The sequence below is a fragment of the Hyla sarda genome, chromosome 8, assembly GCF_029499605.1.
Source record: "Hyla sarda isolate aHylSar1 chromosome 8, aHylSar1.hap1, whole genome shotgun sequence".
Classification (NCBI taxonomy): Eukaryota; Metazoa; Chordata; class Amphibia; order Anura; family Hylidae; genus Hyla; species Hyla sarda.
The window spans coordinates 93,393,886-93,538,064 of NC_079196.1; the positions used below are offsets into that span (position 1 = coordinate 93,393,886).

Below are 144,179 nucleotides of genomic sequence, written 5' to 3' on the forward strand. Positions count from 1 at the left end.
CAGGGAAGGTATCATCTTCTTCCCCCCAGCCACGTACAACACCACGGGAACCAGATAGGTGCCTGCTGTGGTTGGTCTTCCTCCTCCTCTTCAAAGCCACATTCCTCCTCTGACTCCTCTTCCTCACAATCCTCTTTCAGCGTTGCCGCATGTCCAGCAAGCGATGCTATAAGGCTGTTTCTGGTGGTGATGGTGTCCACAACTCTTCCTCTTCACGCTCATCTACTGCCTGATCCAGCACTCTTCGCAGAGCATGCTCCAGGAAGAAAACAAACGGTATGATGTCGCTGATGGTGACTTCGGTGCGACTGACCAGGTTTGTCACCTCCTCAAAAGGAAGCATGAGCCTACAGGCATTGCGCATGAGCCTCCAGTAACGTGGCAAAAAAATTCCCAGCTCCACAGATGATGTCCTAGCACCCCGGTCATACAAATATTCGTTGACGGCTTTTTCTTCTTGGAGCAGGCGGTCGAACATTAGGAGTGTTGAATTCAAACGTGTCGGGCTGTCGCAAATCAAGCACCTCACTGGCATGTTGTTTCGCCACTGGATATCTGACAAGTGCGCCATGGCCATGTAGGAACGCCTGAAATGGCCATACACCTTCCTGGACTGCTTCAGGACACCCTGTAACCCTGGGTACTTGAGCACAAAGCATTGTACAATCAGATTACACACATGTGCCATGCACGGCACATGTGTCAACTTGCCCAACCTCAATGCCGCCAACAAATTTGTTCCATTGTCACAAACCACCTTGCCGATCTCCAGTTGGTGGGGAGTCAGCTACTGGTCCACCTCTGCGTTCAGGGCCGACAGGAGAGCTGGTGCGGTGTGACTCTCCGCTTTGAGGCAAGTCAACCCCAAGATGGTGTGACACTGCCGTATCAGGGATGTGGAATAGCACCTGGAGAGATGGGGGGGGGGGTGCCGGTGATGTGGAGCAAGACGCAGGAGTGGAAGAGGACTCGGCCGAGGATGTTATGGAAGAGGAGTGAGTAGGAGGAGTAGAGGAGGTGGCAGCAGGCCTGACTGCAAGTCGTGGCGGTGTCACCAACTCCTCTGCAGAGCCACGCATTCCATGCTTGGCAGCCGTCACCAGGTTTACACAATGCGCAGTGTAGGTGATATACCTGCCCTGACCATGCTTTGCAGACCAGGTATCAGTGGTCAGATGGACCCTTGCCCCTACACTGTGTGCCAGACATGCCATAATTTCCTTTTGCACAATGGAGTAAAGGTTGGGGATTGCCTTTTGTGCAAAAAAATTTTGTCCGGGTACCTTCCACTGCGGTGTCCCAATGGCTACAAATTTTTTCAAGGCCTCAGACTCCACCAGCTTGTATGGTAAAAGCTGGCGGGCTAGCAGTTCCGACAAGCCAGCTGTCAGACGCCGGGCTAGGGGGTGACTTTGAGACATTGTCTTCTTGCGCTCAAACATCTCCTTGACAGACACCGGACTGTGGGCAGATGAGCAGGAACTGCTCAAGGTGAGAGACAGAGAGGCGGATGGTTGAGAGGGGGCAAGGAGGGCAGCAGTGGTTGACCTGGCTGAAGATGCTGGACCAGGAGGAGGATTGCGGCTTTGACTTTGTGTGCTGCTTGTACTGACGTGTTTCTCCCATAGGCGTTTGTGATGTGACATCATGTGCCTTCGCAAAGCAGTTGTGCCTAGGTGGGTGTTGGACTTCCCACGACTCAGTTTCTTCTGGCACAGGTTGCAAATGGCCTCTCTGTTGTCAGAGGCAGACACAAAAAAAATGCCACACTGCTGAGCTCTGTGATGACGGCATTCTGGTGGTGCAACAGCATGCGTTGATTGGCGTCCCGTCTGGGTGACCCCGGGTGCCGATGCATGCAGTCTGACTGTGCCACTAGCTCCTTGCGAGGACCTCCCCCTGCTTCCAACTCGTCTCCTCCTCCTCTCGGTCTCCCTATCTGAACTTTCCCCCTCTTCTTCTCTTCTAGCGGGCATCCACGGACACATGTTCATCATCAACACCTTCACCGCTATCTGACACCTCAAGAAAGGAAGCAGCAGCGGGTACAACATCATTATCACACCGTACGTCCATGTGTGTAATGCTGCCTGACTGAGACATATCCCTGTTAACTACATCCTCTGGCAATAATGGTTGCGCATCACTCATGTCTTCAAACTGATGTGTAAATAACTCCTCTGACGGATCATGTAAAGCTGCTGTAGTGTTGGTGGTGGCGGCAGGCGGGCAAGTGGTAGAATGAGAGGTGCCCGAAGCTAAGCTAGATGAGGAGAAGGACGGTGCATCAAGGTTCCGAGCGGAAGCTGTAGTAGATTGGGTGTCTTGTGATAGCCAGTCAATTAAGTCTTCAGAACTTTGGGGGTTCAGGGTACGTGGCCTCTGAACACTGGCCATTCTAGGGCCAAAGGGAATCCCACCACCACGACGGCCCTTGCGGGGTAGCCTTCCTCTGCGTGTCATTTTTTTTGTTAAATTTGCACAACTGTCACACCAAATGAGATTTGCACTAGGGTGACACAATTTGCCCTGCAGGCAAAAAAACTGGCCACTGTGACGTGAACTGACAGTGACGACTGGTTTTATTTAACAGCCAAAAAAGGTTTTTTTTTTTTTATTTGCACAACTGCACACCTGCACACCTAATGTGATTTGCACTAGGGTGACACAATTTGCCCTGCAGGCAAAAAAATGGCAACTGTGACGTGAACTGACAGTGACAACTGATTTTATTTAACAGCCCAAAACGTTTTTTTTTTTTTTTTAATTTGCACAACTGTCACACCTAATGTGATTTGCACTAGTGTGACAATGAGCAAAAAAGCTTGCCAGCGGAGTTCCCCTTTTAAGCAGTGGTCCCCAACCAGGGTGCCTCCAGCTGTTGCAAAACACAAGGACTGATATATTTCAGCCCTTTGAATACTGTAGTAGTTAGTTGCTTTAAATAAAAAAAGCTTGCCAGCGGAGTTCCCCTTTTATGAAGTGGTCCCCAACCAGGGTGCCTCCAGCTGTTGCAAAACACACAGACTGATATATTTCAGCCCTTTGAATACTGTAGTAGTTAGTTGCTTTATAGAAAAAAAGTTTGCCAGCGGAGTTCCCCTTTTATGCAGTGGTCCCCAACCAGGGTGCACCAGCTGTTGCAAAACACACGGACTGATATATTTCAGCACTTTGAATCCTGTAATAGTTAGCTACTTGAAGGAATTTAAGTTTTATACTGGAGTACCCCTTTTAACCAGCGGTTCCCTCCCAACCAGGGTGCCTCCAGCTGTTGCAAGACACACGGACTGATATCTTTCAGCCCTTTGAATGCTGTAGCTTGAAGGAACTTAAGTTTGATTCTGGGGTTCCCTCCCAACCAGGACTGATATCTTTCAGCCCTAAAAAGGGCTTTTTTTGGGTGCTGTCCTTAAAGCAGATGTTACACTAGTGCTTTAGAAGTAAACTGGACCCTGAATACACCACCTAGCAGCAACCTAGCTATTGCTTTCCCTATACAGCAGGAGCAGCTTCTCTGACTCTCCACTTCCTAAGCCTGCAGCATGCTGAATGAGGGTAAAATGGCATCCGTGCAAGAGGTAGGAGGGTCTGGAAGGGAGGGACTGTTGCTGCTTGGCTGTAATGTGTCTGCTGACTCTGACTCACAGGGTCAAAGTTTACTGCAATGTTAAAGTATAGGGGGCGGATCGAACTTCACATATGTTCGCCGGCGATGAGAACGCGAACATTCTAAATTCGCCGGGATTTGTTCGCCGGCAAACAATTCGCGACATCTCTATTTACCTGTCAGACAGTAATGGACATACTTAGGAAGGATCTGGGCTTGTCTTGGGGCTAAATGGTTATGTTGTGAGATTACCATAAAGCTGAGGCTATCTTTTTGTGAATTGGCTATTTCCTGTTGGAGTTTGTTCCCTTAAACTACAAGTCCCATGATTCCTTGTTTGTAAACATGAGGTCCCTTTTCTTCCTCCCACACATCAGCCACCCCACCCACTGAAACACACCTGTGATCCTTTCAATCAAAATGTTTTCTGACCAGGGTGCCTCCAGCTGGTGTAAAACTACAATTCACTCCAAAATGATCTCCACCCCACCCAGTGGTCGCTCCACTCATTGAAGCAAAGACAGGCTCCCTCTGAACACTTCACTAGTGATGTAATGTCTCGGGCCACACTGCAACCTGGGAAAACCTGAGACGATTTTGTATGCTGTTAAAAATTAACAATGGGACAAAAATCACAGAAGAACTGTGAAATCACCATGAAACACAGGTACAGACACTATATTATGAACTACACAAACTTTACAGCCCCTGTAGCATAGTCAAGTAAAAGAAAATCCTGGAATATTCCTTTAATATCTTGTGCCTACATATATTAATTATTTCATATGTTATATTGGGGCAAAGTATATTATTCCATATATTTTATGGGGGCACAGTGGGGGCAGAGTATTTTAATTACCTTGTTAAGCAGGTTCTTTTCTTGTTCCCATTAGCTTAGTATCTAGCCTGATTAGTGCGTCCACCTGAGGGCTAACAATCTTATTAAAGCAATACTTGGGTGGAAGAAGTATTTTTTCAAATCAACTGGTGCCAAAAAAATGAAAAAGATTTGTAAATTACTTCTATTAAAAAAGACAATTCAATAGCAATGTCTGATTTTTATTAGTTAATTTTCAGTACATTTTTATTGATTATTATGTTTGTCAGTTTCAAGTTATTTCAGGGGGTATTGTGGTTTTTTCAGCGTTTAACGAAAGGGGACCAACAATTTTGTCCACATCTGTAGTTGATGATGTCACAAGTGATGGTAAGTGTGCATGATATGGGGAAACATGCCATTGTGCCATTGTCTCTATTATTAGAAAATGATTATCATTATTGTTATTATTATATTATTATAAAAATATATATTGTAAGCATTTGTAACATATATGTATCACTATAACGTATATCATTTAATTATCTGGGGTCAGCTGACATCATCTACTTCCTTCTAGAACATGACTACATTTATTTGGCTCAGAATTTGCTTCTAGTTAGGTGAGACTTTATAATGTTCCCCATTGCTTCTGCCTCCTTAAAGCCAATATATAATCATAATTTACGCTATCATCTCATCTTAAATTGGTTGTAAATTCTAGTAAATTCCCTAATAAGCTCAGCTGAAAAGACCCCATCTCTGACAGATACCTTTTCTTTCCAAAGAATGATCATCAGTAGCATGTTCTTAATTTTAAATTACAGTCATTATTACAGTTGAATTAATACTGAAAGTTGGTTTTGATTTAGTTATACAGCAATGGAACAGTGTGAGTTTCTGCTTGATGGCTCCATTCCGAGTCATTTCTGCATCCTGCACTATAATAGAATTGCTTTATTCAGAAGAGATGAGGTAAACAAGATCTATCTGCACTCATTAGCTCCTACTGCCATTACTAAATATTTTTTTTCTAATAATTTATTAGTGCTGGGGGGAGTAATGTAATAACTGGTAATTGTATATTTTCACTAATAAAATTATATAGTGCTCTTTTATAGTGTTGCTCACGAATATTCGCAATTCGAATATTATTCGCGAATATCGCATATTCGCGAATTCGTGAATTTCGCGAATATAGCGCTATATATTCGTAATTACGAATATTCGTTTTTTTTTTTTTTTTTCACAGTACACATCACAGTGATCATCCCTCTCTGCTTCCAGCTTGTGTGGTGTAAAGAAGGCTGTAATACTACTGTGTGAGACTGGCGTGCGCGAAAATTCGCATATACGAAAATTAGCATATGCAAATTTTCGCATATGTGAATTTTCACATATGCGAATTTTCGCGTGTGCTAATTTTGAATATATTCTAATATTCACATATGTTAATTTTCGCATACGCGAATGTTCGCATATGCGAAAATAAAGCGAGAATATAACGAATATGCGAATATTCGCGAATATATGACGAATATTCGTCCATATATTCGCGAATATTCGCGAATTCGAATATGGCCTATGCCGCTCAACACTACTCTTTTACTTCAACATTTTAGTATTTATAGTATACACTAAAAATAGGGGTGGCACAGCAGACAAGGATTAGCAATCTATTTGTATAGTAATTGTATATTTACTTAATCCATTTATTTTTTATAACTCCATTTCTTTCAATATGTTTCCTAAATTAAAATAGTTTCTGTCAACAAAACAAAAATTACTCAAGTTTTCCCCTTTTTTCCAAAAATTCAGAATTTGCCATTGCATATTGATGGCTGTTTCAGAATTACCATGACCATAATTTAAAGGATTACTCCAGTGTAAAAAAATTTTTTTTAAATCAACTGGTGCCACAAAGTTGAACAGATATGTAAATGACCTCTATTTAAAAATCTTAATCCTTCCAGTATTTATCAGCTGCTGTCTGCTCCACAAGAAGTTGTATTTTTTTCTGGAGTTCCTTTCAGTTTGACCACAGTGCTCTCTGCTGAAACCTCTGTCCAAATCAGGAACTGTCCAGAGCAGGAGAGGTTTGCTATGGGGATTTGCTTCTGCTCTGGACAGTTCCTGACATGGACAGAGGAGTCAGCAGAGAGCACTGAGGTCAGGCAGAAAATAATTTCAGAAAGAGATATGACTTCCTGTGGAGCATATAGTAGTTGATAAGTACTGGAAGGATTACAATTTTTAAATAGAATTAATTTACAAATCTGTTTAACTTTCTGGGACCAGTTGATCTAATTTTTTTTTTTTTCCCACTGGATTACCCCTTTAAGTATGAAAACTATTTTTGAATAAAAAAAGGGTATTTTCATTTTTTATACATTAAAATGCCAATATTTCTTGAACGTAACTCCTTAAGGACCAGTCCAATTTTCATTTTTTGCACTTTTGTTTTTCCTCCTCCCCTTCTAAAAATCATAATTCTTTCAATTTTGCACCTACATACTCATATAGGGGCTTGCTTTTCTGTCACCAAATGTACTTTGTAATGACATCACTTATTTTATACCAAAATCTTTGTCAAAAAAAAAAAAAAAAAACATTGGCGTTTTTTTTTATTTCACTCAACAAACATTTTGTAATTTTTAGGGCTTCGGACTCTACACAGTGCACTTTTGGGAAAAAATGACACAGTTACAAGGATACCCAATTTATTTTATTTTACTACTTTAAAAAATTATAACGACATGCACCAAAATTAGTATGTTTTAAAATTGTCATTTTCTGACCCCTATTACTTTTTTATTTTTCTGCATATGGGGCTATGTGATGGCTATTTTTTTGCACCATGACCTTTAGTTCTTCTTGGTACCATTTTATTTTGATGGGACTTTTTGATCGCTTTTTATAAAAAAAAAAAATTATATGAAGTGACAAAAAATGCGCAAATTTGGACTTTTTTTTTTTTTTTTTTTTTTACGTGTATACCATTGACCATGCAGTTTAACTAAACTTATATTTTAATATTTCGGACATTTACGCATGCGGCGGTACCACATATAATATTTTTTTTATAACATTATTTTATTAAAGGGGTTAAATTCACTTTAATTAGCTTTTTTATCATCAGTGTTATCGTTGCTCTGCTGCTCCAGCCTGCTGAGGCTTCCTGGAGCAGCAAAGGACCGAGGAGGGAGGTAAGGGCCTTCCCGCCGTCCACTCAGCTGATCGGGGCATTGCAATTTCACCGTTGAGTCCCGATCAGCTCCGATTGTACCCCTGCATTTTAGACCTGTGTCTAAAGGGTTAATGCTGGGCATTGGCAGATTGGCAATGCCAAGCATTAGCCATGGGTCCTGGCTGCTGATAGCAACCAGGACCCACCAGGTATGAAGCATGCTCAGCTCCTGAGCACACTTTAAACACCGGTAACGGTATCAGGGCGTACAGGTATGCCCTTGGTCCTTAAGCACCTAAGACCAAAGGTATACCGGTTAAAGAGAATCTGGCAGGCTGTTAATCTGCACTAAACCTAATTCACTGTGTTATAGTATGGGTGAACTGCTTTAAAAAATAGTTGTTACTATTCTTATGGCAGGTTAATCTTTTCTTCCTATTGCACCTCTCTATAAAGGAGTAATATGGAGGAGGCAGAGGAACTTAGCGAGCAGGCTCCCCACCTCCATTGCACAGAGCTGTGTAATAGAAAGAAAAGATTAACCTGCCATAATGCTACAAATTCTGCACATATTAAAGTATATTAGGTTTAGTGTGGGTGAACAGCCTGTCAGGTTCTCTTTAAGATAAGCTAATCGACAGGATAGGGGATGTGTCTGTTCATGTGGGGTACTGTCTCTGCGACAAGCTACAAACTTTCATCTCTGCCAGTGATTGGATGAGTGGGCATGTCCTTCTCTGACCTCTGATCTCAGTCAGTTATAGGCTCAGTGGGCAGGTCCTACTCTGAACTTTTTTCTCAGGCAGTGATTGGCTGAACAGACTGGTTCAGCAATAACTTCTCACCTTTAAAGGTGGAAGTTAATCAACTGGTGCCAGAAAGTTAAACAGATTTGTAAATTACTTCTATTGAAAAATCTTAAAGGGGTACTCTGCCCCTAGACATCTTATCCCCTATCCAAGGAAAGGGGATAAGATGTCTGATCGCAGGGGTCCCGCTGCTGGTGACCCCCACGATCTCTCCTGCAGCTCCCCGAGTCATCAGCTCTCCAGAGCTGTTTGCTCATGGCTGATGACAGGGGCCGGCGGATTATGACATAATGGCTCCGCCCCCTCATGATGTCACGCCCCACCCCCTCAATGCAAGTCTATGGGAGGGGGCATGGTAACATTCATGCCCCCTCCAATAGACTTGCATTAAGGGGGTGGGGCGTGACGTCATGAGGGGCAGAGCCATGACGTCACAAACCGCTGGTCCCTGTATCGTGAGTCATCAGCCACAGAGCAAACCTAGCTCCGGAGAGCTGATGACTCGGGGGGCTGCAGAGATATTTGACTATGCTACAGGGGCTGTAAAGTTAGTGTAGTTCATAATATAGTGTCTGTACCTGTGTGTGACAGTTTTCTCACAATTAGTTTGGGATTTTCACCCCCAATATTTATTTTTAAAAGCATAAAAATGACATTTGTCTCAGATTTTTCCCATGTTGCAATGCGACCGAGCCCTGACTCACTAGTCAGCTGATGCCAGAGAGCATGTCTGCTTCAATGGGTGGAGCGATCACTTGGTGGGAGAGAGATCAATCTGCAACTAATGCAACAGCTGTAGGCACCCTGATTGAAAACCACATGTATTTTGAATGGATGTAGCTCACTTATGTTTCAATGGGTGGGGTGGCTGATGTATGGGAGGGAGGAAAATGGAATTATGGGATGGTATATGGTAATGTGTTATGGTAATCTTACAACATAGCCATTTAGCCCCAAGACAAGCGCAGATCCTTCCTAAGCATGTCCATTACTGCCTGCCAGGTACGTACTAAAATCACCTTATGGTGGATAACCCCTTTAATTTCTGCCTGACCACAGTGCTCTCTGCTGACAACTCTGTCCATTGTAGGAACTGTACACAGTAGAATAGGTTTTCTATGGGGATTTGCACCTACTCTGGACTGTTCCTAAAATGGACAGATGATTCAGCAGAGAGCACTGTGGTCAGGCAAAGAAAAGAACTACCAATGGATCATACAGCAGCTAATATGTACTGGAAGGATTAAGATTTTTTTTTATAGAAGTCATTTACAAATCTGTTCAACTTTCTGGCACCAGTTGATTAAAAAAATATATATATATTTTCCAGTGGAGTACCCCTTTAAAGCAGGCTGAAAAGACGAGCATGGGGGACTGAACGTAAGCTGTAGTGGGTTTCTTTACAGCCCTAACATTATATGAAGATTTGGTGGACAAAGGAATAAAATTAAAGACTTAGTGTATGAGGAAAAACTGACTTCCTGTTATACCTATTGATTTGACAGCCTGTGAGTTTATTTTGACTACTATTTTGATCATTTGATCTCTTCTCTTCCCTGTGTCATTTCTTTCTTTCATAAATTGGCAAATTATTTATATTTTCTGCACCCCATCCCCCCCTTTACTCTATAATCAACTTTATCCCATTTTATTTTTATTTTTTTTTAACTGGCAAACATTTAACTAAATCTAATTGAAATTCATATTTTGCATCCATATATTATCTCTGAGTTGAGTTGAAAAAACTTCAGGGTCACAGGTTCGGATGAGGTATCAAGTGGCCAAACAAAGATGTTAAAAGAACGTACAAAAAAAACAACATACCACTTCACTGTTATTTATTAATCAGCTTTTATTAAGTGTTAACTTGAAAAATTAACACAGCCGTGGATTTATAAATACGTGGTTGTGGTGAGAATGTTTCAATACAAACATTGAAATGACCAGTGGAATTTAGCTTAGAGGAATCATTAACAGACTTACAGGTTTGGACAGATTCAGAAGATACATTGTACAGGCAGCAAGAAGAACATAAAAAAGTGTATCGTCCAACTACATTGACGATTGGGAAAATGTGTCATTTCTATATATTCACTAAAGAGTTTGGTGACTTGGAGAACATTAAAGGGTACCTCTCATCAAATAAACTTTTGATATATTTTAGATTAATGAATGTTGAATAACGTTCCAATAGCATGTTAATGAAAAATATGCTTCTTTCTATTGTATTTTTCCCGATCAGTCCTGTCAGCAAGCATTTCTGACTCATGCTGGAGTCCTAAACACTTTGTTCACAGCCAAACACCCCTCAAGGCACGTAATAAGGGGTCCAGTGAGCCTTAACACCCCACAGGTGTTTGACGACTTTTCGTTAAAGTCAGATGTGTAAATAAAAAAATTAAAAAAAAAACAATTTCACTAAAATGCTGGTTTTGTCCCCAAATTTTACATTTTTACAAGGGGTAATTTGAGAAAATGACCCCCAAAATTTGTAACCCCATTTCTTCTGAGCATGGAAATACCCCATATGTGGAAGTCAAGTGCTCTGCTGGCACACTACAATGCTCAGAAGAGGAGGAGCGCCATTGAACTTATAGAGATAATTTGTTTGGAATAAAAGTCAGGGGCCATGTGCGTTTACGAAGCCCCCTGTGGTCCCAGAACAGTGGATCCCCCCACATGTGACCCCATTTTGGAAACAACACCCCTCACAGAATTTAATAAGGGGTAAAGTGAGTATTTACACCCCACTGGTGTTTGATAGATCTTTGGAACAGTGGGCTGTGGGGCGTAAATGCTCACTGTACCTCTTATTACATTACATGAGGGGTGTAGTTTCCAAAATGGGGTCAAATGGGGGGTCCATTGTTTTGGCACTACGGGGGCTTTGTAAACACACATGGCCTAAACACATGTGGCCAACAATAGGCCTCAAATGTACATAGTGCACTCTCACTCCTGAGCCTTGTTGTGCGTCCGCAGAGCATTTAACGCCCACATATGGGGTATTTCCGTACTCGAAATTGCATTACAAATGTTGGGGGTCTTTTTTTTCCTTTTACCGCTTGTGAAAATAAAAAGTATGGGGCAACACCAGCATGTTAGTTTAAAAATTAAAAAAAATTTACACTAACAGGCTGGTGTAGCCCCTACCTTTTCCTTTTCATAAGGGGTAAAAGGAGAAAAAGCGCCCCAAAATTTGTACTGCAATTTCTGAGTACGGAAATACTCCATATGTGGCACTAAACTGTTTCCTTGAAATATGACAGGGCTCCGAAGTGAGAGAGCGCCATGAGCATTTGAGGACTAAATTGGGGATTGCATAGGGGTGGACATAGGGGTATTCTACGCCAGTGATTCCCAAACAGGGTGCCTCCAGCTGTTGCTAAACTCCCAGAATGCCTGGACAGTCAGTGGCAGTCCGGAAATGTGGGAGTTGTTGGTTTGCAACAGCTGGAGGCTCCATTTTGGAGACACTGCCATACGATACGTTTTTCATTTTTATTGGGGGGGACAGTGTAAGGGGGTGTATATGTAGTGCTTTACCCTTTATTATGTGTTAGTGTCGTGTAGTGTTTTTAGGGTACATTCACACTGGCGGAGGTTTACGGTGAGTTTCCCGCTAGGAGTTTACGCTGCCGTAAAAAATTTGCCGCAGCTGAAACTTGAAGCAGGAAATTCATTGTAAACTCGACCGTGTAAATGTACCCTGTACCTCCAGCTAGCAAACCTCCAGCTGTTTCAATACTACAACTCCCAGCATGTACTGACAGACTGTGCATGTTGGGAGTTGTACTTTTGCAACATCTGGAGGCACACTAGTTGGAAAACCTTCAGTTAGGTTCTGTTAGCTAACTCAGTATTTTCCAACCAGTGTGCCTCCAGCTGTTTCAAAACTACAACTCCCTGCATATACTGATCGCCGAAGGGCATATTGAGAGATGTAGTTATGCAAACATGCAACAGCTGGAGGTACGCAACTACAACTCCCAGCATTCCGAGACAGCTGTTTGGGCATGCTGGGATTTGCAGTTTAGCAACATCTGGAGGGCTATTGTTTAGAGACCACTGCACAGTGATCTCCAAATTGTGGCCCTCCAGATGTTGCAAAACTACAAATCCCAGCATGCCCAGACAGCAAACTGCTATGTGGGCATGCTAGGAGTTGTAGTTTTGCAAGATCTAGAGGGCCACAGTTTAGAGACCACTGCACAGTGATATCTAAACTGTAGCCCTCCAGATGTTGCAAAACTGCAAATCCCAGCATGCCCAGCATGCAAACTGCTGTCTGGGTATGCTGGGAGTTGTAGTTTTGCAACATCTGGAGGGCTACAGTTTAGAGACCACTGTATAGTGGTCTCAGACTGTAGCCCTCCAGATGTTACTAGGCAACTCACCGGCTTCCGTAGGATCCAGGGAGCCGCATGGCCGTCCTCTGCTGCCGCCGATCGTCGCCCGCTGACGCCGCCGTTGTGTAAGTGGACCTTCGGCGCCGGTCCCCATCGGTTCCCTGTTCTTCCCAGCTTTCTGTGGGAGGGCAGAACAAGGAACCGAACGTTAACCCGCCGCCCCCGATCTGCTATTGGTCGATCGCTTCTGATCAGCCAATAGCAGGGATAGGAGGGGTGGCACCCTGCCACCTTACTCCTATCCCTTCAGGAGGATCATGGGTTTCTTGGACTACCTCGATCCCCCTTATTTTCCAGATCACCGGAGACCTGTATGACCTGGAATAACCTGGTAAGGTGTTAAATGGCAAGACACAGCATGACAACTTACCTCCTTGGGCAGTTAACATGTGGCCCTGTACTAGGGTGGCATAGAAGATACATACTGAGCAGGAGAAATATGCTGTATGTCTTCTGCTCAGTGAAAACTTGTTGGGCCAGGAGCAGAACACTATGCATTACCACTTACATCCTTGGTACCCTATGTTAGGGGGGAATGGGAAATATTTACATACTGTATGCCTTCTGATCAGGGAACACTTATTGAGCTGGGGCCACAAAGCTTCCATCCCATCTCAGCCACATTTAGTGGGCCAGGCACTCTGGCCTAGTGAATGGGAACGGTGCAGCAGGTATACAATGTATTGTATGTCTTGCTACTCAGTTAGTACAGTTGCCGTGACTATTTCTGTACAGTTCATGCTCCTTTACTGAGTTGGTTCGAAATAAGTCTCAAAAATGTGAAAAGTGAATTTATGCACTCATCTCTAATATACACACATAACAGCTTATCCTGAAAAGTTTGAAATGTTTTTTTTTACCACCAGCTATGTCTCTGCGTACATTACATCATTACAAATCATACATTACATTTAAGTAACAAAAGTCTATGAACATCTAATTTCCCAGCATAGGCATGGGAACCAAAGACCAAATGTTGCATGGAATTATCCTAAAAAGCACATGGAGGGTAATTTGGCCTTAGTAACATTGATTCTTTACTTTATTATTTATACAACCTAATACACACATGTTTATATCACCTGGGCATAGTCATGTCATTTTTGTTGAATAGCTTATGCCAGTTTAAGCCTAGGTCATAGTAATTAGTGTGTATTGTAAAATCACTGCTTAAGAAACTTGGCCTTGCATGTTTGGTTGAAGTAAAATTAATGAACTTCCCTGTGCCAGAGATTGACCTATTTGACTTTTCTTTGCTGGATTAGCAGAATGCTGTTATTTGATACCTGATGTAGAATCAGATCTGTGTTTCTGAGCAAAAAATCTTTTAGCCTCAGTATGTAGGGTCACTACAATGCTGTCACTGTCTGGTGCTCTAGGGCATTTTATGTGTTATGTTATGTGTTATTCTGCAGGCTAGCTGGGAATAGTAGTCAAGGCAAGCTGGCAAGCTGGCATTGCTAACCTGATGGTCCCCTGTGAGCCCAGCAACACTTTTGTCAAATGGGTAATTCCCCATAGTGTCATGTAAAGAAATAAGAATCCTGGATACTTGTATAACATGGAAGCACCATGGTACTTAACATTCTGTGCATATCAAAGTAAACACAATTGTTTAAACACAAAGTTGTATGTAACAGGGGTATTCCCATATTTTTGAAGATTGAATTAAAATAAAACTATCACCCCAAGATGTATAATATAGCGTTCTCACAAACTGTGTTGGACGCAGTATGTTTTTTGACGGAATTACCCTTGACAGAAAGTTGTACAGTTCTTTTATTTTCAGTGTGGTGTTTCCTCAGGGGCTCCTTGGCTTCTCCCTCCAGAGACAACGCATTATCCTCTGCTGTTTCAGGAGGTGTGGCTGGAGATGTCACCACCTCACTAGCTCCTACAGCTACATCACCAGCTCCCTGCCATATATACATATGCATATATATTTTATTGAACAATACCACCAGCGGTGGAGCAGACAGGCAATGATTACAGCAAGTGCTGCAGACTATTCTGCTCTGTATTGTGATGATCTACTACAACTCTGGGCGGGGGAACTGGCCGGAGTGATGTGGGAGGGAAGTAGACAGGTTGAGAGGGCTGTGATAAAGAGTTAAGGGAAAGCAATGCATTCTGGGAATTCTAGTGCTATGCAACACAGGATACAGTAATGGTAGGATATCTTTATTTAAACTTTTTGCAAAGTTAATGCAATTTTTGTTTTAGATGCCTACATTTTAGGAGTCTTTGGCAATATATTGGATAACGGTGGTATTCAATTAAAGTTTTTATTCCATCTTTTTCACATTATATAATTGACTTATTAGCAACATAAAATGAAATTCCATCTTTTTAGCAGAAAGTTTGTAAAGGCTGTGTTTCTATGCAAACTGGAAGGAGAGAGAGAGAGAGAGAGAGAGAGAGAGAGAGAGAGAAAGAGAGAGAGGGAGAGGGAGAGGGAGGGAGAGAGAGAGAAAATAAATAAAGTGAAAGATCTCAACATGGGTGCAGAGTAGGTAAGGGAATCTTGGGGGTGGTGGAGGGGGGGGGGTTAGGCTGAAAGCTCTAAGGTTACTATTATATGTAAAATAACCTTACAAAAACAAGGTGCTCAGAAGTACTACTAAAGTCAGGAAAACTAAATACAATTTTACTTATTAAGAGCAACTTACTATGGCCTCTGCCTATTTCCATACAGGTACCATTGGACACCATGGGGGAGATTTCTCAAAACTTGCACAGAGGAAAAGTTGACCAGTTGTCCATAGGAACCAATCAGATCGCTTCCTTCATTCTTAAGGCACATAAAAGAAGCACTCTGATTGGTTTTTATGGGCAACTGGTCAACTTTTCTTCTACACTGATTTTGATAACTCTCCCCCCATATGTGTACAGATGAAGTCCCCTAGGCAAATTACTTTTATGCGACAACACTTATATCAGATGAAGAATGATGGAACATACCATGATTGCTAGTCGCAAATCTGACCAACAAAATTCTCCTTAGACTTAGTTTCCGTACAGGTTTTTTTCTGGCATTTTTTGGGAAACTGCCACTGCAGTATTTGAGCCAAAGTCAGAAGTGGATTCAGTATGAAGAAAAGTCCTTCCTTTATATTTCCTATTCCCTTTAAATACACTTCTGGCTTTGGCTCAGAAACTGCAGTGGCAGTATTTAAAAAAACACCAGAAAAAGCCTGTGTGGAAATCTAGCCTTATGTTTCTTTGGTGACATAGGGGTGCAACATAGACTTGTCAGTAGAGATGTCGCAAATTGTTCGCCGGCGAACAGTTCCCGGCGAATTTAGCATGTTCGCGTTCGCATCGCCGGGCGAACATATGTAAAGTTCGATCCACCCCCTATACTTTAACATTGCAGTAAACTTTGACCCTGTGAATCAGAGTCAGCAGACACATTACAGCCAATCAGCATCAGTCTCTCCCTTCCAGACCCTCCTACCTCTTGCACGGATGACATTTTACCATCATTCAGCATGCTGCAGGCTTAGGAAGGGAAGGGTCAGAGAAGCTGCTCCTGCTGTATAGGGAAAGCGATAGCTAGGTTGCTGCTAGGTGGTGTATTCAGGGTCCAGTTTACTCCTAAAGAACTAGTGTAACATTTTCTTTAAGGACAGCACCCAAAAAAGCCCTTTTTAGGGCTGAAAGATATCAGTCCGTGTGTCTTGCAACAGCTGGAGGCACCCTGTTTGGGAGGGAACCGCTGGTTAAAAGGGGTACTCCAGTATAAAACTTAAGTTCCTTCTAGCAACTAACTACTACAGTATTCAAAGGGCTGAAAGATATCAGTCCGTGTATTTTGCAACAGCTGGAGGCACCCTGGTTGGGGACCACTGCTTAAAAGGGGAACTCCGCTGGCAAGCTTTTTTTCTTTAAAGCAACTACTACAGTATTCAAAGGGCTGAAATATATCAGTCCATTTGTTTTGCAACAGCTGGAGGCACCCTGGATGGGGACCACTGCTTAGCTTTTTTGCTCATTGTCACACTAGAGCAAATCACATTTGGTGTGACAGTTGTGCAAATTAAAAAAGAAAATCTTTTTTGGCTGTTAAATAAAACCAGTCGTCACTGTCAGTTCACGTCACAGTTGCCAGTTTTTTTTACCTGCAGGGCAAATTGTGTCAACCTAGTGCAAATCACATTAGGTGTGACAGTTGTGCAAATAAAAAAACAAATACCTTTTTTGGCTGTTAAATAAAACCAGTCTTCACTGTCAGTTCACGTCACAGTTGCCATTTTTTTTTGTCTGCAGGGCAAATTGTGTCACTCTAGTGCACACCTTTTTTGGCTGTTAAATAAAACACAAAAAAAATGACAGGCAGAGGAAGGCTACCCCACAGGGGCCATCGTGGTGCTTGGATTCCCTTTGGCCCTAGAATGGCCAGTGTTCAGAGGCCACGTACCCTGAACCCCCAAAGTTCTGAGGACCTAGTTGACTGGCTATCACAAGACACCCAATCTACTACAGCTTCCGCTCGGAACCTTGATGCACCATCCTTCTCCTCCTCTAGCTTAGCTTCGGGCACCTCTCATGCTACCACTTGCCCACCTGCCGCCACCACCAACATTAGCACCACAGCAGCATTACTTGATCCATCAGAGGAGTTTTTACACATCAGTTTGAAGACATGAGTGATGCTCAACCATTATTGCCAGAGGATGTAGTTAACAGGGATATTTCTCAGTCAGGCAGCATTACACACATGGACGTATGGTGTGATGATGATGTTGTACCCGCTGCTGCTTCCTTTCCTGAGGTGTCAGATAGCGGTGAAGGTGTTGATGATGAAGATATGTCCGTGGATGCCACGAGGGTGCCCGCTAGAAGAGAAGAAGAGGGGGAAAGTTCAGATGGGGAGACAGAGAGGAGGAGGAGACGAGTTGGAAGCAGGGGGAGGTCGTCACAAGGAGCTAGTGGCACAGTCAGACAGCATGCATCGGCACCCGGAGTCAGACAGACGGGACGCCAATCAACGCATGCTGTTGCCACCACCAGAATGCCGTAATCGCAGAGCTCAGCAATGTGGCATTTATTTTGTGTGTCTGCCTCTGACAACAGCGAGGCCATTTGCAACCTGTGCCAGAAGAAACTGAGTCGTGGGAAGTCCAACACCCACCTAGGCACAACTGCTTTGAGAAGGCACATGATGTCACATCACAAATGCCTATGGGATCAACACGTCAGTACAAGCAGCACACAGAGTCAAAGCAGCAATCCTCCTCCTGGTCCAGCATCTTCAGCCAGGTCAACCACTGCTGCCCTCCTTGCCCCCTCTCAACCATCCGCCTCTCTCGCCTTGAGGAGTTCCTGCTCATTCAGTCAGGTGTCTGTCAAGGAGATGTTTGAGCACAAAAAGACAATGTCTCAAAGTCACCCCCTAGCCTGGCGTCTGACAGCTGGCTTGTCGGAACTGCTAGCCCGCCAGCTTTTACCATACAAGCTGGTGGAGTCTGAGGCCTTTAAAAAATTTGTAGCCATTGGGACACCGCAGTGGAAGGTACCCGGCCTAAATTGTTTTGCACAAAAGGCAATCACCAACCTTTACTCCATTGTGTAAAAGGAAATTATGGCATGTCTGGCACACATTGTAGGGGCAAGGGTCCATCTGACCACTGATACCTGGTCTGCAAAGCATGGTCAGGGCAGGTATATCACCTACACTGCGCATTGGGTAAACCTGGTGACGGCTGCCAAGCATGGAGTTGGTGACACCCCCACGACTTGCAGGCAGGCCTGCTGCCACCTCCTCTACTCCTCCTACTCCATCCTCTTCCATAACATCCTCGGCCGAGTCCTCTTCCACTGCTGCGTCTTGCTCCACATCACCGGCACCCCCCCAGCTCCCCTGGTGCTATTCCACATCCCGGATATGGCAGTGTCACGCCATCTTGGGGTTGACTTGCCTCAAAGCGGAGAGTCACACCGCACCAGCGCTCCTGTCGGCCCTGAACGCACAGGTGGACCAGTGGCCGACTCCGCACCAACTGGAGATCAGCAAGGTGGTTTGTGACAACAGAACAAATTTGTTGGCGGCATTGAGGTTGGGCAATTTGACACATGTGCCCTGCATGCAACGCTTTGTGCTCAAGTACCCAGGCTTACAGGATGTCCTGAAGCAGTCCAGAAGGTGTGTGGCCATTTCAGGCGTTCCTACACGGCCATGGCGCACTTGTCAGATATCCAGCGGCGAAACAACATGCCAGTGAGTAGATTTGCGACAGCCCGACATGTTGGAATTCAACACTCCTAATGTTCGACCGCCTGCTCCAACAAGAAAAAGCCGTCAACGGATATTTGTATGACCGGGGTGCTAGGACATCATCTGCGGAGCTGGGAATTTTTTGCCACGTTACTGGAGGCTCATGCGCAATGCCTGTACGCTCATGCGTCCTTTTGAGGACAAACCTGGTCAGTCGCACCAAATGAGCACCATCAGCGACATCATACCGTTTGATTTCTTCCTGGAGCGTGCCCTGCAAAGAGTGCTGGATCAGGCAGTAGATGAGCGTGAAGAGGAAGAGATGTGGACACCATCACCACCAGAAACAGCCTTATCAGCATCACTTGCTGGACCTGCGGCAACGCTGGAAGAGGATTGTGAGGAAGAGGAGTCGGAGGAGGAATGTGGCTTTGAAGAGGAGGAGGAAGACCAACCACAGCAGGCATCCCAGGGTGCTCCTTGTCACCTATCTGGTTCCCGTGGTGTTGTATGTGGAAGAAGATGATACCTTCCCAGACATCACTGAGGACGAGGAACGGGACATGAGTAGCTCGGCATCCGTCCTTGTGCAAATGGGGTCTTTCATGCTGTCGTGCCTGTTGAGGGACCCTCGTATAAAAAGGATGAAAGTATAAACATAAAGTGCCTGACATGTTACCGCATTACAGCAAGGCGGAAAGGATTCAGCAGGTCCAAAATAAATTAAGAAGTATGCTGTACACAGCGTATAAGGGTCATGTCACAGCACAACAGGGATCTAACAGGGGAAGAGGTGAAAGTAATCCTCCTCCCACGAACATGCCGGCAAGGACAGGATGCTGTACAGACATGCTGTTGATGGAGGACATGCAGAGCTTTTTAAGTCCTACGCATCGCCACAGCCCTTCGGGGTCCATCATCAGAGAACGACTTGACCGACATGTAGCAGACTACCTGGCCTTAACCGCAGATATCGACACTCTGAGGAGCGATGAACCCCTTGACTACTGGGTGTGCCGGCTTGACCTGTGGCCTGAGCTATCCCAATTTGCGCTCGAACTTCTGGCCTGTCCCGCTTCAAGTGTCCTGTCAGAAAGGACCTTCAGTGCAGCAGGAGGTATTGTAACTGAGAAGAGGAGTCGCCTTGGTCAAAAAAGTCTGGATTACCTCACCTTTCTTAAGATGAATGAGGGATGGATCCCGAAGGGACTGACACTGGGCTATACATTTGACTGAACAAGGCCTGATCAGATGAGCTGCCTTGGGCTAAACATGGTCCACACGCTGCTGTATTTGAACTCTGAATGCCGGATAACTTGCGTGACTTATCCGCCACCAACTAGGGTTCAAGCTGCAATGTTTTAGGGCACTTTCTGCCTGGCGAAACAAACAGAATTTTTTCTGGCCGCTGCTACAGCAGCGGCTGCGACAATACCAAATTTTCCAGTCAAGTGTACATGCCTAATTTTTCTGGCCTCTGCTGCTGCACTTGTTATGGTGCTGATTTTTTTATGGCCGCTGCTACAGCTGCGACAATACCAAATTTTCCAGCCAGGTGTACATGCCTAATTTTTCTGTCCTCTGCTGCTGCACTTTTTCTGGTGCTGCAATTTTTCTGGCTGCTGCTACAGATGCGGCTGCGACAATACCAAATTTTTCATCCATGTGTACATGCCTAATTTTTCTGGCCTCTGCAGCTCCACTTGTTATGGTGCTGCAATTTTTCTGGTCGCTGCTACAGAAGCGGCTGCAACAATACCAAGCTTTTCAGGCATGTGTACATGCCTAATTTTTCTGGTACTCTCTGCTGACATCTCTGTCCATTTTAGCAACCGTGGATATTTGATGTATGCAAAGGGTAGCATGGTGGCTCAGAGGTTAGCACTGCTGCCTTGCAGAACTGGGGCCTTGGGTTCAAATCCCACTATGTTCTGCCCAAAGGGGGGCTCTAACTATATTCTGCCTAATATGGGGGAATCTTATGTGCTGCCCAAAGGGAGACTCTAACTATGTGCTATCTAAAGGGGGGATCTAACTATGTGGGGGCTAAAACATATTATTCCAAACCATTTAGGAATGTTAGGTGATTTATGCCCTTTATGGATTAAAACCAGACTCTGCATCAACTATGTAATTTTTCATAGGAGTTTTGCCATGGATCCCACTCCGGCACGCCACAGTCCAGGTGATAGTCCCCTTGAAACAACTTTTAAATCACTATTGTGGCCAGAAAGAGTCCCTGTGGGTTTTAAAATTTGCCTGCCCATTGAAGTCAATGGCGGTTCGCGAACTTTTGCGGAAGCTTGCGTTCGCGGTTAGTGAACCGAAAATTTAATGTTCGCGACATCACTACTTGTCAGGTTGTGACGCCAGGGCACCATTAGCCTATACACGGTCCGAGGTGGAGACAGCTTCTCCTGGGCCAGGCACCGGGCTATAATCACACCGATGCTGGGTTATGGATATCTGTCTTTTACTGAGGCAGGTGTAGATGGTACAACACACGCAGTATGGAGCAGAGTAGAAGGGATACAGTGTAACCCTTGGGAGCCTTATTGCCTTGCTGGAACTTATGATGCTTTTTATCCACTTGAAGAATTTAGATTTGAGACTTGAAGATATCCTTTGCTGACTATGGTTCTGACAGCGTCCAATTGCTATCACCGTCAGGGCATGACTCACCAACTCCTGTACGGGGGAACACTTGCAGAATGGCGGGGCTGACTTGAGAAGATATTTTCTTTAGGCTTCCTTCTGGATCCACCTCACACTTCTTTCACCTCTTTTCCATACTGAAGCTCACATGGAGCTCTGCTCACAGCAGTGGCTAGACTTAGACTAGACTCGGGGCAACTCCTCCCCCCTACACTATATATAAAGGTCAATTTGGGGGTTCCCATTGGGAAGCAGGGGTCTGCTGGTTACTACTGCATCTCATTCTTAAAGTTATAGTGCATATACAATACAAAGAATACAGTGAATACAATGAATATGATAAAATGCATGAACATTGTAAACATTATAACAGTGAGCCCAACACAGAAGCAGCAGGCATGCCCGAGGAGATCCCACAGGACTGCCTTTGGTGCTGGGTCGCCACACTTCCACAATAAATTGGAATACAGAATGAAACAATAATATGACTATGTGCAATAATATATCACTCTTAATGGAACAGGCAGTTGGTTTTATCTTTGAAAAAGGCATCACTTTAAGGAGTACTACAGTGTTTTTTTTTGTTTTTTTTTTATTAACCCTCTGTGCCCAGGCTACAAAACAAAAGAAACTTTAACTCACCTACTTCCTAAGTTTCATTACTGCGGCCGGTGACAGGGACCAGAGAACAAGACACCGATATCGGTGCAACGGGGGAATGTAGAAAGGTGAGTTAAAGTTTGTTTTGTTTCCTTTTGCAGGCCGGGCACAGAGGGTTAAAAATAAAATGCACCATAGTACTCCTTTATGGTAGGTGGTAGAAGGTGCAAGAGGGGTAATTGGCAGAAAATATACCCTGATTAGTATTGCAAATTTATGGAAGTTTCCTTAAGCAGCTCACCATTTCCTCAAAAAGCTTACTGCCTAAACACTTCCATTACTGCTTGACTGATGTTGCTCAGGCAGCAATACATGGCCACAAGCTCACTCTCACCAGGTGCATGAAATGGGAGTCTAGGGGCCATCCACTGTGACTCTCTAACTTAGTGACCCCACCTTTATAACTATAGGCAAACACTTAGCATTGCCTTAACCCAGTTACAGAACCCCATTCAAGGATGGAATATTGAAGATGTAGGCACACAACAGGAATTGGATGTAACTTCAATAGGAGGCACAATGCCTAATGTTTACAGATACAATGGGTACAAGCTTGGTGGTTACAGAGTGTGTTAAAGGTACATAGAGTCATAATTACTAGGCTCTTACAGGTAACAGCACAGCAGAGCAATCGAAACTACCAAACATTGGGCTGTGTGTGAGAGGGTAGAGCAGAGGACCTTTGGTGATGCTTACAATTATGAAGATAACCTATTGCATAGCTCCCAACCGAACTGGCGGGACATTCCTGTTTTGGGGTCATTTCCTGCCATCCCGGAATGGCCCTCACATGTCCCACTCAGGGCCAATCCTGACTGCAGAGTTCCCCTGTTCACACACAGTAATAGTGTGCCCTTACTGTGTAATCAGGAGGACTTGTCACCCAGAACTCTACACACAACATCCCAGTAACTGGCCTGCAACACTGTCTTGTCTGTAAGAGAGGTTCTGGCTCCGCCCCCTGACCGTTGACTCCGGCCCCTGACCCATGGGCTCCGCCCCTGACCTGTTCTTTTCAGTTCTGTGTCCATTGGTACTTGGATTTTCCTCTCCTTTTTCCTTCTGCAAAAAGTTCAGTAAGGTAATGGAGGCCAGAACCTCACTACATGGGACTTCTGCAGCTGGACTGATATCCTGGGGAGAGGGGAGGACAGGTCTGTTGGCTAAAACTATTACTCCAGCAGCATAAGGTGAAATAATTTAGACCTACAGGAATTGTGTTTCTATGCATTGGCCAATCAAAGACTACAACTCCCAATGTGGTTTCTCTGTATGTGCAGCACAGAGAGTAGTCTTAGACTGTCTATTTACTTATTGAAATACAAAGGGGGAGATTTATCAAAACCTGTCCAATGAAAAAGATGCCCATAGCAACCACTCAGATTACTTCATTCATTTTTCAGAGGCCTTTTCAAAAATGAAAGAAGCAATCTGATTGGTTGCCATAGGCAACTCAGCAACTTTTCCTTTGGACAGGTTTTGATAAATTTCCTTAAAAGTTCCCCTATGAATCTGCAGCTCCTGTAGGACTAAAAGACTCCGCCTTAGCGTATTTGACGCTGCGGATGAACTGCTGGCAGTCACATAGAGACTGCAGAGTGAGCTCCCTGCTCCCTGTAGCTCTGTGTATCTTCTCGTAGTGGCGGATTTCCCATTGGCATTCACGGGCGGACACACAGAGCTAGCCGCAGCAGGGAGTGACCCTACCCTTATGCAGAATAATAACTTGTACAAGTCCCCATGAGGATTAACATAGTGTAAAAGAAAGTTTAAAAAATATACCCACAGAGAAATTCTAATCACCCCTTCCACTAAAGCTAAAAAAAAATGGTGCCCCGGCTCTCTGTATGAAAGAAGCCATTTCGACCAATGCATGAAGTGGCGGCCGACACGCCCCCTCCATGCAGTTCTATGGCAGAGCCAGAGATTGCCGAAAGCAGCGCTCATGCTCTCCCATAGAGCTGAATGGAGGGGGTGTGTCAGCCACCGCTTTGTGCGATGGTCTACATGCCCCATTTATGCTAAGAACCGGGGTGCCTTGTGGGAGATCGCGGGAGCTCCAGTAGTCAGAACCCCCTGATCTGATACTTATTCCCTAACCTTAGGACAGGGCATAAGTTGTTACATCCTGGAGTTCTCCTTTAATAAGAAAGAATGAATGAGTGAGCACTCACCACTCCTGCAGGCTTCCAGTAGTCTTTTACTTAGTTTCAGTGGGGAGACCAGAAGAAGTGCAAAGCAATGCACAACAACGGTGGTTTGCCTCTGAGTGCCCCCCCAGGTCCACGCCAGCACCCCAGCTGAACGAAACAAAGTAAAAGACTACTGGAAGCCCGCAGGAATGATGAGTGCTCACTCATTCAGTCTTTCTTATTGAAGATTTTTCGTGCTTTAATATATTGAGCAAAGCCTCCTAGCTTGGAGTGGCCGGGCGTACGTAGCCGGTGCCTCTGTGTACGTTAGTAGCCCCTGCCCTGAATTCAGCTACTCCAGTGAGCCTTGTGCTCTTAACCATTACCGTCTAAAAAAATAAAATAACATATCAGCCTGTGTGAAAATGTCCTGTCTGCTAACCCCTTTAGGGCACTTTCTAAAATGTGTTACTCTTTCATTTTTCCATCTACAAACCCATGAGACTTGTTTTAAGAACAACCAATTGTTCTTTGCAATAACACCTTTCATATTACTACAAAATCTATGGCAAAGCCAAATTTAAATAAATTAGTGGGGGGGAGGGGGCAAAATTTAAAAAAAGAGGTAGTATAGCAGGACGTGCCACGCACAGGCCTGTCTCGTGCCACATCCTGACACTCAGATGTCAGCACAGGAGAGGCAGAAAGACAGCCTGTCTGGAAGATCAATCCATGACAAGTAAGTCTTGCCGTCCCGGCAACTGCATCCACGGTGGTTCTCTGCAGCTTCTGTGCTCCACAGCTCCTCCAGATCCGGGACATACTGCTTAGTGCAATGGTCCATAGCAGTAGGTCCCTATCCTGGACCAGACAAGCAGTGGAGCACAGGGGACAACTATCTAGATGGGTCTTCCTACAGGGGAACAATTAGCTAGGAGGGTCTGCCTACAGGGGGCAGCTATCTAGGGGAGTCCGACCAGCAGTGGAGCACATTTGAGTATATGGCTGCTGGAACTCAAGGGGGAACTATCTACAGGAGGATTGCTTACTACAGGGGAACAATTATCTAGAGGGGTCTGCCTACGGGGGGCAGCTATCTAGGGGGTCTACCTACTCTGGGCACCTACGTAATGGGGGAATCCAAAAGAAGGGACCTGTCTACCTACTGGAGCAACCAATATTATCTAATGGGGGGGCCCACCTTCTGCCCACTGTACTATGTGAGACAACAAGGCGGGCAATATTACTGTTTGTGGTGCTGTAGGTCTTGGAAAAGTGCTAAAATGTTTTTTTTCCAGCAGGTTCTGCAGAGATAATTTGTAGCTGGAAAAAATCATCATGACGGTCTGAGCTAGTTGAAAAAGAGAAAGAAAAATGAACGACTTCAATCACTGAATACTTTATCTGTAAGTCTTCAGATGTAACTGCACTGTAATCTCTTATATGGTCTGTAGTGGTAATGATGGTGGTTGTTGTTACCTGTGCATCGGAATTCCCCCTAAACTTAGGTGACAGACTAGCAACATTATTGCTCTTAAAGAGGTATTCCCATTGTGGATGTGTGGTGTGTAGTGAAGTAGATGTGTTAGGTTCACAGTTGAGGGCGTGGTTAGGGTCAAAGTTGAGGGTGTGGTTAGGGGTGTGGCTTGTCCCTCTTTGCCCTCAGCAAAAGTTAGGAGGTATGCCTATTGTATAGATACACACTGACATATATATAAACATACACTGCAGGTCACCCAAATTACTATATCTATGTTTTCCAAACAGTGTGTCTCCAGCTGTTGCAAAACTACAACTCCCAGCTTGCCTGTACAGCCATCGGTTATCCAGGCATGCTGGGAGTTTTAATTTTGCAACAGCTGCAGACACACTGTTTGGAAAACACTGCACTATATAGTTCACACACACTACATTTAACACACATATATATGCAGGCTACACACACCACTGTATACTTCACACATATATACACATATACTGCAGGTTTTGGCATCTGAAACTGTGGGGTCCTGATCAGCTGGGAGAACAGACCAAGGTCACTTACCTGCCTTCCATCTGTGCTCCTTAACTGCAGGAAATGTCAGCAGCCTGCACTAATGGAGTGCCAATAACATCAATCAATTCTGTGATATGGAACAGCATTGTACAGTGTATACAATCTAAAGATTGCATGTAATAGTCCCTTAAAATAGGGATAAAAATTGTTAATTAATGTGAATATGCCCCTTCCCTAATAGAAGTTTGAATCACCCCGTCTATTCCCAAAGTTTTAAATAAAATAATATAAAAAACAAATATTTGTGGTATTGCATATGCATGTGTAAATGTTCAAACTATGAAAATATAATGGTAATTAAACTCTGCGGTCAATAGTGTCAATGTAAAAAAAAAAATAATAATCCAAAATAGCAGATTTTTAGTAACCAGGAAAAAAAAATGAATAAAAAGCGAACAAAAAGTCGTATCAAAACAAAAATGTTTCAAAAGTGACCCTCATACAGACCCGAATAAAGAAAAATAAAAAAGGTAAAGGAGTTAGAAGATGATGATTTTATGCATACTTATTTTAATACAAAAAAAGTTATAACTTCTTAAAAGTAGTAAAATAAAAGAGTCACAATTGTAATCACAATGCCTAAAAGTCCCAACATACCAGTATACCAGGATCCTCAGGGGACAAGTGGGTAACAAACCGTGATCAGATGTAAAAGGTCGCACCATACTCATCAAAAACGATATACAAAAAAGTATATAAGATGCAGAGGGATATATGCAGAAACAGTGGAACATACAGATAGTGATTGGATAGATCATAAACATAGAGTCAGCATATTGCTTTAATACTTAGTAGGTCATAAAGATACAGGCCAGCTCACAATGGAGCCAATCACACACACATACACCGCATTTCACACACTTCACTGTATACTTCACACAAGTGGTATAATTATTGTGTTTGTAGGAGTTGCAATTAGGGGGCCCATCACTGACCACCATGATAATTATGCCACTAACTGCTGCCACAATATCTGGCTTATCGGCTGGCACCTGCCGCTGTAAGGACAAAACCGGTGGCATGGAAATTCTGCTTGTGCACAGCGCAGCAGAATTCCATTAAACTCAATTGGACTCTGTGGAATCTCCACATGGAATTCCAATGTAAAATTCAGTGATAATGGGGGAGATTTATCACTTTCTATGCAGAGGAAAAATTGACCAGTTGCCCATAGCAACCAATTCTTTTATTTTTAAAGGCCTCCCGAACAATTAAATAATCAATCTGATTGCTATGGGCAACTGGTCAATTTTTCCACTGCACAGGATTTGATAAATCTCCCCGATAATCTATAAATTTCATGTGTACTTTGCACATCTGTGTGTTTTTTTCCTGATGTCTCATATATATTTTTTAAATTTCATGTGTACTTTGCACATCTGTGTGTTTTTTCCTGATGTTGGTGTTAATTAATCTCTGTGTAACAGGGTTGTAATTATTATTGTTTTCATATATAGGATGAGGATCTGCTAACAAAGTGAGTAGCCAACAATTTCCAGGCATCAAACTCTGCAGAGGTAAGAGCAGTCTGTGGGTAATCTGTGGCGGCCATGAAGGGGGCCCAGGGCAATTTTTTGCATCCGGTCCCGTGGTTTCCAGCTACACCCCTGCAGTAGGTCTTTACATAGCATCAAGGATTCGGTGCAATAATTTAAGTACATGTAAAGGGTTACTTCGATGCTCCAGCCACATCCCTCGTGATGTCACACCACACCCCTTGTGATGTCATGCCACGCCCCCTCCATTCATGTCTATGGAAGGGGCGTGTCAGCCAATACGCCCCTCCCATAGACATGAATGGAGGGGGCACAATGTGACATCATGCGGGGGTGTGGCCGCAACGTCATGACTAGAGATGAGCGAATCGAAGTTGACGAACCCGAATTCATTACGGATTTCATGAAAAAATCGATTCACAACGAATGCGAATATCGCTGCGATTCTATTGCACGAATCGCTTCATTAAACTCCATTTTACAGCGTTCCAGGCTATTGGAGAGCTAAGATGGCGGATCCACATGTGAGTAAATGGGGCAGGGGTTTATGGGAGGGCGGGAAACAGTGGCGGGAATGAAGGTAGGCGTGCTGACCCTGAATCACATGTGAGATGCAGCCTATCAGTGTTCACTGACCCCTGTGATGTCACAGCCCCTATATATTCGGTGGCCATCTTGCCTCTCTTCATTTTATCTATGCACTCAGATGGAGAGGACGGGACTGCGTGTGTGTGAATAGCTCATACCACAGCGTTACACTGCAACTGCTAGTCACATCAGCATTAGGGAAAGGGAGTGCTTTCCTGTTACACTGTGAAGAAGGCTCATTGATAGCCAAACCTCCTATTCATGTTATTGAGCATTGCAGCAGAGAGGGGCAGATAGCTGTCAGCTGCCTCATACAGATCTCCAAGCTGCCTGAACTTTCTGAAGCATCTTATCTCCTCATTTTTCAGCACAATTGAGTTTATTTTTATTTGCTCCACAAATCTTCTGCTGCTCAGAATTGTGTGACAGAGTGCAATTTAGGGTTTAATCCCTGGATTTTTTTTTTTTTTTTTTGTGGTGCTGCACTGTTGGGTCCTGCTGATGTTCAGAAATACGTGATTGTTCAGTTGACTGTATTGCATTTGTACCATTTTGTACCTGTTCATCTGTCAAGGGGCTGGCTACATACTGTGCAAGTCCAAACATTACTATTCACTGTCTTTTTTTTTTTTTTTATAGTTTTTTTCTGAGTATAGTTACGCCTATATAACTGCCTTCATCAGTGCATATCGCATAGGTACATCCAAGTATTGTACCATTTAGCACCTGTTAAGCTGTCAAGGTGCTCCATACTGTCAAAATCCAAACCATAGTATCCACCGGCTGGTGTTTTTCAAAAATACAGATTTTTTTCTGCTAATAGTTAGGCATATTCCTGCCCTCATCAGTGCATAGCGCATAGGTACATCTAAGTATTGTAACATTTAGCACCTGTTAAGCTGTCAAGGTGTTCCATACCGTCAAAGTCCAAATCATAGTATCCACCGGCTGGTGTTTTTCAAAAATACATTTTTTTCTGCTAATAGTTAGGCATATTACTGCCCTCATCAGTGCATAGCACATAGGTACATCCAAGTATTGTACCATTTAGCACCTTTTAAGCTGTCAAGGTGCTCCATACCGTCAAAGTCCAAACCATAGTATCCACGGGCTGGTGTTTTTCAAAAATACAGAGTTTTTTCTGCTAATAGGCATATTACTGCCCTCATCAGTGCATACCGCATAGGTACATCCAAGTATTGTACCATCTAGTACCTGTTAATCTGTCAAGGGCATACATACTGTTCAAGGACAGCCGTAAGTAATCACCTGCTGCTGTTCTAGACAAATACTGTTTAAAGAGTAGTGTAGCGTATTGTAATACCCTCATAAACGCACTAAGTATGTCAGGCAGAGAAGTGCCAGGACGTGCACAGAGGAGTGGCAGAGGCCTAAATACTTCAGGTAGAGTTGGCAGCAGACTTGGGGCGAGTGGCAGCAGGAGTCGCAGCGAGAGGCCTGAGCTCCCTTTACCAGCCAGCGGTCGTGCCTACACCAGCAACCCATCTGCTGTCGTGGATTGGTTAACATGCTCATCCACATCATCACAAGTGACATCTGACACCCCCAGTCAACAGTCAGTGGGTTCCTCAGACACAACCCTCAGTTGGCACGGCCCGGGAGCAGTCCCTGTCCTCCCATTGCCTTTGTCCCATGCTGTTCCCTCTCCTAAAGAAGTGTCTTATGCTGTGGGTTCAGCTCCACTATTTACTGAGGACGATCTAATAGAGCATGGTCAGCAGCTATTGGACAGCCAAGAAGGGGAGGAGACATGCGCTGCTTGCTCCGCTAGGCGGCCAAGTAGTGATGCGAGAGTGACTTGGGAGGCGGTATTGCAAGTGTTCAGGGTCCTGAAGCAGACACTGTTTGGGAACCTGAGGAGGACATCAGTGACGTGCGCACAACTGTTAATGATGATGATGTCGATCGTAATTGGGAGCTGGGTGCAGAAGGGGCTTCATAATCATCAAGAGAAGAGAGTTGCAGGTTGCCCTTGAGGCAGCAAGGCGGTAGAACGGTTGGCAGTCAGCGTGGTGGCAGTAGTGGAAATTCAGGAGCCAAACGTGGCCGGGGGAGACCACCTGATTTGCGGCAGCCTACCTTTCCGGGAGGTAGTGGAACAGGGGTTCCTGGAGACGGCGCCAGTAGCAGTCCATTAGTGCGGACTGCGGGTGGGAAAATCAGTAACTCAGCGGTGTGGAAGTTTTTTAGAAGGCCTCCGGAGGAGGTTCACGTAGCCACATGCAAGATATGTCGGCAGAAGGTGAAGCGTGGCCAGGGTCCCAATGTCGGCACCATGGCCCTGCGTCAACACATGCTTCGCCACCATAAAGCGGCCTGGGAGAACCGTGGCTCCGATGTAGTGGTCCAGCCTGCTGCATCACCCAGTGGCCAGCCGCTCCCTCCTTCATCCAGCTAAGGCTCCACCACCTCAGCCGAAGGGAGCTGTGTGTCAAACCCTCCTTCTGTCGCTCCTGCTTCTCCCACTTTTAGTCAGCCATTCCGCCAACAATCCATCGGCGAAGCCATGTCCAAGAGACAACAGTATGCTCCCACTCATCCAACGGCGCAGAAGTTGAATGCGCTCCCGTCCAAGTTGCTGGTGTTGCAGTCCCTCCCTTTTCAAATGGTGGACTCTGCACCTTTCAGAGAATTGATGGCTTGTGCCGAGCCGAGGTGGAGAGTCCTAAGCCGTCATTTCTTTGCGAAGAAGGCAGCCCTGCATAAGTTTGTACAAGAGAAGGTGGGCCAGTCCTTGAGCCTGTCGGTGTGTTCAGAAGTGCACGGCAGCGCCGACGTGTGGAGCTGTAACTACGGGCAGGGACAATACTTGTCTTTTATGGCTCACTGGGTAAATGTGGTTCCTGCACAGCCACAACAGCAACTTGGACAGGTCACACCGCTTCCTCCTCCACGCTCTCGCTCCCAGGCAGTTGGTCCTGTTAAAGTGTGCGACGCCGCCTCCTCATCCTCCACCGTGTCCTCGGCCTCCACTGCACGTCCAAATCTCGGTGGCCCTTCATCGTACCATGTGTGTAGGGCACGGCGGTGTCAAGCTGTTCTTCACATGGTTTGCCTTGGCGAACGGAGTCACACAGGGGCTTACTCCACGAAATCTGGAAATGGGAACCATGGTGACCGACAACGGGAAGAACATCGTGTCCGCGCTGCGACAAGGAAGTGTTGAATCTGGTTGTCAAGCACTTCCTCAAGTCTTCACCCCATTTGCAAAACATCCTGAAAATGGCAAGGAAACTGTGCATACACTTCAGCCACTCGTACACCACCAAGCACACCTTCCATGAGCTGCAGCGTCAGAACGGTATCCCACAACATAGTCTTATTTGTGACGTTGCCACACGTTGGAATTCCACCCTCCATAATATGTTGGACAGACTATACGAACAAAGAAAAGCCATCACCGATTTCTTGATGATAGGAGTACTCCCCTGTGTAACTTCAATGTGAACCAGTGGCAGCTCATACGTGACACCTGCCGTTTGCTGAGGCCCTTTGCGGAAGCCACATTATTTGTGAGTCGTCTGGATTACGCCATGAACGACGTAATTCCACTCCTACATTTCCTACAACAAATGATTGAAACCATGGCTGGTCACGGCAATGGAGACGTTGCGCCTACATCTCAAGGCTACATGAGCCCTGTGGGGGCTGAACTGGAGGAGGAGGATGATGAGGGGCAGAGCGGAGCACAGTTTAGGTTGGATGAGATGGCCGGTGTTTCTAGTCTTCGGACAGGAGAGGAGGAGCAGGAGCAGCCAGAGGAGCTGGAGGGTTATGATGAAGTTGAAACAGAGGACCCAGACACACCGTGGCAGTATGCAGTGGAGATGGAGGCAGGTAGTCCCTCTGAGTCACTGGCGCAAATGGCACGATGCATGCTCAGTTGCTTGCGTAGTGACCCCCGAATTGTCAAAATTTGTCAGCGGGATTACTCCTGGATCTCCACCTTATTAGAGCCTCGTTACCGTCCCAAAAGGGGGGCCTTTTTTACACCCACTGAGAGGGAGGACAAACTGACCTACTACAGGGACATTCTACGTAGTCAGTTGGCTGATGCCTATCGGCCACATGGTCCATCCACTCGCAGGTCTGACTCGGGGGGCCCTCTGAGCTCACCTTCCACTGCCATGGCGGCTGGGGAGGGGTGGGAGGAGCAGTACCAGCTCAATCAGCAGCAGCCTGAGTCTACAGTCGCTGATGAGTAGCTTTCTTCACCCGCATAGTGAAACAACTCATCAGCAGCAGGTAGACATGGAGCAGGACCTGAACTAGCAGGTGGTAGCATACCTTGACATGGCCATGCCAACAACCATTGAAGATCCGCTGGACTTCTGGGCAGCCAAACTTGATTCATGGCCACAACTAGCAGAGTTTGCCCTGGAAAAGCTGTCCTGCCCGGCCAGTAGTGTGCCATCAGAGCGGGTGTTTAGTGCGGCCGTGGCCATAGTCACCCCAAAGCGAACTCGTCTGTCCACCAAAAATGTGGAGAGACTGACGTTTGTCAAGATGAATCGGGGATGGATCAGCCAGGATTTCCAGCCACCAATGCCAGATGCCTCGGAGTAGATTGACCATGCTGCTACACCAACATTTTCCAATTATGGTTGGTTATGAAACCCTCTTGGGTTATCAATTAGGGTTATGAAACCCTCTTTGGTACTGCAATTGCCTGCTCCTGGCTCATCCTGTGTCTTTCAGGAACTACTTGCCTCACTGATGCTTCTGGCCTTGGTCCTTAAATTTTTGGATGTTTAGCAGTAGCTAATACATGCTGAATGCAAATTTCAACAATGATCTTTAAATTCTCGGCGCTCTGCTAGGGCCTTCTCCTACCCCGCCGTGGCCGATCTGAGGACCTCACTAAACCATCCAATCGGTAGTAGAGACATGAGGTGTGTACAAAGGGCAGGGACTTAATATACCCGAGCTTATGACCTGCGCTCAGTTGTGATTCTTCTTTCCTGGCAAATAATTGCAATCCCTGATCCCTATCGCAGACGAGGTTCAGCGGGTTACCCGCACCTGTCGGTGAAAGATAGACATACACTGGTCTGTTCAGTGTAGCGCACGTACAGCCCCGGACATGAGGGCATAACACACCTGTTATTGCTCAATCTCGCGAGTGATCGTGCAATGTAAGGGGTTATTAAAACCTCTTGGGTACTGCTGATGCCTACTCCTGACTGCTCCTGTGTCTTTCAGGAACTACTTGACTTCATGATGCTTCTGGGCTTGGGCTTTTATTTTTAGGATTTTTGAAATACATAAATACATGCTTAATTTAAATTTCAACATTTATGGTGCAATGCATGGGGTTATTAAACACTCTTGGGTAGTGTTTTTTTTTTCAAATTTTCTGATAATTATCATAGTAATAAACTTGAATTTTCCACAATAATAAGCATTACACCATTGAACGATTGTTGCGTGTGATTTTTTTAAGTAAAATTTTCAAAAAAAATACACAGAGGGATGAACTCTGCTTCTTTATTTCATAAAAAATTATTTTATAGAAGAATGTATTTTGGTGGTCCTGCATTATAGAGTCTTCTGGACTCTTGGATATGCGCTTGTTCTTAAACAAAGGTACAAATTCCAAAAATGGCCGGTCAGGGCTATGGAGATGTTGTGCCTACATCTTACGGCCACATGAGCCCTGTGGGTGCTTATGAGATTAGGTCCTTTGTACCCACACGGCGGGGTTCGGGACACAAATTTTGATTTAAATTTCAAATAAAAAAATCACACATTTCAATGGTCTCCTCATGCTGCAGCCAACTCCAGGCAGCGTCATTCTGGTAATATATAGAGAGCACTCGCTGTCCTAAATTTTCGTTAAAATTTTTCGTAAAAAATGTTTGTCTTTTTTATTAGGGATTGTGAAGCTTTGGTGCGTACTCATGCATCAGCCAACTCCAGCCTGTGTCATTCAGGCAATATATAGTTTACTGATGGCGCTGTTGGGCCTTGGTCTGGGAATTTCAAATTTTCTCATAGGTAGCATCCGCTATCCATAAGTCTTCTTCATAAATTTCTACAATTGTTGTGTTTTTTTGGAGGGATTGTGAAGCCCTAGTGTGTACTCATGCATGAGCCAACTCCAGGCTGTGTCATTCAGGCAACATATAGGTAGCACCCGCTGTCCTAAATATTCTTAAAATTATTTTAAAAACGGTTGTTTTTTCTTTGGTATTCTGAAGCCCTGGTGTGTACTCAATGCTGCTTCCTGCTACACTCTGTCAGCCCGTTGGTCCTGCGACAGTGTGCTACTTCACGCCTCCTACGCCTCCACATCCTCCACCGTGTCTTAAGCCTCCACTGCCCGGACAAGTCTCAGTGACCCTTCAGCATACCATGTGGGCAGGTCACGGCGGTGTCAATCTGTTCTTCACATGGTTTGCCTTGGCGAGAAGTCTTGGAAACAATTGCCAGGTCAGGGCAATGGAGACGTTTCACCTAAATCTCACGGCCACATGAGCCCTGTGGGGGCTTGTTGGATTTGGTCTTTCCTACCCACACGCTGGGGTCCGGGACATGCAAAGGTTGTTTTAAATTTCAAATCAAAAAATGATGGCGTTGCTGGGCCTGGGTCTGGGAATTTCAAATTTTCTCATGGGTAGCACCCGCTATCCAAAATCTTTTTCAAAAATTTCTAAAATTGTGGTATTTTTTGGGAGGGATTGTAAAGCCCTGGTGTGTACTTGTGCATCAGCCAACTTCATGCTGTGTCATTCAGGCAATATATGGGTTATTGATGCCGCTGTGGGGCCTGGGTCAGGTAATTTAAAATTTTCTCATAGGTAGCACCCGCTATCCAAAATCTTTTTCAAATATTTCTAAAATTGTGGTGTTTTTTGGGAGGGATTGTGAAGCCCTGGTGTGTACTCGTGCATCAGCCAACTCCAGGCTGTGTCATTCAGGCAATATATGGGTTACTGATGCCGCTGTGGGGCCTAGGTCTGGTAATTTCAAATTTTCTCATAGGTAGCACCCGCTATCCAAAATCTTTTTCAAAAATTTCAAAAATTGTCGTGTTTTTTGGGGGGGATTGTAAAGCCCTGGTGTATACTCGTGCATCAGCCAACTCCAGGCTGTGTCATTCAGGCAATATATGAGTTACTGATGCCGCTGTTGGGCCTGGGTCTGGGAATTTCAAATTTTCTCATAGGTAGCACCCGCTATCCAAAATCTTCGGTTTAAATTTCTTAATTCATCTTTTAATCTTAGGGATTGTGAAGGCCTAGTGCCTACTCATGCTGCTGGCAACTCTGGGCTGTGCCATTCATCCACTATATGGTCTCCTCATGCTGCCAACACCTCCATGCTGTGCCATACAGCCACTATATGGTCTCCTCATGCTGACACCATGTCCATGCTGTGTCATTCAGCCACTATATGGTGTCCTCATGCTGCCAACACCTCCACGCTGTGCCATTCAGCCACTATATGGTCTCCTCATGCTGCCAACACCTCCGCGCTGTGTCATTCAGCCACTATATGGTGTCCTCATGCTTCAGCTTCATCCAAGCGGTGTCATTTAGCCACTATATGGTGTTCTCATGCTGCCAACACCTCCACACTGTGTCATTCAGCCACTATATGGTGTCCTCATGCTTCAGCCTCATCCAAGCTGTATCATTCAGCCACTATATGGTGTCCTCATGCTGCCAACACCTCCACGCTGTGTCATTCAGCCACTATATGGTGTCCTCATGCTGCCAACACCTCCATTCTGTGTCATTCAGCCACTATATGGTGTCCTCATGCTTCAGCCTCATCCACGCTGTGTCATTCAGCCACTATATGGTGTCCTCATGCTGCCAATACCTCCACGCTGTGTCATTCAGCCACTATATGGTGTCCTCATGCTTCAGCTTCATCCAAGCTGTGTCATTCAGCCAGTATATGGTGTCCTCATGCTGCCAACACCTCCACACTGTGCCATTCAGCCACTATATGGTGTCCTCATGCTGCCAACACCTCCATTCTGTGTCATTCAGCCACTATATGGTGTCCTCATGCTTCAGCCTCATCCAAGCTGTGCCATTCAGCCACTATATGGTGTCCTCATGCTGCCAATACCTCCACGCTGTGTCATTCAGCCACTATATGGTGTCCTCATGCTTCAGATTCATCCAAGCTGTGTCATTCAGCCAGTATATGGTGTCCTCATGCTGCCAACACCTCCACACTGTGCCATTCAGCCACTATATGGTGTCCTCATGCTGCCAACACCTCCATTCTGTGTCATTCAGCCACTATATGGTGTCCTCATGCTTCAGCCTCATCCAAGCTGTGCCATTCAGCCACTATATGGTCTCCTCATGCTGCCAACACCTCCACGCTGTGCCATTCAGACACTAAATGGTCTCCTCATGCGGCCAACACCTCCACACTGTCATTCAGTCACTATATGGTCTCCTAACACTGATGCCACCACCAGGCTCTGTCATTGTGCTGCTGTGCGGCAGTGATTCTAAAAGCGATGCCGGTAATCTGCATGTTATTCTGAATAACAGTATTATTTCACTAACCCAGCACACTCCATATGCGTTTTAGAACACAGCAAAGTGTTCTATACCCCTATAGAGGCTGTATGTACACTAGAAATAGCCTTTTTTAATATAGATTTGCCGCAAAAAATTATGGAACGAAACAAACTTTTTCGGAAAATTCGACGAATTGGCCGAATCGAATTTTTGAAAAGTTCGCTCATCTCTAATGAAGATAATAAAGAAATAGCTGTGCCCTATGAAGGGAGCTCTCAGGGGCTCAATAAGAGCCTAAAATCACCTTGTCACCAATCTGAAGGACTGCTAATGGAACAGAACCAGGCAGGTTTATTACAATCTTTAGAAACAATAGGTAATATCTACATCAAAGTACAGTATCAAAATAATGAGCATAAACCAGGTTATTCCTTTGTGTAATGTGATGAATTACTGTATTTATGCAATCATTGCTTTTTCTTCCATCAGAAAGTTAAGACATGATTATTTTCTTTTAATATTTTTTTTAAATGTCTTGATTCTATTAGGAAAACACTTCAAGTGCACTCTATAAAACATGAAATCAAGTATATTTCTTCTTTTTTTTCGTAAAATGAATTATGCACTTGAAACACAATAGACAAATGGGCATTTATATAAAAAGCGAGACTTTGGTAAAGAAACAACATTACAGATAAGATTGTCTTGTACTTGAACACAACATTAAGATTTTTTATATTGACTATGATATTTATCTCTTTTTTGCTTCCCTTGTACCTCTCGAGCTCTTTTAATGCACCATAACCTGCCATATCCTTTACTACCTTAGTAAATATTTTATCTGTGGGAAGCAGAATAAAGCTTTATTTTTATTATGTCCTTCATGTATTGTTATGAAAGGGTTAGCACTTGCCAATCTATACAGCTTTTTCCATTGTTGTACAGCAATACACAGATTTTTATTACTGTTCTCATTTTCTTCTCAAGCTTTATTACCTGAAGAAGTTAGAGATGGTCTTTGATCACTATTGGAAAGCAACACGCATTAGTAAACTTCTATACAAAAGGTGATTTCATAGTCTTAGGTGAAAAAAATATATTTTTATTTCTCTTTCAAGCTCAGTAAATCAATAAAAACAAATGCTCTAATATGGCTGGATTCATATACAAATTAACTTTAAAGAGAAACCGACTATATAGTATACTGGGTTATAGTGCGAGTGCAGAGCTGTTAAAGGAGGGGTTACTCACATTTATTGGTAAAGTATTCTCTGTGTTGTGGCCGTTTATAGTTTTATTCCTATTGCTCAGCTTTGCGCATTGGAGACACGGAGCCGGCTCGCCCAGCTCCCACGCCTCATAAATATTCCCCAACTCGACCCGACCCCTTCCTGAATATGCAAACAAACAGGCCGCTGCCTCGCTACACCCGGAAGTCGCATTCTCTCACGTCACAAATGTGAGAGTGAAGATGTTTACATATTAATGGTCTATTCACACGTACAGTATTCTGTGCAGATTTGATGCACAGGATTTTCTGCAGCAGATTACAATGTAAACTGAATGACTGAACATAACTTGAAATCCTGCGCATCAGAATACTGTAAGTGTGAATAGACCCTAAAGGGGTACTCCGGTGGAAATATTTTTTTTTAAATCAACTGGTGCCGGAAAGTTAAACAGATTTGTAAATTACTTCTATTTAAAAATCTTAATCCTTCCAGTACTTATCAGCTGTTTTATACTACAGAGAACGTTGTGTAGTTCTTTCCAATCTGACCACAGTGCTCTCTGCTGACACCTCTGTCTGTGTCAGGAACTGTCCAGAGTAGGATTAAATCCCTATAGCAAGCCTCTCCTTCTCTGGACAATTCCTGACATGGACAGAGGTGTCAGCAGAGAGCTCTGTGGTCAGACAGAAAATAACTATACAACTTCCTCTGTAGTATACAGCAACTGATAAGTACTGGAAGAATTAAGATTTTTAAGTAGAAGTAATTTACAAATCTGTTTAACTTTCTGGCACTAGTTGATTTGAAAACATTTCTTTTCCAACAGAGTACCCCTTTAAGAAAGGGGTCGCGCCTGGCCAATAGGACATTTCCATAGGACATTTCCATTTAGGAATGTACTTACTTTTGTTGCCAACGATTAGACATTAATGGCGGTGTGTCAAGATAGTTTGAGGGGACGCAACATTAACCTCTTAAGGATGCAGGGCGTACCTGTACGCCCTGAGTCTGCTCCCGTTATATAACACAGGGCCACATCCTGGCATGATCAATGTTATCCTATGAGATAACAAAAATCTATGTAAAAAGATCAGCGTGTGCAGTGTTATAGTCCCTTATGGGAGCTATAACACTGGGAAAAAAAGTGAAAAAAAAGTTAATAAAGATCATTTAACCCCTTCCCTAATAAAAGTTTGAATCACCCCCCTTTTCCCATAAAAAAAAAAGCTGTGTAAATAAAACATATTTATATAAAAAAATAAACATATATGGTATCACTGTGTGCAGAAATGTCTGAGTTATAAAAATATATTGTTAACTAAACTGCGCGGTCAATGGCGTACGTGCAAAAAAATTCCAAAATAGCGTCTTTTTTGGTCACTTTTATATCATGAAAAAATCTATAAAAAGCGATCAAAAAGTCAGATCAACATAAAAATGATACTGATAAAAACTTCAGATCACGGCGCAAAAAATGAGCCCTAATACAGCCCCGTACGTAGAAAAATAAAAAAAAGTTATAGGATTCAGAACATTACAATTTTAAACATATACATTTTCGTGCGTGTAGTTATGATTTTTTCCAGAAGTAGGACAAAATCAAACCTATATAAGTAGGGTATTAATTTAATCTAGGGCGATTACGGGCCCAAATAAAATCAGATAGGAGTGAAGAGAGTCCCCCAAAAAAGGTTTTAGGAAGGCTGGAGGGAATGCATGAGAAGAGATAGAGGAGTCTAGGGAGGATATTCATTTTCACAATATTGATTCTCCCCAACCAGGAAAATTCTCTTGGCTCCGATCTGGACAAGTCAGCCTTAATGGTTTGTAGCAAAGGAGGAAAGTTAAGGCAAAAAGTGTCACTAAAGTCACTGGGTATTTGGACACCTAAATATGGGAGCAATCCAGTACACCATTTAAAATCATAGTTATTCTGTAGTTGTTGAACTATTGTGGGAAGTAGGGATATATTAAGTGCTTCGCTTTTGGAGGAATTCAATTTGTAGATAGAGTAATGAGAGGGGAAAGGAGAAGACTGTAGCACTCCAATAAGATGAAAAGTGAATGTGGCTTTATTCCAATTCAAACATCAAGGCTAGCCTTGATGTTTGAATTGGAATAAAGCCACATTCACTTTTCATCTTATTGGAGTGCTACAGTCTTCTCCTTTCTACATTGTGAAGTGTCTCCCGTGACCTGGGACTCCGACCGTGTGCACCCACCTTCGACTTACATTCTACAGAGTGCTGCTCCTTATCCTTTGTAATGAGAGGGGAGGCATGTGAGGGGAGAGGACAAGAAAAGCAGGAGGTCATAGGCAAAAGCCGAGATTTTGTGATGGTAACAGGACATCTGGAGTCCCCTGATATCAGGAGGTGCTCCATACATAAAATGAACAAAAGATGAGACAAGGGACAACCTTGCCTCGTACTATTGCAAATAAGGAAAGGAGAAGATATTTGGCCATTTACCCTGATTTGGGCATGAGGAGCCGAATAGAGTGCCATAATACATGCCAGCATCTGTCATCCCAAGCCTATCTAGGATAAACAGTCAGAAGAAAGCCCCAGTCAACCCGATCAAAGGACTTCTCTGCAACTAGACAAAGCAGGCAGAGAGGTATGCCAGCCTTATGGGCGTGGTGGATGACCGAAAAAGTCTGTAGGGTATTATTTCTGGCCTCTCTAACGCGTATGAACCCCACTTGATCAATATGGACTAGGGTCGGCATGTAGGAGGCCAATCTGTCTGCAAGTAATTTAGCGAATATACGTGAGAAGAGACAGCGCTCGGCACAGCTGAAAGTCCAGGCCACTGAACAGGTCAATACCCGGACACTCACACCAAGCAATATCAGTACGGGGTGCTCTATTTCAAGAATGCAAGTCCTTCAATAGACCTAAACATAGAAATGTAAGAATGGCATATATTATGTGAATACATACATACACAAAAGCGGCATCAAGGGAGAGGGAGGCCTTTCAGGTAGGTTATTTCAAACGCCTCGCGTGCTTCTTCTGACCACTCCCTGCTTCACATTATTGCTGGTGTATATACTGGCGCCAACGTGAACAGGTGTATGTTTTAACTCTTTCTAGTACAAGTGAATTAAAAACAATTGTAAAAAAATTGTAAATACAAAAATGTAAATACAAAAATGCTTAGAGGAATATTAAACTAAAACTAAAATCTAACTTGTCATTCAAGCCTGTGGGTTCCTGTGCTTTTGTTTGCAGGATCCACTTAGCTTCTTTTTGACGGTGGAGCTTTTTTCTATCTCCTCCGGCTTCTAACTGTACACGTTCCAAGCGAAAAAATTTCAAAACAGCAGTATTACCGTACTTCTTCAGACCACAGGTGTGATCTGAAGAAGTACGGAAGTACGACACAGCTGTTACCTCCACGCTGCATCCCCGGCGTCTCCGCCATGTAACCTGCATGACACCACTCCATTGATGTTATACAGTTGCTGAAGCAAATAAAGAAGCTAAAGCATTTCTCTGGAGAGTGCCGTCTACCATTCTTTCTGTGTGGATATTGAATTTTGTTCCGTTCTGGACATAGCACCCTGGGAAGACTTTTGCTTCATACTTTCCACCTGGTACACACCTATCACCGTTAACACAGCAGTGCCGGTAGCTATGCCTTCTCTTTGAGATTTGTAAATTACTTCTATAACAAAAATCTTAATCCTTCCAGTACTTATCAGATGCTGAAAACTACAGAGAAAATTATTTTCTTTTTGGAACACAGAGCTCTCTGCTGACATCACGAGCACAGTGCTCTCTGCTGACATCTCTGTCCATTTTAGGAACTGACCAGAGCAGCATATGTTTGCTATGGGGATTTTCGCCTTCACTGGATAGTTCCTAGAATGGACAGAGATGTCAGCAGAGAGCACTGTGCTCGTGATGTCAGAAGAGAGCTCTGTGTTCCAAAAAGAAAATAATTTCTTCTGTAGTATTCAGCAGCTAATAAGTACTGGAAGGATTAAGATTTTTTAATAGAAGTAATTTACAAATCTTTTTAACTTTCTGGCACGAGTTGATTTAAAAAAAAAAAAAGTTTTTCACCGGAATACCCCTTTAACCCCTTAACCCCTTAAGGACACATGACGTACTGGAACGTCATGTGTCCACTCCCGATCTATAACGCGGGGCCACGGCGTGGCCCCGCGTCATAGCGGTTCGGGCCCGGCCTCTAACAACGGCCGGGACCCGTGGCTAATAGCGCGCAGCATTGATCGCTGTGCCGCGCGCTATTAACCCTTTAGACGCGGCGTTCAAAGTTGAACGCCGCGTCTAAAGTGAAACCGAAAGCATGCCGGCTAGCTCAGTGGGCTGTTCGGGATAGCCGCGGTGAAATCGCGGCATCCCGAACAGCTGACAGGACAGCGGGAGGGCCCCTACCTGCCTCCTCGCTGTCCGATCGCCGAATGACTGCTCAGTGCCTGAGATCCAGGCATGAGCAGTCATGCGGCAGAATCATCGATCACTGGTTTCTTATGAGAAACCAGTGATCAATGTAAAAGATCAGTGTGTGCAGTGTTATAGGTCCCTATGGGACCTATAACACTGCAAAAAAAAAGTGCAAAAAAAAAGTGAATAAACATCATTTAACCCCTTCCCTATTAAAAGTTTGAATCACCCCCCTTTTCCCATAAAAGAAAAAACACAGTGTAAATAAAAATAAAAATAAACATAAATGGTATCGCCGCGTGCGGAAATGTCCGAATTATAAAAATATATCGTTAATTAAACCGCTCGGTCAATGGCGTGCGCGCAAAAAAATTCCAAAGTCCAAAATAGTGCATTTTTGGTCACTTTTTATATGATGAAAAAATGAATAAAAAGCGATCAATAAGTCCTATCAATGCAAAAATGATACCGTTAAAAACTTCAGATCACGGCGCAAAAAATGAGCCCTCATACCGCCCCATACACGGAAAAATAAAAAAGTTATAGGGGTCAGAAGATGACAATTTTAAACGTATAAATTTTTCTGCATGAAGTTATGATTTTTTCCAGAAGTGCGACAAATTCAAACCTGTATAAGTAGGGTATCATTTTAATCATATGGACCTACAGAATAAAGGTAAGGTGTCATTTTTACCGAAAAATGTACTACGTAGAAACGGAAGCCCCCAAAAGTTACAAAATGGCGTTTTTTTTTTTCAATTTTGTCTCACAATGATTTTTTTTCCCGTTTCACCGTAGATTTTTGGGCACAATGACTGACGTCATTACAAAGTAGAATTGGTGGTGCAGAAAATAAGCCATCATATGGATTTTTAGGTGCAAAATTGAAAGAGTTATGATTTTTTAAAGGCAAGGAGCAAAAAACGAAAATGCAAAAACGGAAAAACCCCCGGTCCTTAAGGGGTTAAGGACCCTTGACGAACGTGTACGTCATGACACCCTGGTACTTAAGGACCCATGATGTACGCGTACGTCATGGAGAATTCCGGTCCCCGACTAGAGCCTGGCTGGGATTGGACCGGGACGCCTGCTGAAATCATTCAGCAAGCATCCCATGCAAACGCCCAGGGGGGTCATCAGCACCCCCCCCCCTGTCGGCGATCGCGGCTAATCGCAAGTGAATTCACACTTGTGATTTGCGTGATTCCGGGTCATTCCGGGTCTATGGTGACCCGGAATATAAGGGGGATCGCGGTTGTCCAAGACACCGACAATCCCCCTGAAGGGATAGGAGTGAGGTGGCAGGGGTGCCACCCCTCCTATCCCTGCTATTGGTCGTAAAAACGCGACAACCAATAGCAGATCGGGGGGGGGGTTACTTTCGGTTTCCCCGTTCTGCCCACCCACAATAGGCGGGGAAGGACAGGGAAACCGACAGGGACTGGCGCCGAAGGTCACTTACCGATCTGCGTAGGCTGCGGGCGACGGTGATCGACGGGCAGCGATGTCGTGCGGCTGGTTCCCTGGATCCTACGGAAGCCAATGAGTTGCCTAGTAACAGCTGGAGGGCTACAGTTTGAGACCACTATACAGTTGCAAAACTACAACAGCTGGAGGTTTACAATTTAGAGACCACTGCATAGTGATCTCCAAACTGTAGCCCTCTAGATCTTGCAAAATTACAACTCCTAGCATGCCCACACAGCAGTTTGCTGTCTGTGCATGCTGGGATTTGTAGTTTTGCAACATCTGGAGGGCCACAGTTTGGAGATCACTGTGCAGTGGACTCTAAACTGTAGCCCTCCAGATGTTGCAAAACTGCAAATCCCAGCATGCCCAAACAGCAAACAGCTGTCTTGGCATGCTGGGAGTTGTAGTTGCGCACCTTCAGCTGTTGCATAACTACATCTCCCAGCATGCCCTTCGGCGATCAATACATGCTGGGAGTTGTAGTTTTGCAACAGCTGGAGGCACACTGGTTGGAAAATACTGAGTTAGATAACTGAAGGTTTTCCAACCAGTGTGCCTCCAGCTGTTGCAAAAGTACAACTCCCAGCGTGCACGGTCTGTCAGTACATGCTGGGGGTTGTAGTTTTGAAACAGCTGGAGGTTTGCCCCCCCCATGTGAATGTACAGGGTACATTCACATGGGCAGGTTTGCAGTAAGTTTCCTGCTTGAAGTTTGAGCTGCGTAAAATTTTTCGCTGCAGTGCAAACTAGCGGGGAACTCACCGTAACCCGCCAGTGCGAATGTACCCTAAAAACACTACACTAACACATAATAAAGGGTAAAACACAACATAAAAACCCCCTTACACTGCCCCCCCCCCCCCCAATAAAAATGAAAAACGTATTGTATGGCAGTGTTTCCAAAATGGAGCCTCCAGCTGTTGCAAAACAACAACTTCCAGCATTTCTGGACAGCCACTGACTGTCCAGGCATGCTGGGAGCTTAGCAACAGCTGGAGGCACCCTGTTTGGGAATCACTGGCGTAGAATACCCCTATGCAATCCCTAATGTAGTCCTCAAATGCGCATGGCACTCTCTAACTTCAGAAAAAAAGACCTCCAAAATTTGTAAAGCATTTTCTCCTGAGTACGGAAATACCCCATATGTGGACGTAAAATGCTCTGCGGGCGCACAACAAGGCTCAGGAGTCAGAGCGCACTATGTACATTTGAGGCCTAAATTGGTGATTTGCACAGGGGTGGCTGATTTTACAGCCGTTCTGACATAAACGCAAAAAAAGAAATACCCACATATGACCCCTTTTTGGAAACAACACCCCTCACGGAACGTAACAAGGGGTATAGTGCACCTTAACACCCCACAGGTGTTTGATGAAAATTCTTCAAAGTTGGATGGAAAAATGAAAAATAAATAAACATTTTCCACTAAAATGCTGGTGTTACCCTAAATTTTTCATTTTCACAAGGGAAAATAGGGAAAAAGCCCCCCAAAATTTGTAACCCCATTTCTTTTGAGTAAGAACATACCCCATGTGTGGATGTAAAGTGCTCTGCGGGCGAACTACAATGCTCAGAAGAGAGGGAGCGCCATTGGGCTTTTGAAGAGAAAATTTGTCCGGAATTGAAGGCCACGTGTGTTTACAAAGCCCCCATAGTGCCAGAACAATGGACCCCCCAACATGTGACCCCATTTTGGAAACTAAACCCCTCACGTAATGTAAGAAGGGGTACAGTGAGCATTTACGCCCCACAGGTGTCTGACAGATTTTTGGAACACTGTCAAACGCCAGTGGGGTGTAAATACTCATTGCACCCTTATTAAATTCTTTGAGGAGTATAGTTTCCAAAATAGGGTCACATGTGGGGGGGGGGGGGGGTTCCACTGTACTGACAGCACCGGGGACTTTGTAAATGCACATGGCCCCTGACTTCCATTCCAAACAATTTTTTTCCCAAAAGGTCAATGTCGCTCCTTCTCTTCTGAGCATTGTAGTGCGCCAGCAGAGCACTTGCCGTCCACGCGTGGGGTATTTCCATACTCAGAAGAGATGGGGTTACATATTTTGGGGTTCATATTGTCCTGTTATCCCTTGTAAAAATTTTAAATTTGAGGGAAAACTAGCACTTTAATGAAAAAAAATCATTTACACATCCAACTTTAACGAAAAGTCGTCAAACACCTGTGGGGTGTTAAGGCTCACTGGACCCCTTGTTACGTGCCTTGAGGGGTGTAGTTTCCAAAATAGTATGCCATGTGTTTTTTTTTTTTTTGCTATCCTGGCACCATAAAGGCTTCCTATATGGGACATGCCCCCCAAACACCATTTCAGCAAAATGTACTTTTCAAAAGCCAAACGTGACTCCTTCTCTTCTGAGCATTGTAGTTCGCCAGCAGAGCACTTGACGTCCACACATGGGGTATTTCCATACTTAGAAGAGATGGGGTTACATATTTTGGGGTTCATATTGTCCTGTTATCCCTTGTAAAAATTTTACATTTGAGGGAAAACTAGCACTTTAGTGATAATTTACACATCCAACTTAAACGAAAAGTCATTAAAAACCTGTAGGGTGTTAAGGCTCACTGGACCCCTTGTTACGTGCCTTGAGGGGTGTAGTTTCCAAAATAGTATGCCATGTGTTTTTTTTATTTTTTTTTTGCTGTCCTGGCACCATAAAGGCTTCCTATATGGGACATGCCCCCCAAACACCATTTCAGCAAAATGTACTTTTCAAAAGCCAAATGTGACTCCTTCTCTTCTGAGCATTGTAGTTCGCCAGCAGAGCACTTGACGTCCACACATGGGGTATTTCCATACTCACAAGAGATGGGGTTACAAATTTTGGGGGGCATTTTGTCCTATTATCCCTTGTAAAAAAAAAGTTATCATTTATACATCCAACTTTAACGAAAAGTCGTAAAACACCTGTGGGGTGTTAAGGCTCTCTGGACCCCTTGTTACGTGCCTTGAGGGGTGTAGTTTCCAAAGTAGTATGCCATGTGTTTTTTTTTTTTTTTTTTTTTTTGCTGTTCTGGCACCATAGGGGCTTCCTAAATGTGTCATGCCCCCCAAAAACCATTTCAGAAAAACTCACTCTCCAAAATCCCACTGTCGCTCCTTCCCTTCTGAGCCCTCTACTGCGCCCGCCGTATACTTGACATACACATATGAGGTATTTTCTTCCTCGAGAGAAATTGGGTTACACATTTTAGGAAAATTTCTCTCCTTTTAACCCTTGTAAAAATCCAATAACTGGGTTTACAAGAACATACCAGTGTAAAAAATGAAGATTTTGAATTTTCTCCTTCAATTTGCTGCTATTCCTGTGAAACACCTAAAGGGTTAACAAACCATTTGAATGTAATTTTGAATACTTTGAGGGGTGTTGTTTTTATAAGGGGGTCGATTATGGGGTATTTCTAATATGAAGGCCCTTCAAATCCACTTCAAAACAGAACTGGTCCCTGAAAAATTTCAATTTTAAAAATGATGTGAAAAATTGGAAAATTACTTCTATACATTGAAGCCCTCTGATGTCTTCAAAAAGTAAAAACATGTATACTTTATGATAGAAACGTAAAGTAGACATATTGTATATGTTAATCAATATATAATTTATTTGGAATATTAATTTTCCTTATAAGCAGAGAGCGTCAAAGTAAAAAAAAATGCTAAATTTTAAATTTATTCATCAAATTTTTGAATTTTTCACCAAGAAATGATGCACGTATCGACAAAAATTTACCACTTACATAAAGTGGAATATGTCACAAAAAAACAATCTCGGAATCAGAGTGAAAGGTCAAAGCATCCCAGAGTTACTAATGTTTGAAGTGACAGTGGTCAGATGTGCAAACAATGGCCCGGTCCTACAGTGAAAATTGGCTGGGTCCTTAAAGTCTTTTACTTCAAAAGATACCCAACCTAAAGAATAACTCCTAACTTTCTTCATAAAGCCACATCAATTGCTACTCCCACACTTGTGGTTGCCCTTTGGTGTGGTTGAATAAAGCCAATTAATGCCACTCTGTTGTGAACAGTACCTACAAGAGTCAAAATGTCACCTAGATTTCTAGTTTTCCTGAAGGTAACAATGGTTTATCACTAGCAAATAGTGTTGCTTGCGAATATTCGCAATGCGAATTTTATTCACGAATAGCGCATATTAGCGAATTCGCAAATATTCACGAATATAGCACTATATATTCGCAATTACGGATATTCTTTTTTTATTTTTTATTTATTTATTTATTTATTTTTACAGTACACATCACAGTGATCATCCCTCTCTGCTTCCAGCTTGTGTGATGTAAAGAAGGCTCTAACACTAATGTGTGAGACTGGCGTGCGAATTTTCATATATGCGAAAATTTGCATATGCAAATATTTGCATATATGAAAATTAGCATATGCAGATTTTCGCATATGCTAATTTTGTTAATGCTAATTTTGTTAATGCTAATTTTTGCATATGCGAAAATAATTCGTGAATATTACGAATATGCGAATTTTGCAAATATATGATGAATATTCGTCCATATATTCACGAAATATTGCAAATTCGAATATGGCCTGTGCCGCTCAAACTGCTAACAAATTCTGCTAGTTGGGGATCTCTCTGTATGAGGTACCCATTTTTTCTGATGTATTCTCTAATGGTGTTGGCAAGTGGACCAAATTTAAAGGAGAAGGAAAAATGGTCAGGATCTCTAGTTAAAGAAGACTCGTTCCTGCCTTTCCTCCTCCTTCTATTTAAAAGCATCATACGATATTCAATTGCTGCCCTCCTCAGTGCATTCTGCAACACTTTTTGGGGATAACCTCTTTGCTTCAGTCTCTCACTTAACTCTAACCCCTGGACCTGAAAGGAATCATCCGTACTATTTATATGACGTAGTCATAGGAACTGTCCATATTGTACTGTGGTTTTTACATGTAGAGGGTGATAGCTGTTGAAGTTCAGGAGCGAGTTTCCAGCCATAGGCTTCCTGAAACCTCTTGTCTGGAGTCTATCTTTCTGTGGAACCACAAGTACATCCAGAAACTCCAGAGCCTGTTCTTCACATTTCCAAGTGAAGCGTAAATTCATTATGTTAACCAGATTAAGATGTTGGACAAAATCTGTGAAGTCCTTCCTCGGTCCCATACCACAAAAACATTTTCTACAAAGCGACTATAATGTTTAATGAATTCGAGATATTTGTTAGTGGCTGAAAAAACACACTCTCTTTCAAAAACCCCAACAAACAGATTGGCAAGGGTGCATGTCATGGGGGGGCATGATCCCCCCGCCAATCTGTCTGTACCAGGACTAGTTGAATTGAAAAGTATTACATGTCAGGATAAAGGAAAGAGCCTCACAGATAAAATCCACACACGCCTGGCCTTTATTAGAACCTGAAAGTAAATCCCTGATAATTTCCACAAATAGGTTCTGAGGGATACTGGTATATAAAGACTCAATTTCAATTGATCCCAACAAAAAACCTTCTTGCCACTCCACATTTGACAACTGTAAAAAAAAAAAATTTGTGTCTTTAACTAATGATGGAACCTCCCTCAACACGGGGGGAGGGTGCGGTAGAAGAGACCAAGGTTTTAGGTACTTTTGGCAGAAAATACCAACACAAAAAAGTTGGAAATTCTGGCTAAAGTCTCATTGCTGTCCTGTTGGTTAGCACGCCCTTTTCTACATAAGACCTAAGCAAGGTATGTAACTTCTGAATGTAATGCTGAGTGGGATTGTTTCTTAACAGTTCGCAATTCTCTGGATTTTTTAATTGGCGTAGCGAGTCTTGGACACAGTATTCCTCCTTCATCAAAACTATGTTCCCTCCCTTATCTGATTTCTTGTACACTATGCCTTTCATGGTACGCAGAAAATTCAAAGCAACTTTTTCATCAGCGGACAGACTGGATAGATCCTCCGGATACCTGAGTGCCCTGACCTCCTCCTGCACCTTATGCTGTAAGAGGTCCAGGCCACTACCCGGCGCAAGTGGGGGGCAGAAAGTAGATCTCACACCACCCATAAACGCTGGTTCCCCAACGGGATCAGGTCCAGAGGGTCCATCTGTCTCACCAATAAGATCAAACAGAGACATGACACAATCCTGTTCTATGGACGAAGCCTTACAGAAAGAAATAAAGCCTAATGGACCTATGGCAATGGATGATTTACCTTCTATGCGTGGTGGGGATACGTTATTAATGAAAAACTTATTTTAAATTAAGTTTCCTGACTGATCTGAAGAGGTCCACCTCAAACTCGGCCTCATCAAATCTGTCAGGAAAACTAAAATTAAGGTCACGGGAAAGCACTGAAATCATGGTATCATTTAGAATGACACTAGTGAAATTAATTATCATAGAGTCTGCACTGGGAGAAGACAGTCCTGTATTGTTTATTGTCACCACGACACCTTCTTCCTTTTCCATCCACCTTTGAAGTTTGTTTTTCCTTGAGTAGCTCTGTCTAGTTTTTCTTCTCCTAAACAGATTTGTGTTTGACCCTTCAGGTTATGATTGCTGCTTGTGGGTTTGAACGATGTTGATTTAATCTGGTCGTCCGATCCACTAGACTCAGACTCCGTTATCCAGAAGTCTGTAGCTTGACGAGGTAGGTTACCATTCTTTTTGACATGTTTTTTGCCCAGACACTTGCATCTATTTTGGCCCCGCACGAAGACTCTACTGCTTTCAAAGTCCTGTTTATCACGGAGATATTTATCTCTCTTCTGATCCTTGAGAATGCTTTGTCATTTAAGCAGCTTCTGTTCAATGCGCTAAAAGAAAGCCTGTCTTTAGGCTTCAGGCATCCTCGTAAGGAGCTCCACTTTTGCTCTTCCCAGAGCTTCAGTCACATTGAGGTATTTGATCTCATTGCATTCTCTTACTAATTTAAGCATGTCCAGGGAATATTTCAGATGTATATCAGCGTCCTCTCTCCCTGCCGCAATCGCCACATCAGAATAGGGATTTGGTGTGTCCGTAGAGTTAATTGTATCCATCTCCATTACAGGTGAGTAACGAATTCAAACTCAACAGCAAAAAAAAGTGGCTTCATCCTAAGATGTATTCACACAATATATGCCATTCTTTCATTTTTATGTTTTGAACTATTGAAGGACTTGCATTCTTGGAAAGAGCACCCCGTACTGATATTGCTTCGTGTGAGTGTCCGGATATTTACCTCTTCAGTGGCTTGGACTTTCAGCTGTGCCGAGCGCTGTCTCTTCTCATGTATTGTTTTGTTTCTGTTTCTTGGCTCTGAGCACGATGTCTAAAACTATCTTAGGATAGAGACACTTTTTTTGCTGTTGAGTTTGAATTTGTTATTCACTGTAACGGAGATGGATACAATTAACTCTACAGACACACCAATTCCCAATTCTGATGTAGCGATTGCGGCTGGGAGAGAGGACGCCGATATGTTTTTTATGCAATGTGAAGCAGTTGATGCTCTACAGGAGCAAAAGTTCACACAGCTGTCTGAGAAGGAGATGAGACTCTTCTGCATGGCCCGGTCATTTAAATCATATGAGGAGTGTAAACGTGTACCTAGAGGGCTAAGAGATTATGAGGAACCCTCACAACTCCTCAACAACCAGACCTTTATGGATAGCTGGGAAAAGATACATCTGAGATATTCCCTGGACATGCTTAAATTAGTAAGAGAATGCAATGAAATCAAATACCTCAATGTGACTAAAGCTATGGGAAGAGCAAAAGTGGAGCTCCGTATGAGGATGCCTGAAGCCCAAAGACAGGCGTTCTTTCAGCGCAATGAACAGAAGCTGCTTAAACGACAAAGCATTCTCAAGGATCAGAAGGGAGATAAAAATCTCCGTGATAAACAGGACTTTGAAAGGGGAAGAGTCTTCGTGCGAGGCCCAAATAGACGCAAGGCAAGCATCTGGGCAAAAAACATGTCAAAAAGAATGATAACCTACCTCGTCAAGCTACAGACTTCTGAACGACGAAGTCGGAGTTTAGTGGATCTGATGACCAGAATAAATCAACATAGTCCAAACCGACAAACAGCAATCAAATCCTGAAGGGTCAAAAACAAATCCCTTTAAGAGAAGAAAAATTAGACAGAGCTGCTCAAGGAAAAACAAACTTAAATGGTAAATGGAAAAGGAAGAAGGTGTCATGTCGACAATAAACAATACAGGACTGTATTCTCCCAGTACAGACTCTATGATAAATAATCTCACTAGTGTCATTCTATGTGATACATGATTTCAGTGCTTTCCCGTGGCCTTAATTTTTGTTTTCCTGACAGATTTGATGAGGCAAAGTTTGAGGTGGACCTCTTTAGATCAGTCAGGAAACTTAATTTGAAAAAGTTTTTCCATTAATAAAGTATTCCCACCACGCATAGAAGGAGGTGAACCATCCATTGCTATAGGTCCATTAGGCTTTAGTCCTTTCTGTAAGGCTTTGTCCATAGAACAGGATTGGGTCATGTCTTTGTTTGATTTTATTGATGAGACGGTTGGACCCTCTGGACCTGATCCCGTTGGGGAACCAGCGTTTGTGGGTGGTGTGAGATCAACTTTCTGCCCCCCACTTTCACCGGGTAGCGGCCTGGACCTCTTCCAGCATTAGGTGCTGGAGGAGGTCATGGCACTCAGGTATCCAAAGGATCTATCCAGTCTGTCCGCTGACGAAAAAGTTGCTTTGAATTTTCTGCATACCATGAAAGGGCTAGTGATTAAGAAATCAGAGGGAACATAGTTTTGATGACAGTGGAATACTATGTCCAAGAGTCCCTACGCCAATTAAAAAATCCAGAGAGTTACGAACAGATAAACAACAATCCCATTCAGCATTACATTCAGAAGTTACGTACCTTGCTTAGGTCTTACGTAGAAAAGGGTGTGCTATCCAACAAGACAGCAATCAGACTTTAGCCTGAATTTCCAACTTTTTTGTGTTGGTATTTTCTGCCAAAAGTACATAAAACCTTGCCCCCCCCCCCCCCAGAAGACCCATTATCTCCGGAGTTGGATCCATTACTGAATCTATCGCCCAACACATTGATTGGCTATTGCGCTCGTGTTGAGGGAGTTCACTAGTTAAAGACACATTAATTTTTGTTACAGTTATCCAATGTGGAGGGGCAAGAAGGTTTTTTGTTGGGAATAATTGATATTGAGTCTTTATATACCAGTATCCCTCAGAACTTATGTGTGGTAGTTATCAGTTATTTACTTTCAGGTTCTAATAAATGCCCGGTGTGTGTGGATTACATCTGTGAGGCTAGAGCCCATAGCCCAAACCACGCCCCCTAGCCACACCCCAATCATGCCCCTAACCACTCCCTCATTCACACCCAATTGCGCACAGCCTCCTTCTTCAATATACTCACTACTACCAGCAGGCAACTGTACAGTGTGGGTCAGCAATCACACAACTACTACCACCATACTATTACTGACCAAATCCTGTATACTAAGACCAATATTACCCATAATACCAGTATCCAAAGAGGAATATTATCACCAAACATATCACCACCATACTGTTATGGACAAATCCTGTATACTAAGACTAAGAGAATGAGCGCTGGCGGGCGCTTCGTGTGGCTGGTCCAGGCTGCGCTGTACTTGATGGATGGCACACAATAGCAGATCCTCGTGGCAGTAGCATCAGCTGGATGCAGGGAACACCAGTGAATGGATCGTAGGAGCGGCAGTAGCTGCAGTAGATCAAAACAGCACGGCAGATGAATCTCTATGCAGATGCATCTTGCAGAAAGGGGATCTCCATACAGATGGTTCACAGGAAAGGCAGGTTAGATAACTAATGATTGATTATAGAATCAAAACACAGGTCCCGGGCTGTCAGTGGCTGGCCCAGCACAAAGGCTTTCAATGCGTCTTTTAATAGATCAAGCTAAATGCGTTTCAGGGTGATCTGGCAATCAGCTCTCGAACCCTTCTTCAGTAGCTATGTCAGTAAAAAATCCGTCAGGTATATAACAACACGGTCATGATTCGCAGATGTTCTTAATGCCATAATTACGAGAAACCTGCAACTGAAAAAAAAAGTTAACTAAGGAGTGGGCATTTGTTATTGGTGATTGGTATTCATTCACATTATTTGGTAAAAACCGCATATATAAAACAAATATAATGCATACATTCGAATGTGCATAACACAAATGCTATTAATAATCATAAGGGATTTGGAAGGAGATACAGAACAAATGCAGTAATAGTAATCAGAATTAATTCTTAGAAATCAATAAGTATCGCATACAGAGAATGCATGTCATGTGAATTCGAACCTGTATGTGTCTCTCTAACTTTTAAAAAGTTGCAGTCTTCTCCTAATCATTGCATTAAGAACATCTGAGAATTATGACCGTGTTGCTATATACATAATGGATTTTTTACTTTCTGACATATCTACTGAAGAAGGGGTCAAGAGCTGATTGCCAGATCACCCTGAAACGCGTTTACCTTTATCTATTAAAAGACGCATTGAAAGCCTTTGTGCTGGGCCAGCCACTGATAGCCCTGAACCTGTGTTTTGATTCTATAATCAATCATTGGTTATCTAACCTGCCTTTCCTGTGAACCATCTGTATGGAGATCCACTTTCTGCAAGATTCAACTGCATAGAGATTTATCTGCCGTGCTGTTTTGATCTACTGCAGCTGCTACGACTCCTTCGATCCATTCACTGGTGTTCCCTGCATCCAACTGACGTCAGACGTTACTGCCACGAGGATCTGCTATTGTGCGCCATCCATCGGGTACAGCGCAGCCTGGCCCAGCCGCACTAAGCGCCCGCCAGCGCTCATGCTCCAGCCAGAGTTCTGCACCACAACGTAGGAGCTGGTACCAGGAATGGGTAACAAGTATCTCTGTATCAAATTACTATTGCAATAGTCTATATGGACATTAACTAATACTATACCATCTACATAATCAGACTGACCATTATCCAGACCGGACCACCAGAGGCTACACTAGCAATCTAATTCAACACCACTTATGGTTGAAATCTTATGATTTTTTACAAAAAATGTTTATTGATTTTTTTATGATTCTGTTTTATATTTTTATATCATATGCAGAATAGCACAATTTGTCAACTTACCTATTCCTCCCACAAGGGCCCTGTGTGGGGAATCTGTGCAATATATTTTATTAATAATAAAAATATGTTTATTTGAAGCACGGTCTTAGCGTTATTTAATTTAATTTTAAAGACATATTTACTATTCTACTCTGCTTGAGCATTTGGGCTTCTTTCCTATACAAATTCAAAAATGGTGCACACTCTGCTCCATGCTGGGAGCTGTAGTACCTGCATTAATAGATAGATTGCAGCGAGTGTCACTTCTGACGCCCGATGCGATCGTCCTGTATAATGTATAGATGCAAGCGGCCAGCCGCTCTTCTCTTATCCCACTGTAGTATGAGTATATGCCATATATATATATATATATATATATATATATATATATATATAAATAAATTTCCTGCAGAGAGCTGTGAGTGGCTGGAACCATATGGCCAATCACAGCGCTCTGTGGCAAATATGAAAAAGTTATGTGAATTCTATTCACATCACTGGCCGGCCGGAGTATAGTGCAGAGATGCGAGCACAGGAGAAAGCAGCTCCATCTCTGCAATAGAAAGGACAATCGCATTGGATATCAGGAGTGACACCCAGGGTTATCTTTCTATTAGTACTTGTACTACAGCTCCCATCATGGAACCGTTTGTTCCATGCTGGGAGTAGTAGTACTACCTAAAAAATTTAAAGAATAGAGAAAAAAAAGTGAAACACACATGACTCGCTCTTGCAGATAGGTGCGGTTTGCAGTATAGAGGTAAGGAGACAGTGTTTTAAATCAAAGTCCAGTGTTTTATTCACACTCAGCATACAATAAAACAGTCTTTCAACGCAGAGCAAAGGAAATCGCATGTCTTCTCAAGGCCTCAGCTAGGCTGTCAAGCAGCTTCCACTCTTGGAGCTATCATGGGGAAGACTCCACACACAGCTTTCTCTGGCACTGTGTACAACAACTAGCAAATCCCCCGCAGCTGGTGAGGCAGCCTAGCTTTAAGGCCAAACAAAAGCCAGCCTGGATTATGGGGAATGACCCCCACCTTTCACTTGGCCATTCCCAGTAAGAGCCGTCCCGGATTGGCCTTCCAGCCATACTACGGGCACAGTATAAGGCTGCACCGCAGCACAGATAATGGGAAATACCGGCTTTTACCTCACCAAGGCCAGGAACCTTGGTGACACATACCGTCCATCTATGACCACACCTTCTCACATACTCCCTATTTTGTTCAAACCTGAGGGGGTGAACACCTTTGCCTAACATCTCAATAAGCTCATCAACTCGGGGCATGGAATTAGCATCAAACTTGGAAACTTCATTCAGTTTCTGGAAATCATTACAGAACCGTAACATACCGCCCAGTTTGGGTATTAAGACTATCGGACTAGCCCACTCACTTTTCGATTTCTTGATGACATATAATTTTAACATTTGCTGCACTTCTTCCGAAATGGCTTGTCGCCACGACTCGGGTACCCTGGAGTCCTGTTGTCTTCTTCTATCCTTTACATCTTTGCTGAGTTAACACTTCCTGAGCTGGGTGTGGAGCTCTCAGTCTATTCAATGTAGTAGCGAGTGGAGATGCATACAGCATTACAACCTACCTCCAGTTGCCACAAATTCCCTAGCAAGTCTCGCAAGTGCTATATAAACTGCAAATTCAATCCCCTGAACTGATAGCATCATAGGGTTTAAAGCTGTATGTCTGGTTGGAAAAGAACAGAAAGGTCACTCGTTCTAATACCTGAGTCATGTATCATTGCATCTATGCAACTGATATGACAAATGCAATACATTTCTGCCAATAAATCCAAGTTCTCATCAACAGATGTGTTCTATTTTTCAGGATCAGTGACTATGTGATGTGAGCAAATATTCTCCACTGGATCTGGACACTAATAAGTGTGTACTGAGTCAATAAATAGCTTGGTCTCTGTACAGGTGCTTACTTATCAAACTGTCCTATAAGTATCTTTGTGTAAATGGGGACTTGGAAGGATGTTCTTGCATGTGAATAATATCTTATGCTCTAAATATAGCTAACATGTCTATGGCTCCATATAAAAAACCACAGTTTGTGGTCTTGAATTGCAGTTGGAGGCCGGAGTCAGCTGAGAACAGGTGCAGGAGTGTGCTGCAGCATATAGTGTGAGTTAACCCCTCTGCTGCTCATGCTGGGAATGCTGATTTCTTTTCATAAATGCAAAAATCTTTACATTTAAGCAAAATGTTTGCATTTGTACATTGAGGCAAATAAATGTATGCCATAAAAACCATTACATAGACATAAACCCTAGTGTAGAATGCTGTAAAGCATTACAGGTTTAGGTAAGCAGCATAATTCTAGCCAGGTCATTGTATGAAAACCTCTTTAGGTATTATATTTAATTCACACTAGTTGGTTTTCTGGTTGACCTTTTTTTTTACTTTAAAAGGGTACTCCACTGGCAAGCATTCGGAAGTAAATGTTCAGAACGCTGTTTTTACGCTGCAGGGATAGGCCACGCCCCTTGTGATATCCTGGCTATGCCCCCTCAATGCAAGTCTGTGCTAGTCTTTGATATCACTACAGTGAACTTTTTACTACACCGAACTTTCAAAACATTTTCTGACATACTCCTTTGACAAAGCTCATGTGAAATGTGTCAGTGAGGGTAAGAGCTAGTTTGGTGCCTTCTAGTACTTATTAGCTGCTGTATGCTCCAGAGGAAGTTGTGTAGTACTTTCCAGTCTGAGCACATTGCTCTCTGCTGCCACCTCTGTCGATGTCAAGTATTGTCCAGAGCAGGTGTGATTTGCTATGGAGATTTGCTCACGCCCCAGACAGTTCCTGACATGAACAGAGGTGGCAGTAGAGATCACTGTGATCAGACTGGAAAGAACTACATAACATGCTCTGGAGCATACAGCAGCTGATAAGTACTGGAAGGATTAAGATTTTTAAATAGAAGTACAAATCTGTTTAACTTTCTGGCACCAGTTAAGTTTAAAAAAAAATCTTACCCCTTTAATTGGGATTTATCTCCTTTTTTTGGTATACGTTTTTACTTTTATATAATGTACTTGTAGAAGCTGGTAGTGGTTGCCAAAATTGCCGGATGAAAAATAAAAATACAGTTTAATAAGTTTGGCAACCACCATCAGCACCATGAAAGGTGCCTTTATACCCTAACAACTATCCAACAGTGTCTGCAGCTCCTAGCAGTAAATAGAGCTGCCAGATTCCCCCTAAGGCTAGAGTCAGGTGTGCCGTATTTTGCTGCACATTTGCTACTGCGCATTTTCCTACCCATTGAAGTAATTGGGCAGTAAAATCAGATGCATATTTTGCTACCCCTTGACTTCAATGCGAAGGAAAATACACAGCAGCAAATATGCAGCAAATTACCGCACATGTGATCCTACCATTTAAAGGGGTACTCCACCCCTAACAAAATAGAGAATAACTTTCTCAGGATGTGCTATAAAATGTAACCTTTAATTATTATTACTAAGTTAAAAAGGGTAAATTACTTAGTGTTGTTGATATGACATTGCACAATGGCAAACAAAGAAGTTAGGTATGTACTGGCTAAGTGCGGCTGGGCCCAGCCACACACAGTCCAGCACATAAACTGTTAAAAAACAGTGTATGAAACTCTAAATATACCACCAACGCGTTTCTACCACCAAGATTGGTGGTAGAAACGCGTTGGCGGTATATTTAGAGTTTCATACACAGTTTTTTAACAGTTTATGTGCTGGACTGTGTGTGGCTGGGCCCAGCCGCACTTAGCCAGTACATATCTAACTTCTTTGTTTGCCATTGTGCAATGTCATATCAACAACACTAAGTAATTTACCCTTTTTAACTTAGTAATAATAATTAAAGGTTACGTTTTATAGCACATCCTGAGAAAGTTATCCTCTATTTTGTTATCTCTAATGCTGGATGGACTTATTTTCTAAATTTAGTGGTTTACGTAGGACCACTTATATTTATTCTTACGTTTTTGATTTGTACTCCACCCCTAGACATCTTATCCCCTATCCAAAGGATAGGGCATAAGATGTCTGACCGCGGGGGTCCCACCTCTGGGGACCTCCGCAATATAGCATGCAGCATCCACCTGTATCTGCTTCCGGCAGTGCTGGAGGTTCTGGCTCCCGACCACAGGAATGAAGATCGTGACGTCACAACTCCGCCCCCATGTGATGTCACACCCCACCCCCTCAATGCAAGTCTATGGGAGGGGGTGTGACAGCGGCGGGACCCCCGCGGCAGGACCCCAGCGATCAGACATCTTATCCCGTATCCTTTGGATAGGGGATAAGATGTCTAGGGGTGGAGTACCCCTTTAAGTGAATTTGTTAGCAGGATCATGCCAATAATAATCTAATTGGCCTGTATATGGAGAATAGAGAATATTGAATAAGGAAGGGATAGGAACGGCTCATTGCAGAGGCGTTTTCCATGACCCAGAAATGATGACTGATGTCATTGGCAATAATAAATTATGAATATTTATTTACATATTAATTTAAAATTTTGTTTTTTTTAAACATCCCCCCAGAATTAATGAAGAAACAAAGAGCAGTTCTGAAGGTTGATCTAAAGAAAATGTCTTCTACGAACTGAGCCAGTGCCTTTCAAGATAGCCTACAGACAACATAGAGTACTTAAGTTCTATCCTGACTTTTTAACATTTTGGTGTAAAAGTTAAAGAATGAGCTAGCTGCAAACACGTCTTGTGAATAAGTTCAGCAGTTCAAAGTTGTGTGGAGTTTCTGTTCCTGCACTTAATGCCAACCTCTGATTTTGTTTCCTTTGGAGGGTTCCAGGCAGCATGCTCGATTGGAGTATTATTCCTTGTCTTGTGTGATATGTTTTCTCAGCTGCAGGCTTTTTCCTCATGTTTTATATAGTACCTTGCTTTGCGATCGAAAAACTGAAGATATGACAAGTTGGTGCATTCTTTAGCCCCTTACTCATTAACCTGAAGGGAGCTTTCTGGCCAAGCCATACTATACCGGATTGTCCAGTGCCTGGATGTTTTCCATACATAACAAAACGGTGATGTTTTAAATCGGAAACTTACATTACAAGGGTTTCCATAGTAAAACCAATATCTGTAAGGACATCTTTATGAGTAATATGTACATAGAGGTAGAGGGCCAACAAGTTTACAGTAGACAACCTTTACTGTTAGTAGATTCTACCATTTCTAAGAAAACAGAAAACTCAATACATTTTCTGTGATAAAATGCATTGTTATATTTCCTGCCTTATTTTTTTTAAGAACTAGCGACTAGTTCAACATCCAAAATGAGGACTAGAATTTGAAAGCAACACTCAAGAATCCTTGACTAACTTTCTAAGGTCTTAGAATGTTTTGAGTTTGTGTCTTATTCCCATCTGATTATTGGCAATGACTACCCCAGCAGACACGCAGTATTCAAATATTAAAACAGTATCATAAGGTAGTAACATAATAGTGCTTATAATTGCTGATATACATTAATACACACAAAAACTAGTGCCTTAAAGGGCTACCCCACCCCTAGAAATCTTATCCCCTATCCAAAGGATAGGGGATAAGATGTCTGATTGCTGGGGTCCCACTGCTAGAAACCCCTGCAATCTCCCTGCTGCACCCGGCGTTCTTTTAGAGTGTCGGGTGCAGTGCCGGAGGCTCATGACGTCACGGTCATGCCCCACTCGTGACATCACAGCCATGCCCCCTCAATGCAAGTTTATGGGAGGGGGCATGACTGCCGTCATGTCCCCTCCCAGAGACTTGTATTGAAGAGGTGTGGCCATGACATCATGAGCCTCCACCCCGCATCCCCAGTCATCCGGAACGGAGCGAAGTTCGCTCCATGCACCACAGCCGAGATCTCGTTGGTCACCAGCTGTGGGACCCCCGCAATCAGACATCTTATTCCCTATCCTATGGATAGGGGATAAGATGTCTAGGGGCAGAGTACCCCTTTAATGCCCATGTAATACAGAGTGCACATAATAGTGTTCGTGTCCATATGATAATGCCATATAGTAATTAAACTATGCTGTCATATTATAGGTGACTACAATGCCTACATTAATGCCCTACAGTACACATATCATAAGGGAAAATAATATCCATATAACAGACAGGAAACCAAAATATGTTTAAATTCACATTATGCATGAATTTGGACCTGTTTACAGTATCTGAAAATCCTGTTAACTAGGCGCTGCTGCATTTAAACCTGTGCAGAGTCTTGCCATTGTATCACAATCAATTTAAATGATATCGATGAAAATTAATTCATTACTGTTTTGTGGGAATGTGTGAACTGGGGCCTGCAGTATTAGGGGTGGATTGTAAGATTGAGGGGGGCCTTGGGAATTAATGGGCTTCTTTTATTTATCTGTCTAACTTATACTTTCTTTACTAACTTAAAGGGGTACTCCAGGGGGGAACAAAATCAAATCAACTGGTGCTCTAAAAAAATTACACAGATTTGTAAATTACGTCTATTTCATAATCTTAATCCTTCCAGTACTTATCAGCTGCTGTATATTCAAGAGAGAGTTATGTAGTTCTTTCCAGTCTGACCACAGTGCTCTCTGCTGACACCTCTGTCCGGAGAAGAAGAGGCTCACTATGGGGATTTAGTCCTGCTCTTGACACTTCCTGACACGGACAGAGGTGACAGTAGATAGCACTGTGGTCAGACTGGAAAGAACTACACAACTCTCTCTGGAACATACTGCAACTGTTAAGTAGTGGAGGGATTAAGATTTTGAAATAGAAGTAATTTACAATCCTTTTTTCCTTCCAGTTCATGGAGATACTGGGTGATTATAGGGGCAGTAGGCAGAAAAAAACTAAACTAAAGGGGGTTATAAAGGCATTAAGAAAGGTATAACCTTTAATTGCTCCATGGCAACTCACTTTCAGTTTGCTTGTCATCTCAACCAGATACATCTGTACCAGGTTAAACAGGGTGAGTTGAGGTTATGGGACAGTACTATTACGCCAAAGGCACCTTAAAAGCTTTCCCACTCTCCCCATAACCCATTAAAAGGGAGATTCTTTGGGAAGCCATCTGCCGTAACTAAGGCAATTTGTCTTCTTCAGATGAATCTGCATATTCTGCAATTTGTTTGTTATAAAAAAGAAGATACAATTTTTTCAGCATTAATATCTTATATATTTTACAGAAATGTATGGAAATCCAAATGTAAGTCTGTAGTGGATAGCCACCAATTTTGCAATGCAGAGTTTGTAACTTGTTTTTTCCTGGCATATTTTGTTAAAGGTGATGCCAGACTACGCATCCTGTTCAGTGCTGAGACTCTGATTCAATACCTGCTGAGACCTTTGCCAAGAACAAAGTACAGAGCTGATCTCCAGTGGATAGACCTGGCAGGACACCTAGCTGACTTGTGTTGTTCCATAAAATAAACCAAATTGCACCTAATATTCAGATTTTGGTACATTTATTCATCATCAATATTTTTGTTTATAACAAATAAATATTATAGCAGCTTGGGAAATGAAAATGTATAGACTTTATTTTGCATATCTTACCAACATAATATAAGCATATGTTTCATTAAAGGGGTACTCCACCCCTAGACATCTTATCTCTTATCCAAATGATAGGGGATAAGATGCGGCTGCGGCACCCCAGTCATCCGGTGCATTGAACAAACTTCACTCTGTGCCGGATGACTGGTGATGTGGGATGGAGGCTCGTGACATTACGGCCACACCCCAATCGTGATGTCACGGTCATGCCCCCTCAATGCAAGTCTATAGGAGGGGGCATGACGGCTGTGACATAGACTTGCATTGAAGGGGCGTGGCTGTGACATCATGAGCCTCCGATGATGCAACCTATGCTCCAAACGAACGCCGGGTGCAGCAGGGAGATCATGGGGGTCCCCAGTGGCGGGACCCCTGCGATCACACATCTTATCCCCTATCCAAAGGATGTCTAGGATGTCTAGGGGCGGAGTACCCCTTTAAGCATTATTTGGAATGCTGAATGGAGTTTCCATATTATATGTTTGTTAGTATATACATTTTCCAGAGCTGCATTTACAAGGCTTTAGAGTTAAAATCTCCAATTTCTTTGGTCTAGCATGTATCTAGTAGTCATTACAGTCATGCTCAAACCCAGAAAGCCACTTTGTAATTTTCCCAGATTTATCAAACTGTGTGAGAATAAATAGAGGGATTATCCTACAGTAACCAATCACAGCTCTGCTTTCACTTTACCACAGCTCGTTTGCTAAGCTGTGATTGGTTGCTGTGGGAAAATCACAAAAAAAAATTTCACACAGGTTGATAAATCTGGGCCATAGTCTCCAGTACTGTGCACAACACTCCAATTGAGATCTCACCAGTGCTCTGTACAATGGCATGAGCACTTCCCTCTTACAGATGCGTTCCCATGGGCTTATGTTTGCTTCCCATTTAAATCAATGGGCAGCAAAATCTGCAGCAGCAAATCTGTAGCAGATCTGCAGCAAACATACACATGTGAATGCACCCTTCTACTGCTTATACCTCTCCTTGTACACCCAAGCATTATGCTAGCATTTCCTGCAGCTCTATGACATTGTCGGCCTACCTTTAACCCCTTAGCGACCACAGACGTATATTTACATCCATGGCCTGCTCCCGTAATGTGAATGCTTCATATCTGCTGGGTCCCGATTGCCATCAGCACCCTTAAGACACCACGATCAAAGTTGACGGCTGCATCTAAAACGGGAGAATACACTGCCGGTTAGCTCAGAGGAGCTGTTGCCATTATCACCCTTAAGACACCACGATCAAAGTTGATGGCTGCATCTAAAACGGGAGAATACACTGCCGGTTAGCTCAGAGGAGCTGTTCGGGACCGCCGCAGTGAAATTGGACAGCAGAAGTTTTCTTACCTTTCTCCCGGCTGTCCGATCGGCGCTTGATTGCTCCAAGCCTGAGATCCAGGCTTGAGCAATCGACCGCCAATAACACTGATCAATGCAATACTATAGCATAGCATTGATCAGTGTATTCAATCAGTATAGTGCATGTTATAGTGATATATATGTGATTTAACCCCTTCCCTCATAAAATTGCCGTGTGTGTAAATGTCTCAACTATAAAAATATATCATTAATTAAACTGCACCTTAAAAAAATGTGCACGTAAAAAAATTCAAAAGTCCAAAATAGCGTATTTTTGGTCACTTTTTCAACCATAAAAAAAATGAATAAAAATCGACCAAAAAGTTTATTCAAAACAAAGATGATACCAATACAAACTTCAGATCATGGCGCAAAAAATGAGCCCTAATACCACACCGTATATGGAAAAAAAAAGTTATAGGGGTCAGAAGAGGACAATTTTAAACATACTGTAACACTCACATTTCAGAAGACAGGAACTTCGGTGGATGTGGATCCGCTGGACCAGTGTGGCAGATGATTCGGACCGTACCAGGGAGTGGAGTCTAAGGTGCCGCTGGTTTTCACCAGAGCCCGCCTCAAAGTGGAAAGGACTTGCTGCGGCAGGCGGCTACCCCTGGCACGGCTCGACCACACATGCAGCTGAGAAGGTGCGAGGCACAGGAGGGATAAGACAGCTCTTAGTCAGGATAGCAGAAGGTCAATGCAGGCTGCAAAGTAGCATAGTCCGGACGTAGCAGGAGGTCAGTAGGCAGGCGGCAGAGGAGCAAGGTCAAGTCACAGAGCAAAGGATCAGATACATGCCTACCCTTCAATCACACCCCTACCCTTCAATTCCCACCCCTACCCTTCAATTCCCTGGTTGAACTTGATGGACATATGTCTTTTTTCGACCGTACTAACTATGTAACTATGGTAAGACAACTCTCAGGAATGCTTTCTCTCAGGCACAAGGCAACAAAGATCCGGCAGGGAAGAGAGGAGGGGGGGGAAATTTAACAATGAGCCACAGGTGAATTACACTAATGAGCGCACTGGCCCTTTAAATCTTAAAGCTTCGGCGCACGCAAGCCCTAGGAGACGGGGACATGCGTGCCGGAGCAGAGAGGCAGAGGCTGGGGCAGGAGAAGCATCAGGTGAGTGATGGACTGGGGCTTGCATGCGGGCGCTACCCGCAATGCGAGTCCCAGCCTTGCCTGCAGCAGCAGGTAACAGGTAACGGGACCATGCGCTCACGGCCAGCGTGTGCTGCAGAAGCGCATAATGTTACACATACTAATTTTAGTGCATGTAGTTAAAAAAGTTTTTAAGTACCGTATATACTCGAGTATAAGCCGACCCGAATATAAGCCAAGGCCCCTAATTTCACCCCAAAAACCAAGAAAAAGTTATTGACTTGACTATAAGCCTAGGGTGGGAAATACATCACCCCCCATGTCATCATCCAGACCCGGTCATCATCCAGACCCCCGTCATCACATCCCCCCCCTTCATCATCACCGCCTGTCAATCCCTTCATCAATGGTCTTCAACCTGTGGACCTCCAGATGTTGCAAAACTACAACTCCCAGCATGCCCGGAAGACCACTGCGGCCTTCATCATCATCCAGACCCTCCCCCCTTTAGTTTTCTACTCACATCCCCTCGGTGGGAAGGAAGGGTGAGCTGGTACGGGCCATCTATGCTGCAGGGACCGTCCAGTGGGGAGGGTTAGTCGTTCCGGGCTGTCCATTTTCACCGGGTGTGCCCTCTTTTCCACGGTCCGGGCCTACCCCGGACTAGTGACACTGTCTTGACGACGACACACAGGGACGTTCCTTGCGCATCCCTGTGTGCGTCGTCGTCAAGGCAACGTCACTAGTCCGGGGCAGGCCCGGAGCGCAGAGAAGAGGGCCTCCCCCGGTGAAAAAGGACAGCCCGGAATGACTAACCCTCCCAATCAGATGGTCCCTGCAGCACAGATGGTCCGGACCAGCTAACCCTTCCTTCCCACGAAGGGGAGGTGAGTAGAAAACTAAAGGGGGGGGGGATCTGGATGATGACAAAGGCCGCAGTGGTCTTCAACCTGCGGACCTCCAGAGGTTTCAGAACTACAACTCTCAGCATGCCCAGACAGCCGATGCCTGTCCTGGCATGCTGGGAGTTGTAGTTTTGCAACATCTGGAGGTCCGCAGGTTGAAGACCACTGAGAAGGGATTGACAGGCGGAGTTCACTCGAGTATAAGCCGAGGGGGGTGTTTTCAGCACGAAAAATCGTGCTGAAAAACTCTGTTTATACTCGAGTATATACGGTAGTAAAATAAAGAAAAACCTATATAAATTGGGTATCATTTTAACCGTATGGACCTACAGAATATATGGAGTCATTTTTACCAAAGTGCACTGCATAGAATCAGAAGCCCTCAAAAAATACAAAATTGGCATTTTTTTCCTATTTTGCCCCATAAATATATATAAATATTTTTTGGGTTTGCCGTAAATTTTGTGGTAAAATGATTGATTTCAATACAAATTACAATTGGTTGCGCAAAAAATAAGCCCTCATATGAGTCTGTAGGTGCAAAATTTAAAGTGTTATGATTTTTAGAAGGTGATGAGGAAAAAACTAAAGTGAAAAAATGGAAAAACCCGTGGTCCTTAAGGGGTTAAGTCTTCTGAAATCAAGACCCTTAAAGGGGTACTCCGGTGGGAGTTTTTTTTTTATTTAAATCAACCGGTGCCAAAAAGTTAAACAGATTTGTAAATTACCTCTATTAAAAATTCTTAATTCTTCCAGTACTTATTAGCGGCTGTATACTACAGAGGAAATTCTTTTCTTTTGGGATTTCTTTTCTGTCACCACCACAGTGCTCTCTGCTGACACCTCTGTCCATTTTAAGAACTGACCAGAGCAACAAATGTTTGCTATGGGGATTTTCTGCTGCTCTGGACAGTTCCTGACATGGACAGAGGTGTCAGCAGAGAGCACTGTGGTCGTGACAGCAAATAAATCCAAAAAGAAAAGAATTTCCTCTGTAGCATACAGACGCTAATAAGTACTGCAAGGATTAAGATTTTAATAGAAGTAATTTACAAATCATTTTAACTTTCTGACATCAGTTGATTTGTAAAAAAAAAAAAGTTTTCCACCGGAGTGCCCCTTTAAATCCCTTTCCTCAGATACTAAGGTTAGGACTGTATGACATTCTATATTTTGCCTTCCGGTTTTTAGTGTTCCTCGCGAATATTCGCAAAGCGAATTTTATTCGCGAATATCGCATATTCGGAAATTCGCGTATATTCGCGAATATAGCACTATATATTCGTAATTACGAATATTCTTTTTTTTTTTTTTTTTTACCACAGTACACATCACAGTGATCACCCCTCTCTGCTTCCAGCTTGTGTGGTGTAAAGAAGGCTCTAAAACTACTGTGTGAGACTGGCGTGCGAATTTTCGCATATTTGTTTATGCTAATTTTTATTTATGCTAATTTTCTCATACGCGAATTTTCGCGTATGCGAAAATAAAATGAGGGTATTACAAATATGCGAATATTCGTGAATATATGACGAATATTCGTCCATATATTTGCGAATATTCTCGAATTCGAATATGGCCTATGCTGCTCAACACTATCGGTTTTATGCCCAAGGTGCATTATCTTGCACTGATCTCTTAAAGAGTACCTCTCATGATCTTGTTACATTTTATAATCCTCCCAGTTCCCTTCCCCCATCATGATAAATCACCCCCTGCCTTTATTTTTATAATTTTTTAGTTTCCTACCTTGATATTGCTCTGTATTTTCTGCTCAGTCTTAGTCAGATTCACAAACTGGGGAGGGGCTTTACCCAGCAGGCGTGACATCATCTGAAGCCATACAGGGGGGGACTTCCTCCCTCACTCTGCTACATACACCCCCTAAGCACTCCAGACTGCATTTCCTGATTTTTGACCTCTGCCAGGCCGGCAGGAGTCCGAAGTCTGTGCAAGAGATGGGGGAAAATGTGCACTGGACAAGTAGGGGTACAGTACAACTAGTGGCAGCTTTTTTAAACACAAATAAACCATAGAAAAGTTTTTTTTTTTTAAAACAAAATGTATTAGAAAGATTTTTTATTTACCATAAGGAGTGCAATAGCAAAATTTTGTTTTAATGAGAGTGCCCAAGGACGCAGACCATTTTGGCCTTGAGGACACAATACATTTTCATTTTTGGGTTTTCATTTTTCCCTCCTCGCCTTCTAAAAGTCATAACTCTTTTATTTTTCCATCTACAGGCTTATATGAGGGCTTGGTTTCTGCGCAACCAATGTTTCTTTGTAATAAAACCTTTTATTTTACCATAAAGTCTATGACGCAAGCAAAATTTTTTTATTCATAGTGGGAAATTGATCATTTTGCAACTTTTGAGGGTTTTTGTTTTTACACAGTAAATGTTCTGGTAAAACGGGCATGTTCTATTTATTCTGTCGGTCAATATAACTAAAATGATACCCATCTTTTCTATTATTGTACCACTTAAAAAAAATATTTTTTAACAAAATTAGTGGGGGAGAATTATTAAAACCTGTGCAGAGAAAAAATTGACCTGCTGCCCATAGCAACCAATCAGCTTTCTTCTTTCATTTTTAGGAAAGCCTGTGAAAAATGAAAGAAGCAATCTGATTGGTTGCTATGGGCAACTGGTCCAATTTTCCTCTGCACAGGTTTTAATAACTCTTCCCCGTTATGTTAAAATTGCCCTTGCAATACAGAATATGTTGGTTCAAAACTTTTTTTTACACATATGATTTTTACTCAGACTGAAGAAGGAAGGAAGCTCCGGTGTTTGAGCGAAACATATGTTTGTTTTAATTTTTTTTCAGTTTTAAAAATGTTATTTATTTTCAATACAGAAAATAAGGAAAGCAATATCTCAGTGCAAATAACAAGCGATATGACATAAATGAGGCATTCCAATGAAACGCATAATATCAGTCAGAGCAGAAGGCACTTAGTCAGAACAAAAAAGAAAAAGAAGGAGGCTACAATCTGAACGTGTAAAACTAGACCCTCACGAAACACGAAAGGGAAGGGGGGGGGGGAGAGAAGGGAAAGGAGGTGTTCGGGAAGGTCAGGCTAGGTAGGGGTAAAGGTGAATACAAACCGGAGAGAACTAGGTATGGTAGGGGAAGGGAGGGGAGGGGGGGGGGGGAGAAGGGAGAAGAAGCCCATTAGATTAGAGAAATTTTGTTTTTATTTTATATATATGTATCTAATAAAATTTTGAATATTATTTTGGGAGTAGTGTCTATTCTTTTGGGGTATATATTTTGATGTAACACTACACCTATGAGTGTTGGTTGGTGTGGCTAGGTTCCCACCGTTTGTTCTTTTAGGTGTAATAGTAAGATAGTTTATGAGATTGAAAAAAGACCAAAATCCATCAACTTCAACCTATAACCCTAATGAGTCTCTACTAAGTTGATCCAGAGGAAGGGAAAAGACCCTCATCTTAGAGGTAAAAATTCCTTACTGACTCCAAATATGGCAGTCAGAATAAATCCCTGGATCAACGTTCTGTCCCTATAAATATAAAATCATAACCAGCAATGTTATATGACTCTCCAAAAACACATCCAGGCTCCTTTTGAACTCTTTTACAGAGTTCACCATGACCATCTCCTCTGGCAGAGAATTCCATAGTCTCACTGCTCTTATAGTAAAGAATCCCCATCTGTGCTGGTGTAGAAACCTTCTTTCCTCAAGACAAAGAGGATGACCGTTTGTTATAGATACAGTCCTGGGTATAAATAGATCAAGGGAGAGATCTCTGTATGGTCCCCTTATATATTTATACATAGTTATTAGGTCGCCCCTAAGCCTTTTTTCTAAACTAAATAACTCTAATTCTGATAATCTTTCTGGGTACTGTAGTCCCCCCATTCCCTGTAATACCCCTGTTGCCCGTCTTTGAACCCTCTCAAGCTCCACTATATCTTTCTTGTACACTGGTGCCCAGTACTGTACACAGTATTCCATGTGTGGTCTGGCTAGTGATTTGTACAATGGTAGAATTATTTCCTTGTCATGGGCATCTATGCCCCTATTGATGCACCCCATGATTTTATTTGCCTTTGCAGCAGCTGCCCGACACTAGTCACTACAGCTAAATTTACTGTTATCTAAGACTACTAAGTCCTTTTCCATGTCAGTTATGGAAGCCAAGTGTGCTTCCAATAACAGTAGAGAAAACAAGGATTGTACTCACCATCCAAGCAATTCTTTTATTTCACAGTGTCTGGCATAACAGGCTGGTGGAGGGGTGGAGGCGGGTCGGGTGGGACCGGGACAGACTGTTTCACGCCACTAGGGCGCTTCTTCCAGCATCAAGTGTGCTTCCATTTACTACATAATCCCAGCCTGGAGTTTACCTTCCCATGTGCATTACCTTACCATTATCAGTGTTGAACCTCATCTTCCACTTCCCAGCCCAAACCTCCAACATATCCAGATCCATTTGTAACAGTGCACAGTCCTCTATTGTGTTAATGACTACACAGAGTTTAGTATCATCTGCAAAGATTGCTACTTTACTTTTCAACCCCTCTACAAGGTCATTAATGAATATATTAAATAGGATAGGCACAAGACTGTACATCCCACCATTATTAGGTGACCTCATTTGGGATGGACCCTACATTAACGATATGGCTCTCTTGGGTTAGCACTAAACCTACAGTTTCTGGGAATGTAAGATCCAGCTATTCCCTCCAAAAAAAAAAACAAAAAAAAAAACACGTAGTGGAATGGGTGGAGTGCATGAACCTTGTTATATATAATAGTTGTGTAGGATGTGCCGACCAATTTTTGCTTTTTATGTTACATATGTAGAGAGAGTGGCTGCCTCCATCTTGGTTCGCACACTCCATCCATTCAATAGCTGGATCTTACATGCCCAGAGACTAGTGTTGAGCGGCATAGGCCATATTCGAATATGCGAATATTCGCGAATATATGGATGAATATTCGTCATATATTCGCGAATATTCGCATATTCGTTATATTCTCGTTTTATTTTCGCATATGCGAAAATTCACGTATACGAAAATAACATATGCGAAAATTAGCATATACAAAAATTAGCATAAGCAAAAATTCGCATATGCGAAAATGTGCATATGCTAATGTTCGCATATGCGAAAATTCGCACACCAGTCTCACACAGTAGTATTAGAGCCTTCTTTACACCACATAAGCTGGAAGCAGAGAGGGATGATCACTGTGATGTGTACTGTGAAAAAAAAAAAGAATATTCGTAATTACGAATATATAGCCTTATATTCGCGAATATTCGCGAATTCGCGAATATGCGATATTCGCGAATAAAATTCGTATTGCGAATATTCGCGAGCAACACTACCAGAGACTGTAGGCTAAGTGCTAGCCTAAGAGAGGCTTATCTATAGTGTAGGGTCCATCCCAAATGAGGTCACCTTATTGTGGTAGAATGGTATACACTATTTGGCCAAATGGTGAGCTAGACCCTCTATTTTTCTCTATAGCAGTATTGCAATGTAAAACATGTTATATTTCACAGATAGCTTAGGGCTAGCAGTGTGCTGCTGTAATCCTCTTGTTTGTATTTGCCTCATTTTCTTGATTTCAATGTGTCACCTTTAAAAATTGATTGCTCACTGTCTGCATCATGTATCCCACCCCCTGACAGGTGCCATTGTCAAGAGATGAGCAATAGGATTTATTTAATCTGCCAGTGATTCAGTTGTTGATGTTATGGTTGAATTGTGGGAGGATAGAAATAAAGTGAATGGGAACAAGGTTAACCCAAGATCTAGGTTAGTGAACCATTTAGGCATATTTGCACCACATGTCTGTTATTACTTGATAGGTATACAGTATCAAATGACTGGCCACTGTGAATAAAAATCCCTTCGAAAACATGCAGGTAATTGATCCTTCTATTTTGAAGTGAGTCAAGCTGTTTGGGGTTGTCACATTGTTCATAAGCTCTCAGTATAGAATAGCTCTTATTAAGTGGCTTTGCTGTAGTGTATGAAGATATCGCTGCTCCAGTGCTCCGAAGCTTTACTTAATCAAATACCTCGAAATGTAAAATACTAAGAATAACAAATCATAGCAATATAAAAATGCAAATACAAATCATGTGTGACTTATGCCAATCCAACAAGAATTGGATTCAAACTATAAAACATATTAATAAAAATGTATACAAAAATATGCAAAATATAAACATACAGAAAAAAGAAACCCAATCAAGCAAACATGCAGGTGTAATCAGTCTTTCGTGGAGATACACTTGAGCAGAAGGTAAGTAGAAAACTCAACTACTAAGTAATGTGAGAGACCTCTAACTAGCTAAGCCTGGACACCTGCTCTGTACTGATGAGGGGCAACAATGCCAAAACAGCATTGTCCTGCTTTGCATATTTCTTTTCCCAGAGTGCCTAGACAGTGTGTTGTGCCTGCAAGGTAGACAAAGGGTCTGGGGGTAATTTCACTGGGAGAAACAAAGACTTCTGTCTTTCAAATTTAACAAATAGTGAGACAAATTACTGAATCTATAGATTAGTGAGAGAACTGCCTCCAGATAATGGTAAGAGACATCAACATACAGAGATATAGGGGGAGATTTATCAAAACCTGTGCAAAGGAAAATTCACCCAGTTGCCCATAGCAACCAATCAGATTACTTTTACAAAGGCCTTGTTAAAAATGAAAGAAGCGAGCGGATTGGTTGCTATGGGCAACTGGGCAACTTTTCTTCTGGACAGGTTTTGATAAATCTCCTCCATATAGTGAAAAAGAGATCCTCCTTATAGGTAGAAGCTAATAGATATCGAGCCAAGGTACTTAGTCTCCAAAAGACTCACATTAATCGAGATGACCAATTTCTAACTAAACATGGAGATTTTGCAAATGTGCCGCTGTTTATAAAAAAAAGTGGATGTTATCTCATTGCATAATACGGAATGCATTACTCACCCTGATGGCAAATGTATCATTCTTTTCAACAATAAATAATTTATACTTATTTATGTGTATAGGTCAAATGAAAACCAAGTCTGCTTTTTAAATAAAGTAGTTAAAAAAGTAAAGAGAGGCTCATTAATAATTTGTGGGAATATTAATACCATATGTGATCTACAGTTGGATTTAATCTATAAAGGCTCGTGTATATTTTTGCAGCTGCATAAATGGTTGCTTCAGGAAGACATTTTTGGTGCATGGAGATGCACACATGGTAAAGAAAAGGGCTACACCTTTTTCCTGCATACCCATGATACGTTCACTAGGATAGACCACTTCCTAGTAGAAAAATGTGCTTTGAGTGATATAGCTTGCTGTAAAATAGAAATATTACCCGGTCTGACCAAGCCTCCATCATATTAAAATTAAATATCCCTGACTTTCCTTCAAATACATTTATCTGGAGGAATAACACAGACCTGAAGATAGTAGTAAACTCGAAACAGACATTATGGAATTTTCCAGCTGAATGTCCCATTAGTAAATGATCCCTTCGTAGGATGGAATGCACAAAACACATTCGCAAGAGGTCTTTTACTTATTTCAAAATTTTAAAAATGACTAGAGAAAAACTCAATTTAGCTCTAAAAGATGTTAACATTTTCAAAGCACAACATAAGGCTTGTGCTGATCTTAGAGCTGCTGTTTCAAGAGGTGCTAGTTAAAAAACTGAAGTTTAAAAGCAGGACTTGGAGATCTCTGTAAGTGTTACTATTACGCCTAGCGCTCCGGGTCCCCGCTCCTCCCCGGAGCGCTCACGGCGTCTTTCTCCCTGCAGCTCCCCGGTCAGTCCCGCTGACCGGGAGCGCTGCACTGTCATGGCCGTTGGGGATGCGATTCGCACAGCGGGACGCGCCCGCTCGCGAATCGCATCCCAGGTCACTTACCCGTTCCCGTCCCCTGCTGTCATGTGCTGGCGCGCGCGGCTCCGCTCTCTAGGGCGCGCGCGCGCCAGCTCCCTGAGACTTAAAGGGCCAGTGCACCAATGATTGGTGCCTGGCCCAATCAGCTTAATTGGCTTCCACCTGGTCCCTGACTATATATAACCTCCTCCCATGCACTCCCTTGCCGGATCTTGTTGCCCTTGTGCCTAGTGAAAGCGTTTTGTGTGTCTAAAGCCTGTGTACCAGAACTTCTGCTATCCACCCTGACTACGAACCTTGCCGCCTGCCCCCGACCTTCTGCTACGTCCGACCTTGCTTCTGTCTACTCCCTTGTACCTCGCCTATCATCAGCAGTCAGAGAGGTGAGCCGTTGCTAGTGGATACGACCTGGTCACTACCGCCGCAGCAAGACCATCCCGCTTTGCGGCGGGCTCTGGTGAAAACCAGTAGTGACTTAGAACCGGTCCACTAGCGCGGTCCTCGCCAATCCCTCTCTGGCACAGAGGATCCACTACCTGCCAGCCGGCATCGTGACAGTAGATCCGGCCATGGATCCCGCTGACGTCCCTCTGCCTTATATCTCTGATATCACCACGGTGGTCGCCCAGCAATCCCGACAGATCGCCCATCTAACCCACCAGCTGTCGGAAGTATTCACCATTGTGCAGCAACTTCAGTCGCAACTTCAGCAGCAATCATCTCCTCCGCCAGCTCCTGCACCCCTTCCGCAGCGAGTGGCCACTCCTAGCCTCCGCCTGTCCTTGCCGGACAAATTTAATGGGGACTCTAAGTTTTGCCGTGGCTTTCTTTCGCAATGTTCCCTGCACTTGGAGATGATGTCGGACCAGTTTCCTACTGAAAGGTCTAAGGTGGCTTTCGTAGTCAGCCTTCTGTCTGGAAAAGCCCTGTCATGGGCCACACCGCTCTGGGACCGCAATGACCCCATCACTGCCTCTGTACACTCCTTCTTCTCGGAAATTCGAAGTGTCTTTGAGGAACCTGCCCGAGCCTCTTCTGCTGAGACTGCCCTGCTGAACCTGGTCCAGGGTAATTCTTCCGTTGGCGAGTACGCCATACAATTCCGTACTCTTGCTTCTGAACTATCCTGGAATAATGAGGCCCTCTGCGCGACCTTTAAAAAAGGCCTATCCAGCAACATTAAAGATGTTCTGGCCGCACGAGAAACTCCTGCTAACCTGCATGAACTCATTCATCTAGCCACTCGCATTGACATGCGTTTTTCTGAGAGACATCAAGAGCTCCGCCAGGAAAAAGACTTAGATCTCTGGACACCTCTCCCACAGTCTCCACTGCAATCTGCGCCTAGGCCTCCCGCCGAGGAAGCCATGCAAGTGGATCGGTCTCGCCTGACCCTGGAAGAGAGGAATCGCCGTAAGGAAGAGAATCTTTGTCTGTACTGTGCCAGTACCGAACATTTTTTGGTGGATTGCCCTATCCGTCCTCCACGTCTGGGAAACGCACGCTCGCACCCAGCTCTCGTGGGTGTGGCGTCTCTTGATGCTAAGTCGGCTTCTCCACGTCTCACGGTGCCTGTACGGATTTCTACTTCTGCCAGCTCTTCCCTCTCAGCCGTGGCCTGCCTGGACTCTGGTGCTTCTGGGAATTTTATTCGGGAGTCCTTGGTGAATAAATTCCGCATTCCGGTGACCCGTCTTGTCAAGCCACTCCACATTTCCGCGGTCAACGGAGCCAGGTTGGATTGCACCGTGCGTTACCGCACGGAGCCCCTCCTAATGTGCATCGGACCTCATCACGAGAAAATTGAATTTTTGGTCCTTCCCAATTGCACTTCCGAAATTCTCCTTGGACTACCCTGGCTTCTACACCATTCCCCAACCCTGGACTGGTCCACTGGGGAGATCAAGAGTTGGGGTCCCTCTTGTTCCAAGGACTGCCTTAAACCAGTTCCCAGTACTCCCTGCCGTGACCCTGTGGTTCCTCCTGTATCCGGTCCCCCTAAGGTCGTTAGGGACTCTGCCTGCCACAGAAAATGCCTCTCCCCCCCTCCCAGTCCCTTCAGGCAAGCCTCTGTGTCCCCTCATGGCTCCCGTCCTTGTGTCTCCCTGCCCCGTGTCAAGCTTCACCCTCTGCCCTCCCTCCCCATTCCTACTCCTGCTGTACTGCCTGTCATTGAGGAAACCATCCATTCCTTCCCGGTGTCCTCATCCCAGGGGAGGCAGTCACCGGACAAAAAAAAGGGGAGACCTAAGGGGGGGGGTACTATTACGCCTAGCGCTCCGGGTCCCCGCTCCTCCCCGGAGCGCTCACGGCGTCTTTCTCCCTGCAGCTCCCCGGTCAGTCCCGCTGACCGGGAGCGCTGCACTGTCATGGCCGTTGGGGATGCGATTCGCACAGCGGGACGCGCCCGCTCGCGAATCGCATCCCAGGTCACTTACCCGTTCCCGTCCCCTGCTGTCATGTGCTGGCGCGCGCGGCTCCGCTCTCTAGGGCGCGCGCGCGCCAGCTCCCTGAGACTTAAAGGGCCAGTGCACCAATGAATGGTGCCTGGCCCAATCAGCTTAATTGGCTTCCACCTGGTCCCTGACTATATATAACCTCCTCCCATGCACTCCCTTGCCGGATCTTGTTGCCCTTGTGCCTAGTGAAAGCGTTTTGTGTGTCTAAAGCCTGTGTACCAGAACTTCTGCTATCCACCCTGACTACGAACCTTGCCGCCTGCCCCCGACCTTCTGCTACGTCCGACCTTGCTTCTGTCTACTCCCTTGTACCTCGCCTATCATCAGCAGTCAGAGAGGTGAGCCGTTGCTAGTGGATACGACCTGGTCACTACCGCCGCAGCAAGACCATCCCGCTTTGCGGCGGGCTCTGGTGAAAACCAGTAGTGACTTAGAACCGGTCCACTAGCGCGGTCCTCGCCAATCCCTCTCTGGCACAGAGGATCCACTACCTGCCAGCCGGCATCGTGACAGTTACTTTCCTTACACTGTAGAGACTCTAGATTCACAAGGTCTAGAGAGAATTTAATTGTAATATATACTGTCAGTTTTTGGCTGTTTATCTGTGCAATCCCCATAACTAAGATGGCCTCCATGTTGGACATCTTGCTCAATGTATACACTCCATGAACAACAGTTTGAGGGTGTATACTGCTGTGTGAGATGTGTGCGAGTTGTTCATTTGGAAGCCCAGATCCTGGATCTAGAGGGGCAACTGGCAACACTGAAGCGCATTGACAAATTGGAGAGGACTCTGCTGCTCACTGAGCAAGCACTCTGTAGGGTAGAGTTGGGGGAGGATAATGGGATGGAGGTGCAGGACAGTCAGGCAGTTAGCTGGGTTACAGTTAGAAAATTAGGTAGAGGGAAAAGTGTCAGGGAGGCTAGCCCAGTTGGCAGATGAGGGGGATGCCATTTCAGAGCTAGCAGTACTGCAGCAAGACACTGCCTCTGACCACCAGGGGGGTGTCTACTCCAATAAGGAGGGAGGGAGGATTGCAGGGCAGGCCAGACAGGTACTGGTAGTGGGAGACTCTATTACTAGGCGGACAGGCAGGGCGATCTGTCACAAAGACCTGAATCTTCGAACAGTGTGTTGTCTTCCTGGTGTTCATGTTCGGCACATCACGGATTGGGTTGACAGGTGGGGCTGGAGAAGACCCAGCAGTGATGGTACACAATGGCACCAATGGCAAAGTAAGAGGCAGATGGAGTGTCCTTAAAAATTATTTCAGGGACTTAGGCCACAAGCTTAAGGAATAGACCTCCAATGTAGTATTTTCTGAAATATTACCTGTACCAATAGCCACACCAGAGAGGCAGCGGGATATTAGGGAGGTAAACATGTGGCTCAGAAGCTAGCGTAAGAAAAAGGGATTTGGGTTCATGGAGAATTGGGCCAACATTGCTTTCTGATACTGGTTCTACCATAGGGAAGGGTTAAATCAGTCATAAGTGATCAGAGGAAAGAAAATAGGAAAGAAGTACATGTCTACTAATGCCAGAAGCCTCAATAATAACATGGAGGAACTGAAACTATTAATGTTGGGGGAAGACTATGAAATAGTGGGGATAAGTGAGACGTGGCTGGATGCGAGCTATGACCCGGCAGTTAATGTACAGGGGTACATTCTGTTCAGGAATGACCTTGCAAGTAAGAAAGGGGGAGGGGTTTTCTTATATGAGGACATTGGTGAGGAAAATGATCATGTGGAGTCTCTGTGGGTGGAAATAAGGGGAGGGGGTAAGAACAAGAAATTTCTGATAGGGGTTTGTTATAACACACCAAGTAGAACAAAAACAGCAGAAAACCTACTTATAGGACAAATAGATGGGGAAGCAAAAAAGGGGGAAATGCTTATTATTGGTGACTTTAACTATCCTGACATCCACTGGGAAGCTGAAACATGTAGGTCCAGCAAGGGAAACAGATTTCTGGTAATAATAAAGGACAATTACCTATCCCAACTAGTACAGGACCCAACAAGAGGTGGGGTGCTTCTGGACCTTATACTAACCAATAGGCAAGACAAAGTATTCAAGGTAGAGGTAGCGGGTCATCTTGGTAATAGTGACCACAACATAATAAGTTTTGTTTATCCTATAAGAGGGTGTCTACTAGTGGGGTTACAAAAACATTAAACTTTAGGAAGGACAATTTTCAACAACTAAGTGAGGACCTCAGTGACATAGATTGGGACCGTGCCCTTAGTAATAAAAGTACACAAGCTAAATGGGACACTTTTAAGAACATCCTAAATAGATATTGTGAACGACATATACCCTATGGGAATAAAAGGGCTAGAAATAGGTGAAAAACAATTTGGCTAACCAAATCAATTAAGGAAGCGATAAACAATAAGAGGAAAACGTTTGGACTACTAAAACAAGAAGTTAGTGGGGAAACATTAAAGGGGTACTCCGGTGAAAACCTTTTTTCTTTTAAATCAACTGGTGCCAGAAAGTTAAACATATTTGTAAATTTCTTCTATTAAAATATCTTAATCCTTCCAGTACTTATTAGCTGCTGAATGCTACAGAGGAAATTCCTTTCTTTTTGGAACACTGATGACATCACGAGCACAGTGCTCTCTGCTGACATCTCTGTCCATTTTAGCAACCATGCATAGCAGATATATGCTAAGGGCAGCATGGTGGCTGAGTGGTTAGCACTGCTGCCTTGCAGTGCTGGGGACTTCAGTTCAAATCCCACTAAGGACAACAATAAATAAAGCATTGTTATTATTATTATTATAATAACATCAGCAGAGAGAACTGTGCTCGTGATGTCATCAGAGAGCATTCCAAAAAGAAAAAAATTTCCTCTGTAGTATTCAGCAGCTAATAAGTACAAGAAGGATTAAAAAATTTTAATAGAAGGAATTTACAAATATGTTTAACTTTCTGCCACCAGTTGATTTAAAAGAAAAAAGGTTTTCACCGGAGTACCCCTTTAAAGAATTATAAGGAGAGAAATAAAAGCTGTGGATGTTATGTATCTGGACTAAGGTGTTTAATACTGTGCCACACAAAAGGTTAGTACATGAAATGAGGATGCTGGGATTGGGGGAGGACATATGTAAATGTTTTAGCAACTGGTTCAGTGATAGGAAGCAGAGAGGGATCAATGGAACTTACTCTGGTTGGATGACAGCTACTAGTGGGAGACCACAGGGATCAGTACTGGGTCCACTTCTTTTAAATATGTTTCTTAATGACCTTGTAGAGGGATTACATTGTAGAAATTCTATATTTGCAATTGACATCAAACTGGGTATGGTGATTACCACAGTGAATGAAAACATCATATTACAGAGGGATCTGGGGAAGCTGGAGGCTTGGACAAAGACATGGCAAATTAAGTTTAATGTGAATCAATGTAAGGTTATGCACTTGGGCCATAAAAAAAAAATAATAAGACATTAGGTCAAACTTCCACCGAAAAAGATTTGAGGGTACTTGTGAACAGTAAGCTCAATTCTTGTGAACAGTGTCAGTCAGTGGCTGCCAAGGCTCACAAAGTCATGGGATATATCAAGAGAGGCATAGAGGCTTATGACAAGGACATAGTTTTGCCTCTGTATAAATCACTGGTCAGACCACATGTGGAGTATTGTGTCCAATTCTGGGCACCTGTATATAAGAAGGACATGGCTGAACTGGAGAGGGTACAGCGGAGGGCGACAAAGATAATTAATGGTATGGGAGGATTACTGTACCAAGACAGGTTATCAATCTTGGGGTTATTTAGTTTAGAGAAAAGATATCTAAGGGGCGATCTGATCACAATATACAAATATATGAATGGACAGTACAGAGATCTTTCTAGAGATCTTTTTATACCTAGGCCGGTAACCATGACAAGGGGGCATCCTCTACGTCTAGAGGAAAGAAGGTTTCACCATTATCACAGACAGAGATTCTTTACTGTAAGAGCAGTGCGACTATTAAACTCTCTGCAGCATGATGTTGTGATGTCTGACTCAGTAAACAAGTTCAAGGGAGCCTTGATGTTTTTGTAGAGACTAGTGACATTAGAGGTTATTAACAGAGATGAGCGAAGTTACAGTACTCTCCTAGGATTGTATCCACCTTTTCGAGCTCACTGGAGCACCTGAAAGCTGAACTAATTTATGCAGGTTAAAGTCAGCAACCGCCGGGCCGAGAAGTTTGTGCAGAATCGAATCACTGTAATTTTGCTCATCTCTAGTTATAAATACTTGATTTAAGTGGATACAACGTTGATCCAGGGATTTATTCTGATCACCATATTAGGGTCAGGAAGGAATTTTTCCTCTGTCATGTGGTTTTTTGCCTTCCTCTGGATCAACACAGCAGGGTTTTATGGTGAACTCAATGGACTCTTGTCTTTTTTAAACCTTACAAACTATGTTTTTTTTTTTTTTTATAAAAAATTAAAAAAATGAATTTAAAAATTAAAAATCTAAAGTTGAACTACTACTGCAACAATATTCCTGCTATCTTAGGGCTGAGAACAGTGATGGTCCAGAGTTTCACATATTTCTAATGGGACAGCTAAATCAGTTCTCAAATCTTACAGGACCACAAATCTCCTCTGCAGACAAAAAAAAATTGTCACAAATTGTTGTTTACAACAAAACTACCAAGAAAAAATCTAACTGAACGTGGAGCACAAATAAAGAATATGTATGGAGAGTACAGCTGCTTAAATGCAGTCTTTTTATATCTGCCCCACCTTTATTTTACCGATAAAGAAAAAATTCGGCCATTATAAACTAGAAAGTGGATTTTGTACTTGTGAAAGCAATCCTTTCATGACAGACAAGTAAAATTAATCTCTTTATAGCCTCACAGGTTTATCAAATGTTATCGAATTATTAGAGATAGGAATTAGTTCAGTTGCAGTAGCATCGTATTAAAATGCCCTTGAAAATTGATTTAATAACCTAGAGGACCCTAATCTCGTGTCTTTATTAATGCAACTGATATCCTGAGCTTGTAACAATGTTACCGGCTCTGCTAGTTTATGCTGATCTGTGCAGTAATACATTTTCTGTATGTAAATGCAAATATATTTTTATTGCCAGCTATTATGAACTCAACAGACTTTCCCTGAAGATACTAAACTGTAATGCACTCCCAGAGTACATTTCAAGTGTATTAATCCACTATGGAAGAACTGATAAAAGCCTGTCTGATCATAGTAATGAATAGTACTTGTTATGGGGAAGTCATTTCCCAGTAATAATCTCATGCTATGTCCATGGGCGAATTAGGGGAAGTGTAAGGTCAGAGTATAGGAAGAATAACCAAGGCTATTGCCCTGAGGGAGCCGCAACTATTCTCATTTTCTAAATAATTCAAATAGCTCAATATTATAAGTAAGTTGTAAGTAAAGTAAATTGTAAGTAAAACAGCTTTTTGTGTGTCATGTGTAGCAGGTCAGTGATATCTTATTTCACTATGACATGAAAAATAGGATGTTGAAATACTTCACCATTTTCATGACATGAATAATTTTCCCAAAAAAGAGACGCCTCCTTGTAACAGTTTGCCAAGATGTCTCCATCAACTTTGATCAAGCCTCCATCAACTTTGATCAAGTTTTACTATACGGGAAGTTGGCATGTAAATGTGAATTTATATTTATAACATGATGTTTCAGTGCTCCCCGTTTAATGAAACAGTTACAGATGAATTAAAGCACAAGACTTATTTCTCTCATTCATCACAATACAGAGGCTCAATACATGTGATGGCTATAACACTCATACAGGGCATTCATGCTGGTTCTAAATCACTCCAGGGGGCGCTGTTGATTGCTCCAGGACTCTCAAGAACAGTCTTCAGAACCTGAATCCTCCTGTGATGATTAGGAGGAGACAGAGAAACTCTAAGCTGATTCCAATACACTATCCCTGCCTACTTGGATGATTTATCCTAACTTGTGCCCCAAACTGGATGGCGGTCCCTACACTGGTTAAGTGCTCAGGGTAAAACACAGGACGAGGAGGAAAGTTACTGACAATTATACACAGTATCTTGGGCCATTTTTTGTGATGTAAACAGCTTAAAAACAGACCTAAAAACGGGCCTAAAGTCAAACTGGTTTGGAAGCAAAAAGTGACACTCCATACTGGCCTACAGTTAACTGACACTAAATAAGGGGGTACAGGTAAGTTTGGGTCCACACGCAAGCCATCTGAACCCAAAACAAATGGAATTAAAACCCGCCTTTTTATTTGTGCCTCTCAACTCCTCCAATTGGCATTGTAGTGCAGCAAACAAGTACACACCGGAACCGCACTGCCATTTGGACCCTTGCTAATTCGCCAGACAGTCTCTTGCCATCTCATACTTCTCTATTTCTTGATCTCTCTCAACATGGGTCATGAGACTGCTACAACTAGAGATGAGCACATTTTTGAAAAATTCGATTCGGGCGATTCGCCGAATTTTCCAAAAAGAATTCAGATCGATCTGAATTTATTTGCGGCAAATCACTATTAAAAACGACTATTTCAGGGCTACAGAGAGCCTCAATAGGAGTGTAGAACACTTTGTCTTGTTGTAACATGCATAGGGAGTGTACTGTGTTAGTAAAATAATACTATTAGGGTACGTTCAGACGAGCAGATCAACAGCATTTTTATGTTACAGAACCACCGCTGAAGGACTCCTACAGGGTGCTTTAAGATGTGCCTACTCGAAGCGGCAATACGCCGCTACGAGCAGACACACTGCTGCGATGTTTGAGTTGCTGCTCATGCACAGTGTACTTTCCCACATTGCGGCAGCTCCCCTGCTCCCTGAGCTAGGCCAAGAGCAGCCGTGATGCGCGCGTATACTGCGCATGCGCACCGCGACTTGCACGTCACAGTGTGTCTGCTCGAGCGGCAGAATGCCGCTCCGAGCAGGCACCTGTAAGGGCAGCATACAGTGGTCCTTCAGCGCCAGATCCGCAGCATAATATGCACTGGGGATTCGCTAGTGTGAACGTACCCTTATTCAGAATGACATGCAGATCACAAACGTCACTATTGTAATCACTGCCGCACAGCGGCACAATGATAGAACCTGGCAATTGGAATGAGCAAACTCTAAATCCTTCTTTGAGGACCCATTAGAACGCAAGTCTGGTGCCAGCAGCTGTGGCAATTCCAGATCCAATAGTGAATAATTGCTGCAGTGTAAACTATGGAAAAGCTCCTAGTTGAATCTTAAAATCGAGCTGGCAGTCCACTGCAAGGTCAGCTACCGCTTGTCCCAGCCCTTGCCTTTAACCCCCCCCCCCCCCCCCACCATGCATATGGCTGAGTGTCCCGGGTGCCCGAAGCATTTACTTTGAAAAGATGCTGTCAAACTACAAGATCAATATAACAAGGAGATCACATGGCGGCAAAATGACAGAGCCTGGAGGTAGCAGCAGCATGAGGAGACCATAGGATGGCACATTGAAACAGTCTGTAGGTGGCGACAGCCCAAGTAAGCCGCAGAGCGGCACAATTTTAGAGCAGTGTGTCAGTTTGTAATCCCTCTCAGTGGTGTAGGCCTGACCCAGGAGGGCTACTAGGTAGATCCTGCCAGGATCAGATGCTTGTCGATAGATATCAAGCCATGCATGTGTAAGTAAGTACCAGCATATAGTGGCTGAATGACACAGTGGCTGATACTGCGAAACTGCGTATCAAACTTTGATTGTTTCCTTTAATCAGCTATGGTTTAATTTTCTGGCTTCAACCTGTTTATTTGGATTACTGTGGTAATTCCAAAGATGACATGAGGACTAGCAATGATTGAATTTGATGAAAACTTTAATTTGTCCCATTTTCTGAAAAAATTTTGTTTGATATGAATTTATTTTGGTCGAAAATCTATAAAAAACTGACATGAGCCAGTGGAGAACAAATGGCGGCAGCATGAGGAGACCATATAGTGGCTGAATGACACAGCCTGGAGGTGTCGGAAGCATGAGGAGACCATGTAGTGGCTGAATGACACAGCCTGGAATTGGCGGCAGCATGAGGAGACCACATAGTGGCTGAATGACACAGTCTGGAGTTGGCGGCAGCATATAGTGGCTGAATGACACAGCCTGGAGTTTGCGGCAGCATGAGGAGAACGTATAGTGGCTGAATGACACAGCTTGTAGGTGGCGGAAGCATAAGGAGACCATATAGTGGGTGAATGACACAGCGTGGAGGTGACGGAAGCATAAGGAGACCATATAGTGCCTGAATGACACAGCGCGGAGGTGGCGGCAGCATGAAGAGACCATATAGTGGCTTAATGGCACAGCCTGTATTTAACGGCAGCATGAGGGGAACATATAGTGGCTCAATGAACAATGCTGGAGGTGGCGGAAGAATAAAGAGACCATATAGTGTCTGAATGACACAGCCTGAAGTTGGCAAAAGTATGAGGAGATCAAATAGTGGCTTAATGACACAGCCTGGGTTGGCAGCAGCATGAGAAGACTATATAGTGGCTGAATGACACAGCCTGGAGTTGGCGGCAGCATGAGGAGACTATATAGTGGCTGAATGACACAGCCTGGAGATCGTGGCAGCGTGAGGAGACCATATAGTGGCTTAATGACACAGCCTGGAGTTGGCGGAAGCAGGTGGAGAACATATAGTGGCTGAATGAAACAGCCTGGAGGTGGCGGAAGCATGAGGAGACCATATTGTGGCTGAATGACACAGCATGGAGGTGGCGGCAGCATGAGGAGACCATATGGTGGCAGAATGAGACAGCCTGGAGCTGGAATTTGCATGAGGAGAACATATGGTGGCAGAATGAGACAGCATGGAGGTGGCAGCAGTAGAATCAGGAGTCCTGAAAGTGGCCCGGTGACAGAGTGGTGTGGTGGGTGGCAATACCAGTACCCAGTGACTAAGGTGGGTGAAAAAAAGGAGAACTTGGCATCAGATATGTGGCAACAGGAGGGTGGCAGGATCAGAATAGTAGCTGAGGCAGGTAGGCAGAAGAAAACGGTCTCTTTTGTAAACCGGTGGGGGTAAAGACTTCCCCTGTAAGGCCCTTCTCTCGCATTATTAATTCCCATCTTGACAGGTGTTACTCGCCCCCCTAAAATGGCGGCCCCACACAGGTACTCCTACAAACACTGCATTTTCCCTGGGTTTTTAGGTGGAAATAGGGATTGGTTCCTGTGTGGGGCCGTACTTTTTAAGACGGGTAACACTTTCCTCAAAAAGGTGGAAGGGAACAATTTATTGTCCATTGTAGCAGGTGGGGGTAAAAATTTCCCCTGTAAGGCCCTACTCTCACTCTATTAATTCCCTTCTTGGCAATTGTTACTCACTCTAAAAAGGGTGGCCACACACAGGAAACTCTTTATTTCCATCTAAAACCCCTGGGGAATGGCAGTGTTTGTAGGGGAAAATAGGGAGAGAATCCTGAGTGGGGCTGATCTTTTTATGGCGAGTAACACTTCCCAAGAAGGGAATTAATAATGCGAGAGTCTGGCCTTACAGGGGAAGTTTTTACCCCCACCGGTTACAATGGACCACACGTTGTTCCCTTCCAACTTTTAGAAGTATTTCCATCACATCAATACTGTGGTATAGGTGGCACATGGTGCTTTTTGCACACCTTTCCTTTTGTTTGATTTAAAAAAAATGTGGGGTCCATATATTTTATTCTAAGCATATTATTAAAAGTTAAGTTTTACGTAATGCATATCCTCAATACTTACTTGTGGTCTGATGTGGAGGAATGTCTGTAACTGGGGAGCAGCGCCTTAAATATGTTTAGTACTATCCATATTTGTTAAGTGTTGGTATTGCACCATGGTCAATCTACTCTGATGCATCAGACATTGGTTGGTGGAAATCCTGGCTGATCCATGCCTGATTCATTTTCACAAAGGTCAGTCTCTTAACATTTTTCGTGGACAGACGAGTTCTCCTTGGGTTACTATGGCCCCAGCCACACTAAACAACGGCTCTGATGGCACACTACTGGCCGGGCAGGACAGCTTTTTAAGGGCAAGCTCTGCTAGTTGTGACCACAAATCAAGTTTTGCTGCCCAGAAGTCCAGCAGATGTTCAAAGTGTGCTGGCATGGTCATGTCAAGGTATGCCACCACCTGCTGATTCAAGTCCTGCTCCAGGTCTACCTGCTGCTGATGAGTTGCTTCACTATACGGGTGAAGAAAGGTACTCATCACCAACTGTAGACTCAGGCTGCTGTTGATGGAGCTGGTGCTGCTCCTGCCACCCCACCCCTCCCCAGCAGCTATGGCAGTGGAAGGTGAGCACAGAGGGCCCCCCGAGTCAGACCTGTGAGAGGATGAACGATGGTGCAGATAGGCATCGGCCAACTGACTATGTAAGATGTCTCTGTAGTAGATCAGTTTGTCCTCCCTCTCAGTGGGTGTATAAAAGGCCCCCATTTAGTGCCGGTGCAAGTATCCAATAAGGTGGAGAGCTAGAAGTCATCCTGCTGCCGAATGGAGACAATTCGGTGGTCACTATACAAGCAAGTGAGCATGCATCGTGCCATTTGTGCAAGTTACTCGGAGGGACTCCCTGCCTCCATCATCACTGCATACTGCCACGGTGTGTCTATGTCCTCTGTCTCGCCTTCCTCATAACCCTCTAGCTCCTCTGGCTGCTCCTGCTTCTCCTCTCCTGTCAGATGACTAGAGAAACCACCAATCTCGTGAAACCTAAACTGTTCTCCATTGTGCCCCACCCCCTCCTCCAGTTCAGCCCCCACAGGGCTCATGTGGCCATGAGATGTAGGCACCATGTCTCCAGTGCCCTGACCAACCATCGTTTCAGGTTGTAGGAAATTAAGCAGTGGAATGATGTCCTTCATTTTGTAATCCGGGCGACTGACTAATAATGTGGCTTCCTCAAAGCGCCTGAGCAAACGGCAGGTGTCATGTATGAGCTGCCACTGGTTCACATTTAAGTTACACAGTCCCCCTATCCGCTTGGATCATCAAGAAATCGGTTGTGGCTTTTCTCGGTTCGTATAGTTGGTCCAACATATGGAGGGTGGAATTCCAACTTGTGGAAACATTGCAAATCAGACTATGTTGGGGGATGCCGTTCTGACACTGCAGCTCAAGGAGGGTGTGCTTCGCGGTGTATGAGTGGCTAAAGTGCATGCAAAGTTTCCTTCCCATTGTTAGTATGTCTTGAAAATGGGGGGAACACTTCAGGAACCGCTTGACAACCAAATTGAACATGTGTGCCATGCAGGGCGCATGTCTCAGGCTTCCTTGTTGCAGCACAGACAAGATGTTCTTTCCGTTGTCGTTCACCATGGTTCCCATTTCCAGTTTTCGTGGAGTAAGCCATGATTCAATTTCTTCATGAATGACTTTGAGCAGTTCCTCCCCTGTGTGACTCCGTTCACCAAGGCAAACCATGTGAATAACAGCGTGAAACCGCCGTGCCCTGCCCATATGGTATGCTGGAGGGGCACTGAGACTTGTCTGTGCATTGGAGGATGAGGAGGCGGAGTCGCACACTGTCACAGGACCAATGGCCTGAGAGCATGGAGGCGGAAGCAGGCGTGACAGGCATGACCTGTCTAAGTTGCTGTTGTGGTTGTGCAGGAACCACATTCACCCAGTGGGCCGTAAAGGACATGTCTTGTCCATGATCATAGTTGCAGCTCCACATGTCAGCGATGCCGTGCACTTTGGTACACACCGAAAGGCTCAAGGACTGGCCAACCTTCTGTTCCACAAAATTGTGCAGGGCTGGTACTGCCTTCTTCGCAAAGAAATGACGGCTTGGGACTCTCCACCTCGGCTCGGCACAAGCCATCAGTTTGCTGAATGGGGCAGAGTCCACCACTTGAAAAGGGAGGGACTGCAGCACATGCAACTTGGACAGGAGCACATTCAGCTTCTGCGCAATTGGATGAGTGGGCGCATACTGTTGTCTCTTGGACATGTCTTTGCCGATGGATTGCTGTTGGAATGACTGACTCGAAGTAGGAGGAGCAGGAGCATCTGGAGCAACAGAAGATGGGTATGACACACAGCTCCTTTCGGCTGGGGTGGTGGAGCCTTGGCCGGCTAAAACGGTGGCGTGCCACTGGGTGATGCAGCAGGCTGGACCACCACATCGGAGCCAAGGTTCTCCCAGGCCGCTTTATGGTGAAAAGAGATGAGCGACTCAAAGCTGACGAACTCGAATTAATTCTGATTTTAATGAAAAATTTGATTAGCAATGAATGCGAATATCGCCGCGATTCTATCGCACAAATTGCTTCATTAAACTCCATTTACTGTGGTCCAGGCTCCAGGTCATCTAAAATGCCGGATCCACATGTCAGTACATGGGGCAAGGAATGCTGGGAAGGCAAGAAGGCAAGGCAGGAAAGCAGGTAGGCGGGATGACCCTGAATCACATGAAGGATGCAGCCTATCTGCAGCCAGTCACGCCTGTGATGTCACTTCCCTATATATTCGTCAGCCATTTTCCAGCTCATCATTGCATTCATTACACTGCGGAGAGATAGGACAGACATCGCTGTGTGTGTGTGTTACACAGAAAAGCTTGTTGCAGCAGTGTGTCACCTCAGCCTTCTGAAGGACACAGAGCAGAGCGTTTTTGCCAGGTGGGACAGTCCTTGAGCCTGTCGGTGTGTACCAAAGTGCCCGGCAGCGCCTGCGTCTGGAACGGTAATTATGGTCAGGGACAATGCATGTCCTTTACAGCTCACTGGGTGAATGTGGTTCCTGCACAGCCACAACACCAACCTGGACTGGTCACGCCGCTTCCTACTCCATGCTCTTAGTCTGTTGGTCCTGTGACAGTGTGCGACTCCGCCTCCTCATCCACCACCGTGTCCTCAGCCTCCACTGCGCAGACAAGTCTCGGTGCCCCTTCAGCATACCATGTGTGCAGGGCACGGTGGTGTCACGCTGTTCTTCACATGGTTTGCCTTCACGAGTTACACAGGGGAGGCATTCCTAAAGAAATAGAAGCATGGCTTACTCGATAAAAACTGGAAATGGGAACCATGGTGACTGACAACAGGAAGAACATCTTGCATGCACTGCGACTGGGAAGGCTGAGCCATGCGCCCTGCATGGCACATGTGTTCAATATGGTTGTGAAGCAGTTGCTGAAGTGTTCCCCTCATTTGTAAGACATCCTAACATTGGGAAGAAAACTTTGCATGCATTCAGCCACTCGTACACCCAAAGCACACCTTCCTTGAGCTGCAGCGTCAAAACGGTATCCCAAAACATAGTCTGATTTGTTACATTGCCACACGTTGGATTTCTTGATGATCCAAGCGGATAGGGGTTCTCCCCTGTGTAACTTCAATATAAACCAGGGGCAGCTCATACGTGACACCTGTCGTTTGCTGAGGAAGCCACATTATTCTTAAATCGGCAGGATTTCGGGATGATCTACATAATTCCACTGCTTCATTTCTTACAACACGTGTTGGAAACTATGGCTCTTCAGGGCACTGGAGGGGGCCTCACTGGAAGAGGAGGAGCAGGGGCACAGTGGAGCACAGTTTAGGTTTTGCGAGATGGGCACTTTTTCTAGTAATCTGACAAGAGAGGAGGAGCAGGAGCAGCCAGAGGAGCTTGAAGGTTATGAGGAAGGCGAGACAGAGGACCCAGACCCTGGCAGTATGCAGTGGAGATGGAGGCAGGGAGTCCCTCCGAGTCACTTGTACAAATGACACAATGCATGCTCACATGCTTGCGTAATGACAGCTGAAGTGTCACCATTCGGCAGCGGGATGACTTCTGGGTCTCCACCTTATTGGACCCTCGCTACCGCCACAAAATAGGGGCCTTTTTTTACACCCAATGAGAGGGAGGACAAATTGGCCTACTACAGAGGCATCCTATGTAGTCAGTTTGCCGATGCCTATTGCCACCATCATCCATCCTCTCGCAGGTCTGAATCAATGGCCCCATGCGCTCACCTTCCACTGCCATGGCTGCTGGGGAGGGGTGGGGTGGCAGGAGCAGTACCAGCTCAATCAGCAGCAGCCTGAGTCTACAGTCGCTGATGAGTAGCTTTCTTCACCCACATAGTGAAGCAACTCATCAGCAGCAGGTAGACCTGGAGCAGGTAGACCTGGACCAGCAGGCGGTGGCATACCTTGACATGCCCATGCCAACATACCTTGAAGATACGCTGGACTTCTGGGCAGCTAAACTTGACTTGTGGCCTCAACTAGCAGAGTTTGCCCTGGAAAAGCTGTCCTGAGCAGCCAGTAGTTTGCCATCAGAGGAGGTGTTTAGTGTGGTGTGGGCCATAGTTACCCCAAGGAGAACTCGTCTGTCCACGAAAAAATGTGGAGAGACTGACCTTTGTGAAGATGAATCAGGTATGGATTAGCAGGGATATTCACCCACCAATGCCTGATGCATCAGAGTAGATTGGCTATTGTGCCATACCAATGCTTCACAAATATGGATAGTGCCAAACAGATGTAAAGCATTGCTCCCCAGTTACAAAGCTTCCTCCGCATCAGACCTTTTTTTACCCACCTTCGTCACCGGGAACTGGTATTGCCACCCACCACACCACTCCATCACCGGGTCACTTTCAGGACTCTTGATGCTGCTGCCACCTGCAGGCTGTGCCATTCAGCTTCGATATTGCCTCTTCATGCTTCACCACCCCCAGGCTGTGCCATTCATCCACTATATGGTATCCTCATACTTCAGCCACCTTCAGGCTGCGCCATTCAACCACCATATGGTCTCCTCATGCTGCCACAAACTCTAGGCTGTGCCATTCCGCCACTATATGGTCTTTTCTCATGCTTCAGCCGCCTCCAGGCTGTGGCATTCAGTCACTATATGGTCTCATCATGCTTCAGCCACCTCCAGGCTTTGCCATTCAGACACTATATGGTCTCCTCATGGTTCAGCACACTCCAGGCTGTGCCATGCAGCCACTATATGGTCTCCTCATGCTTCAGCCAACTCCGGGCTGTGCCATTCAGCCACTATATGGTCTTTTCTCATGCTTCAGCCACCTCCAGGCTGTGGCAAACAGCCACTATATGGTCTCCTCATGCTTCAGCCACCTCCAGGCTGTGCTATTCAGATACTATATGGTCTCCTCATGCTTCAGCAAACTCCAGGCTGTGCCATTCAGCCACTATATGGTCTCTTCATGCTTCAGCCACCTCCAGACTGTGCCATTCAGCCACTTATGCCACCATGCTGACTGCCAACCATGCAACCACCTTGCTGGCTCAGCTGCTGCCTCATGGGCAACCTGCAACCCTCTTCTCCTGATGATGATGAAGCCCCTTCTGTACCCAGCTCCCTAGTGCGATCGACTTCATCATCATCGAGTTGTGTCTACACGTCACTGATGTCCTCCACATGTTCCTAAACAGTGTCTGTTTCGGGAACCTGAACGCTCGCAACACCACCTCCCACACCACTCTCCTCATCAATACTGGCCCACTAGCAGAGGAAGCGGCAGATGTCTCCTCCACTTCTTGGCTTGGCAGTAGCTGCTGACTGTCTTCTAGTAGATCGTCCTCACTAAATAGTGGAGCTGTACCCACAGCATAAGATACTTCTTTGGGGAGGGAACAGCATAGGACAGAGGCAATGGGAGGACAGGAAGTGCTCCCGGGCCATGCCAACTGACGGTTGTGTCTAAAGAACCCACCGACTGTTGACTGGGGGTGTCAGATGTCACTTGTGATGAAGAGGATGACCGTATTAACCAATTGATGATGGCAGATGGGTTGCTGATCGAGACGCGACCACTTGCTGATACCGGCAGCTCAGGCATCTCGCTACAACTCCTGCTGCCACTCACCCCTAGGCTGCTGCGACCTCTGCCTGATGAATTTAGGCCTCTGCCACTCCTCTGTGCATGTCCTGGCACTTCTCTGCCTGCCTGACATAGTGCGTATATGAGGGGAGTACAATACGCTCCACTACACTTAAAACAGTATTTGTCTACAACACCAGCAGGTGTGTATTTTTGGCTGGCCTTCCACAGTATCTAGGCCCTTAAGACTTTAGCAGGAACAAAATAGTACACCACTTAGATGTATGCATGTGTTATGCACTTATTAGGGAAGGACAATGCGCTCCACTACGCTTACAACAGTATTTGTCTATAACACCAGCAGTACACACCAGTGCTGCAGCACACAGTCACTGTGTACTACACCCACAATTGCACTTTCTCTCTCAATCTCTCTCCTTTCCCTATCAAGACTTTTAGGCTGGATTTGGGCTTGAGGTCAATCACTGCTGTAAAAAAGCTTTTCTGTGAAACCCACTGCTCTCTGTCCTTCTCTACAATAGAACGCTGATGTGACTGGGAGGTGAATCACTGCTGTAAAAATGCTTTTCTGTGCCACAAACACTGTTGTCTGTCCCTCTCTATCTCTGCAACAGAACGCTGATGTGACTTGGAGGTGAATCGCTGCTGGAAAAATTCTTTTCTGTGCAACACACACTGCTGTCTGTCCCTCTCTCTCTCTTTCTGCAATAAAAGGCTGAAGTGACTGGCCGCAAGATGGCTGCCGATTATATAGGGCTGTGACATCACAGCGGTGGCTAGCTGCTGATAGGCTGCATTTGATTAAGGGTCATCCCGCCTACCCTTGTTCCCGCCTTCCCAAGATGCCTTGCCCCATGTCCTCACATGTGGATCCCCCATTTTCGATGCCCTGGACCTCACTAAATGGAGTTTAATGAAGTGACTTGCGCGATCAAATCACGGCGATATTCTCATTTGTTGCGAATCAAATTTTTCCTTAAATTCGTAACGAAGATTCAATTCACTCATCCCTAATACTGACAATGCACATTTTTGCACACACCTTTCATCAATCGCCCACTACATATTTACCTTAACTTAATTCTGCTATGTCAGTATTTGTCTCCTATTTCTCCCCACATAACACATCTGAATGATACTTTAAAACATTTATTTACTTTTCTACTCAACAAAATACAGATGGTGACATTTTTTTTCATAAATGGAAATTATTTCTTAGTCACTATCATGACCTTAATGAATTGGTTTAGATACAGATACACAATGGTATGCTATTATTTTACTGAATCTTTGGGTGCTTTGAAAGTACCATGATGGTGCATATGCCTGTAGGGTTATATCTTTTTTTTTTATAACTATTTTTTGTCAGGGATGACAATTATGATTACCTTGCCATAAAGGAAAACATTCCTCATCTCTCTTTAGTTTCTGGGCTGGATTTAAAATCTATGTTTTTACCTTAACCCCTTAACGACGCAGGACGTATATTTACGTCCTGAGCCGGCTCCCGCGATATGAAGCGGGATCGTGCCGCGATATGAAGCGGGATCGCGCCGCGATCCTGCATCATATCGCGTCGGTCCCGGCGCTAATCAACGGCCGGGACCCGCGGCTAATACCACACATCGCCGATCGTGGCGATGTGCAGTATTAACCCTTTAGAAGTGGCGGTCAAAGCTGACCGCCGCTTCTAAAGTGAAACTGAAAGTGACCCGGCTGCTCAGTCGGGCTGTTCGGGACCGCCGCGGTGAAATCGCGGCATCCCGAACAGCTGACCGGACACCGGGAGGGCCCTTACCTGCCTCCCGGTGTCCGATCGGCGAATGACTGCTCCATGCCTGAGATCCAGGCAGGAGCAGTCAAGCGCCGATAACACTGATCACAGGCGTGTTAATACACGCCTGTGATCTGTGTAGAAGATCAGTGTGTGCAGTGTTATAGGTCCCTATGGGACCTATAAAACTGCAAAAAAATGTTAAAAAAAAAGTGTTATTAAGGTCATTTAACCCCTTCCCTAATAAAAGTTTGAATCACCCCCCTTTTCCCATAAAAAAATAAAACAGTGTAAAACAAATAAACATATGTGGTATCACCGTGTGCGTAAATGTCTGAACTATAAAAAATTATATAATTAATTAAGCCGTACGGTCAATGGCGTACGCGCAAAAAAATTTCAACGTCCAAAAAAGCGTATTTTGGTCACTTTTTATACCATTAAAAAATGAATAAAAAGTGATCAAAAAGTCCGATCAAAACAAATATCATACTGATAAAAACTTCAGATCACAGCGCAAAAAATGAGTCCTCATACCGCCCTGTATGTGGAAAAATAAAAAAGTTATAGGGGTCAGAAGATGACATTTTTAAACGTATAAATTTTCCTGCAAGTAGTTATGATTTTTTCCAAAAGTGCGACAAAATCAAACCTATATAAGTAGGGTATCATTTTAACCGTATGAACCTACAGAATAATGATAAGGTGTAAATTTTACCGAAATATGCACTGCGTAGAAACGGAAGCCCCCAAAAGTTACAAAATGGTGTTTTTTTCGATTTTGTCGCACAACGATTTTTTTTCCATTTCGCCGTGCATTTTTGGGTAAAATTACTAATGTCACTGCAAAGTAGAATTGGCAACGCAAAAAATAAGCCATAATATGGATTTTTAGGTGGAAAATTGAAAGGGTTATGATTTTTAAAAGGTAAGGAGGAAAAAACGAAAGTGCAAAAACGGAAAAACCCTGAGTCCTTACGGGGTTAAAGGAGTACTCTGGTGGAAAACTTTTTGAATTTCTTTTCAGTCTGACCACAGTGTTCTCTGCTAACACCTCTGTTCATGTCAGGAACTGTCCAGAGCAGGATTGGTTTGCTATGGGGATTTGCTTCTGACTGAACAGTTCCTAAAAAAGATAGAGGTGTCAGCAAAGAGAACTGTGGTCAGAAAAAAAAAATTTAAAAATAAAAGAACTTCTTCTGTAGTATACTGTAGCCGATAAGTGTAGGAAGGATTAAGATTTTTAAATAGAATTTATTTACAAATCTGTTTAGCTTTCTGGAATCAGTTTATTAAAAAAAAAATGTTGTCTACTGGAGTACCCCTTTAATTCTCATTGAGACTATTCATGGTTCTAACTATGCAGTGGCTGGTTTTAGTTGCTCTTTATGCTGTGATGTTTTATTTTGTTCATGGTTGTGCTCCTGCAAATGCAAAACTTGATACCTAATTATACTTTTTAGATTACTTTTAATGGCTTTTTTCAAGACCTATTTGCTCACCCTGTATTACTTATACATGTCATTTTCTTGATTACCTTCAAAATTCTATCTTTCCTTGTAGCAGTAATGATTATTTATATTATTTTTGTTATTTGTATTCCTTTGAAAATGCAATAAGATTTATATAAATTTGATACGTTCTAGTATTTTGTTTATAGCATTTGTTTCTAGTTTTCTGAACAAGATTGCACCTTTAATTAATCTAGTTACATTTCTTCAGACCCATACCAGCACCTGTAACATAATGCCCCAAAACAATATTCCAATCTGAAGATGTAAAAACACAAGTGAACAATATTCATCTTGAATCTCAACTTCTGTCTCTGCTTTATCACAACATGTTTTTTTTTTGTTAAAAGTTTTGCACCAAATTTTGACATTGAGTGTTTTTCCTTGACTGATCACCAGTATACTCAAATCCTTCTACATTTACCAGCCATATTACATTTAGTGTGTATGCAACAATATTATTACAGCAGCCAAGGGGTATCACTATGAAGTTATCAGCAATAAATTATATCTACCATTGAATCACCATTTAAAGGGGTTGTGCGCTGCCCTGCAGTTCGGAGCTCCGCTCACAGCATCCGGAAGTTCTTTACTCCGAACGCTGTGTGCGGGCTTCCGTGTTCGCGGCCGCCGGGCGTGACGTCACGCCCGGCCCCTTCGTGACGTCTCGTCCGCCCCCTCGTGACATCTCGCTCGCCCCCTCAACGAAAGTCTATGGGATGGGGGCGTGACCACTGCCACGCCCCCTTCCCATAGACTTTGGTAGAGGGGGCGGGCGTGACATCACGAGGGGGCGGGCGAGATGTCACGAAGGGGCCGGGTGGGACGTCACACCCGGCGTCCGCGAACACGAAAGCCCGCTCACAGTGTTCAGAGTAATGAACTTCCAGACGCTGTGAGTGGAGCTCCGAACTGCAGGGCAGCGCACAGCCACTTTAATTGCATATTCAAGCAACTTTATTTTATGGTGTGTGTGTGTAAGGGGGGAACATGTTGTGCCATAAAATAAGAGATAGCAGTTGTATATTTTTTTTGACTAATATGTGACGAATGACAATGTTTGATTCATCTACAGAAAATGTAGGTATATAGTTAGATCCTTTTGCAAATTTCAAACACATAGGGGAAGATTCTCAAAGAATTCTCAAAAAAGAATTGACCACATTTTCAAAGAGCTATGTGACGCGGTTTACACTGTTCAAGTCAGTTTGGTAAAAGTGGGCGTGTCCACGTATATTGTCTGCTTTACATGATATTTTACATCAAAAATTTCACCCCAGCTTTTTGATAGTGTAGAAATCACAGAAATGGTTGTAGTTGTATTGTTTCTGTTTTTGTTTTCTTAGTTTTTTGGGGGGGAAATGTGTTATTTAAGTAATTATTAAAAAATCATTATTATTGAAAAATTTTATTAAACTTTTTTTATTATTTTTTTTTTTTAGTCACTGTACCTGCACTCACATTTAAGCTCAGAAATGTTTTATTTATACAGTTATCACTTATCTGGGCACTAGTAACCATGGTATATTTCACAAGATGTTTCCACCAGAATTTTCAGGGATATAAAATTTGGTGCAAAAATTTCCAATTTTGGTGGCAAACTCGGCAATTTCGGTCCAAAAAATCCAATATGGCTGCAACAAAAAAAATATTTGGTGGACGAAAAAAAACAAAAGTGAATGATTTTTCCCATATTTTCAAAGCAGCACAAAAGACCTTTTAACATGTGAGGAGAAAAAAAAGTGTAAATAATATCGCTGGAACAGAAATTACAGTAGTTTGAGAATCTTTCCCATTATATGAATATCATGATCTATTACCACTTTTGAGCTTGGCACAAGCTATATTTCTTGAACTCACCCTGATTCTGTTATTAGATTATTTTTAATCTCAACCATTTGTCTATAATTCCTCAGATGTAGATTTTTTATTCCTTAATAACACCTCATATTGCATATTATTCATATTTTCCAACAAATAAAACAAAAAACTAAGATGCAGTTGGCTATGTAAAAGGGGTTTTCCTTGATAAAACATTGATGGCTCACGATAAAAAGCATTCTTGGGGCCCATCATTCATCCCCATTACTTCCCCACAAGCCTCTCCTCTACCAATGACAGAAATTCTAGAGTATATGATATAAATATAACATTTGTTTTAACAACAGCATGGCTCAAATATAATTAAAATTTAATAAAATATAATAAAAATATATTATATAATAAGTAATAGAGATACTAATATACATGGATCAATTATCACTATTTCGCATCTTTTCCATTCACTCCGAAACCCATGAAGACTTCTTCCAGCTATGCCTTGTCTCTGCATAAATTATGCAGACATATAGTTCCCTATCCATAGTGCCCCAGATGGTCATAATGCGCCTTTTAGCTCTGACAAAGTAATAGTACCCCTTTCTGTGCCCATAAAGCTGTAATCATCTCTCTTGTATCCCCACATTGTAGACAGGTCCTTGTGTGGCCCCATACAATAGATAGGCCTCTTCTATAACCCTATACTGTAAATAGGCCCTTCCTTACCTCCCCAATGTAGATGTATCCCTACTGTGCCCTTATACTGTAGGTAGGCCCCATTCTGCGCCCATACTATAGAGAAGCCCCTTCTGTGCTATAACACTACAGCTAGGGCCCTTTTGTTTCACCATAATGTAAATAGGCTCCTTTTTGCCCCCATACTCTTGACAGGCCCCTCTGTGCCCATATACACTAAACAGACCTCTGCTGCGACCTCATACTTTATACACTGGCCCCTTCTTTGCCCCATAGGGAAGACCAGTGTTTCCCAAGCTTTTTCGGCTCGGGGCACCCCTCCAAAAAAAAGAAAAAGGGAAAAGCGCCACAATGCACAATCTTTATTTATCTGTGGGTATGTAGATTACAGTGCTGCTTTAAACAGCAACTCACAAATCAGCATCATTCCCTTTTCTTCTCTCTCTGCCCCGGCTGTCATGACAATTTCTTCCAGCCACAATTCTTCACTGTTAAACCTGCAAAACAAATCTATTAGGCTCCGCACATTTTTTTTTTTACATTGGTAACAGAAGGAGTGTACATGGGTGACAGAGGGGTGTAGAAGAGTGTACATGGGTGGCAGAGGGGTGTAGAAGAGTGTACATGGGTGGTAGAGGGGTGTTGAATAGTGTACATCTGTGACAAGGGGTAAAGGGGGTGATAGAGGGGTGTACATTGGTGACAGAGGGGTGTTGGGGGGTACAGGAGTGTACATGGGTGACAAGAGTGTAGAGGAGTGTACATGGGTAACAGGGGTGAAGAGGGGCTGTACATGCATGACAGAGGGGTGTACATGGTTGACAGAGGGGCTTAGGGGGTGACAGAGGGGTGTACATTGGTGACAGATTGTTGCAGAAGAGTGTACATGGGAGACAGGGGGGTGAACAGGGGTGACAGTTCAGAGGGGTGGACAGGGGTGACAAGGGGGTAAAAGAGAAATAGGTGGTGGACATGGGTGACAGGGGGATAGACTGGGGGGTGGTCAGAGGGGTAGACGGGGAGGTGAACATGGCTGACAGGGGGATGGACAGGGATGACAGAGGGGTGGCCAAGGTGGACATGGATGATGGGGGGGTGGACATGCGAGACGGTGGGGGTGAACAGGGGTGACAGGGGGTGGACAAGGATGACAAGGTGGGTAAAAGAGGGGTGACAAAGGGACAGAGAGGTGAATAGGGGGGTGGACATGGGTGACAGGGTAGACTTGGGGGTAGACTAGGGGGTGAACAGGGTAAGTGAACATGGGTGACAGGGATGGACTGGTGGATGGACAAGGCGGAAATGGATGACATGAGAGTGGACATGGGTGACGAGGGTGGACATGGGTGATGGGGGGTGGACATGGGTGAAGGGGGGTGGACATGGGTGACGGACGGGACATGGATGACGGGGATGACATTGGTGATGGGGGTGTGGACATGGGTGATGGGGGGGTTGACATGGGTGACGGGGCGGGGGGGTTGGACAGGGTTGAAAAGAAGTAGCAGAGGGTTTAAAAGGGTACAGTACCTTAAGTAAGCCGGCGCGGGAATCCGGCACAGCTTGCAGTTCCACAGCATCTTCCCCTCTTCGGTGTAGCTGGGCACCATTTTTGTCTCACTGCGCGGCAGGGAGGAGGGGAATGCTGGGGGATGCCGAGAGATGCTGTGTGTGCAGTGCGCACTCAGGCTCCCCTCCTCCGCAACCCCCAGCCCCCCTCCCCCCGCGGCGCCGCGAGTCATAGGCGCGCAGGCCGGGGTGGTAAATACATTTTTTTTTAAATAATGAAAAATAAACTGCAAAATCCTGCGGCACCCCTGTGTGCCGGGGCACTCCGGTTGGGAATCATTGGTGTAGACATACGTTCTTCAGTGTCTCTATAGTGTTGACATATGCCTCTTCTTTTTTTATAGTGTTATTTGTCTAATGTTTAGTCCCAATCTCCTTTTTTCCATTTGGTAAATTTTGAATCCTATTTATTAATAAAATACTAAAACAGTCTATAGAGATTTTCCAAACTACTGCTATCTTATTTTTTGGGGCTCTGAATTACCTCACTCCACACACTGCTACTTTCACATCGCTGGTGTTTTGGCTTTAAATTTGATCTTCACAATTGGTGTGTGGATGACCAATACTGATAATAGACATTATCACAGACAATGCTTTTAGTTCTATTATGGGTTGCTCAAGTCTGGTGAGTGGGGGGATAGGGGTTTACACATAACTGATTGCGGCAGATTTTGTTCACTTTAGAAGTGGATTCAAAAGGAATGGGCATATTAAAGGGGTACTCTGATTTATTGTTTATAATCAACTGATTCCAGAAAGTTAAACAGATTTGAAAACTATGTTCTTGTAAGGCAGAAAATATATTCGGAGCACTCACCTCGGACACGGATTGTCATTCAGAATATTCTTTATTTATGACAGAGAGAAATGTGCATGGCAGGGAGATAGCGGGATGGTGCAGGAGCGGGTGGGTTCGGCCGGTGGGCGACGGTCCATTATCGCGCTTGTGCGCTTCGCCAGGCCCCTTCCGGCAGGTGTGTATCTGATAAATTTATACACAAGACAAAGAGAGGGGTCAAACACCAAAGGTAGAAACTCCTGTGAACATATTAACCCTATAAGTGCTTAACAAAAAAAAAATACATGTGTCTTTAAAACCAATCTGAACATGGTTCAACAGGATTCCATGTACTCAATCTACTTAAATCAAATAGTCAAGTCAAGAGAGTAGAGCTCAATGCATAGGGGAACAATATAATTATAGTAATGCATTTAATTCATTAGAATCATTTAGACCAAGGGGACCTGTCGCATTACAGCGTATGATCCACCTTGCTTCTTTGTTTAATAAAACTTGAGCTTTGCTTCTTCCCGCATGCATTCGTTCCACTCTCTCTAAGCCAGCAAATTTAACAGAGTTAGGGTCTCCACTATGAATTGTTAATATGTGTTCTATGAATTTAGTCGATCCTTTCCTTGTTTTTAAAGAGTGGAGGTGTTCCCTAACCCTGTGGAAAAGGGGACAAATCGTTTTGCCTATGTAATAAAGGCCACAATCGCAAACTAAAGCATACACTATATGATCGGTTCTGCAAGTAATTAATTGTCTCACTTCTATTGTATACCCACCTAAATTCACTATTTTAGCTTCTGCATTGTATCTACAGTATGGACATGTTCCACATTTTTGGTTTCCTAATGGTCTCGTATCTGATAACCAATCTTTCTTAGATGCTTTTGTTCTAGCAGATCTTTTGATTAAATCATGTATGGTACGATTTTTTCTGTATGTAACTAAAGGTGGTTTGCCTGTGATGGAGCTAAGATCTATGTCAGACTGCAGTAAGTGCAAATGCCTGTGTATGGCATTTTTCACTGTGTCATTCATATTAGTATTTTTAAAAGAGAAGATTGCTCTATCTTTGTTCTCCTCTCCTTATTTACTCCCTTCAAGAGGTCTGATCTGGATGTTTTATCAATTTGCTTTTTAGCCTGGTCACAGATGGTTTTCGGGTACCCTCTATTATGAAGTCTAGCCTTTAAATCATCAGCTTGCTCTTCAAATTTCTGCTCTGTATTATTTATCCATTTCAACCGGACTAATTGTCCATTTGGGATACTGTCCCTGACTTGAGGGGGATGTGAAGACTCATAGTGGAGCAGGGTGTCCTTGGAAATAGGTTTACGGTAACCTGACGTTATTATTTGTCCCTCCGCTATGTCGACCTTGATGTCCAGAAATTCCAGGGAGTCGCCTCCAAACGTGGAGGTAAATTTCATATTGATGTCATTGACATCATTAAGATAAGATACGAATTCCTGGAATTCCCTATGTTCACTGGAGTTTCTACCTTTGGTGTTTGACCCCTCCTTTTGTCTTGTGTATAAACTTACCTGACACATACCTGCCGGAAGGGGCCTGACGAAGCGCACAAGCGAGATAACGGACCGTCGCCCACCGACCGAACCCACCCGCTCCTGCACCATCCCGCTATCTCCCTGCCACGCACATGTCTCTGTATCATGAATAAAGAATATTCTGAATGACAATCCGTGTCCGAGGTGAGTGCTCCGAATATATTTTCTGCCGTACAAGAACATTGTTTGAACTGCTTCATTGAAATCGAGTAGCACTACACGGAGAGACACACAGAGACATTGGCTGCCTTGTCTCCCTGTTTGCCGACAGGTGAGCATTCCTTCAGTGAACAGTGCTGTGACTAGTGCCAGGTCAACCTCCCTTTTTGATACATATGTACAGATTTAAAAATTACTTCTATTAAGAAATCTTAATCCTTCTAGTATTTATCAGCTGCTGTATACTAAAGAGGAAGTTGAGTTGTTCTTTTCTGTCTGACCACAGTGATCTCTGCTGCCACCTCTGTCCATGTCAGGAACTGTGCAGATGAGGAGCAAATCCCCATAGCAAACCTATCCTGCTCTGGACAGTTTCTTACATGGACAGAGGTGTCAGCAGAGAGAACTTGTGGTAAGACAGAAAGGAAATTCAAAAAGAAAAGAACTTCCACTGTATTATACAGCAGCTCATATGTACTGGAAGGATTAAGATTTTTTTAATAGAAGTAACTTACAAATTGTTTAACTTTCTGGGACCAGTTGATTTAAAAGAAAATGTTTTCCAGAGGAGTAGACCGTTAACCCCTTAAGGTACGCCCGTGGTAATTTTGGTCCCTGCCGCTAGCCGGTCAGGGACCGGTCCGGGATGCCTTCTGAAATCATACAGCAGGCATCCCAGCACATCGCTAAGGGGGGTCCTGAGACCCATCCATGTCTGCGATTCCAGGTCATTCGGGTCTCCAGGTGACCCGGAAAATAAGGAGGGTCGTGGGTGTCCAAGACACCCACAATCCCCCTGAAGGGAAGGGAGTGAGGTGGCAGGGGTGCCACCTCTCCTATCCATGCTATTGGTCAGTCAAAAGCGACCGACCAATAGCAGATCAGGGGCGGAGGGGTTAAAGTTCTGTTCCCCTGTTCTGCCCACCCAGAGTAGTCCAGGCAGAACGGGGGAACTGTCCTGTGACCAGCCCCAGAGGGTCACCTAGCATCGGCAGCGGCGATCGACTGCAGGGCAGCGGGCGGAGACTACAGAAGCTTGTGAATTGCCTAGCAAAATCTGGAGGGCTACAGTTTGGAGACCACTATACAGTGGTCTCTAAACTGTAGCCCTCCAGATGTTGCAAAAGTGCAACTCCCAAAAGTACAACAGCTGGAGGGCTGCAGTTTGGAGATCACTGTGCAGTGGTCTCTAAACTGTGGCCCTCTAGATCTTGCAAAACTACAACTCCCAGCATACCTACACAGCAGTTTGCTGTCTGGGCATGTGGGGATTTGTAGTTTTGCAACATCTGGAGGGCTACAGTTTGGAGATTGCTGTTTGGTGGTTTCTAAACCCTGGCCCTCTAAATCTTGCAAAACTACAACTCCCAGCATATACGAGCAGCAAACGGCTGTTTTGCCATGCTGGGAGTTGCAGTTGAGTACCTCCAGCGGTTGTATCACTACATCCCCTAGCATGCCCTTTGGTGATCAGTACATGCTGGGAGTTGTAGTTTTGCAACAGCTGGAGGCACACTGGTTGGGAAATACTGAGTTAGGTAAAAGAACCTAACTGAAGGTTTTCCAACCAGTGTGCCTCCAGCTGTTGCAAAACTACAACTCCCAGGATGCACGGTCTGTCAGTGCATGCTGGGAGTTGTAGCTTTGCAACAGCTGGAGTTTTGCCCCCCAATGTAAATGTACAGGGTGCATTCACACGGGTGGGTTTACAGTGAGTTTCCTGCTTTAAGTTTGAGCTGTGGCAAATGTTCCACCGCAGCTCAATAAAAATGAAAAACATATCATACGGCAGTGTTTCCTTTTGAAAAGGAAAAGTTGGGCTCTACACCAGCCTGTCAGTGTAAAAAAAATATTTATTCAAGTAGAATACAGACATAGCGCACATCTACAATCTTGTATAATGATCTGATTGCTTCTCAGCACAATATCAAAAACTAACAGGTTGTTAGTATACATTTTTGATCAAAAAGTACAAGCCCACTCGCCACGTCAAGGCCACCTATTCAGAGTGGGTCCCTAACGTCCCTAGCATAAAATGACATAGCACCGGGCGGCGACCACCACCGCCGCGACACAGGTGCCCACGGGGGGGATCAGCCCACTGGCAGAGCGGCCCCAATGCCTCTCAAACCAGTCTATGGGCCGCACCCACCCGCAGACACAGTGCCACGGCAGCAACGGACGCCGCCCCGCACCACACCAGTGTGAACAAGGTGTAATGGCTCACTCACCTTGCTCTCCCAGTCAGACTGGGAGGCTGCTAGGAGTGAAATGGCCCTAGTGTGGCTAATTACCACCTATATAGGTTTGGGCTGAGGGGGTGGTGAAGAGTGCAGCACATGTTCAAACAAAAAAAATAAAAATAAAAAAAGAAGAAAGGATAGAAATCACAATATGAATTCAAGTAGAATACAGACATAGCACACATCTACAATCTTGTATAATGATCTGATTGCTTCTCAGCACAATATCAAAAACTAACAGGTTGTTAGTATACATTTTTGATCAAAAAGTACAAGCCAACTCACCACGTTAAGGCCACCTATTCAGAGTGGGTCCCTAACGTCCCTAGCATAAAATGGCGTAGCACCGGGAGGCGACCACCACCGCCGCGACACAGGTGCCCACGGGGGGGGGGGGGATCGACCCACTGGCAGAGCAGCCCCAATGCCTCTCAAACCAGTCTATGGGCTGCACCCGCCCGCAGACACAGCCCCACGGCAGCAACGGACGCCGCCCCGCACCACACCAGTGTGAACAAGGTGTAATGGCTCACTCACATTGCTCTCCCAGTCAGACTGGGAGGCTGCTAGGAGTGAAAAGGCCCTAGTGTGGCAAATTACCACCTATATAGGTTTGGGCTGAGGGGGTGGGGAAGAGTGCAGCACATGTTCAAACAAAAAAAAAAAAAAGAAGAAAGGATAGAAATCACAATATGAATTCAAGTAGAATACAGACATAGCGCACATCTACAATCTTGTATAATGATGTGATTGCTTCTCAGCACAATATCAAAAACTAACAGGTTGTTAGTATACATTTTTGATCAAAAAGTTCTACTTGAATTCATATTGTGATTTCTATCCTTTCTTTTTTTTTTTTTTTTGTTTGAACATGTGCTGCACTCTTCCCCACCCCCTCAGCCCAAACCTATATAGGTGGTAATTAGCCACACTAGGGCCATTTCACTCCTAGCAGCCTCCCAGTCTGACTGGTAGAGCAAGGTAAGTGAACCATTACACCTTGTTCACACTGGTGTGGTGCAAGGCGGTGTCCGTTGCTGCCGTGGCGTTGTGTCTGCGGGCGGGTGCGGCCCATAAACTGGTTTGAGAAGCATTGGAGCCGCTCTGCCAGTGGGTCGCTCCCCCCCCGTGGGCACCTGTGTCACGGCGGTGGTGGTCGCCGCCCGGTGCCATTTTATGCTAGGGACGTTAGGGACCCACTCTGAATAGGTGGCCTTGACGTGGCGAGTGGGCTTGTACTTTTTGATCAAAAGTGTATACTAACAACCTGCTAGTTTTTGATATTGTGCTGAGAAGCAATCAGATCATTATACAAGATTGTAGATGTGCGCTATGTCTGTATTCTACTTGAATTCATAAAAAAAAATATTTGTTTTTACACCAACATGCTGGTATTGCCCCTTACTTTTTATTTTCACAAAATTTTCACAAAATTTGTAACCCAATTTCTCCTGAGTACAGAAATACCCCATATGTGGGCATAAAATGCTCTGTGGATGCACAACAGGGCTAGGAGTGAGAGTGCCATATGTACATTTGAGGCCTAAATTGGTGATTTGTACAGGGGTGGCTGATTTTACAGTGGTTCTGACATAAACGCAAAAAATAAATAATAAAATAAATACCCACGTGTGTCCCCATTTTGGAAACTACACCCTCACGGAACATAACAAGGGGTATAGTGAGCCTTAACAACCCACAGGTGTTTGACAAATTTTCGGTAAAGTTGGATGGGAAAATGAAAAAAATGAAAATTTTAACTAAAATGCTGGTGTTACCCTAAATTTTTCATTTTCGCAAGGGAAAATGGGAAAAAATCCCCCCAAAATTTTAACCCCATTTCCTCTGAGTAAGAAGATACCCCATATGTGGATGTAAAGTGCTCTGAGGGCGAACTACAATGCTCAGAAGAGAAGGAGTGCCATTGGGCTTTTGGAGAGAAAATTTGTGCCAATGGACCTCCCCCACATGTGACCCTATTTTGGAAACTACACCCCTCATGGAATGTAAGAAGGGGTACAGTGAGCATTTACGCCCCACAGGTGTCTGACAGATTTTTGGAACAGTGGTCTGTGAAAATGAAAATTTTTATTTTTCATTTGCACAGCCCACTGTTCCAAAGATCTGTCAAATGCCAGTGTAAATGCTCACTGCACCCCTTATTAAATTCTGTGAGGGGTGTAGTTTCCAAAATAGGGTCACATGTAGGGGGGTCCACTGTTCTGACACCATGGGGGGCTTTGTAAATGCTCATGGTCCCCGACTTCCATTCCAAACAAATTCTCTCTCCAAAAGCCCAATGGTGTTCCTTCTGAGCATTGTAATGCGGCAGCATAGCACTTGACATCCACACATGGGGTATTTCCATACTAAGAAGAAATAGGGTTACAAATTTTGAGTTGCATTTTCTTCTATTACCCCTTTTATTACCCCATTTTTTTCTCATTTACACATCCGACTTTAACCCCTTCCCGCTATTGGACGTATGCATACATCCAGGCGAATTACACGTTCGCGCAAATGGACGTATGCATACGTCCAAGCGATCTCCTGCTCTGCCGCGGGCAGCGCAGGAGATCGCGGGTGGGACTCAGCTGTCAATCACAGCCGGAGTCCCACCGCAGCTGCCAGGGCCGCGATCGCGCCGGTCCCGGCAGCAGTAACCCCATAGATGTCGTGATCAGTTCTGATCACGGCATCTACGGTGTTTGCAGGGGGAGCGCTCTCCCCCTGCCCATCAATCGCGGCGCCGCGATAAAATAAGGGGGATCGGGGGTGTCCAAGACACCCTCGATCCCCCTTGAAGAGATAGGAGTGAGTTGGCAGGGTTGCCACCCCTCCTATCCCTGCTATTGATCGGCGGAGCGGCCGACCAATAGCAGACTGGGGGCGGGGGGGTTAAAGTTCGGTTCCCCCCGCTATGCCCACCCATCGGTGTCCGGGCACAGCGGGGGGAACCGTGTAACAGCGGCGGCGGCAGCGGCGGTCACTTACCCGGCGGCGGCTGTGATTACGGCGGCGGTGGAGGTAAGTATGACGCCGCGTGTCCAGGAGTCTGTTGCATAGCAACATCTGCAGGGCGACCTTTTAGAGAGTGGTCTCTAAACTGTCGCCCTCCAGATGTTGCAAAACTACAACTCCCACCATGCCTTGACAGCTGTTTGCTGTGTTGGCATGCTGGGAGTTGTAGTTTTGCAAGATTTAGAGGGGTTCAGGCTGGAGATCACTGACAGTGGTCTCTAAACTGTAGCCCTCCAGATATTACAAAACTACAACTCCCAGCATTCCCAGACAGCAGTTTGCTGTCTTAGCATGCTGAGATTTGTAATTTTGCAACATCTGGAGGGCCACAGTTTAGAGACCACTGTCAGTGATCTCCAGCCTGAACCCCTCTAAATCTTGCAAAACTACAACTCCCAGCATTCAGGAACAGCAAATGGCTGTCTCGGCATACTGGGAGTTGTACTTGCGTGCCTCCAGCTGTTGCATAACTACATCTCCCAGCATTCCCTTTGGCAATCAGTACATGCTGAGAGTTGTAGTTCTGCAACAGCTGGAGGCACACTGGTTGGGAAATACCGAGTTAGGTAATAGGTTCTATTACCTAACTCAGTATTTTCCAACCAGTGTGCCTCCAGCTGTTGCAAAACTACAATGCCCAGCATGCACGTTCTGTCAGTGCATGCTGGGAGTTGTAGTCCCCCCCCCCCCCTCCCATGTGAATGTACAGGTTACATTCACACTGGCGACGGATTACAGTGAGTTCCCTGCTTCAAGTTTGAGCTGCAGCCGTAGCTCAAACTCCTAGCGGGAGACTCAGTGTAATCCGCCGTCAGTGTGAATGTAACCTAAAAACACTACACTAACATAAAATAAAGAGTACAACACTACATATACACACGTACACTGCCCCCCCCCCACCACCCCTTCCCCCCCAATAAAAATGAAAAACGTATCCTACAGCAGTGTTTCCAAAACGGAGCCTCCAGCTGTTGCAAAACAAAAACTCCCAGCATTTCCGGACAGCCATTGACTGTCCAAGCATGCTGGGAGTTTAGCAACAGCTGGAAGCACCCTGTTTGAGAATCACTGGTGTAGAATACCCCTATGTCCACCCCTATGCAAATCCCTAATTTAGGCCTCAAATGCACATGGCGCTCTCTCACTTCGGAGCCCTGGCGTATTTCAAGGCAACAGTTTAGGGCCACATATGGGGTATCGCCGTACTCGGGAGAAATTGCCTAACAAATTTTGGGGGGCTTTTTCTCCTTTTACCCATTATGAAAAGGTAAAGTTGGGGTCTACACCAGCATGTTAGTGTAAAAAAAACATTTTTGTACACTAACATACTGGTTTTGCCCCATACTTTAAAATTTCACAAGCGGTAAAAGAAAAAAAGCCTCCAAAATTTGTAACGCAATTTCTCCTGAGGACGGAGATACCCCATATGTGGGCGCAAAGTGTTCTGGGGGCGCACAACAAGGCTCAGAAGGGAGAGTGCACCATGTAAATTTGAGGTCTAAATTGGTGATTTGCACAGGGGTGGCTGATTTTACAGCGGTTCTGACATAAGTGCAAAACAATAAATACCCACATGTGACCCCATTTTGGAAACTACACCCCTCACGGAATGTAACAAGGGGTACAGTGAGCATTTACACCCCACAGGTGTCTGACAGATCTTTGAAACAGGGGTCTGTGAAAATGAAAAATAAAATTTTTAATTTGCACAGCCCACTGTTCCAAAGATCCGTCAAATGCCAGTGGGGTGTAAATTCTCCCTGCACCCCTTATTACCTTCCGTGAGGGGTGTAGTTTTAAAAATGGGGTCACATGTGGGGGGGTCCACTGTTCTGGCACCACGGGGGGGCTTTGTAAATGCACATGGCCAAATTCTCTCTCCAAAAGCTCAATGATGCTCCTTCTCTTCTGAGCATTGTAGTTCGCCCCCAGTGCACTTCACGTCCACTTATTGGGTATTTCCATACTCAGAAGCGATGGGGTTACAAATTTTGGGGGGTATTTTCTGCTATTATCCCTTGTAAAAATGTAAAATTTGGGGGAAAACAAGCATTTTAGTGTAAAAAATTTTTTTTTCTTTTACATATGCAAAAGTCGTGAAACACCTGTGGGGTATTAAGGTTCACTTTACCCCTTGTTACGTTCCCCAAGGGGTCTAGTTTCCAAAATGGTATGCCATGTGGGGTTTTTTTTTCTGTCCTGGCACCATAGGTGCTTCCTAAATGCGGCATGCCCCCAGAGCAAAATTTGCTTCCAAAAAGCCAAATGTGACTCCTTCTCTTCTGAGACCTGTAGTGCGCCAGCAGAGCTTTTTTCATCCCCATATTGGGTGTTTTCTGAATCGGAAGAAATTGGGCTTCAAATTTTGGGGGGTATTTTCTGCTATTACCTTTTTTAAAAATGTAAAATTTTTGCAAAACCAAGCATTTTTGGTAAAAAAAAAATTTTTTTTTTTACACATGCAAAAGTCGTGAAACACCTGTGGGGTATTAAGGTTCACTTTATCCCTTGTTACGTTCCTCAAGGAGTCTAGTTTCCAAAATGGTATGCCATGTTGTTTTTTTTTGCTGTCCTGGCACCATAGGGGCTTCCTAAATGCGACATGCCCCCCAAGCAAAATTTGCTCTCAAAAAGCCAAATATGACTCCTTCTCTTCTGAGCATTGTAGTTCGCCCGTAATGCACTTCAGGTCAACTTATGGGGTACCTCCATACTCAGAAGAGATGGGGTTACAAATTTTGGGGGGTATTTTCTGCTATTAACCCTTGCAAAAATGTGAAATTTGGGGGGAAACACACATTTTAGTGAAATTTTTTTTTTTTTTTTTACATATGCAAAAGTCATGAAACACCTGTGGGGTATTAATGCTCACGTAATTCCTTGTTACGTTCCTCAAGGGGTCTAGTTTCCAAAATGGTATGCCATGTTTTTTTTTTTTTTTTTGCTGTTTTGGCACCATAGGGGCTTCCTAAATGCAACATGCCCCCAAAAAACCATTTCAGAAAAACGTACTCTCCAAAATCTCCTTGTCGCTCCTTCGCTTCTGAGCCCTCTACTGCGCCCGCCGAACAATTTACATAGACATATGAGGTATGTGCTTACTCAAGAGAAATTGGGCTACAAATTCAAGTATAAAGTTTATCCTTTTAAACCTTGTAAAAATTCAAAAATTGGGTCTACAAGAACATGCAAGTGTAAAAAATGAAGATTTTGAATTTTCTCCTTCACTTTGCTGCTTTTCCTGTGAAACACCTAAAGGGTTAAAACGCTTACTGAATGTCATTTTGAATACTTTTGGGGGTGTAGTTTTTATAATGGGGTCTTTTATGGGGTATTTCTAATATGAAGACCCTTCAAATCCACATCAAACCTGAACTGGTCCATGAAAAATAGCGAGTTTGAAAATTTTGTGAAAAATTGTAAAATTGCTGCTGAACTTTGAAGCCCTCTGGTGTATTCCAAAAGTTAAAACTCATAAATTTTATGATGCAAATATAAAGTAGACATATTGTATATGTGAATCCAAAAAAAAAATATTTGGAATATCCATTTTCCTTACAAACAGAGAGCTTCAAAGTTAGAAAAATGCAAAATTTTCAATTTTTTCATCAAATTTTGGGATTTTTCACCAAGAAAGGATGCAAGTTACCACAAAAATTTACCACTATGTTAAAGTAGAATATGTCATGAAAAAACAATCTCGGAATCAGATTGATAAGTAAAAGCATTCCAGAGTTATTAATGTTTAAAGTGACAGTGGTCAGATGTGCAAAAAAGGGCTGCGTCCTAGAGGTGAAAATGGGCTGTGTCCTTAAGGGGTTAACGAAAAGTCGCCAAACACCTGTGGGCTGTTAAGGCTCACTGCACCCCTCGTTACATTCCTTGAGGGGTGTCATTTCCAAAACAGTATGTCTTGTTTTTTTTTTTGTTTTTTTTTTGCTGTTCTGGCACCATAGGGGCTTTATAAATGTGACATGCCCCCCAAAAACCATTTCAGCAAAATTCACTGTCCACTTTATACCCATTATCCACATATGAGATATTTCCTTACTAGAGAGAAATTGGGTTACACATTTTGAAGGGATTTATCTCCTTTTACCCCTTGTAAAAATAAAAAAATGGCTCTACAAGACCATAAAAGTGTAAAAAAATGAAGATTTTGAATTTTCTCCTTCATTTTGCTGCTATTCCTTTGAAACACCTAAGGGTTAACAAACTTTTGGAATGTCATTTTGAATACTTTGAGGGGTGCAGTTTTTATAATTGGGTAATTTATGGGGTATTTCCAACATGAAAGCCCCTCAAATCAACTTCAAACTTAACTGGTCCCTGAAAAATTCCGATATTGAAATTTTCGTGAAAAATTGGAAAATTGCTGCTGAACTTTGAAACCCTCTAATGTCTTCCAAAAGTAAAAACATGTCAACTGTATGATGCCAACATAAAGTAGACATATTGTATATGTGAAGAACAAAGAGAGATTGATCCTGCATGGTGCAGATAAAATTATTTTAATCCATAGGACAAGGAGGATACAAGTAACGTGTTTCAAGCGCTGTACGCGCTCTTAGTCATACAATTCTTGCATGGTACATGCGGGTTTATATAGGTTGGGAACAATTCCGGTCGATCACAGGTCATGTGACTGGCAGGGATTAACCCCTTACACACAGAAACAATATGGTAGAAGCAAGGGAAAATAGATATATAGGTGACCGAAACACAATATACGTATAACATATTATACGAATAAGGAGAAACATAGAGAAGAAAAACTTTAAATTACAAAGTATAAGTGACAATGATGAAATAGAAAAATAGACAAAATTGTTAACATGTTCAAATACTGAGGATGTCACAAAAATAAACCAAAGATGTATCACGTATGAGGTAATAATTGTATATATGTTACTACTCATGATCAAGTATATAAATAATGAAGTATAGAGTGAACATATAAAAATGAATATGTCACTACTCATAATCCCATATATAAATAGTAAAGTATGAAGTGAACATATAAACATGAAATTGTTTATAATGAAGGATAACATCTTGGCGTTTATTCATGCCTAGAGGGACTCTGGTACATAATTTGAGAATCCAAAAAACTTCTTGATTGAGTAGTTTTTGTTTTAGATCACCTCCTCTTTTGGGTAAATTAACACGTTCAATTACGACACATTGTAAGGAGGAGAAGCTGCCATGATGTAATTCAGCACAATGCTTCGACACTGCTGAGGTGTTTTTAGAGTTAAAATGAGGAATGTCTGATAAATCTTTCCTCAGTCGAACTTTAAGAGGATTTGTGGTACAGCCGACGTACTGTACGCGGCAGGCCATGCACAACACCAGATACACCACATACGTGGTGTTACAATTAATATATTGTTTAATTGTATAGGTAACATTGGTAACAAATGATGTGAAAGATCTGGTGACGTGCATGACTGAGCAACAGACACATCACCTGTAAGAACCAGGGTAGGACAACCAGGTAGGTGGAGTGGGTCTGAAACTATAGAAGAGACTAGGGGAAACCATTTGGCCTATAGTAGGGGCTTTTTTAGGAATACATCGGTAACCAACATCTTTTATGCACGCATACAGAGGGTCAGTTAAAATCATAGGCATGTATGTGTGTATAATTTTGCAGATGGCAGAGAAATCAGTGGTGTAAGAGGTAGTAAAGGCAACCAGGGATGGACTATTTTTCATTTTGGGTTTGCAGGAACTGTTAAGAAGTTCCTGTCTATTGCGGTCAAAAGCAATTTTGATTGCTCTCTTGAGTGACCAATCTGGATATCCACGTGCCTTTAGACGTGTTCGAATAGATTCAGCCTCCGCCAAAAACTCATTGTCTGTGGTACAGTTCCTGCGTGCCCGAATCATCTCACCCACTGGCAAGTTTTTTATAACATGCGGTGGGTGACACGAGCGGGCACACAGGATGGAGTTGACTGCTGTGCTTTTGCGGTAAGAAGTGGAGTGAATATTGCCTGAAATGTGATCCCCCCCTTAGATTGACATCAAGAAATGAAATAGTGTGAGTGTGTTGAGTGACAGTGAAATGCAAATTGGCATTGTTAGAATTAAGATACTGTGAAAACTCTGGCACGGTCACCACACCGGGACCCCATATAAATATGAGGTCGTCGATGTAGCGACTGTACCAGATAAGTTGATCGGAGAAATAATTAGTAGGAGAAAAAAGATAGATAGATTCCCACCAACACATAAAGATATTAGCAATAGAAGGGGAGAATTTGGCCCCCATAGAAGCACCAGTGATTTGGAGAAAGAAACACCCATCGAACATAAAGAAATTGTGTTCAAGAAGAAAAGACACAGCAAAACCCAAAAATTCCCGGAGATCAGCAGGGTAAGTAGAATAGGTGGCTAAGAACCAGTGAAGTGCAGGGAGAACTAAGTGATGAGGTATGACTGAGTATAGGGATGTGACATCCGCTGATACCCATGAATATTGTGACAGCCAGTGTATCTGATCTAAGTTGAGAAGCAGGTGTTTGGTGTCTCGGATGTAGGCTGGAATCTGGGGGATGAGTGGCTGGAGGAGTGAATCTATCCAAGCACAGAGATTCTCATTAAGAGAGCCTATGCCCGCAACGATAGGCCTGCAGGGTGGAGGAAAACAGATCTTGTGAATCTTGGGAAGGGAATGAAAAATGGGGATCACTGGGTGATCAATAATAAAAAAAATCTGCTTCTCGGGAATTGAAAAAGCCCTTCTCCATCCCAAGATTCACAAGCTCTGTTAGCTGTTGTTTGAAGACATTGGTAGGGTCGGACCGGGGTCCGATAACATGTCTAGATTAATTTTCCGATTTAGACCCTTGTCTAAAATAACAATAGTGAATCAATATATAATTTATTTGGAATATCCATTTTCTTTACAAACAGAGAGTTTCAAAGTTAGAAAAATGCTAAATTTTCAAAATTTTCATGAAATTTGGGGATTTTAGTGTTTTTAACTTTTTTCACTTTTTTTTCTTTTTTTTTTTTATTTGTAAGTAGTACTACTACTCCCAGCATGGAACAGACTATTCCATGTTGGGAGTCGTAGTACCTGTACTAATAGATTGCCCCGGGTGTCACTTCTGACAACCGATGCGATTGTCCTATCTATTGCAGAGATGCGGAGAGGCTTTCTCCTGCGCTCGGATCTCTGCTTTGAACTCCATCCGGCCAATGATGTGAATAGAAAGTGGTGATTGGCCGGATGGTGTCGGCCAATCACTGCTCTCAGCGGGAAATATGAATCAGTGATGTGAATTCTATGCACATAACTGGCCAGCCCGGAGTATAGTGCAGAGATGCGGAGCACAGCAAAAAGCCGCTTCGCATCTCAGGGTTGAAGGATGATAGCAGCTTGTGTCACTTCTGACACCTGTTGCGATCTGTCTATGAATGCAGGTACTACAGCTCCCAGTATGGAGCAGAGTGTGCTCCACGTTGGGAACAGTAGTACCTGCAGTTAAGAAAAGATTACAGGGGGTGTCACTCCTGACACCCGCTGCGATCATCCTGTATAATGTATAGATGTGGGCAGCACGGCTGCTCTTTTATGGTCTCCTGCACTGCAGTATATATACATATTTCCTGCAGAGAGTGGTGATTGGCTGGAACCATCTGGCCAATCACGTCTCTCTGTGGGAAATGTGAATCTGTGATGTGAATAACTTCACATCGCAGAATACAGTTCCGGGGAATAGAGAAGAGCGGCCGTACCACCGGCTTCTATACATTGTATAGGAGGATTGCAATTGGTGTCAGAAGTGACACCTAGGGTGATCTGTCTATTAGTACAGGTACTACTACTCCGATCAAAGAACAGTGTGTTCCATGCTGGGAGTAGTAGTACTACCTAAAACACACACACACTTTGTTAATCACATTATTAAAATACATTACTAATAAAAAGTTTAACAAAATTAATTTTAAAAAATATTATATTTTTACATTTAAATGGCCCCTTTCTACATTTTTATTATTGTCAGCTACATTTTTAGTTCCCTGCTCACCCACATAAAATGATTCCTGTTTTAAAATTAATAAAAATTTAGTTGTAAAATTTTTCAATCACTACTGCATCTTTTTTTTTTTAATGGTACCCTTTTTGGATCCAGAAAAAGAATAAAAACATCCTAAAAAACGCCAAAGTTAAAGCCCACATGTTGTTTTTCTTGACCTTTTTCACTCCCATAGATTTCTGTAGGAGGAAAATGCCAAGATTTTCCCGAAAAAATAAACGCCAAAGTCTCAACAAGAGGTCGTTTTTGAAAAACTGCCAAAGAGCCAAAAAATAGCTGAAAAACACCAAAAGGATTTAAAAAAATGCCAAACTGAAAAAAGCCAAGTGGATCTGGCATTTTGCAGTGTTCACTATTGACTTGCAGCTAACATCTGGCCGCAGCGTTCTTTCCCAAAAAAAAAATGCCATGCGGCAGAATGGGTGTTTTTACCAGCATTTAGCTTACTTCTGGCCTAAAGAAGATTTGCAGGCTATCAGTTTTTCCATAGCAGACAAAGGATTTATGTCACATTTAATATCAGTTCACTATGGAATTGTAGATTTTTTAAGAGTGATCTGTTTTGGGTCATGTGTTTGGCAGAAACTGAGTAGTTTCCAGAGCCGTGAGAATTTTATACTCTGCTACTAGGAAACTTTAACAAAGCTTAAGGGCCTGACACATGGTTTAGTAGAAAACAAAACATGAATTGCATGTTAACATGAAACATCAAGAGGAGTATAACATTGCCAACATGTAGTCACAATGCCAGAACAGTGGGAACATTTTCTTAAAAGCCTGGTTGGCATGGTGAGCAGAGTGTAGAGTGCAGATAGACCTGTGCCATTATACCACATTACCACAGAAGTCACAATCCCCAAAAGTAAAAAATAAATGACGGGGGTTTCTTAATTATGGAGGATTTTACATCTTAGAGAGGCGCTTTCACCTCACCTTTTATGGAGGTTTTAGTACATATTTGCATTTACTATTCATTTTTGGACCATCTTTTCTTTTAAAGGGGTTTTCCAGGATATTTTTATTGATGACCTAGATCATTAATAACAGATCATTGGGGTGCTGACACCCACGACATGACTTATCAGATGTTTTCAGAGCCGTGGTGCCTACACATACAGAGAACAGAGCTAGAATCTGAAAGTTCCACAACTGGGTGTTATCATTCCACTTGTCAAAGGGGTGTGTCCCTCCCTACACAGTCAGCAATGATAGGATAGTGTCATTAAAGGGTTATTCTCCTCTCATACAGTTGTCCCTCAGCCACAGATTAGGGGATAAGAAGTTATATATTATTAGTTTGATCCGGGTACCTTTAACAATCATGAGAACGGGGACACAATTGGAGCAGGAACTCCATTAATTCTCTATGGGGCTGTGAGCACTGCCAAGTTAAGCACTCTTGATCCATTCACCAGATTTTCAGCAGTCATAGTCTCACAGAGGAGCCTGATATCCCCTGTCATGTGGATTCATGATATGGATCACACCCCAACTGGTAAGGATTCATTCACACTGCCATTTGAGCACGGCAGTGTGACGTCCGTCAGGGAAGTTGTGGAGAATAGCAGGAGGAAAAATACATCATGCACCGTTTTTTCCTCCCACTAGTTCTGTCAAAAAACAACTGCGCCCTACAGACCCAATAATAAGTAAATGGGATTTGTTGGAATCCACTGTTTCCTGTTGTGCCCCGTCAAAAAGAACGTCCATTAAGGCACAAAAAAAAAGTGCCTGATGGACATTCTCCGAAGGGGCACAACAACAGTGTGAAAAGAGGCCAAACATCCAGTTGTCATTTAAATTTTAAATTTCTAAGAGGAATAAAAAAAGAACAACACAACTCAAAATGATAGGAAAAGTTGCATTATTTCATAAAAAATACAGGTATTTTGACCACGTTATTGAGAAGCTTGGAGAAAAAATGGTTAAAGCAGATCTAACGCAGCACTTTGTTAACGCATAGCATTTCTGTTCTTGATTCATGTTGCTTGATTTAAAGCCACACTAATAATAATTATTTATTGATCGCCTCTGTTATAAACTTCAGGCTGTCTAAAAACGACATGTTCCTTTAGACCTGAAATACGAAGTATGATTTGTAATAAAATACAAATAATAAATTTACAAACTTTGGAGGCAGTATAGTAACACGTTATGTATGTTAATACAGTTCACATTTTATAGAAGAAACTTAACCATTTAACAACACTAATAAGTGACCAGTATCTAGTGCCAGTCATGTTGGGAACTAAAGGCTATATTATTATTATTATTAATAATAATAATAATAAGAAGAAGAAGAAGAAGAAGAAGAAAGGGGTCTACTTAAAAAAGGGTATCAGCTGAACATTTTTACTAAATCTGAGCACTTTGGATGGACATGCAAAATGTTTGTTTGAAAATAATAATTATTTGGAGGTGAAATTGTACTTTTGTACTTTTAAAATCAAACAATTTAAAGAAGAAAAAGAAACTATCTGATATTTTTGTTCAACATGTAATGCTAGCTCACCAGCCATGTGTAATTTGTCATCTCAGCTCAGTTCTGGGAGAGTCCATTAAATATTTGAGAGCTTCTTACTGCTTTCCCCAACCTGCTGGGGTGACATTTATTTATTTTTAATACATAAAAATAATATGGCAAATATTATAGTTGAATTCAAACAGTTGTTCCCTGGACTATCTCATGCTGTTTGCTGTAGCCCCTACAAACAAGAACTGGGATAGCAAGCTGCAGATCCAAAAAGGCCCAATGTTAGGTATAGTAGGTACGGTATTATGGTATTCTTATTAGTATAGCTGAAGCCAGACTGTCTCTATCCTTGTCACCCTTTTCTTATCCTCTGCAGAGTATATATATATATATATATATATATATATATATATATATATATATTCTTTTTTTTTTTTTTGTCTATTTCTTCATTTTGTCATCCCTCATATCCAGTTATGCATAAGTGCAAAGTATTTTGAAAAGGTCTTCTAAAAAGCTACACTAACCAGATCTACTAAATTTGGATTAATTGAATTTTGACATTCATCATGTTTACAGAAAGGTCTATCTATCCATCTATCTATCATCTATCGTAAGCAAGCAGCTGGTAATTAGTGTTGAGCGGCATAGGCCATATTCGAATTCGCGAATATTCGCGAATATATGGACGAATATTCGTCTTATATTCGCGAATATTCGCATATTCGTTATATTCTCGTTTTATTTTCGCATATGCGAAAATTCGCGAATGCGAAAATAAAAATATATGAATATTAGCATATACAAAATTAGCATACGCGAAAATTAGCATATGCGAAAATTAGCATATGCTAATTTTCGCATATGCTAATTTTCGCACGCCAGTCTCACACAGTAGTATTAGAGCCTTCTTTACACCACACAAGCTGGAAGCAGAGAGGGATGATCACTGTTATGTGTACTGTGAAAAAAAATATATAAATAAAAAAAAAACGAATATTCGTAATTACGAATATATAGCGCTATATTCGCGAAATTTGCGAATTCGTGAATATGCGATATTCGCGAATAATATTCGAATTGCGAATATTCGTGAGCAACACTACTGGTAATCTGGTGAAAGGGAGGTATGTATTACTAAAGCTTCTTGCCATAAGACTTCTTGACATAAGCCTGGAGCTTGGGTCCATGTTTTGGGAGTGACTAAAGATTCTAAAGAGGAAGTCAATCCCATACTCCAGTTTTGGTATATTAGAGGCCTCGGCTGGAGACACAGGTGTGTGATCATTGTCAAAGAGCAGAAGAAGGAATTGTTCTGGAGCAAAACCAGTGTGTCCGTGGAATATTGCATGGTGATACACTGCACCAAAAAAGTCTGATTGTTTGGAAATGACTTTTACCAAGTTTTGAGTGAGAACTTTAAAAGTTTGTGTTGATGTAAAGAACCTGATGTAAAGGACATTTAGGTTTATGTTTTTATTGCATGCTGAAGATTTGACTGATGTTGGTTGCCAGAAACTCTCAATTGGGGTGGGAAGCGCATGATTAAAAAAGGATGTGAGAGGTGTATAGAGTATATTGAGGAACCTTTTATTTAAAAAAAAAAAAAAGTGAATCCATCTGGCCCTAGGGCTTTATCCTGTTTTAGCCTCGTAACAGCCCATTCAATGTTTTTTGACAAAATAAGCCTATTAAGAAGTTCCAATTGGGAAGAAGTTGTTGTAGGTAGATGGGCATCTCTAGTAACCCACAGAGGCTTGTGGTGAAGGGGGCAACAAGAAAAGTGTGCAACTTTTGATAATAGGAGAGGAAAGTAGACTGAATTTTATTGGGGTCAGCTGTTAAATCTCAGGTACTGTGGTAGCCCTGGTTTTCAGTTTAGTGGCCAATATTTTGTCTGGCATGTTCACATATCTAAAAATAGTGGCCCAGATTTGTGCAAAGAGCTAAGAGATAATCAACTGGATTTTTATCTCCCTAATCTGTTGGGAGACATATCGTGAGGGAGGGTGTTGGATGAATATCTCAAGCAGAGATAGTCTGCGCTCTGGCACCAAGTGAGTTGACTGTTTAGCCTTTTTTCTTTGAAGAAGCCAGTCTAATAATAGTTCTTCTGGTGATGTGCCGTATGAGGCAGGTAGTATCATAGTATTGAGGCTAAGATAATCACATTGTTTTGTTGACTATGAAAGAACCACATAGTGTCAATTTCATCACAATCCAGTTCTATTTATTTTAAGCTACTGTAGTAATCCAGTGAGTCAGAAGAGAAGCTGACGCAAATATGTAAAGATAAGGTCAGCAGAGCAGTCATATGTAGGTCAACAGAGTGACCCAGTTTCCTAAGTGAACTCATATCATTGTTCAAGAGAAGCATCATATGATTTAGTGTACCATCTGTTCTTCCTTCATTCTGACAAAAGCATATTAGTATCAATACAGTGTCATGTATAGGTTCAATGTGAGCTAGCTGGATAACTTACATATGTTAGGCTACGAGAAAGTGCAAACATAACTAGAGATGAGCGAACTTTTGAAAAATTTGATTCGGCCGATTCACCAAATTTTCAGAAAAAATTTGTTTCAGGTTGAATTTATTTGTGGCAAATCTGTATTAATAACGGTTATTTCTGGCCTACAGAGAGCCTCAATCGGGATGTAGAACCCTTTGCTTTGTTCTCACATGCATAGAGTGTGTGGTGTGTCAGTGAAATAATACTGTTATTCAGTATGACATGCAGATTACAGGCATTGCTATTAGAATCACTGCTGCAGAGGCAGCAGGGAGACCATATAGTGCCAAAATTGAAGAGGATAAAGAGATTTTTCATGTCATTTTTATTTAATTTAATTAGAATTTAGAAAAAAATTTGGAGTACCCATTCTGGTGAGCATCGAGATGGCAGTCCTCTGCCAGGTGAGAAACCACCTGTTCCAGCCCCTAACTGTCAGCGCCCCCTGACTATGAAAGTGCAAATGTTTCATTTAATCAGTTATGGTTCATTGTTATTGCTCCAAGCTGTTTCATTGGATTCTTTAGACCATAGGGTCTCAGTCTTGAAAAGATTACATCGATTTTTTTACATTTAAATTTAAGATTTATATTAGATTCCAAAGTTTGATGTCCTGGTCTTTACTTTGAACTATTACTGTATGACTACAAAACCCAATCTAACAAGTAGTCCCATGGCGGCACAATGACAGAGCCTAAAGGTGGCAGCAGCATGAGGAAACCATAATCTGGCAGAATGACACAGCCTGGAATTGGAATTTAAGGTAATGTCCCAGGCCCAGCAGCATCACTAAACAATATAGTTGCTGAATGACACAGCCTGGAGCAGGCGGCAGCATGATTAGACACTAGGGCTTCACAATCACTAAGATTAACCTCTTAAGGACCCAGGACGTATGGGTACGTTCTGGGTCCCTGTCCTGCGATATAACTGGATGTGACTCCGCATCATATCGCGGCGGGCCCGGCGTCATAGTGAAGCCGGGACCCGCCTCTAATAGCGCGCGGCACTGATCGCGGTGCCGCGCGCTATTGACCCTTTAGCCGCTCACTCAAAGCTGAGCCGCACGGCTAAAAACGAAAGTGAAAGTTGCCGGTTAGCTCAGGGAGCTGTTCGGGATCGTCGTGGTATAATTGCGGCATCCCGAACAGCTGTAGCACAGGAGGAAGGTCTCTTATCTTCCTTCCTGCAGTCCGATCGCCGATTGAATGCTTCAAGCCTGAGATCCAGGCTTGAGCATTCAATCGCCGAAAACACTGATTGATCCATCTCCATAGGAATGGATCAATCAGTGTAAAAGATCAGTTAATGCAATGTTATAGCCCCCTATAGGAGCTATAATATTGCATAAGAAAAGTGTAAAAAAAAATCATTAACCCTTTCAATTATCCCTTCCCCTAATAAAAGTTTGAATCACCCGGCATTTCCAAGAATAAAAAAAAACACAGTGTAAATAAAAATAAACATATGTGGCATCACCACGTGCGGAAATGTCCAGATTATAAAAATATACTGCTTTTTAAACCGCACGTTCAATGGCGTACGCGCAAAAAAAATCCAAAGTCCAAAATAGCGCATTTTTGATCACTTTTTATACCACAAAAAAGTTAATAAAAAGTGATCAAAAAGTCTGATCAGAACAATAATGGTACCACTAAAAACTTCAGATCACCTCGCCCTCATAACACCCTGAACACAGAAAAATAAAAAAGTTATAGGTGTCAGAACAGGACCATTTTAAACGTATAAATTTTCCCGCATGTATTCATGATTTTTTTCTCAAGTGATGCAAAATCAAACCTATACAAGTAGGATATCATTTTAACCATATAAACCAGTAAACCATATATTGGCTGAATGAAACAGCCTGGAGGTGGCTGAAGCATGAGGAAACAATATAGTGTCTGAATGGCAGAGCTTGGAGCTGGCAGAAGCATGAGGAGACCATTGAAATTTAGGATTTTGAAATTTAAGATTTTTTATTTTAAATTCAGGATTTTGAAATTGAAATTTTAGCTAACACTCCCAAGTTTTAGTGTCCTGGTGCCCGGTGTGTGGGTGCAAAGGACCAAATGTAACAAGGAGTCACATGTCACATGGCAGCACAATGACAGAACCTGGAGGTGGCATCAGTATGAGGAGACCATATAGTAGATGAATGACTGCCTGGAGTTTGTGGCAGCATGAGGAGACCATATGGTGTCTGAATGGCACAGCCTGGAGTTGGCTGAAGCATGGGGAGAGACCATATAGTGTCTGAATGGCACAGCCTGGAGGTAGCTGAAGCATGAGGAGACCATATACTGTCTGCATGGCACAGCCTGGAGTTGGCAGAAGCATGAGGAGACTGTATAGTGGCTGAATGTACAGGCTTGAGTTGGCCGAAGTATGAGGAGACCATATAGTGGCTGAATGGCACAGCCTGGAGGTGGCTGAAGCATGAGGAGACCATATAGTGTCTGAATGGCACCGCCTGGAGTTGGCTGAAGCATGAGGATACCATATAGTGTCTGAATGGCACAGCCTGGAGGTGGCTAAAGCATGATGAGACCATATAGTAGCTGAATGGCACAGCCTTGAGTTGGCTGAAGCATGAGAAGAGACCATATAGTGTCTGAATGGCACAGCCTGGAGGTGGCGGAAACATGGGGAGACCATATAGTGGCTGAATGACACAGCCTTGAATTGGCTGAAGCATGAGAAGAGACCATATAGTGTCTGAAGGGCACAGCCTGGAGGTGGCTGAAGCATGAGGAGACCATATAGTGGCTAAATGCCACAGCCTGGAGGTGGCTGAAACATGAGAAGAGACCATATAGTGGCTGAAAGGCACAGCCTGGAGGTGGCTGAAGTGTGAGGAGACCATATAGTGGCTGAATGACACAGCCTTGAGTTGGCTGAAGCATGAGGAGACCAAATAGTGGCTGAATGGCACAGCCTGGAGTTGGCTGAAGCATAAGGAGACCATATAGTGGCTGAATGGCACAGCCGTGAGGTGGCTGAAGCATGAGGAGACCATATAGTGGTTGAATGAGACAGTCTGGGGGTGGCAGCGGCAGAATCAGGAGCCCTGAAAGTGACCCGGTGACAGAGTGGTGTGGTGGGTGGCAATACCAGTACCCGGTCATGAAGGTGGGTGAAAAAAGGTCTGATGTGGAGGAATGTTTGTAGCTGGGGAGAAGCATCTTAAATCTGTTTGGCACTATCCATATTTGTGAAGTGTTGGTGCGGCACCAATGCATCAGGCACTGGTGGGTGGAAATCCTGGCTGACCCATGCCTGATTCATCTTCACAAAGGTCAGTATCTTCACATTTTTCGTGGACAGATGAGTTCTCCTTGGGGTAACTATGGCCTTCGCCGCAATAAACACCTGCTCTGATGGCACACTATTGGCTGCGCAGGACAGCTTTTCCAGGGCTGCCACAAATCAAGTTTGGCTGACCAGAAATCCAGCGGATCTTCAAGGTGTGATGGCATGGGCATGTCAAGGTTTGCCACCACCTGCTGGTTAAGGTCCGGCTCAGGGTCTACCTGCTGCTAATGTGTTGCTTCACTATGCAGGTGAAAAAAAGTACTAATCAGTGACTGTAGACTCAGGCTGCTGCTGATGGAGCTGGTACTGCTCCTGCCACCCCTCCCCAGCAGCCATGGCAGTGAAAGGTGAGCGCAGGGGTCCCCCGATTCAGACCTGCGAAAGGATGGACGATGGTGCCGATAGGCATCGGCCAACTGACTACATAGGATGCCTCTGTAGTAGGTCAGTTTGTCCTCCCTCTCAGTGGGTGTAAAAAAGGCCCCTATTTTGTGGCGGTAGCGAGGGTCCAATAAGGTGGAGATCCAGAAGTGATAATGCATCGTGCCATTTGTGCAAGTGACTTGGACAGACTCCCTGCCTCCATCTCCACTTCATACGGCCACGGTGTGTCTGCATCCTCAGTCTCGCCTTCATCATAACCCTCTAGCTCCTTTGGCTGCTCCTCTGGCCTCTTCTCTTGTCAGATTACTCAAAAAACCCATTTTGCAAAACCTAAACTGTGCTCCACTGTGCCCCTCCTCTACCTCCTCCAGTTCAGTTCCCACAGGGCTCATGTGGCTCACGTCTCCAGTGCCCTGACCAGCCATCGTTTCCAACACTTGTTGTAAGAAATGAAACAGTGGAATGACGTTGTTCATCCCGTAATCCGGGCGACTTACTAATAATGTGGCTTCCACAAAGGGCCTGAGCAAACGGCAGGTGTCACGTATGAGCTGCCACTGGTTCACATTGAAGTTACACAGGGGAGTACCCCTATCCGCTTGGGTCATCAAGAGATCGGTGATGGCTTTACTCTGTTCTTACAGTCGGTCCAACATATGAAGGGTGGAATTCCAACGTGTGGCAATGTCACAAATCAAACTATGTTGGGGGATACCGTTCTGACACTGCAGCTCAAGAAGGGTGTGCCTTGCGGTGTATGAGTGGCTGAAGTACATTCAAAGTTTCCTTCCCATTGTTAGGATGTCTTGCAAATGTGGGGAAAACTTCAGGAACTGCTTCACAACCAGATTGAACACGTGTGCCATGCAGGGCGCATGGCTCAGCCTTCCCAGTAGCAATGCATGCAAGATGTTCTTCCTGTTGTCAGTCACCATGGTTTCCATTTCTTGTTTTAGTGGAGTAAGCCATGCTCCGATTTCTTTACGAATTACTTTTAGCAGTTTTTTCCCTGTGTGACTCAGTTTGCCAAGGAAAACCATGTGAAGGACAGCATGACCCCGCCGTGCACTGCACACATTGTATGCTGAAGGGTTACCGATACTTGTCTGGGCAGTGGAAGCTGAGGACATGGTGGAGGAGGAGGCGGAACCGCACACTGTCACAGGACGGCTTGAGAGCATGGAGGAGGAAGTAGCGTGGCCTGTCCAAGTTGGTGTTGTAGCTGTGCAGGAACCACATTCACCCAGTGAGCCGTAAAGGACATGTATTGTCCTTGACCATAGTTACAGCTCCAGACATCGGCGCTGCCATGCACTTTGGTACATACCGACAGGCTCAAGGACTAGCCCACCTTCTCTTCCGCAAAATTGTGCAGGACTGGTACGTCCTTCTTCGCAAAGAAAAGATGGCTTGGCACTCTCTACCTCGTCTCGGCACAAGTCATAAGTGCTCTGAAAGGTGCAAAGTTCACCACTAGAAAAGGGAGGGACTGCAGCACCAGCAACTTACACAGGAGCACATTCAGCTTCTGCACTGTTGGATGAGTGGGCGCAAACTGCTGTCTCTTGGACAAGGCTTCACCGATGGATTGTTGGCAGAATGAATGACTAAAAGTTGGAAGAGCAGGAGCATATGGAGCGACAGAAGGAGGGTATGACACACAGCTCCCTTCGGCTGAGGTGGTGGAGCCTTGGCTGGCTGAAAGAGGGAGTGGTGTGCCACTGGGTGATGCAGCAGGCTGAACCACTATATCGGAGCCACAGTTCTCCCAGTCCGCTTTATGATGGTGAAACATATGTTGATGCAGGGTCGTGGTGCCTTCTGCTGACATATCTCGCATGTGGCTATGTTAACCTCCTCCGGATGCTTGATGAAAAACTACCACATCACCAAGTAGCTGATTTTCCAACCAACAGTCTGCACTAATTGACTGCTACTGCCTCCATCTCTAGGAACCCCTGTTCCACTACCTCCTGGGGAGGTAGGCTGCCACAAAGCAGGTGGTCTCCCCCAGGCACGTTTGGCTCCAGAATTTCCACTTCTGCCACCATGCTGACTGCCAACCATGCTACCACCTTGCTTGCTCAGCTGCTGCCTCACGGGCAACCTGCAACTCTCTTCTTCTGATGATGATGAAGCCCCTTCTGCACCCGGCTCCCAATTGCGATCAGCTTCATCATCATTAACAACTGTCTGCACGTCACTGATGTCCTCCTCAGGTTCCTCAACATTGTCTGCTTCAGGACAATGAATGCTGGCAACACCGCCTCTCATGTCACTCTCCTCATCACTACTTGCCCGCATAGCAGGGGAAGCAGCCGATGTCTCCTCCACTTCTTGGCTGGGCAGTAGCTTCTGACCATCCTCTACTAGATCGTCCTCACTGAATAGTGCAGCTGAACCCACAGCATAAGATACTTCTTTTGAGGAGGGAACAGCATAGGACAGAGGCAATGGGAGGACAGGGACTGCTCCCGGGCCATGTGAACTGAGGGTTGTGTCTGAGGAGCCTACCGATTGTTTGACTGGGGGTATCAGATGTCACTTGTTATGAAGTGGATTACCGTGTTAACCAATCAATGACGGCAGATGGGTTTCTGGTCAAGACACGACCGCTAGCTCATACCTGGAGCGCATGCCTCTAGCTGCGACTCCTGCTGCCACTCGCCCCTAGTCTGCTGTGACCTCTGCCTGATGAATTTAGGTTCTGCCACTTCTCTGTGCACTTCCTGGTACTTCTCTGCCTGACATACTTAGTGCGTATATGAGGGCAGTACAATACGCTTCACTACGCTTAAAACAGTATTTGTCTAGAACAGCAGCAGGTGTATACTTTTGGCTGTTCTTTCACAGTATCTAGGCCCTTGACAGATAACCAACTACAAAATAGTACACTACTTAGATGTAGGTATGTGGTATGCACTTATGAGGGCAGAAAAATGCTCTACAGTACGCTTAAAAAAAGCACTGGGGTAAAACACTAGCTGGCGATTACTTTTTACTGGACTTTTACAGTATCTAAGCCCTTGACAGATTAACAGGTAAAAAATTGTACATTACTTAGATGTAGGTATGTGGTATGCACTTATGAGGGCAAAAAAATTTGCTAAAGTACACTTAACCCCTTCAGGACCAACACAAGTAAACCTGAAAGACCACTAGACCAGGCCTGTTTTTTTTTAATCGGGGATGTCTGACTTTATTACAGAATAACTCTGGTCACGTTTTGCCAATCACGATAATTCTGACATTGGGTTTTTTGTCACAAGTTCTCCTTCATGTACGTAATAAAAGTAAGCTGATATTTTTAGGTTTTTTTTACAATGCAAAAAATCATGAAATTTTTTAAAAATAACGATTTTTTGCTATTTTAAAGGGGTACTCCCATGGAAAACTTTTTTTTTTTTTTTTTTAAATCAACTGGTGCCAGAAAGTTAAACAGATTTGTAAATCACTTCTATTAAAAAATCTTAATCCTTCCATTACTTTTTAGGGGCTGTATACTAAAGAGAAATAAAAAAAAGAAATGCATTCCCTGTGATGTCCTGACCACAGTGCTCTCTGCTACCTCTGCTGTCCATTTTAGGAACTGTCCAGAGCAGCATATGTTTGCTATGGGGATTTTCTCCTGTTCTGGACAGTTCCTAAAATGGACAGCAGAGCTCAGCAGACAGCTGGTCAGGACATCACAGGAAATGCATTTCTTTTTTGGATTTCTCTTTATTAAACAACCCCTAAAAAGTATTGGAAGGATTAAGATGTTTTAATAGAAGTCATTTACAAATCTGTTTAACTTTCTGGCACCAGTTGATTTAAAAAAAAAAAAAAAAAAAAAAGGTTTCCACGGGAGTACCCCTTTAACACTAATAGGTTGCAAATATTTATACTTTCTGACCAAATAGTTTATGACACATATACTTTCAGATGTCTACTTTATTTTGAAAGCATTTATTTTGTTTTTAAAATTTTTAGAAGCCTAACAATTTAAACTTGAAATTTTTTATTTTAGTCACAGAAAACACTAGGGCTTATATTCAGGGTATTTTATTTATGGGGGGGGGGCTGCAGGAGTGTAGAGGATGGGGTGCTGTGGGAGGATGGGGGGCTGTAGCAGTGTGGAGGATGCCTCACCCCCCATCTTCCACACTGCTAAAGCCCCCATCCTCCCACAGCCCCCCATCCTCCACACTGCTACAGTTCCCCATGCTCCACACTCCCGCAGCCCCCATCCTCCACACTCCTGCAGCCCCCTATCCTCCACACTCCTGCAGCCCCCCCATCCTCCACACTCCTACAGCCCCCCATCCTCCCCTTCCCCCATCGTCCTCCACACTCCTACAGTGCCCTCCACCCCTCTGCCATAATAAACTACACATTTTATCCCCAGCGGAAACCAGCACTTCCCCACCTTCATAGCGTCCTCAACTTGTAGAAGCAGCTGCTCTCGGTGTCGGCGGGATCTTCTTCTGCTGCTTAGCAGCCAGGGCAGGGACACGTCCGTGACATCGGGCATGTATACGCGCGGACGTTTTAAAGCGACAGCGTCCCTGCCCCGGCTCAACTTGCCGAGGGACCAGCCAAAGGGAGCGGGGGGCATTACTCAAGAGGGAGGAGTTGTTGAGAGCGGCCGCATTACTGGCAGCCACGGTCCGGATCTGGTCCGGATCTGCAGCCTGCCCCATAATCCAGCTAGGGCTTATTTTCGGGGTAGGGTGCATTTTCGGGGAAACATGGTAGAACATAGGACCGCCCCCCCCCCCATGACCCCATTCTAAAAATTAGACCCCTAAAGGTATTTGCTAGGGGGTACAGTGAGTATTTTAACACCATCGTTTTTTGGCAGGAATTATTACAATGTCAGTGTTAAAAAAAAATGATTTGCTTTTTTTCACAAATGCATCATTTGTGGGACAAATTTTTTGTTCATCGCTTCTCATATTTAAAGAAATGCACCCTATATTTTATTTAGCTGCTCGGCCCATGTTTGGAAATATCCCCGCTTAGGCCATATTTGGTTCCGTGGCCTCGTGGTAGGACCCAGAAAGAGAGGAGCACCAATTGGCTTTCAGGGCATAATTTTAGGCCGGAGGGATTATAGGCCGCACTTCATGCCTGCAAAGGGTTTTAGCTGCCAGAACCATATAGAACCCCCACAAGTGACCCCATTTTGGAAACTACACCCCTAAGGTATTTACTCTGACCAAAAGTGAGTACTTTGAGTCCGTTTGGGGGGTTGGAATGGTTACAAAATCATTAGAAAAATTTTAATGTTCTTTTTGGGACATATTTTTGGGACATATTTTTTGTACATCTGAAAAGTAGAAAATGCACCCCATATTTTATTACGCTGTTCGTCCCGTGTTCGGTAATTCCCCCGCTTAGGCCATATTTGGTGGGACCCAAAAGAAGAGGAGCCCCATTTGGCTTTCAGGATATCATTATACAAATTATAGGCCGCACTTCTTCTTGCAAAGCATTCCAGCTGTCAGAACAGTACTGCACCACCAGAAGTGACCACATTTTTCGAAACTACATTGAGCCCTTATTGTGTGGCTAGAATTATTTCAAAGTCAGTGGTAAAAAAAAAGAAATTAGCTTTTTTTCCCCCACAATTTTTTTTATTTGTGGGACATCGCTTTTGAAATGGAGGGAATGCGCACATATTTTTTCACGCTGTTCGTCCAGGGCTGGGCAGTACCCCAACTTAGGCCATGTCTGGTTGCCTGACCGACTGACTTTCAGGGCATCATTATATGAATTATAGACCCCACCTCATGCCTGCAAAGGATCGGAGCTGGCAGAACAATACCGCACCCCTACAATTGTATTGGCTGCACCAGGGACCGCTCTGATGGGTCTCTGGTCAGCTAGCAGTGACGCGTGGCTGTAACATACTGCTGAAACGCAGTATGAACAGGACGCAGTGTAGGGTCACATAGAGCACATCCGCGGCTTATTTCACACTGCAGATGCCCCCTGGCAGTCACAAGGGCAAGATCACTGCTGTGGCTGGGTAGCTCAATGTGTCCGCTCATGACTGCCAGCGGGAAATCCGCCACTATGAGTGGACACACAAAGCTACCTAGCCGCAGCAGGGAGCTCATTATTGTGACTGCTGGTGGGCATCCGCAGCATGTAATATGCTGCGGATGTGCGCCGTGTGATCCTACACATTATGCATTTTTATTTTTTATTATATTTATTTAATAAATGTATTTTTATAATTTATTTTACACTTTTAAAAAAAATTTACACTTTTTTTTACACTTATTGTTTTTACACTTTCTTTTTTACACTTCTATTTATATTATATTTTTTTACACTTTTTTTAATGCTTTGGAATACTTAGCTCCTTGGGGACGGAGGGCGGTGATCGGACCGGGATCACTGCTGATATCTATCAGCAGGCATCCCATGGCAATGCCTAGGAGGGTCCTGAGACCCCCCCCATGTTGGCGATCAACGCAAATCGCCGGTCAATTCAGACCTGCGATTTGTGCCGATCCGGGCCAATTGGGCCACTGATGACCCGATCGCCCGGAAAATAAGAATGATCGGAGCTGTCAGAGACATCTCCGGCCATCCTAAAGGATAGGAGCGAGGTGGCAGTGTTGCCACCTCCACCTATCTCCTGCCATTAGTCAGTCAGAACGACCACCAATGGCAGGAGGGGGCGAGAGTTCATTTCCCCCGCTCTGCTCGCCGATCGAAGCTTGGGCAGAGTGGGGGGGGGGGGGCATGGGCAGTGAAGGGGGAGCATGGCCGGGTTACCCAGACTGGCAGCGGCAACTCTGAGCAACAGCGGCGGCATCATTGGAGCAGCTACCGGAAAGTGCGGCGGTGGAGAAGGCTGCAGTGAAGATTGCGGTAAGTGTTCTTCACTGTGGCCTTCTAAAAGCTGCAAAACTAAAACTCCCAGCATGCCCAGACATCCAAAGGCCGTCTGGGCATGCTGGGAGTTGTAGTTTTGCAACATCTGGAGGGCAACAGTTTGGAGACCACTGTGTAGTGGTCTGTAGTCCTCCAGATGTTGCAAAACTACAACTTTCAGCATGCACTGACTGTCTGGGCATGCTGGGAGTTGTAGTTTTGCAACATCTGAAGTGGCACTGTTTGGAGACCACTATATGGTGGTCTCCAAACTATAACTCTCCAGATGTTGCAAAACTACAATTCTCAGCATGCCCAGACAGTCAGGGATGCTGAGCAGTGTAGTTCTGCAATATCTGGCCCTTCAAATGTTGCAGAACTACAACTCCCAGCATGCCTGGACAGTCTGGGCATGCTTGGAGTTGAAGTTTTGCAACATCTGGAGGGCTACAGTTTTGAGACCACTACTTAGCGGTCTGCAAACTGTTCTTCCCCAGTTGTTGCATAACTACAGACTGTCCAGGCATGCTGGGAGTTGTAGTTCTGCAACATCTAAAGGGCCAGATATTGCAGAACTACACGCCCAGCATCCCTGACTGCCTGGCCATGCTGGGAATTGTAGTTTTGTAACAGCTGTATGCAAACTGGTTGGGAAACACTGAGCTAGAGTCTGTTTCCAAACTCAGTGATTCCAACCTGTGTGCCTCCAGCTGTTGCAAAACTACAACTCCCAGAATGCACTGACAGACTGTACATGCTGGGAGTTGTAGTTTTGCAACAGCTGGAGGCACATGGGTTGTCTAGCTCAGTGTTTCCCAACCAGTGTGCATACAGCTGTTGCAAAACTACAACTCCCAGCATGTATGGAATGTCAGTGCATTCTGGGAGTTGTAGTTTTGCCACAGCTGATGGTGTGGGGCATCACCCCCCCCCTCCCCCCCATGTGAATGTACAGGGTACATTCACCCAGGCAGGTTTACAATGGGTTTCCTTCTACAAGTTTGAGCTGCGGCCCTATGAACCCAACCGTTTGAATGTACCCTAAAAACACTACACTACACTAACACAAAATAAAAAGTAAAACACTACATATACACCCCCTTACACGTCCACCCCTCCCCCTCCCCTAATAAAAAAGGAAAACGTCTCATACAGCAATGTTTCCTAAATGGAGCCTCCCTGGAGGCACCCTGTTTGGGAAACACTGCTGTAGGGTTTTGATGGAAACAAGCCCCATCCTTGTATCCGAGTCTGCCCCTGTTGCAAATTCCTCATTTAGGCCTCAAATGCGCATGGTGCTCTCTCACTTCAGAGCCCTGTTGTATTTCAAGGCAACAGTTTAAGGCCACATATGGGATATTTCCGTACTGAGGAGAAATTGCGTTACAAATTTTGGGGGGATTTTTCTCCTTTTACCACTTATGAAAAGGTAAAGTTGGGGGCTACACCAGCGTGTAAAAAAATTAAAATTTTTACACTAACATGCTGGTGTTGCCTTATACTTTTCATTTTCACAAGAGGTAAAAGGAGAAAAAGACCCCCAAATTCTCTAACGCAATTTCTTCCGAGTACGGAAATACCCCATATGTGGACGTAAAATGCTCTGCAGATGAACTACATGGCTCAGGCGTGAGAGAGCGCCATGTACATTTGAGGCCTAAATTGGTGATTTGCACAGGGGTGGCTGGTAGTAACAGCGGTTCTGACATGAACGCAAAAAAAACAACCCACATGTGACCCCATTCTGGAAACTACACCCCTCGCGGAATGTAACAAGGGGTACAGTGAGCCTTAACACCCCACAGGTCTCTGACAAATTTTCGTTAAAGTTGGACATGCAATTTAAAAACTTGTTTTTTTTCCCCTGAAATGCTGGTGTTACCCCAAATTTTTCATTTTCACAAGGGATAATAGGAAAAAAGCCTCCCAAAATTTGTAACACCATTTTTTCAGAGTAAGAACATACCCCATATGTGGATGTAAAGTGCTCTGCAGGGGAACTACAATGTTCAGATGAGAAGGAGCGCCATTGGGCTTTTTGAGAGAGAATTAGGCTGTAATTGAAGGCTATGTGGGTTTACAAAGCCCCCATGGTGCCAGAACAGTGGACCACCTCCACAGGTGACCCCGTTTTGGAAACTACATCCCTCATGGAATATAATAAGGGGTACAGTGAACATTTACACCCCACAGGTGTCTGACAGATTTTTTTAACAGTCGTCCGTAAAAATAAAAAATTTAATTTTTCAGTTGCACAGCCCACTGTTCCACAGATCTTTTAATGGGCTGTAAATACTCACTGCATCCCTTATTAAATTCTGTGAGGGGTGAAGTTTCCAAAAGGGGGTCACATGGGGGGGGGGTCCACTGTTCTGGTCCCACGGGGGCTTTGTAAACGCACATGGCCCCTGACTTCCATTCCAAACAAATTCTCTCTCTAAAAGCTCAAAGGCGCTCCTTCTCTTCTGAGCATTGTAGTTCGCCCACAGAGCACTTTACATCCACATATGGGGTATTTCCATACTCAGAGGAAATGGGGTTAAAAAATTTGGGGGGCTTTTTCTCCTATTACCCCTTTGGGGTAACACCAGCATTTTTACGAAAGTTTGTCAATCATCTGTGCTGTGTTAAGGCTCACTGTACCCCTTGTCACGTTCCTTAAAGGGGTACTCCGGTGCTTAGACATCTTATCCCCTATCCAAAGGATAGGGGATAAGATGCCTGATCGGATGAGTCCCGCCGCTGGGGACCCCCGGGATCTTGCACGCGGCACCCTGTGTTTAATCAGTCCACGGAGCGTGTTCGCTCCGGGTCTGATTACCGGCGACCACACGGCCGGCCGTATGTGACGTCACGCCTCCGCCCCTGTGTGACGTCACGCTCCGCCCCTCAATACAAGCCTACGGGAGGGGGCGTGATAGCTGTCACACCCCCTCCCGTAGGCTTGCATTGAGGGGCGGAGCGTGATGTCACACGGGGCGGAGACGTGACGTCACACGCTGCCGGCCATGTGGTCGCCGGTAATCAGACCGGGAGCGAACACGCTCCGGGGACTGATTACATATGGGGTGCCGCGTGCAAGATCCCGGGGATCCCCAGCAGCGGGACTCCCACGATCAGGCATCTTATCCCCTATCCTTTGCATAGGGGGATAAGATGTCTAAGCACCGGAGTACCCCTTTAAGGGGTGTAGTTTCCAAAATAGTATGCCATGTTTTTTTTTTTATGTTCTGGCATCATCGGGGCTTCCTAAATGCGACATGCCCCCCAAAATCCATTTCAGCAAAATTCGCTCTCCAAAAGCCCAATGTCGCTCCTTCCCTTTTGAGCCCTCTAGTGTGCTCACAGACCACTTTACATCCACATATGAAGTATTTCTTTACTCGAGAAAAATGGGGTTACAAATTTTGTGGGGAATTTTTTCCTATTAATGCTTGTGAAAATGAAAAGTTTGGGGTAACACCAGCATTTAAGTGTTAAAAATCACATTTTTCATTTTCACGTCCGACTTTAGCGAAAGTTCGTCAATTTCCTGTGGGGTGTTAAGGGTCACTATACCCCTTGTTACATTCCTTGAGGGATGTAGTTTCCAAAATTGTATGCCATGTGTTTTTTTTTTTTTTACTGTTCTGGCATCCTGGGGCTTACTAAATGCGACATGCCCCCCACAAACCATTTCAGCAAAATTGCTGCTATACTTTGAAGCTCTCTGATGTCTTCAAAAAGTTAAAACATGTCAACTTTATGATGCGAACATAAAGTAGACATATTGGGGGAGATTTATCAAAGGATTTAGACTGGTTTTTCTTGTCTAAATTTGTCGCACAGAAAGTCGCAGTCTAAATATGTGCGACTTTTCTGCGACTTTTGCTCTAGAGGATTTTTAGAACATGATGCATGCAAGTCTATTTTAGACTGAAATGCATTGGAAAATGCATTGGTGCTGAATTTATCAAAAGCGACTTTTCAGCGACAAGTCGCATAGGCTGAAAGTACGCTGAAATGTCAGAGCATGTTGGAGCAGGTTTAAATATAGACTAAAGCATAGATCACGAAGTCTGTGCACAGAATTTATCAAGAGCTGTGCGCCATTTGATAAATTAGGTGCACAATAGACCAGACTAACCCTCTGTAGTTTGGTCTATATTGATGCGGGACATAGACAACTTTGATAAATATCCCCCATTGTATATGTGAATCAATATGTAATTTATTTGACATGTCCCTTTTCCTTACAAGCAGAGTGCTTCAAAGTTAGAAAAATGCTAAATTTTCTAATTTTTCCAGAAATTTTGGAATGAATAAAAAAAATGATGCAAGTATCGACGTAAATTTACCACTAACATAAAGTAGAATATGTCACGAATATCTCTGAATCAAATTTAAAAGCATCCCAGAGTTATTAATGCATAAATTGATAGTTGTGAGATTTACAAAAAATGCTACCTTACTTAGGGTTATAATGGGCTCCGTCCCCAAGGGGTTAGTATTCCAAAACATTGCAGTTGCATGCTGTCTGCCAGTTTTACACTGGCAGGCAGCATATCAGGACGTGCCTCAGGCACGTTCTAACAGCCAATAACGGGGGCAGACCTGGGGGTCCTATTAAAGACCCCCGGCTGCCCAGGTAACCAGCAACACCCCACGATCATTGCGGGGTGCTATAGGAGAGAGACAGAGGGAGCCCCCTCCCTCTGTCAAAACTCCTCAGAGCTTGCGGTCGCTTCCGACCGCGGCTGTAAGGGTTAAACTGTCGGGACCAAAGTTTTCTACGGTACCGGCAGAGCGGTAGGTTCCCGCCCGCTGGGGATCACACATAGCACCCCACAATCGCCCTGCGTGGTGCTGCAGGGAAGATAGAAGGAGCTCCCTCCATCTGTCATAACACTTACAGCCGACTTACTTCCGACCGCGGCTGTAAGGGTTAAACTGCCATGACCGAAGTTTACTTCAGTCCAGGCAGTGCGGCAGGGTCCCGGCTGTGTGTTACAGCCGAGTCCCTGTCGCCATCTCATGGGTGCACTGGGCAGCACCCACGAGAACCATGGACGAGTATATACGTCCTAATGGCGGAACGTGCATCCAGCCTGGAAGTGTATACACGTCCATGGTCCTTAACGTGTTAAAAAAGTATCTGAGTAAAAACACCAGCCGGTGAGTAATTTTGCCTGGACTTTCACAGCATCTAGGCCCTTGACACATTAACAGGTACAAAATAATACACTACTTAGATGTCCGTATGTGGTATGCACTTATGAGGGCAGAAAAGTGCACTACAGTACACTTAAAAAAGTATCTGAGTTAAAAACAACAGGCGGGTAGTACTTTTGCCTGGACTTTCACAGTATCTAGGCCCTTGTCAGACTAATCTGTACAAAATAGTACACTACTTAGATGTACTTATGTGGTATGCACCTATGAGGGTAGAAAAATGCGATACAGTACACTTAAAAAAGTATCTGAATACAACCCCAGCTGGTGATTACTTTTGCCTGGACTTTCACAGTATCTAGGCCCTTGACAGATTAACAGGTATAAAATAGTTCACTACTTAGATGTAGGTACGTGGTATGCACTTATGAGGGCAAAAAAATGCGCTACAGTACACTTAAAAAAGTATCTGAGTTAAAAACAACAGGCGGGTAGTACTTTTGCCTGGACTTTCATAGTATCTAGGCCCTTGTCAGACTAATCTGTACAAAATAGTACACTACATAGATGTACTTATGTGGTATGCACCTATGAGGGCAAAAAAATGCGCTACAGTACACTTAAAAAAGTATCTGAGTAAAAACACCAGCCGGTGAGTACTTTTGCCTGGACTTTCACAGTATCTAGGCCCTTGACAGATTAACAGGTAAAAAATAGTACATTACTTAGATATAGGTATGTGGTATGCACTTATGAGGGCAGAAAAATGCTCTACAGCATGCTTTAAAAAAGCACTGGGGTAAAACACCAGCTGGTGATTACTTTGGTAATAGTACACTTTTAAAAGTATCTGAATAAAAACACCAGCCGGTGAGTAGTTTTGCCTGGACTTTCACAGTATCTAGGCCCTTGACAGATTAATAGGCACAAAATAGTACACTACTTAGATGTACGTATGTGGTATGCACTTATGAGGGCAGAAAAATGCGCTACAGTACACTTAAAAAAGTACCCGAGTAAAAACACCAGCCGGTGAGTACTTTTGCCTGGACTTTCACAGTATCTAGGCCCTTGACAGATTAATAGACACAAAATAGTACACTACTTAGATGTACGTATGTGGTATGCACATATGAGGGCAGAAAAATGTGCTACAATATACTTAAAAATGTATTGGAGTAAAATATTAGCAGTTGATTACTTTTGGCTGTCCTTTCACAGTATGTAGGCCCTTGACAGATTAACTGGTACAAAATAGTACACCACTTAGATGCAGGTATGTAGAATGTAGTATGCTCTTGCCTAGGACTGTATCCACCTTTTTCCAGCCCACCGGAGCACCTGAAAGCTGAACTAATTTATGCAGGAAAAGTCATCAACTGCCGGGCCGAGAAGTTTGTGAGGAATCAAATTTACTGTAATTTCGCTCATCTCTAGTATGCACTTATAAGGGCAGAAAAATGTACTACTGTACGCTTCAAAAATTATTTGAGTATAACACCAGCCGGTGATTACTTTTGGCTGTCCTTTCACAGTATGTAGGCCCTTGACAGATTAACAGGTACAAAATAGTACACTACTTAGATGTAGGTATGTGGTATGTATTTATGAGGGCAGAGAAATGTGAATGTGGATTTTTGATATGTAGCTATTTCATAGCATGGTTTTTACATGGCCATATGTGGGTGAGAAAATTATGTATTTTTTGTTATAGATCCTAGTCTGCCACACATAGCGCATACGCAGCATATTTGACACTGGGAGAAATCTGCTGGGCAGAAGTAAATACATTGCGTATGTGCTAGAAGCAGACACACAGGGCTTTTCCCACTGCAGCCCTATGTGTGCAGTGAGGTTCGGAGGTGGGCTGCGCATCACAGTTATGCCAGTTAGCTGAGCCCACTTCTAAACCTTACTGCAAACACAGGGCTGGAGTGAGGAAGCCCTATGTATCTGCTATTAGCAAAATGTGCAGCGCATTTGCCACTGTCTCTTGAATTTCTCGCAGCGTCAAATATACTGCGTATGTGCTGTGTGTTACCCTACCCTTAATGTGTATTTCTGTTAAACTCAGGTTAATTTTGTTTAATTAAACCCAGAAAATACATACAGAGGCCTAAAATGCGTATTCTTCGTTCACTATAAACATTTTAAATACATATTTATGTTAAACTGTGGTAGAAATACTATATGTTTGATTACACCCAGAAAAAATGTAACTTGGGCAAAAATGCGTTTTCCACATTTACTATTGATGCTTTAAATACGTATTTATGCAAAGTTTAGGTAGAAATACTATATGTTTGATTAACCCTTTAACGACGCAGGACGTATATTTACGTCCTGCGCCAGCTCCCGCGATATCGCTGCATCACATTACGTCGGTCCCGGCGCTCATCAACGGCCGGGACCCGCGGCTAATACCACACATCGCCGATCGCGGCGATGTGCGGTATTAACCCTTTAGAAGTGGCGGTAAAAGCTGACTGCTGCTTCTAAAGCGAAAGTGAAAGCATCCTGGCTAGTCAGTCGGGCTGTTCGGGACCGCCGCGGTGAAATCGCGGCATCCCAAACAGCTTGCAGGACACTGGGAGGGCCCTTACCTGCCTCCTCGGTGTCCGATCGACGAATGACTGCTCCGTGCCTGAGATCCAGGCAGGAGCAGTCCAGCGCAGATAACACTGATCACAGGCGTGTTAATACACGCCTGTGATCAGGATGAGAGATCAGTGTGTGCAGTGTTATAGGTCCCTATGGGACCTATAACACTGCAAAAAAAAAGTAAAAAAAAAAAGTGTTAATAAAGGTCATTTAACCCCTTCCCTAATAAAAGTTTGAATCACCCCCCTTTTCCCATAAAAAAATAAAACAGTGTAAATAAAAATAAACATATGTGGTATCGCCGCGTGCGTAAATGTCCAAACTATAAAAATATTTTATTAATTAAACCGCACGGTCAATGGCGTACGCGCAAAAAAAAATCCAAATTCCAAAAAAGCGTATTTTGGTCACTTTTTATACCATTAAAAAATTTATAAAAAGTGATCAAAAAGTCCGATCAAAACAAACATCATGCCGATAAAAACTTCAGATCACAGCACAAAAAATGAGCCCTCATATTGCCCTGTACGTGGAAAATAAAAAAGTTATAGGGGTCAGAAGAGGACATTTTTAAACGTATACATTTTTCTGCATGTAGTTATGATTTTTTCCAGAAGTGCGACAAAATCAAACCTATATAAGTAGGGTATCATTTTAACCGTATGGACCTACAGAATAATGATAAGGTGTCATTTTTACCGAAATATGCACTGCGTAGAAACGGAAGCACTGAAAAGTTACAAAATGGCGTTTTTTCTTCGATTTTGCACAATGATTTTTTTTTCCGTTTCGTTGTGAATTTTTGGGTAAAATGACTGATGTCACTGCAAAGTAGAATTGGTGACGCCAAAAATAAGCCATAATATGGATTTTTAGGTGGAAAATTGAAAGGGTTATAATTTTTAAAAGGAAAGGAGGAAAAAACGAAAGTGCAAAAACGGAAAAACCCTGAGTCCTTAAGGGGTTAAACCCACATAATACAGGAAACATGGCCTAAGTGAATATTCCCTGTTCACTATAAATGCTATTAATGCGTATTTATGTTAAAATACAAATCAGCCCACTGCTTTACTCAGCTTGCTTTGTAATGTGATTGCTTTTATGGGCTTGTTCTGTAGTGAGTGACACCACTGGGATCTATAGTGCGCCAACTGGACACATTATTGACAGGAGGTCACTGTCTGAGGTCAGCTCACTGATTAATGCTTTACTCAGCTTTCTATTGGATTAAGGCTTTCTGGGATCAGCAGTTCCTGCTCTCTTAGCTTTCTCTTCAAGATGGCGCCCCCAAAGTAGTGCACATGGCTTTATTAGCCTCTTAAACCCACCCTTATTCTGACTCCTGATTGGCCTGGGAGCTGGATGTCACATAATGCAAGCTATGATGCAATAACCTGGGGTCATGTGATCTTGCTTTTAGCTGCATGGGATGCTGGGCTTCCCTGATGTCATCTCATTGTTCCTATTACTTCCACCATTCATTCAGGCGCCAAAGCATCATGGTTCCTCATCTCTTCTGCTAATAGTAACAATGATGCCAAGCCTGCGTGGGCCAAGCCAAGAAAGGATTGAAAGTTCGGCAAGGTAAATTCATTCTAAAGTTCAGAGCACGACCAGGTTTGTTGGACTTGGCTCACTCAACCCTACAAAACATTATTAAACTATGTTTAACATAAAAACTTGTTTTAAACTTTGTGGGGAATTTATCATTGTTGTCTTCAGTATATCATTGTTGTTTCAGTATGTTTAGCCTAACCAGGAGTGGATCCAAAGCACAAAAGAGGTCCAATCTTTCCCCTATACTTTTTCTTTGTGTCTTTTTCACTCCCGATTTTGGCTAAAAATACTGATCAAAATACTGTATGTGAACATAGCCACATGTGTAGTACAGTATATATCTATTTTTAAATTTTTTATTTATTAGCTTTTTTTTAGCAAGCACGTTCATCACTTGTTTCAGCCCTATTTCCTCATAGATAGTAAGCTCTTATGTGCAGAGCCCTCACTCCTCTTCTTTGAATTAATAATTTCTTTGGTAATCTGTAATGTCTTAATATCTGCACAGTTATCCTTAATATTGTAAAATGCTGCTGAATGTGTTGGTCTTGTGTTATATAAATATAAAATTTATACTAAGTCTATGACCAGCTATAATTCAAGATAACCATCTGTTTTAGGCTGCAGCGTCCTTCAATGTGATTAGTGGGCAGGAAGTCTGCAATGTGTGACTATATCTTCTGTCCATAATTAACACCTTATCTCAAATATCTGTAGTTCTGATAAGATCGTGCAACGATTACATACAAGTTTATTATTGCTTTTTAACCCTAGTAGGCACATGTGCAGTAAAAGTCAATGTAAAATATAATGCAATTGGGTTATTTTTCTTTCATATTTAAAGGGAGTACCATCTGACTATTCTAAATCTTGAAATCAGAAAGTCAGATTGAAATAGCACATTATGCCATTTCTTTCTGTCTGTCGGTTACCATTGGCATTGTTTGGTGCTTTGAGTAATAATATCATATTTAATAGCAGTCATCTGCCTTTCTAGGAGGAACAAGCCCTGATAATAAAGATAAGATGATAGTTAGATAAGAAAAAAGTATTGCTAGATAGGTGTTATTTATTGAAGGCTTTTATTACACCCCGAGAACTCATGGTGCAGATACAAAGCAGCTAATTATCTGTTAATTATGAACTTGGGAGCATTTAATGATAAAAATAAAACTTGGGGCTAAGGAACAGACACGTTTAGACTTTGAACAACACATTCTTTTTAGAACACTGGTGCAATAATTACTAATAAAATAAATAGATAGCTAACCAGTCAACTGATAATTAACTGATCTGCTGTGCTTAAGGTTAAAGGTGCAGACCTATTTAATGAGGCCATTTGCTTTGCTGCCTTTATCCCAGTTTTTTTTTTTTGTATGCATCATGTAGCACAAAATCATTATTATTCTCTGATTAAATTTGCTCAGTAGTGAAAATATTTTCAATCAAGTTTTCTGTATTCAATAAATATTTAATGTGATTTATTATTATTATTTTCATGATTATTATTATTACTGTTATTATTTTTATTATTATTATTATTAACTCCAGATGAAAGTCAGATGTTGCTTTTACTTTAATCATTGTGTATGCTGAAGAACTAATCATTTATAGCCAGTGAAAGAAAATCGCTAGTGACCACAATGTTCAGGCCATGTCACTAACTGCCACATTACAGCGAAATGAGTGAGGATCTAGCCAAATAGCTTTACATAGCTCATCTTTCTGGACAATTGCATAGGTAGATTTAAATGCCATAAGAATACACACATTTTTACTTGCACAACCTGGTTGTAATCATAGATTCAGGCACCTATGTGTAGGTGGTTCAACTGCTAGGTGATTGTATTTACACACAGCAATGTGTGAATATCTTGATAACATTTTTAGATCTATGATAATGATTTTAACCATCTAAAATAGGTGTGCAAAAGTATTTACAGATAAAGGCCACTTAACCCCTTAACGACCAAGGACGTATATTTACATCCTTGGCCGACTCCCGCGATATAACGTGGGGTCGCGTGGTGACCCCGCGTCATATCGGGTCGGTCCCAGCATGTATCTGAAGCCGGGACCTGGGGCTAATACGCACGGCAGCAATCGCGGTGCCGCGCGCTATTAACCCTTTAGACGCGGCGTTCAAAGTTGAACGCCGAGCCCAAAACGAAAGTGAAAGCTGCCCGGCTGCTCAGTGGGGCTGATCGGGACCACCGCAGTGAAAATGCGGTGTCCCGATCAGCTGGGACACGAGTGGAGGTCCTCTTACCTTCCTCCGGTGTGTCCCTTCGGCTCCAAGCAGGCTTGAGCAATCGATCGCCGATAACATTGATCACTGCAAAGCTATGGCTTTGCAGTGAACAGTGCTGGCAATCAGTATATGCAATTTTATAGCCCCCTATGGGAGCTATAACACTGCAAAAAAACAGTGTAAAAAAAGTTAATAGATGTGATTTAACCCTTTCCTTAATAAAAGTTCAAATCACCCCCCTTTTCCCATAAAAAAAAACACCATGTAAATAAAAATAAATATAAACATATGTGGTATCGCCACGTGCGTAAATGTCCGAACTATAAAAATATATCATTAATTATACCGCACGGTCAATGGTGTACGCGTAAAAAAATTCCAAAGTCCAAAATAACGTATTTTTGGTTGTTTTTTATATCATGAAAAAATGAATAAAAAGCTATCAAAAAGTCTGATCAATACAAAAATGGTACCGCTAAAAACTTCAGATCACGGCGCAAAAAATGAGCCCTCATACCACCCCATATGCAGAAAAATAAAAAAGTTATAGGGGTCAGAAGATGACAATTTTTAACGTATGACTTTCCGTGCATGTAGTTATGATTTTTTCCAGAAGTATGACAAAATCAAAACGATATAAGTAGGGCATCATTTTAATCATATGGACCTACAGAATAAAGATCAGGTGTCATTTTTACTCAAAAATGTATTGCATAGAAACGGAAGCCCCCAAAATTTACAAAATGGCGTTTTTACTTCAATTTCTTCCCACAATGTTTTTTTTTTCTGTTTCGCTGTAGATTTTTGGGTAAAATGACTGATGGCACTGCAAAGTAGAATGCGTGGTGCAAAAAATAAGCCATCATATGGATTTTTAGGTGCAAAATTGAAAGGGTTATGATTTTTAATAGGTGGGGAGGAAAAAACGAAAGTGCAAAAACCGAAAAACCCTGCGTCCTTAAGGGGTTAAAGTTAACTGTTATTTTAAACAACTTGCATTAATCAATAGTGGGAAATTATTTTCTTTTTGGAACACAGTGCTCTCTGCTGACATCACGAGCACAGTGCTCTCTGCTGACTTCTCTGTCCATTTTAGCAACTGTCCAGAGCCGCATATGTTTGCTATGAGGATTTTCTCCTACTCTTAACAGTTCTTAAAATGGACAGAGATGTCAGCAGAAAGCACTGTGCTTGTGATTCAGCAGAGAACTCTATGTTTCAAAAAGAAAAGAATTTCCTCTGTAGTATTCAGCAGCTAATAAGTACTGGAAGAATTAAGATTTTTTAATGGAAGTGATTTACAAATCTGTTTAACTTTATGCCACCAGTTGATTAAAAAAAAAAAACAACAACAAAAATTGGTAAACTTCTGAGTGAAATTATCCAAATTGGGCCCAAAGTGACAAT

The 144,179-nt window shown here is 43.6% G+C and overlaps 1 long non-coding RNA gene across 1 annotated transcript; it reads left to right on the plus strand.

The window, feature by feature from the left end:
* The first annotated feature begins 25,810 nt into the window (after positions 1 to 25,810).
* LOC130284266 (uncharacterized) lies at positions 25,811 to 62,801 on the plus strand. The gene is made up of 3 exons (XR_008846964.1): positions 25,811 to 25,902; positions 28,010 to 28,069; positions 62,651 to 62,801. It is a non-coding gene; the product is annotated as an uncharacterized LOC130284266 (long non-coding RNA).
* The last annotated feature ends 81,378 nt before the right edge of the window (positions 62,802 to 144,179 follow it).